Here is a 144,179-nt window from a genome sequence, read left to right as displayed (position 1 = left end):
TTTTTTTTTTTTCCTTTTTGAAACTTTAATTTGGTTCTTCTGTTTACAGTCTAGTTGATTTTAAACTAGCTTCTATTGTGTTATTGTATGACACAGTTTTGTTTTGTTTGTTTTTTCGGTAGCACTTTACAATAAGGTGTCATTTGTTAACATTAGGTAATGTATTAACTAACATGAACAAACAATGAACAATGCATTTATTACAGTATTTATTCATCATTGTTAACGTTAGTTAATAAAAATACAATCATTCATTGTTAGTTCACAGTGCAGTAACTAATGTTAACAAACACAACTTGTGATTTTAATAATGCATTAGTAAATGCTGAAAATAGCATTAACTAAGATTAATAAATGCTGTAGTAGTATTGTTCATTCTTAGTTCATGTTTACTAATGTTGTTAAGTACTGTTAACTAATTTACCTTATTGTAAAGTGTTACCGTTTTTTCTCCTCTTTTAACAAAAAACTAGTTGTTTATGTTTGAATTTTGTTTAAAACTTTGACAAGTGCTTTAAGTTATTTCATTTCCTTTTTTGTCACATATGTAGTGACATCAAGAAAACAATATGTTTGAAACAAATACATATGCATGCATTTTTTTCCTTGTGTGCTATTACTCTCAGTTTGCTTGTTTTTCCCATACAGAATCATGCAGCCATATGCAATTAACGACTTATTTCTTTTCAGTTAAATATTTCTTATACGTTTCTTTACAGGCGCACATCAATGAAACTGCATCACATTCATATTCACAAACGTTTCAGTAACCATCAAGAAAATAATCACAATTTAGTCAGGGTGGTAAATAGACATTTGTGAATACAATGTTTGCCTGGGCAGGTAACCATAGCAACAGTAGGCTGCTTCTGCACTTTTCATTAGAATCATTATCGGACGGAACATTGTCTATACAAACGGTCTTTATTTATTGCTTTACTAAAGATTTATATCTCACAAATATACAAGAGTAAACTTCATTTAACTGTGCTATAGACAGCAAAAACAATTTGAGTTTTGAAGATGAACCTCACCAGAATGCATCCTGAAAATGTCCTATATTCATGAAGTCACAGTAGGCAATGATCCACAAATATAATTTCTAAGATAAACTGAAGCAAAGAAAATGGCTTCCTCAACTGGACAAGAGCCAAAATGTTAAATTAATACTGTATGTTAGGGTAATTCATACGTCAGAGCAATTCAGGCCAAGTAGTTTTGATTAAATTGTGTACACTAAAATGTATTCATGGTGTAAGGAAAATGTATTGAAAAACTCTTTATCATTTATTTATTTATGTTTCCTTCACGGTTACACCACAACACATTTTTATAGTCAATTTTAAAACCATTTAAAAATTCTTAAATTGCATTTCATTTTCTTTATCTTGGACACTCTTATTTGTCAACAATTCGAGCCAGGAGGTCCTCTGGAAAACAATCTGAGAAATACACAGATAAACAAAGCTGAGCAGCTCGAGAGTTGTCTGTGGATTCATGCACAGCTACTGGATTATAGCCTATGCCAAAAGAATTTCTAAAACTTCTTGCAGTTATTGTGTCTAATATTAGTATCAATTACTATTACTGTTACTTTTTTCATTCATTACCTGCAGCTTTTTAACAGAAGCTAGAATGCAAATTCTCATCATACATAGTTAGGAAACATACAAAACATTTCTGGATTGAATTTCCAGCAAAATAGCCATATTGTGATATAAAATTACTTATACTTTGATGTCAAATTTTGGTCACATAGTCCAAAGTGAATGTTTTGTTTTTGTTTTTTCTAAATCTATCCATTTCCAAGTTCAGTTTTATTATTATTATTATTATTAATAATAATAATCTAATTAATCTTAAATCTACTTTGGCTGAAAATGATCGTATTATTGTGTTAGAGGAGAAAAGCATTAAACGGACATTACAAAAAGTAGCTTTAGAAAGAAGTATTTTAATTCAACACTGCATAAATATTTATAAAAAACTGGATATTAGTTTTTGTTTAATGAACATTGGAATACGAAATGATAAAAAAAAAATGAAACAATACTTTAAACTGCCAATAGGTGGTGGCAAGTCAATGTTTTACTGAGTGAGTCATACAGTCCTTCATTTAACAGTTCAGCTGGCTGATTCATTCAGAAACTCCACTGTGTGTTGCTGTTGGAAAGACACAACAGTTGTGGGTTTGTTTAGAACTATTTTTGTTTGTGAAAAACAGACAATACTGTGTTTAAAATAATAGATTAACTGCCATGACAATAATGTTGCAATGCAAAATATTGTCTCAGGGTTACGTATGCATTTAAAGATGTGCAGGTATGCATGAAGTATGACTTCGCCATAAGCTCCAAAGCAAATTAAAAGTTGATCGGAAGGGGGAGAGCATCAAGTTGACACCTTTAGTGTCCCAATACCGTCCGAGGAGTTTTGGGTGGGCACCACACTCAAGCAGCAGCACGGATTTAATGAAAGAGCCCCTTTCTGATATTTTCCTCATTCATTATCCCGTAAAATTTTAACCACAGATGCGGCTATGCTGTGATCATACCAATTTATGGGATGGCCGACAGATGCAAGTCATTTGCTTGGTGGCACATTTGTTTATTATTACTATATATAAACAACTCGGGATCTGTTTGCACGCAGCTGGAGAGAGAGAGAGAAATGGGAATGCCCATCTGTTCTCATCTCAAACTGTGAGTATAAGCCACGCGCCATCTCGGCAAACACAGGACCCAAGCAGGTAGGTTGCAGCCTATTCCTCGAGAAGAAAGCCAGGCGGTAACAGAGCCTCCTCATCGTGAAATGCTCACGGAAAATCAGCCTTTTCTGAGCGTGGTCCACTCCCAAACACATGAGCGGGAGCACGGTGATGCACAACTCCCAACTTAGCAACTTGTCTTTTAAAAATCGTATTTCCCATGTTACAAAAGCAGCATTTTTCCATTTACAAACATTGCCAAGCTACAGAAAATGCTACCTGTTTCTGACGCAGAAAAGCTAGTTCATGCATTCATGACCTTTATACTGAACTACTGTAATGCACTGCTAAGTGGTTGTCCTGCATCTTCAATAAACAAGCTACAGGTAGTCCAAAATGAAGCTGCTAGAGTCCTTACCAGGTCAAGAAAATATGATCATATTACCCCAATTTTACAGTCTCTACATTGGCTACCTATTAAGTTCCGTATCAGTTACAAAATATTACTAATTACATATAAGGCCCTAAATGGTTTAGCTCCTGCGTACAGTGGGGAAAAATAATTTGATCCCCTGCTGATTTTGTACATTTGCCCACTGACAAAGAAATTATCAGTCTATAATTTTAATGGTAGGTTTATTTGAACAGTGAGAGACAGAATAACAACAAAAAAAAAAAATGCATTTCAGAAAAGTTATAAATTTATTTGCATTTTAATGAGTGAAATAAGTATTTGATCCTCTATCAATCAACAAGATTTCTGGCTCCCAGGTATCTTTTATACAGGTAAGGAGCTGAGATTAGGAGCACTCTCTTAAAGGGAGTTACCTGTATAAAAGACACCTGTCCACAGAAGCAATCAATCGATCAGATCCCAAACTCTCCACCATGGCCAAGACCAAAGAGCTGTCCAAGGATGTCAGGGTTGATTGACAGCTCTGCATTGCTATAGTTTCTGCCCTTAGCGGTTACACTGTCCTACATTTTCTCCACGCTCCAGCAGCTGTAACGTCAACAATGTCTCGCAAGCAATCCCGATGCTGTGTTTGGATGTAAGACTGAACATAAGAGTCTTCATTTTCTCCCAACATCTGAGCTGCTGAGGACGCTGTGGATTACTTTCATTTTTCAAGGTAATGCACCTCAAAATCTACCTAAGTACGTGTATCACTCCAGACTCCTTTGTGAATGTCATGTTGTTATAGTGCTTAGCGTTTCAACCGTATTTGTGTGCGTACATTAAGTAATTTTGACTGATCAGCTCTATGAGATTAGTTTGTGCTGTTCGTAGTGCGAGATTCATTCAGTAGCGGGGTCGTGCGGCTCGGTCCATTGATCCGCGCCGACGATAGGTCAGCGAGGAGCGAGCTCTGTAACATTGCGCTTCCCAATGTTTCATCCCACTTTCAGTGCATTTGGCTTCCCATATGTACGGCTGAACACCGGTACTCTCGCTCTCAGTTATGTTGCTGCTACCGGCTGCTTATTGCTGTAGATATGCAATGCAGAGAGACGTATACGCGACGCCCTCTTCTGGAGACGGGGAGGGAATATGCAGCTCATTTGCATTTAAAGCCATACACTCCAAATCAGCTCTTTTTTAGACACACCCCAAAAATGACATTTTCCAGCTGTTATAATAAATGATCTGTGGGGTATTTTGGGCTGAAACTTCACAGACACATTCTGGGGACACCAAAGGCCAATATTACATCTTGTAAAAAGGGGCATGATAGGTGCCCTTTAATGACTTGGAGAGGATCTGCAAAGAGGAGTGGGACAAAATCCTTCCTGAGATGTGTGCAAACCTGGTGGTTTTCCCCACTGTACCTAACTAGTCTTCTATCATGCTACAATTCATCATGCTCACTAAGATCGCAAAACTCTGGACTCTTGTTAGTTCCTAGGATAGCAAAGTCTACTAAAGGAGGTAGAGCTTTTTCACATTTGGCCCCCAAACTCTGGAATAGCCTTCCTGATAATGTTCAGGGTTCAGACACACTCTCTTTGTTTAAATCTAGATTAAAACACATCTCTTTAGCAAAGCATTCACATAATGTATCTCATAACCTTGTACTACAGTTATATCTGATCAAATGCACATTATCATTCTTTTGCTTGTGGTGAACACATCATGTTGTGCTTGGCTGGAACAGCATCTACACTAAATTTGTCTCTATTTGCTTCTCTGTTTCTGCCACAGGATTGGCATCCCGAGGTAACTAAGAATTACAGAAGCTTTAGTCTGGATGCAATCCTTACAAAGATCTGAGATGACCGAACACCTGAGAAGAGATGATGCCAACCCTTCAGAGGACCTCAGATGATGCCAACCCTGAAACAACATACAAAACGAACAAACTTTACTATAAGTTTGATTGCAACATATAATCATCGCTGTTAATAGTGCTCACCATCTGCTTGATTACATGTCATTAACTAACTGCATGTATTTTACTTTGCATTTCTGCATCACCTCGACATAGTCACCACTGATAAGCTACTCCTAAATATAATGTAGAAACTTAAATTTTCTGTAAAGCTGCTTTGCAATGATTTGTATCGTGAGAAGCATTATACAAATAAACTGAATTGAATTTCTGCTTTCTTATACACAGAGTGAGACAAATGATATGGCAGACAATATCAGATAATTCACACAAATACAAACAGACAAGTGGCTTCCAAAAAACAAAAAAGCCTAATATAGGCCTAATTTTCTTTATTCAAAATGGATTTTGAAGACATCTTTCTTTCCTTCTTTCTTACTTTGATGAGTGCATCAGAACACTCATTCCTATTAGAAGTAGATTTGGGGCTCTCATATGAGTCATGGTTAAAATTAGGTCACTTACAGTAGCATCGCTGCACTGCCTGTCACAAAAGCCTTTAATACAATCTCAATTTTCTGACTTTGTTAAGAGGACCAGCTCCTGTGGGATATACAGAGGCTTTGGACTCAGAATTTGTGACTTTAAATGAAACAAGTAGTCAAATTAGGATTGAATAAATAATTTCTCTATCTTGATAATATACCGCTAGACTGAGAGAATGGTGATTAGCTCATCTGCTGAAGAAAAAGTCAAGATGGAGATAAATTGTGATCATTTTCTTTCACCTGTTCATCCCGTTCCTGTTATTCTCAGCCTCGGTGTCACAGATATACAAATTCGCTCTTGATGGAACCAATGAAATTACTCAATGATTTATTAAGAACCCCTTTGTGAGATCTTAATTTGAGCACTGAGCCATTTGTGCGACGGCTCATTTTACAGATTTCCAATCTTTTTAACTTTCAAAAGAGTGCAGCAGTTGGGGAACATAAGGTGAAATCTCATTCATTTTCTCAAGAGAAAAACTGATTTTTAGTGCTAATGAATATAACCTTTTAGACCTGGCCTAACATCACCCAAAAATGAAAGTTCTGCCATCATTTGCTCACCTTCACATTGCTCCAAATTCATATGATTTCTTTTCTCCTGTGAAACACAAAAGAAGATATTTGAAGCACATCTTCTTTTGTTCATACAGTAATAGTTTGATTATCTTCTTTTCAGTTCAACAAAAGAAAGAAAGTCATATAGGTCCGTAATGACATGAAAGTGAGTAAATGATGAAAGAATTTTAATTTTTTGGTGCACTGATATATCTTTCTGTAACTCAAAAACCAAAATGTACTGGAGAGATCCACCAGTCTGCAAACCTGTGAAGCCAATAAACTGCCTTGACTCTTCCCAGTCAGCGTAGATTTTTATCCCTCATCATCATCTTTGTTACCACATAAGCCAACACATTAACACCATGCCAGCAATGGAGTGCTGCTGGTAAGCGTCCATCTCTTTTCAATCTGCAGCACTCACTAGTGCAATAATCATAAGCCACACCGGCTTCTAACACTCCAAATCCACCCGCCTAGCTGGCATGAACTGAAGTGCTGCTTGGTGGGATGCTAATTGCCATTTCCTCGTCTCAAGCTTCTTGATTGCACCCCGGCTGTTAAGGATGACGACCTCCTGTACAGGAATGGCATCGACACATCCAGCTGGAGAGCACAGCTCTCCGCCCCGCACAAATACTGCTGATGTGAAAATCAAGTTCTGTCAGTGGTGTGCTGAGAAGATGCCACATATGTTTTGAATCATTTAGCATGAGGCAATTCTCAGATAAAACAACGCAAAAATGGCCCATATTACTTTCTCAAAATGGCTCGTATTCATTTCAATATTTTTTATTTCATTTATTTTGTGTATCATTAACAGTGCTCAAGAAAACAAACAAAAAAAATAATAATTCTATTGAAAACTTATACAAGCTACTCTGTTATTACTTATGCATAAAAATGGCATGGTCCATGCATAATACTGAGCTAACAACAGTTTAACATAAACAGTTACTAAAAGAGAGTCGTCCAAAACATCTGGGCCCGTATTCATGAAAAATCTTTCTTAGAAAATTCTTAGAAATGTGTGTGTTTCCTCTTAAAATTAAAGAAAAGATCCTAGTAAAGAAAAAAAGTAATTCAGAAAGCATCTTAACCCTTAAAAGAGGTCTTAAGGTCCAAAATTGTTAGGAGTACGAACGAGGACTTTTAAGAGGCTTAAGAGTTTCTTTAGCAGTGGAGAAAATGGACGAAACATGAAGAGTGAGAAGAAATGTGTTGCACACAATGCATGACAGTGAGTTAATAAGACGCTACACATTAGATCGTGCAGGGATCATGTTTGTAACCGATCTTATTTGAGACACGCTAACATCTCCGCGACACCGCGCAGAAATGCCATAGCGCCAGAAATGGACGTAATCACTACATTAACTACATTAACATATTTGGCAACTGGAAAAATGCAACTCTGCAGCAGTGGTGATTTGGGTCTGTTACAGCACTTTCAGAACCTTATTGTGTCGCTGTTCATTTCCTATAAAATACGTTAAGTATGAGAGCATGGTAAATAAAAAATAAAGAATATATATATACATATATAATGTGTGTGTGTGTGTGTGAGAGAGAGAGAGTACGGTAAAACAGGAAAAATTACGCCTGTAATTTCAAAGTGAAGGCTTATAATAAACCCTACTCTTAAAAGCGCTCTTTTATTTCCTTCTTGGATAACTAACCAATCACAGTCTTAAAAAGACTGTGTCATAGCTAGCAACGGGGTCATCCCCGCCTCCTCACTAAGATAAAAGTTTTTGCATTTTCCTCGCTCAGAGTTACTCTTAGATTGGTCCTGGATCACTTTTAAGCTAAGACTTAGTTAGAAATTTTTAAGCTAAATAAGGAGCTCTCTAAAAGGATTCTTAGAATCTTTAAGAATACAGGCCCTGAAGTATAGGTTGGATGATTTTTATCTTTTATGGCTAGTCTCTGGAATGTTCCAGAAAGCAGTAAAATATTACAGAATATTACAGAATGTTCCAGAAACTTATAGAATGTTCCCATTCTTGCAAGAAAAAAAAATTGTACATGAACCTAAAAACATACCTGCACATCGGTACTAAACCAATGTTTCATAATTAATAATAGAAGTTCTAAACTTTACCTGACCTAAATATTTACCAAAATATTGATGCTACATGACAATAGATGGTTCAATGATAATTAGTCCCACAGAATTACAGAAGAACCATAAAGAACCATAAGGAATTTTATTTATTTAAATTTGTTTTTGTTACATTGTGTAATTAAGTAAAATGATTAAGCAGCACAATAATTGTTGTGCTGCAAGTCTTTATCTAAAATGTTGCGTCAGAAATCACATTTCCTACAAATCCATTAAATTCACAACAGACAAATAGATAAATCTGGATTAAAAGTGGATTTTTGTGAAAATCCATTTAAAATATCTTAAGCAAAATGAGTGGATCACATTGCACTCTGTAACAGATTATGGTGCTGAAAGCTTAAAATGATGCCCTGACAGGTTCTTCAGCAATCTAATGAAAGTTAAGAGTCATTTCAGCAACAATCCAGCTTTAATCCAATATGCATGCAAAGCTCTTGTGAAATGTCGACTTTGTTAGCAGGAGCTCTGGGCTTTCTAAATAAACAGGGTTTCGTGCACACGTTATTCGCTTAGAAGCAATGCAAAACTATATCTATTTTTGTCTTACAGTTTGCTGTTTATTAAGTCAAAATGAAATCAAAATTGACAACATTTACCGCTTTAAGCAGAATATTTGTTTTTATAATGTTTATCACAATGTATATAGGCTATTGGGACCTTTTCATAATCCAATCAATTCCACTTGATAAAATCATGTTTTACTACATTTGTTTTGAACACAGTTTTTGTTTTAAATGGTTCAGCACTACTCTGATTTATAATACAAAATTCTTAAGAGTTCGTGAGCTGGTGGTTTTCAAGATGAAGGAAATGCCATCCCTACACACAACCACCCAGAAGACAATATACTTGAAGTGTCAAGTTTAGGAGAAATAAAGGTACTGCCACAGCAGTTTTATGCCCATTTCAGCTCAAATTCAAAGGGGTGTGCTCCTCCTCTGCTGGGTTGTCAATTTTTCACAGCCTCCACTTGGGAACCGGTGGCAGAAGTAGGTCAACAGCGCCTCAACCTAACTACCCAACACAACCTGCACAGAAAGCTCTCGAATGAACTTTAACTATAGCTTGTACTCAAATCCAGTCTTAGGAATTATAATAGAAATGACTGAACTCTAGTCTGTGAACTATGCTAGAATAATTTCTCTAGTTTCCTGGAATTATCTGAATGATTTTATATTGAACTAATTGAACAAGTCTATAAACTATATATGTTATAACATTCTTAGGCATCTTGCCCTGTAGACACAGATCAAATCTGTCGGTTAATGGAGTTTGATCCACTGGAAATATATAAATAACTCCAAAGTCATAACTTCAATAAATTTTGGATCAAACATAATCTGTCTGAGTGGCAACCCTGCTGAGTTATCCAATTTCACAATCTGTAGCCACTTGGAATTGAAACTGAGATGATATTCTTGGTGAAGTGTGTCATTTCTGCACCACTAGGATCACAAAATGAAATTGCAAAAAAATAATAATTGTTTTGCGTCAGGCTGGTTGGGATGCTCAAACAAATAGAGCAATGTTTTCGTAGCACCACAGAGGGGAACTCAACCTTCCGATTTTGTATGCTTTAAACAGGGATAGGAGAAAGTATTTTGAAATCAACAAAATCACATAATATTTTGATTAGTTTGCTGAGGAAGACTCGATGATTCCAGTTTTGATTCTTTGTAACAAGTTTCATTTCTAGTTTCTTTAGTATTCGTAAAGGATTTATTTTTGGAAACATTCGAATTTATTTTTCCACCCTCACTAAACGCCCTCTGGCTCAGGCTGCTACTGTAGCATGCATCAAACTCTCGCTATTGGCTGCACAAAGGTATGGATATACATAGGTTGACAGGCAGGTAGGTCATCATTGTCCAATCTATGCATATACCACTATAGTTATTGTATTATTGTTATTAGGCTGTGAAGAGACTTCCAACCAGGGGTTGTTTCTTGGTCACAAGTTCCACTGAACTCTATTGGTAATGACGGTAATGATTGGTAAGATAACTTGTGACCATAGTTGCTTTTGGGAAACTAGTATAGCAAAAGAATGTTTACAAAAAACATTGCCTACCCGAGCTTTAATGACTGCAGATATTTATAAAGGTGGAGAAAAGGATTTTCTTACTAGACAAAGACTGTTTGATTTGCAGCCTTCTTCAGTGTCAGTTTTCAGTTTATTCATGCCTAGAACAGCAAAGAGGGACTTTGGGGGAAGTGCAGTTTGACTAACAAACATAGCCCATGTGCCTTTGTCTTTAGAACACTTGTTTTGCTTGCTTTTTTGGAGAAAACATCTCAGCCTTCTTGCTTTTGATCATTTTATGAACCACTTCAAAAGGTTAGTAAAATGCCCGTCCCTAAACAGATTTATTCTAAGACTGAAAGGTGAGCTGAATCAGTCATGAGGCCTCTCAGAATGTTTCATTTTTTGGGCTTCTACATGAACCGAAAACATTTCCATCATAATTATCTCTTAATGACAGAGGAGCTCAGAGAAATGACAAAGGATTATGTAGAAATTACCTTTTATGGTTGGCATTTAAGAGCAGAAAGCTAAATTAAAATTGCTTTCAGCTGCTTTTTATGTCTATTCACTGGTGGTTCTGAAAAAAAAAAAATTATTAAGTAAATCAATAGCTGCTTTCATATCATGATTTATCTCCAGTATGGCAGAAAAGCATTGCAGAAATACAATAGCGAAAACATATAGTCTAAACCTTTCAAAAAAGACCAACCATGAACTCTGAACTCTTGAGTCTAAAGTCATTAAAAATTAGTGGTGGGCATAGATTAATTTTTTTTAATCTAGATTAATCTCACTGTAATCTTGGAATTAATCTAGATTAATCTAGATTAAAATGGCTCATTTGAATTCTGCCAAGTAGATAAGTAAACAACTAGCAGTCACCAAGAATTTAATATTGATAATAACATTGAAGACATTGTATGATTATTCCTTAAAGATAAGGTTTTAATAGTTTTCGTAGTAGTAGCCTATTACGTTCTGCCCAATGTCTTCAAGTGAAACCGAACTTTTATTTTGACGGGTTGCCCTGAGGATAGTTTTTCTCAAATGAAACGCTCGAATGCTCATGAAGTGACTCTCAGAGCAGTTCTGGAGATGTTGTTCATGTATTTATGTCCTCATTTAGTGAAACGACAGACGTTAATATCGCCGCAAGCGTCACGCGGTCTTCTGTATGAGTGAACAAACCCGCGCGTCTGCGCCATACATTAACACAGAGACACGCAGAAGTCATATTTAAAATAGACGTTTTGCGGCTTAATATTTACAAATAGGAGTGGGAGTGTGCTCACTTGTGTGTGCGCTTACGTTTTTGTTTGTGTGTGTGTGTGTGTGTGTGTGTGTGTGTGTGCGAACCGGGGCGGAACTCCGCTGTGCGCGCGATACAGAGAGCGCGACCATGTAACGTAGAGACAGAAATGACTTGCCGATTTCCATTGGGAAGCTTCTTAAAAATAAATTTTCCCTGAAGCAAACCCGGCGGCTTCATAGCTGCATCCATGTTAGCACGCAGACACACAGGTTCGAAGACTCGTTCTCGCCCCCTACAGTGCAATTCGGCTAGGTATACATCCGCGCTAAAATATCAAGGTGAAAGTCATCATAGCTTGCGTAGTATAGACCCAGCTCCCAACCCAACTTTGAGAATAGATTAACGGCGATATTTTTTTTTATCACCCGATAAGAGTCTCACGTTAACGCAGCACGTTAACGCCGATAACGGCCCACCACTATTAAAAATATTTCATTAAAATCTGAAAAAAGTAATCATTTCCTAACTTTCATGTCATTTAAACCCTGCAATGCTTTCTTTGTTTGGTGAAACAAATTGAGATGTTCGAATCTTTTTTTTTTTTTTGTAAAACTGAATGAACTTTAGCGCCACTTGCTAGACATTTTACTTTGAAGTATCATGAAACATGCAATAATATGATCATTTTGCAGAAATGTGGCCATAGGCATGTTTTTCCAATAAATCTGCATTGAGGCTTCTACCTGTGTGAAACAGACTTATACTCTATGGTGCTTTTGTGTGTGTTCTTTTTATTTTCCTGCAGCTCTAGAGTAATTAGTCACATGGTATTTAAGGGTCAGGTGACAGCTCTCACATATGCTCTATCATTTTAAACTTCCTAGCATAATAAGATGTTCTGCATTCATTTATTACAGTTTTCTCGGAATGTATTAAGCATCGATATTATATAATTCTGTCATGCACAGTTGATGCAAAGTAAAGTACATTCATATAAGATTTAATTTTTTTTTTTATTCCAACAAGGAATGGGTAAAATATTCACCCTCATTCATTTATCACACTAAATACGAGGTAAATAATCCACATGCATTTCAAATTCATAGTGCCAGCTGTTTAATTTCACGACTCATTTTCCTGACTTTGGGCCTACTGTCAGTGATTTTTTTTCTTTCTTGAATGATAAAACCTGATGAAGGTTAGAGAAAGACTAGCAAATCTTTTTGACCTTCCTTGGAGTATCATGAAGTCCCCTGCAACAAACTACTAAGATCAGACATCAGGGTCAACAGTCAGGTCAAGACGTAAGCTATAATTCTGAAAGAGACGCAGAGCTGTCCAAAGAGCAGGGGGAACTGCTCAGACATCAATAATTTCTTCAACACTTGACATTCGGCCTCTTTGGGAGAGCAGCTAAGAGAGAAACATGAAGAGAACTCGAAAGCATCCTAAGGGGTGAATTTTTGTTAATGGGATAATCAACCCAAAAAATGAAAAAATGTTGATACGGACCTCCTTAAGAGTGGTATTCTTTAAAAAAAAAATAATAATAATATATATATATATATATATATATATATATATATATGGAATAAGGTATACAGAATGGAGCAACATTAGGCTGAGCAATTTTTCATTGTTTTGGGTGAAAAGTCCCTTTAAGATTGAGAAATTAAGGGTTTGGCAGTTTGTGGGAAGCAGTCGAAACTTCTAAAGCTCAAGCTGAAACTCTTTTTCTGCTGTTTGGAAGTCACATGCAGTGAAACTGGAAGACAGTCATAAATGCATAAATATGCATGAGACTTCATCTCAGCACACATCCGCCTCTAAACCCAAGTATTAGAAATGATGGGACCTAAAAGCTCATAATGGGGCAGAACGCTTTGTAATGACTTTGCGTTTTCCTGCCTCTCCCTCATAGTGCTGACTTGACAAACCTGCTTCTCAGAGGTGGCGCAATCTTTTGAAACTGTTGTCAAATTTAATAGCACACTAAAGGCGGTACTCTTCTCTATACATCCTGCGTTAGTCAAACCACGAGGTCTAAACTTAAATTGCTATGCATATTTATGAACCTGATTTTAAGGCACTGATGGAGAGGATCAATTTTTCACAGTGTGTTGGCCACTCATAATGTTATTTCTATATAATGGTGCCCAGGTGATACTTTTAATTAAATATAATCCGTGAAATTATTGCATCCCATTGTTTCACCAAGAAGATTTTTTTTGAATTCTTTCAAAAAATGCATATGTACATGGAATGGCATGGGCGTGAGTAAATATACTTAAGATCATTTTAGACATTTGTTGCACTTAAAGTACATTTATTTACATTTTTATAGACAATAAAACGCACAATACTGACCTTTTTACAGCATCCAAACATACAAATACTTACGTATTTTCAGCATTTAAATGTAAAAAACTGACATATTGACGACACCTAAAAATGAACACTTATGAATACTGAAATCACTGCATTAATTGTATTATTATTGTTGTTGTTTTTAGTTGTCATATCAATGGCCTTATGGTTTCAATTGCATTATTAAATTGTTTACCCATTTACTGTATTTTCTTTTGATCAGGTGTAGGTAAAGGAGTAAATAAAATGCCAGTGCAGGTATTTGCTCATGTTACAAACTCAGGCCTGTTGTCAACCACCACAAATGGAAGTTTTCAACTTCAACAAAGTGGTCTATGATATTTGCGCTGACCAACTGCACCCCATGCAATTCATTAGTTATGCTTATATTGCTTGAGTTAATTAGGTAAACAAGTGCTACAAAGTACCAGTTCCCAAACCACCAATTAAGACACAACATCACAGACCCAATAAACAAATATGAATAAAGCAATGATGCTAGTAAGAGTTATTTGTGAGTGATTTGCTTAAGAGAAGTAAATGATTCACTCCCATCTGTTTGTTGTAGCATTGGTAAGATTGGTAAGCAGTCCCTAAAGGATGGAACATAGCACAAAAAAAAAAAAAAAAAAATTACTGTTAGGGTTAGTGCATTAGATTCTGCTGTAAGATGTCATACACAATCTGATTGTAAAAAGTGTCTCCATTGGTGTTTATTCAAAATTAGAAGTATAATATGATGAAATACATGTTTTGCAGAGGCTATTTGATTCTATCTACACCATGTAAGTTTTTTTTCTTTGCATTTTCAGGGGAATGCAATAGTCTTGCAAGAGAAAATGCTATTATTAAAATCACAACAACAACAACAAAAACATTTTTAAAATTATTATTATTTTTAAGCGTGATTGGCTCTGATCCTGCTCCAGCTGAGCAACTGACATTGAGATTATATGTACTATAAAGTTTCTTGAACAGAACCAGTGCTGGTCCACACGGAACCATCCTTGATCCTGTTTATTTAGTACAATATTATCCTCATTTGAATTATTCATTCTGTTTCCTGCTTTAAAAAGAATGAACTGTACTTCCCCTGTGCACAGTTTTAAATAAGAACACCCTCCCACCGAGAGTGACAAAAGTTCTTTGATGTTCTTAAAGACGTGTCTGCTTTAATGGATTCAAAGAGCTTGAGGATAATAACATTGACATGCCTATTTAAGAATCCTGAATGATGTGTGTAGTGATTCGTACTGCTGGATTTCATATGTCTAAACATTTTTTGGCATGACCATCTGGTGGTGCCTGTGTAAAATATCCTTCTTCATGTTTTCATTGCCTCTTCAGGAGACAGTCACACCAGCCAAACGTAAGTGATATTTTAGTGAAAAGGTACAATTTATGTGCTACTAATTATTTTTGCACTGCAACACAACCATTTACAAATTAATTTTGTTAATTCAACCAGGAGTAAAAGTTGGGATGAAATGGCAGTAATATGCATATTTTTTGGGGAGACAGGCTTAAATCCTTTTAGACCTGCAGTATATGATGTTGTTGACATTTAAAGTTATGTTCATCTCAAGAGAAAGAACATTATTTGAATCACTAATTTATTACTGGATTTTCAGCACAAAACCCATCTATACAGTGCATTTTCCTCAAGCCAAGTGTGTGTCACATTATTACTTTATGCAAAATGTAAGCAGTGATAGTTTAGAAATCTACTGCAGTTGGAGTTGTGTGAGAGGTTTCACTAGCTGTGCAATAAAAACTAACGAATCTATATAAATTTTACATTAATTAAATGTACACTTTCTGTTTTATATTGTTTATGTTTAATATTAATTAATGTATTTATAAATCTCCTGAATGTTTCTACTTTTTAAAATATCAGTTATTAAATTTTATGATTATACATACAATATATGCTAGTTTCTTCGCTTTGGATAAAAGCGTCTGCTAAATGACTAAATGTAAATGTAAATGTAAATGTAGTTTCTGTTATCGTACACCATACGGAAAAAATAAAAAAATGTAAAAATTTCAGGGCAAGAAAATAAATGTCCAATTTTACAGTAAGCTTGCATTTAGGCTAAATGCAATGTGACATGAATGTATTTTCTTATACAGTGCAAATTTTTTTTCCATTTTTATTCCATTTATATATATATATATATATATATATATATATATATATATATATATATATATATATATATTTTTTTTTTCAAAAATATAAAATGTCCAAAAACATACTGGTAGATATTTACACAAATATATTTTGAAGCATATTTTAGAAAATGTACATTTTAGGCCATTTATTTTTTTGTATACTTGGAAATATATTTCCTTTTTCTTTTCTTTTTTGTAAAATGTGCTAACTGGCTAACTAACTTGTTACAATGTAGTACTAGTACTAGTAATTTGCATTAGTATACATCTTTTAATTGTAAATTAAATATTTTATTTCCTTCAGAAGGGTGCTAGCTTTATGGGGGGGAAAGGCGGTTTTTGGTATATATATATATATATATAATTAACTCCCTTGAATTTCTAATCAATTGTTTTGATTATCTCAGGTTGACTGTGGGTTATTACTGTATATGCTGAGAGCTGTAATAGCTGTGAAGTGTTTAACACTACATTTTGAAGCAGCTTTGCGTGCGTCCCACTTTGAGTGGTGTTAGCTTTAAGCAGCCAAAATTAAACTGCTCATTCTCAGATTTTCTGTTGATGGCAGTCGCCGCAGTTGGCTCAGCTTCTGCGCCCCACAGGGAGCGAGGGGGATGCTTATACGCTCCTTTTGTAGTGCTTCTAAAGTCATCAGACACTGGGACACCCAGAGCCAGATGGTCTGGTGCTATACTTTTGTTGCACTGACACGCTTATTTGAGGGTGAGCAGAAATAGATAACCCTCATACCTAGCGCACTTCCTGCCAGCTCTGAAACACAATGCCCTTACAGCTCAGCTGCATGCTATTCAACCCCATTATGAAGTTAAGTGGCAAAAGTTTTAGTGGTGCCCAAAGTCTTTGGAAGAAATGTCCCTCCTGTAAACCCTTACTTCTTCTACTGTTTGTTCTTGACTTAAGCCAATTTGTTCTGTCCTTTATGATTCTGTCCCTCTCGATAACACTATTCCTAACACTGACAGAACTCCATTGGAAGTAAGATAGGAATTTGCACCCACTGTTTGTTAACAATGCTTTTGGGAAACCCTGGGAATGCCTCATTGGCTATGTTTTGCGATTAAGGGATTTTAACGGTCATTATAATTTGGCAGGTCTTATATTCTGCTACCATCGTTGATGGAAGAGTGTGGTAATGCTATTACTGTAGGTTGGTCTTGTGGTTCTGAAACCAAGTCTTTGATGCTGGATAGCACATATGCCTTTGGGCTGTCCCACAATGCTGGAGAACTTAGACCTATGTGCAGAAAGGTCAAAACACAGTGGATTTAGAAAAGAAAAGAAGAACACCGGAAAGCATTTCCTACCATACAACAAAGTCACAGTTAAGAGTCAAGAAGAACTCAAAGAGTTTAAGAAGAAAGGCCATTTTAAAAGATGAAATACTGAGATTTAAATAAATAATGAGAGATTTTTGGAACCTACTTTATAAGTGAGGCTAAAATCAAAGTAGTTTTTGGTAATGTTACTTCACAGAATGTATGTGAGCTCTGTGGTCAGTGCACACAACAAGAGCTTTGCCTTTCTTTCTTTCTTAAAGGTGCTGTATGCAGTTTTTGTATAATGCATAATAATACCATAATATTTTAACCTGTAATTTCAGAAGGAGACACTAGCAATGTGTCTCTTTATGAAATGAAATCAATATGTTTCAAATCAATATGTTTGTCATTGTTATGTTTAAATCAACACTTTTTTTCTAAGTAGTTGAATGCTTGAATGAAACATTGACATTGGATGTCGTGACAAAATTCCATCCCATGCATTATACAGGTCCCACAGAAAGTCATAAATGTGAATTATATTACATAAATATTAGAACTGGTTTGCTCTTGTGTTTTGGCAACCCTTAACAGTTGTGTTCTAGGTCCAACTCTTGCAGAAAAAAATGATTTGTATTAGTTATACAGTGTCCATGAGATGCAAAGCGTTTGTCCCAGGGGGGCAGTAAAGGAGAGATGGAGCACTAATATTTTTTTTCTTAGCTTTACTGCACTTCATTTTAATGGATGTGAGAAATGAACTTCCCATCTCCTACATAATGTATGAGACATGACTCAATCTTGACTGAGATCTACACACCAGAGCCTTACACTAAGGTGAATATACAGTCGTACAGTTGGTGTGTCTGCTGCTGGAAATCTTTAAACCACAGTTGCTTTCTCATTCTATGGATATTAACCTAAGCTCTGTTGTTTAATTGCTGTGCGGTGATGTGTTTTCAGGTGTGTGGTGATTTGCAAACAACACAAGAAAAGTCAAACTGTTTTTTTACATTTTACATGGTACAACTCTCATATGCTGCATATGGAGCTAGAAGACTGTTAATTCAGTTACAGGAAATGGGATTCCAGTAATTTCTTGAATATATGGGCATATTTATAGTGCTTGGAATTCAGTAGTCTATTGAATGTGTTTTAGGGTGCATTAAACACAAACAATAGCAAAGAGCATTTGCTTCGCTTGAAGAAAGTCGCCACATCTGCCCTTTACAACATTAGGAAAATAAGCTTTCTTCTCTAGCCATTTTCTCCTACTCTCTCTCTCTCACACATACAAACACACACACACACACACACACACACACACACACAAACACACACTTTTGCTCTCCGTCTTGATCTCCACTTTTGTCTTCACTTATCTCTTATTTAGGTCCATTTATTCTTGCCAAATAGTTCAGCGGAGAATAAAATTTCTATTATATATTTACCCTGTTCTTTCTTCCATGAAACACAAAAGAGAAATTTATGATGTCCTGGTCATTAAAGCTTTTAAACAGACTAAAGCTTTTAAAGAGATAGTTCACCCAAAAATGAAAATTTGGCGTTAATCTTCGCGTTTATGTCACAAGCTTCACATTGGATTTCATTTTTTGACATGTTTCTGACTGTTTTTGCATACTAACCATCCACCTTTTCTTTGTTTTAAAAAGCAGAGTTAATATTTATCCAATTCAATTAAATTCAAGTTTATTTGTATAGCATTTTTCACAATGCAAATCATTGCAAAGCAGCTTTACAGAAAATTAAAGTTTCTACATTATATTTAGTAATAGCTTATCAGTGGTGACTATCTCAAGTTGATGTCCATATGGCAGAAATGTACGGTAAAAATCAAGCAGTTAGTTAATGACATGTAATCAAGCAGATGGTGAACACTATTAACAGCAATAATTATATGTTGCAAACAAACTTATAGCAAAAGTTGGTAGTTTTGTATGTTGTCTGAGGGTTGGCATCATCTGAGGTCTTCTGGGGGTTGGCATCATCTCTTCTCAAGTGTTCGGTCATCTCAGGTCTTTGTAAGGGCTGGATCCAGACTGAAGCAGGTCCTAATAAGGAGATGGCAAGCACACAAAGGTTTGTGCAATGATGCTTATTTTGTTCAAGCAGTTTTTCACAAAATTAACCTAGAGCTGATCTGCAGAAAAAATAAGAATTTCGGCTTAAATACTTTATGGACATTTGTATGACATATATAGGTTTTTGGAAAGAAATGAGGGTAAATAATGACAAGACCTTTAGTTTAACAGTGACCTATTCTTCTAAAGTTAATGAATGAACTTTCCCTTTTCCCTTTCACTGATACATAAATCTACATTTATTTAGGGCTCCTACTTTCTTGCAAAAGTAAATGTGTTCTCCTCCTGTAAAGTCTTTTGTTAACGACCGATAATTCATGTGCAGCATTTTCATGGACATAGAGGCTAATACAGGGACTCTGAGTCAATTATCAGGCTCCCCTGCCGCGATGGAGGCATGTTGGACAACTGAAAGGAGATTTCCCCTGTTTCTAAAGATGTGGGATTTGATACATTCTATAAAAACGTGTTAATCGGGTGTTAAACCATGAAAAAATTGTAAGAAATGAAAAGTTACAATAGAATTAGATGTAGGATACAGATACTGTTTATATGTAGTCAAATTTTTGACAATAACAAAAGTTTTAACAGATATTCCTAATAAGAACAAGCTTGTGCAAATGATATGCAAGTGGGGCTGTTAGAGGTGTTAAGTGAGTCGCTAAAAGGCTTTTATCAACGTTAACAAATTTACAGTGAATGGATGTTATTGTAATTCACTCATTGCATCATGTGGTCTGTGTTTTTCTTTTAATTTAACTAATTCATTGGGTTCCCAATAGCCCAGTGGCCTGTGGAGCTGATAAGAACCATCACTTTTTAAAATTAGAATCAAATGAAAACTAAAAGAATTTCAAATCACATGAGCCAATATTTTATTCACAATAGAACATAGATAACATAACAAATGTTTAAACTGAGAAATTTTACAATTTTATGCACAAAATGAGCTCATTTCAAATTTGATGCCTGCTACACGCCTCAAAATAGTTGGGATGGGGGCAACAAAGGGCTGAAAAAGCAAGACATTTGGAAAAGATTCAGCTGGGAGAACATCTAGCAACTAATTAAGTTAATTGACATCAGGTCTGTAACATGATTAGCTATAAAAGAGATGTCTTTGAGAGGCAGAGTCTCTCAGAAGTAAAGATGGGCAGAGGCTCTCCAATCTGTGAAAGAGTGCATAAAAAGATTGTGGAATACTTTAAAAACAACGTTCCTCAACGTCAAATTGCAAAGGCTTTGCAAATCATCTAAAGATTAAAAAAACTGGAGAAATCTCTGTTCTCAGTTCAAAAGCCAGCATCTCTGATGGTATGGGGGTGCATAAGTACATACGGTATGGACAGCTTGCATGTTTTAGAAGACACTATGAATGCTGAAAGGTATATAAAGGTTTTAGAGCAACATATGCTCCCCTCCAGACAACGTGTATTTCAGCAGGACAATGCAAAACCACATACTGCAGCTATTACAACAGCATGGCTTCGTAGTAGAAGAGTCCAGGTGCTGAATTGGCCTGCCTGCAGTCCAGATCTTTCACCTATAGAGAACATTTGGCACATCATTAAACGAAAAATACATCAAAGACGACCACGAACTCTTCAGCAGCTGGAAACCTATATCGGGCAAGAATGGGACCGAAAACGTCCCAACATTTCCAGAATTTGGGTTGTAATACAATGCTGTAAAATGGCTAATTTTTAATGTTAACTAATGCACTGATTAATGTTAACAAATGAGACCTTATTGTATAGTGTTACAATAATAATAATAATAATAATAATAATTTCTTATTGATTTTGCAGTGCATGACCCTGACAGGTTCCTGACATGTTATGTAATTATTCAGTCATATATTTTTATTAATTAAATAAATACAATATAGTGCCATGTTCATATACTGTCAAATGCTTTGATTGTTTTTCTTGGCTTTTTCATATGGCTTGCATGGCTAACCTCTGGCATTCAACACAACATAGGACACAACATTTAATGTAAAAGGCTTTGACCTATCTTGTTTATTCTGACCTTCATTCTGCTGCCCACAGAACAAATGTCCTCCTGTTTTTATACCATTCCTCTGCCTTACTTTCAGAGGGTTTGTTTTCTTTTGCACTGTCAAACAGTTCTTTTCTCCTTGCCTTTCTCTTTTTATTCATCCTCACATATCTTCTTTTTCATACTTTTTTCCCTCCGCCCCTCTTTTTTTTTTCTTCTCCTTCTTTTTCCATCATCAGCTCCAGCAAGCTCTGAAGCCTTAATGATATTCTGAGAAAGATGCCCACTGGGCTTTATTTGTTTTTGTTCTTTGCTCTATTTTCCCTGGAACAAAACCACACTGACTGATGCCAAACAGATGAACTTCTGTTGTGCATGTTACTCAGCATGCATTGTTCATCTTTCCACACCTCAGTTAAAGCAAAATAAAGCAAATATACACTTCTGGATATCTTTTCTGGCTACATCTATATGGGACCCTTTCACCACTAGCTCCTTGACCTCCTAAATTCTTTCTGGAAATATTAAAATCTATAGTAGACTTTTATATTCTGTATGAAAAATGGCAGATAATGTGTAGTGTATACTTGTAAAAGAGTTTTTGTTGGAAATAAATTGCCTTACACACTTGGCTTTACTCAAAGATCTTGCTGTATGTACATGCAAGGGTGCATCTTAGAGGGGTCATCGGATGCAAAATTCACTTTACAAGTTGTTTGAACATAAATGTGTGTTGGAAATGTGTGTACACATCCGTCCTATAATGATAAAAATTCACCCATTGTTTTTTTTTTTTTTAAATCCCTATTTTAAAATGCCCTTTCTTAAATCAGGCTGTTCTGAGAGCCCTGTCAGAATGACGTAGTTCTGCGCCGGCCCGCTCCCACAATAGTTGATTGACAAGGCTGCCTTACCTTAGACCCGCCCTGAGTGAGCTGAGAGCTGTCCGCCATTGTGTCAACTCCGGTGCAGGGGAAGACAAGACTGAGGTGTTTTGTTGTTGGATGTAATAATGAATATAGCAGATGTCATTTACTCCCAATATCTGAGCCGCTGAAGACGCAGAGGATTAATGTTACTTTCGTTTTTGAAAGGAATGCGATGATCCTGATCCACCTAAATGCATATGTTCGCGCGAATCATTCGTGATCCAGCTTCATCTACAGAAGAAGTGAGTATAAGTTTTTTTTTATGAATCTTTCTACCTGGTCTCATGGCATTTACGTACCTGGGTGCACTTTTTAGTGTGACACAAAATACGTACCAATAAGTACATATCACTGCAGTTTCCAAAAGAAATAAACACTAGAGGCAGTAAAGCTCCTACACCTTTTATTCCTTTTCACACAAATTTACAGAGTTTCGATTAATAAAGCGTAATTTTCGCACAATTACTTGAAGAATATCATGCTATGACTTTAAAACAATATTTATATGCTGGGAGATTTGAAAACTGATGCTTTTGAATGTTAGCATCGCACATATCAAGCTTCATATCTATGGGTTTTCATAGACGGTAGGTTTGTTCGGTAGCTCACGGAGTATGGAGACGGACTTAGGAGGCGAGAAGCACCGGTTTGAATTCTGTGTAACTACGGTTCGACAAAGCAGTTAAAATCTGCGTAAAAGGAAGTTCAAATGGCACGGTTGCATCAACTAATACGTTTTTATATCAGTTTTGCATTTGTTAACACTATCAGGTAGGTTTAGGGTTGGATTTGGTGTAGGACATATTTCCAACACGATAGAGCATTAACTTTTAGCATAGTCTTTGCTTTTAGCGACAGTCCCCGGATATTTGAATTCTGAACCGCCGCAATACGTATCTGAAGTAACGTAATAAAAAAACAGCAATACGTACCAATATCTACGTAATAAAAAACGTGCCAGGATTCACGTATTGAACCTGTGTTTTAGCGCCACTCAGTGGACAAATGCAGCAGCTAGAGTTCTTACTAGAACCAGGAAATATGATATATCATATTAGCCCGGTTCTGTCAACACTTCACCGGCTCCCTATCAAACATTGTATAGATTTTAAAATCTTGTTAAATACTTATAAAGCCCTGAATGGTTTAGCTCCTCAGTACTTGAGTGAGCTCTTATCACATTATAGTCCTCCACGTCCGCTGCATTCTCAAAACTCTGGCCGTTTTATAATACCTAGAATATCAAAATCAACTGCGGGCGGCAGATCCTTTTCCTATTTAGCACCCAAACTCTGGAACAATATACCTAACACTGTTCGGGAGGCAGACACACTCTGTCAGTTTAAATCTAGATTAAAGACACATTTCTTTAACCTGGCTTACACATAACACACTAATACGCTTCTATTATTCAAATCCGTTAAAGGATTGTTAGGCTGCATTAATTAGATCAACCGGAACCGGGAACACTCCCCATAACACACGATGTACTCGTTACATCGTAAGAAGAATGGCATCTATGCTAATATTTGTCTGTTTCTTTCTTATTCTGTTTGACAGTCCGTGTCCGGATACGATGGTGGATCGGCGCCGGTAGATGATGTCTGCGGCCCTGATTGTTGGCGGAGGCCGGGACACCTGGATGAGCCCCGGGGGAACCCTGTTGTATATATATATATACTACAGAAATATATTAAATGCATTAAACTATAAATTAAAATTATAATAAACAAAAAAATATATATTATAAAAATAGACCGAGAAACAAAAAATGCATTAAACTGTACATTACAATTATAGCAAATGAATAAATCATATAAATGAAAAACTTCAAATAATGAATAAAACACAAATATAACAAATACATTAAATTATAAATTAAAATGCCCCATCGAGACAAGACCACGGAATCAAATAAGCCGTTTGCATAATCTGACATGGCTGGGGTTGGAATTGAACTGCGGGTTTCGTCTGGCCAGAGGAGAACTGGCCCCCCGACTGAGCCTGGTTTCTCCCAAGGTTTTTTTCTCCATTCTGTCACAGAGGGAGTTTTGGTTCCTTGCCGCTGTCGCCTCTGGCTTGCTCAGTTGGGGACACTTAATGGTTTCACTTTATTTTGATGGTCCGTTTAACACATTCTATTGACTATAAGTAATGTTGCACCTACATTTCTACTGACTCTCATTAGAGTGTTAGTAGTGTATTAGTAGACTGGTAGGGTTAGGGTTAGATTAAGTTGACACGTTCTTGCAAAGTTACTTATAGTCAGTAGAATATCTGTTGGGAGACCAACACAATAAGGAGTTAGTAGATATGAAGCAGACAGTCTACTAATACTCTTATGAGAGTTTGTTGACATGTAGTTGTAACATTACTTAGTGTCAACAGAATGTTCAAAAGGGACCATCAAAATAAAGTGTTACCCACTTAATTTCTAGCGATTATCGTCAATTTGATTTCATAGATACTATTTAAACTAAACTGAGCTAAACAATGACATCTCTGAATTCAATAATGAAATGCCTTTAACTGAAAATTGAGTGTTTAATCTTATCATTATACATTACTGACACTCTATCCTCCAATTTGATAATGTTAAGTGCTTTGACACAATCTGTATTGTTAAAAGCTCTATATAAATAAAGATGACTTGACTTGACATTTCTATTTGAAACTGCGGCGAAACGTTCAGTAAGGTACGTAAAAAGGTGTCGCATAAAAAGTGCGCAGTATTTTTAGGAGACCAGGTTGGAATCTTTGCAAATCGCCTTTCCTAATAATGTGGTCAGCAGAGCTCATTAGCATTTAAAGCAAAATGGACTAGAATGGCTTGCTGAAAACAGAGCTGATCTTCACAGGTTAAAAAGGGTGTTTTTTTACACTACCATTGAGAAATTTTAACCAAAGTATGTTATAGACTTTTCATTAAGTGTCATGATTCTGTTACCACTTTCTGCTAGATACTTATTTCATCAGCCAGCATCCAGCTACTTGTTCCTGATCTCATAATTCCTTTTTAATTATCCTCATTGGTTTCACCTGTCTCACTAACTATATAAGCTAGTCTCACTCTTACCTCTCTGCCAGATTGTCTCATCAGCTCATTGGTGAACATTCCAGTCAGTTCCTGAATCTGATCCGTGAAGCCTGTGTGAACTTGACCCTGCCTGGAACCTGTTTTTTCTCTCTCTCTGCTTGAACCCCCATCAAGAGTCAGTAAGTTTGACTCCCTTTATCTGCTGCTCTGGAAGCTGGATTGTCAGTTCATTGTGATTCGGGATTTGGATTGTGGAATTATTGTTTTGGATTGTGTTGTCTTCGGAACTGTTTGTTCTCTACTCTGCTATCACTCCTCAGAACAACTTCGAGAACATTCTGGTAGACTGTCCCGTGTGGAACAGTGGACTGCGTCTCTGCCTATCACGTGGTAGACCAGGGTTCAATTCCCAAGCTGGTCACCTTATCCACCTCAAAGGACCACCTAAAGGACCACCAGCTGTATTGATCCAGGGGATACCAGTAAGCCAGTTCCTGCTTGGAAGTGCTCAACTAGCTTGCTATCTTCTAGAGCTTCCTCTGATCGTCTACTCCCATCACTGACCTATTGTTCACCTCACTGTCGCCACTCCTTGGTGTGGAGAAGACTTGCCAGTATCCTGAGAACTTTAACATTAAGGAAACTGAAAATAAACTTTCTAAAACGCATCCACTTGTGTTTCTGTATTTTTTGGGTCCACTACTAATCCCCTCACAGTACAATCTGGCCTGTGATTGACTATATCATTGAATTCCGCTCTCTCGCTGCAGATTGCTCTTGGAATAAGTCTGCTTTGTACGATTCCTTTTATCGGGGGCTCTGCAGCAGACTGAAAGACACCCTGGCTACTGTGGATCTCCCCAAGAATCTTGATGAACTCATTGATTTAGTTATAAGGTTAGATCGACGTTATAAGGAACGTCAACAGGAAAAGATTCATGAGAGTCGGCAGACTATCCGCACATCACACTACTGGAATTCCCCTGTATCGGTAAGAGCTAAAGAGAATACATATTCGTCTAACAAATCCTCTGATTTTCCAGAACCTATGCAGCTTGGACGTGGAAGTCTGTCTAAGGAGGAGAGAGAGAGAAGGTTTAAGGAGAACCTGTGTCTATACTGTGGAGGTTCAGGTCATCGAGTGAATGATTGCCCAGTAAAAGAATCGGCTCAGCAGAGAAGGGGAGGACGCTGCTGAGCCACTCACTCATTGATCTCTCGTCCTCCCGTCCACTCTGTAAGGCTTTGTTGATGTCATCTTCGAAGATTGAAGTGAGTGTTTTCATTGACTCTGGGGCAGACACAAACTTCATGGCTATTCAGTTTGCAACGAATCATGGTTTGCAGTTTGAAGACTTGATTGAACCTTTGATTGTGCGGTCATTAAATAATGAACTTTTGCACAGAGTGACTCTAAGGACCAAACCTTTACAGATGACCATAGATAATCATCAGGAACAGATTTCATTTTATTTGATTCATACGTCTGAATATCCTGTGGTTCTGGGAATTACCTGGTTAAACAGTCATAATCCACACATTGATTGGGGGTCAGGCAAGGTGTTAGGTTGGTCAACTAAATGTATGGCTTCTTGCCTCCGTTCTGCTACCAAGAACAACGTAGTATCTGAATCTGACTCAAAAGATCCAGTTTATCCAGATATCTCTAAGGTACCCAATGTATATCATGATTTGAAGGAAGTATTTAACAAGACACGAGCTACTTCTCTGCCACCTCATCGACCCTACGATTGTGCTATCGATCTGCTCCCTGGGACCATACCCCCACGGGGTAGATTATATTCTCTCTCCGGTCCCGAATCTGAGGCAATGCAAGAATACATCTCCGAAGCCTTGTCTGCTGGTCTCATCCGCCCCTCTTCATCTCCTGCTGGTGCAGGTTTTTTCTTTGTGGGCAAAAAGGATGGCGGATTGAGGCCGTGCATAGATTATCGAGGTTTGAATCAAATTACTATCAAGAATCGTTATCCTCTGCCACTCATCTCCTCTGCATTTGAACTGTTACAGGGAGCAGTGATATTCACAAAATTGGACCTGAGAAATGCTTACCATCTGGTCAGAATCCGTGAGGGAGATGAGTGGAAAACGGCGTTTAACACCCCTTCTGGTCATTATGAGTACCTTGTGATGCCCTTCGGGCTCACCAACTCTCCAGCTGTATTCCAGAATTTGGTCAATGATGTGTTAGGAGATATGCTAAGCAGATTTGTCTTCGTATATCTAGATGACATTCTGATTTTCTCCAAATCTGAGACAGAGCATGTACAGCATGTCAGGGTGGTACTCCAAAGACTTTTGCAAAATCAGCTGTTTGTGAAGGCTGAGAAGTGCGAATTCCATTCTAGCACGGTCTCGTTTCTTGGCTTCATTTTGTCAGCTGGTGACATCAGAATGGACCCAGAGAAGGTGGAAGCGGTTAAAGCCTGGCCTGTACCTGAAAACCGCAAACAACTACAGCGTTTTCTAGGCTTTGCCAATTTTTACCATAAGTTCATAAGAGGTTACAGTTCGGTGGCAGCACCTTTACACCAACTTACCTCGGTAAAACAGAAGTCCCCAACTGCTGACAAGGTTTTCTCCACCCTAAAAGGACTGTTCAGTTCTGCACCTATTCTGATGCTTCCTGACACTAGGAGGCAGTTTATTGTGGAGGTGGATGCATCCAGTTTAGGAGTCGGAGCCATTCTGTCCCAGAGAGCGGAGAATGACAACAAGATCCATCCTTGTGCTTTTTTCTCGCGACGACTCTTGCCTGCTGAGAGAAATTATGATATAGGCGACAGAGAGCTCCTGGCAGTAAAATTGGCGCTGGAGGAGTGGCGCCACTGGTTGGAGGGCTCTGAACATCCATTCTTGGTCTTAACTGACCACAAGAATCTGGAGTATCTTCGTGCTGCAAAACGGCTAAATCCCCGCCAGGCTCGCTGGGCTCTGTTTTTTAACAGATTTAATTTCACACTGTCCTATCGTCCTGGATCAAAGAATCAAAAGGCTGATGCCCTCTCTCGGCAATTTGACACTCCGGAGGAGGATGGTGAGGATCTTGATTTTATCTTGCCTGTCTCTGCCCTTCTTGCTGCAGCCCTTCTTGATGTCGAAGAGGAAGTAATTAACAGCCTCAGAAATTCTCCTGCTCCATCAGCTTGTCCTGACACTAAATTATACGTACCTGAGGCCCTTCGACCAAGAATTCTGCAGTGGTGTCACTCCTCACACCTGTCCTGTCATCCTGGCGCTACTCGGACCACATTTGTAGTGGAACAGCGCTTCTGGTGGCCATCCCTAAGAAAGGATGTCCGGAGTTTGTTGCTGCTTGCCCTGAGTGTGCACAGTTTAAAACCTCTCGGAGACCCCCTAGTGGACTTCTCCATCCATTACCTATACCAAGACTGCCTTGGTCTCACATTTCTATTGATTTTGTCACTGGTTTTCCCCCATCCTCTGGTAATACTACCGTCTTGACTGTTGTGGATCGGTTTTCTAAGATGGTTCATTTTATTCCACTCCCCAAACTGCCCTCAGCAAAGGAAACGGCTGAAATCATGATTCAACATGTTTACCGTCTCCATGGCCACCCCCGTAATATTGTTTCAGATCGTGGACCACAATTTACAGCCCTTTTCTGGAAAGAATTCTGTAAACAGCTTGGCATCTCCGTAAGCCTCTCCTCAGGTTTTCACCCCCAAACAAATGGACAGACAGAACGTTTCAATCAGGAGCTAGAGACTGGACTTCGCCTCCTGTGTGCTCGGTACCCAGCTTCATGGGTCAAGAGCATGGTATGGGTGGAGTATGCTCACAATTCACTCCCTTCCTCTGCTACTGGCTTGACTCCTTTTCAAACTGTCTATGGTTATCAACCACCTCTATTCTCATCTCAAGAATCTGAAATTACAGTTCCGTCTGCATTTGCTCTGGTGAGGCGTTGTCACCTGGCTTGGAGAAGAGCCAGGCAGGCTCTCCTCCATTCCTTTGCCAACTATAAGAAGTGGGCAGATAAACATCGCTCACCTGCACCTCAGTATCAAATGGGACAACGAGTTTGGCTGGCTTCTAAAGATCTGCCCCTTCGACTGGAGAACAGAAAGTTGGCTCCTCGCTTTGTGGGACCTTTCCCCATCACTAAGGTTGTCAACCCGGTAGCAGTGAGATTGCTACTCCCTAGACCACTTATCCATCCTACCTTCCATGTTTCCCGTGTTAAGCCATTCCGACAGAGTAGATTGGTACCCTCCTCCAGACCCCTCCACCCACCCGGCTCATTGATGGGGCCCAGCTTACACGGTTCAACGTCTCCTGAAAGCTTGTAAACGAGGGAGGGGGCTGCAGTATTTGGTTGACTGGGAGGGCTATGGCCCGGAGGAACGCTCCTGGGTTCCGGCACTGTATATTTTGGATCCCTCACTCATTGACCAGTTTCATCGTGATCATCCTGACCAGTCTGGTGGGACGTCATGAGCCGTCCGTTGTTGTGGGGGGTAATGTCATGATTCTGTTACCACTTTCTGCTAGATACTTATTTCATCAGCCAGCATCCAGCTACTTGTTCCTGATCTCATAATTCCTTTTTAATTATCCTCATTGGTTTCACCTGTCTCACTAACTATATAATCTAGTCTCACTCTTACCTCTCTGCCAGATTGTCTCATCAGCTCATTGGTGAACATTCCAGTCAGTTCCTGAATCTGATCCGTGAAGCCTGTGTGAACTTGACCCTGCCTGGAACCTGTTTTTTCTCTCTCTCTGCTTGAACCCCCATCAAGAGTCAGTAAGTTTGACTCCCTTTATCTGCTGCTCTGGAAGCTGGATTGTCAGTTCATTGTGATTCGGGATTTGGATTGTGGAATTATTGTTTTGGATTTGGGACTGGAAAAGGATAAAGGAGATTGGATTGTGTTGTCTTCGGAACTGTTTGTTCTCTACTCTGCTATCACTCCTCAGAACATCTTCGAGAACATTCTGGTAGACTGTTCCGTGTGGAACAGTGGACTGCGTCTCTGTCTGTCATGTGGTAGAGATCCCCCTCCCACGTGGTAGACCAGGGTTCAATTCCCAAGCTGGTCACCTTATCCACCTCAAAGGACCACCTAAACCCTGTCAGCTGTATTTATCCAGGGGATACCAGTAAGCCAGTTCCTGCTTGGAAGTGCTCAACTAGCTTGCTATCTTCTAGAGCTTCCTCTGATCGTCTACTCCCATCACTGACCTATTGTTCACCTCACTGTCGCCACTCCTTGGTGTGGAGAAGACTTGCCAGCATCCTGAGAACTTTAACATTAAGGAAAACTTTCTAAAACGCATCCACTTGTGTTTCTGTATTTTTTGGGTCCACTACTAATCCCCTCACATTAAGACCCTTAATAATCATATCAACTTGTGGTAAATGAGCATCTAATGACCCCTTTAAGAGAGCACAAGGAGCATGTTTACACTGATAACTACAAATAAATTAAAAAAAATAAATAAAAAAAATGAAAAACTTTTATTGAAATAGCCCATTTATTAGTTTACACGCAAATCTAAGGCTGGGTTGTCAGGTCTGCAAACCAAAATCAGCCAATTTGCTATTCAAAACTAGCCCAATTACATAAATCCATTTACGAAAAATAAAAACATTTTAACATGTTTACATGACCATATGCATTGTTGTCTTATAAGCATAATTGGTTTAAGAAATCAAGGATATGTTTCGTGTGAAAACCCTTTATATAATATTGTAATTTCATTGTAACAAAAATCATTCTCAGAATCAGCTTGAGTTGATGTGTCCACCCAGAGTTGGTACACAATGGAACTGGATCTTTTTGCAAGTATTCATCTGAGAATGGGTTATATGTGGCCATAAAGGGATGCACATGGTGCACAGCATTCAAATGATGCTTGAATGGCATTTAGAGGGCTCATGTGTGCCAAGAACACATTCTCCACACCATTACACCACCAGGACCAGCCTGTGCTGTTGACAGAAGGGAGGATGGATCCATGGATTCCGGCTGTGTACACCAAATTCTGACCCTACCATCTGTGTTTCACAGCAGAAATCGAGATTCACAAGAAGAGGCAATATTTTTCCAATTTCCAACTCTGCCCAGCAGTCCAGTGGACCATGTTCTTGCTGACAGTAGTATCATAGTCTTCCACTGCTGCAGGCCAATCATTTCAAGATGTGACATGCTGTACATTCAGAGATGACCTGCGAATGAGTTGTAAAACGCTTTTGTTTCTGTACAAAGCATAAGAAGTGGATTCTGGAAGTATAAAATTATTAGCATTGTTGGCAATAGCATATAAACCTTTTAAAACAGACCTACTATGGAATTTAAGCTGTTAAGTGGTGGTATATGCTTATGCACATGCCACAATTCACAGTGATTTTAACTTGGTTTTCTTTAAAATCATGCTTAATAACCAAATTGAACTACTAGATACCCACAATCCTGAATGGAGGTAAGCCAATCAGAAAAGTCTCTGTCATCAAGGAAACAGGAATCGACAGTGACCGCTCACTTTAAGAAATCATTGCAAATTACGTAATTGTCTCTCTACACCTTTAAATAACTCTATACAATTATAAAGTAGTGTTGTAATTCCTAATTTGGTTCATGTTAGTAATATGCATGCTACTAAGCAACTAGTTAATAACGAGATTTGGTCCTTAAAATAATCTTTTACCATAGAATTTTATTTTTATAATTCCACAATAAAGAACATATTGATTCTTATTCTGTGGAGAAAATGAACAGGAAACATGCTAAGAACTAAGTCTTCTAAAAAAGTGGGCCTTGCCAGACCTGGCAACAGTCGACTGAGTTTAGTGAAATGTCAATTGCATTATGATGCAAATTACTTGAACTGATTCCTACCGCACACAAGAAGTGCAGGTACAAGTGATTTTGACTTAAGAAAGTCTTACCTGTGCAGATGCCAGGCTCTCAAATGATCTTTTATTAAATGTGATCAACAAATGCATCATCAGACATGTGTTTACATCTTCTCCAATACTTTCCATTTCTCTGGCTTATATATCATCAACCTCTATCAACACATGCAATGAATAAATAAATATTTTAGTGGCTAACGCATTTGATTTCAATTACAACCATCATACCAACTCTTAGTAAGCACTGGCACATCATTTAGAATTACAAAGAGCTTTTGCACTAAGCCACTGGCCTGGAGGGTTTTAATTAAAACTATAAATACTCCTACATGACACACTAATAATGCAACATAGCTCTATGCATGATTTCCCCATTGTAAACCTTTTAAGATTTCACATGGCTCTTCCCTAGACTAATATGATGCTTCGGGCATGAATCAATTTGTTTTTAATTGGCATACAGTGCAAGGCACATCTCAAGACTTATTATTTATACTTCAAAAAACACATGGATGATTACTGGAATACTTTGGTCTAATGTCTGGTACTAGAACAGACCCAAAAGACTCGTGATGAAATAATAAAAGCATTTTATGTTAAATAGTCACTTACTGTTACTGTACGTTCACTGTTGTTCATATACTGTATTTCAGATGTGTTCTTATGTTTAGGAGCAGTATTTTGGAGCAATGAGTTATGTTAGCCAACTATGGTCACGTTCCATCATTACCAACATAGTTGAACAATTCAGTGTTTCCTGAAAACCACAGTTCCAATGAACATGCCCAATCATCATTGCAAACTTGCATGGTTGGAACTGCAGATCTTGACCTGTAGCTAGAAGCAACGTTTCTTGTTAGGTTATTTATGCTTGATTGTACTGTGCTCAATGGGTCTGCACTTTCAAAGCATAGCAATGGTCTTTCATTAACACTGTTTCTTTTAATGAATATATATATATATATATATATATATATATAACCCTAACCCTAACCCTGGCTGAAGGTGCTAAATAAAATGGGCCACTATAAACTAAGTAAATAAATAAAAACACTAAATAAATGAATTCACTGATTATTTTATAATTTATTTATTTGTACATGTATAATTGACTTTTTAGAAATATTTTTATTAGTGCTGTCAAACAATTAATCGCCATTAATCACATCCAAAATATAAGTTTTTTTTTTACATAATATATAGACCATGGCATAAATGTATTTAATATATAAATGTAACATATTTTTCTTAAATATGTACATGCATGTGTGTGTATTTATATAGACATAATAAATATACACGGTACACACACACACGTATATTATGTAAACAAAAACTTTTTATTTTGGATCCGATTAATCACGATTAATCGTTTGACAGCACTAATTTTTATATATGTTTATCAAAATTCTGTTAGTGTAAAGATTCTGTTCAGTTCTGTTTTAGTTTTCAAGGACTTTTAGTTTGTATTACTTTGCTCCCCAATTCTCACTTTTCATTTGTTACCATGTTTACAGATTTGCTCATTGATTTCTCACATCTGTTCCTTGTTTTTCCCCTCATTATTTTGTGCGTATTTTGCCCTCGTTCAGTTCAGCTCTTTGTCTTGTCTTGTTTAAACTGCCACGGTTTCTCCCGTGGCTTTCTTTTTATTCCTTGGATTATCTTCTTTGTTTTGTTTAATGAAGTTGCATTTAGATTCTGCCTTCTCATCCTCATTTTCCTGACCTGCTGTGTAAGTTAGATTTCATCAGTTTTAATGTCAACACAACATGTTCTATCAGCTGTTTTGAATTGTACACATGCATTAAATGAGTAAACAGATTTTACTGATTGTATAGGCTGTATGTTTAATATGTTGCTGAATGTGTTTGTTTGATGTGTTAATAAACATGCATGTTTTCATAATTTTTAATAAGGTAATTTTTTTTGATAAATAAAAGATGGCCCACTTTACCCAAAAAGCCATTTTTTTCTGGACTGCATGACCTCAACATGTTTATTGATAGCATATATACCTTATAATAACACATTGTATGAACTGAATTCGAATGAAAATATTACAGCTAGACTTTATTTACATTTTTTTTACATTTTTTAAAAACTCTAATTAATAAAAATTAGCAGCTTTCTGTTGTTCAGTTGTGACTAGTTAGTTAATTTCTCCAAAAAATCACAGCATACATTGGTTAAGCAGCGAGTTACATTGTATGGGAAAATAACCTCTGTTTAGGACAAAAATACCGATAAACTCGAAAGGGATTTTATTGCTTGTCACGCCTGGTTCAGTTATGGTGAACATGCAAATTTGCGTATAGAGCTCATCTTGAAAGCAGCTTGCAAATGAAAGCTCTTTTTCAACCCACGAGAGTACTGTTCAATGTTCATGGCGCAAAACCTAAATCTTACATGAAATCAGTTCAGCGCGCCATTGTAGCCAGTGTACCGATGTGATTTACACAAATCACCCGCCATAATGTTAAATCTCAAAAAGTGTATTTCCAAATAGTTCACTGTGCTTGACAAAATATCTCATCACGGATGTGCTGCCGTTATACGGCGGCTGGAAAATGGATCTGAAACTAAATGGCTCACACTGAAGACTTTTATGACAGAATTATATTTCTGACTGCACCATAACACTTTGCATTTCCTGTTCTGCGCCTGTCCTGTTCTGAGGTACTGATGAGAGAGTGAGCGAGTGGAAAATGTTATGGCACTGTCTGATTCTTTAATCAGAGCTGGGATGTGAGGAGCTAACTGTCTCTGAGGGGCGTACACCGTCCACGCTGTCTGCTGTGAACTTCATGCATGCACATGATCAAAGATGGCAGAAATGGAACATAACCAAACAGTTGATATTACTGTAATGCTTTTGCTATCTCTTAACTGGATACTCTGGATTAGAATATTATTTCTGAAAATGGCATGTTTTGTAAGCATATCTTAAAGAAAACATATTGACTTTATTTTTATCTGTAACACTTTAGTTTAGGGACCAGTGCTCACTATCAACTAGTTGCTTATTAGCATGCATATTACTAGCATATTGGCTGTTTATTAGTAGGCTATTTATAAAGCACATATTGATGCATTTTCTGAGCCCTGCATTTTAGATCCCTTATGGTCCTACCCAATACCTAAATTTAACAACTACTAACTATTAATAAGCAGCTAATTGGAAGTTGTGACCTTTTTATCATAGAACATCTTACATAATGTGCTTGGTAGTGCTGGGTAGATTGCTTATAAATTGTAATATGTTACTGATTGCAAATTACGGGACAACGTAATTCAATACATTACACATTCTAGGTAATATAATCAGACTACTATTTGATTAGTTTTAGATTACTTTTGACTTAACTCGTTTGTAACATTTCTTTAAATATGCTAATCTTGTACCATTTGATACGGTGGCCGAGAGAGCGCTTTAAAATAAAGCGTGACCTACTTTTTTATTGCTTACATGATTACATATTATTCATATTATTCAATAGCAATAAATTATTCATATGCATATTTATCTAAATTTTAATTAGTGGTTTTTTTTCGGCATTTCAACATAGCATCCTCACATTATTAATGGTAATGGTTAATGGTGACATTAGAGCTCAACGTGCTGGAAATAGAAAAAAAAAAAACACCTGCAAATAAAGAAAACAACTTCATCAATTTGACAACACACTCACTACAAATGCTCACAACACAACCAAATAAAGAACCGCGCTGCAAATAAAATTCTTTATTTGGTTGTTGTGAGCATTTGCAGCGCGCGTGTTGTCAAATTGACGAAGTTGTTTTCTTAATTTGCAGGTGTTTCTTTCTTCTTCTTTTTTTTCAATTTGCAGTGCATTTCTTTATTTGTTTGTGCTGTGAGCATTTGCAGTGCCTGCTGTCAAACTGATGAAGATGTTTTCTTGATTTGCTGGTGCTTTTTCTATTTGCATGTGTTTTCTGAAGTTGCAGCGCGTTGAGCTCTCTTGGCCACCATAATTTGATATGAAAAAATTAAAAATACAAAGAGAAAAAATATATTCCATTTGTTGTTATTAACAACATGAAGTACATTAAACATTACATTACGTCAAGGTTTCCAAATCTGTGGCTCGTGAAGGAACTGCAGGGTGTTTGTGAGTTTAATAAGAAGGTAATAATTAATCAAATCATAAAAAAAGTCAAATAAATCATTCTGAAATAACAAAATAAAACACCTACTGAAGAAATTAAATATTTTCTTTGTTTACCTGTCACCATTAACCATTAACCATTACCATTAATAATGTGAGGATGCTATGTTGAAATGGCGAAAAAAAACCCACTAATTAAAATTTAGATAAATATGCATATGAATAATTTATTGCTATTGAATAATATGAATAATATGTAATCATGTAAGCAATAAAAAAGTAGGTCACGCTTTATTTTAACCTCCAATTCTCACCATTAACAAACCATTAACTATGACTTTTGCATTAATAAGCTCCTAATTTGCTGCTTATCAATAGTTAGTAAGGTCGTTGTTAGGTTTCGGTATTGGGTAGGATTAGGGATGTAGAATATGGTCATGCAGAAGAATATGTGCTTTATGAGTACTAGTAAACAGCCAACATGTTAATAATAGGCATGCTAGTTAACTAGTTAACAGTGACAATTGGTCCTATATTAAAGTGTTACCAAAAATAAACTGTAGTCTGTTTATGAGCAGTGTTGGGAAGCAACTAGTTACATGTAACTACATTACATAATTTAATTTCAAAATAAATGTAATTGTAATCAGTTACACTTACTGAGAAAAAAAAAAAAAACTTATGGAAATGCTAATAATTACAAAAGGGGGTTACATCTGATTTTTGTTTTCCCACTCACACACACACATACAGATTTACTTGATTTCTTTCATAAATTGCAGTGAATGCTCTAATATATGAGACGCCAATGTTTCAGGAGTTTAGGACGCATAATAGGACACATGCTTATTCGATAAATGTTTTATTTCCTATTTGGGTTTATGCATAGGCTTTATACTGTATATGTATATGTATAGGAATATCTAGATTAACTGTTTTTTTTCCCAAGACATTGTTAGATGCCAGTGTTTTCTGTCATAGCTACACACAAATTTGATTTCACAAACAGTATCATAGCTACTAAGCGATTTCTTGTTATGGTTTTAAATCTGTATTTAACCTCAGAATGATCTCAAAGTAAGTCTGATTTTGTGGTGGCTGTGTTTTAAAATTAAATGATTCTAATCTTAATTCAAGGGATAAAGGATTTCGAAAGTGATAGTAATCAGTGTTGAATACTACTGCCTGGTGTACATGTTTGAAAATGATTAACAGTTGAAAACATTAGAAATTTAGAAAAGTAATCAAATGTAATCAGTTACATTACTTTAATAAAGTAATTGAAATAGTTACACTACTTATTATATTTTGTAATCTGTAACCTATCTCCAAAGTAACCTTCCCAACACAGTTTATGAGTTTTTTATAATCTAATTATAAGTAGCCTACTTAGTTTTGGGAATCGGATTACATAATCCAGATTACATGTAATCGTTTACTACCCAGCACTGGTTCTTAGTAATTAAAGATGGAGTCATTTGATACAACAACCACACTAAATAAAGTAGAAATGTGAAATTGACCTCAAATTAAATATTCTTTTACCATGCACTCGCTATCAAATTGTTTCAAACTGTCTTTTTTTCTGTGGAACACAAAAGGAAATATTTTGAAGAATGTTCATGCTTCTCCTTCTCATTAAAAATGCATCCATGTTGTCCACATGCTTTCTGTGCATATTAAAACAGATCACATGACATGAGAGTGAGTTAATAAAGACAGAAGTTTTATTTTTAAGTGAAAATTCCTTTGAAGATGTCATTTTGAATATGTTTGCTAATAATCACAAAACTGGACTGGCTAATGAGTTATTTCAGTCAGTTAAATTGAAGATTTGATGTAGCCTAACACATCTCTCTGGGTGCATATCCGTTTTGGTTTATGAGCTGTGTTCTACCAATCATCTGATCCCATCTCCAGCTGAAGCACGCTCATCCATTACGCTGAAAAATAGATGAATGTTGCTTCCTTATCTGTGTAATCCTGACAGAAGCACAGCCCCTCCCTGTGAGATGAAGGCAGAGACGGCTCACTCTAAAGGGAGATCTATGGCAGATTGCTTTGCTCTCTCCCACTAAACGCTGTCCTCAGAAATCCTGCCTGCCTGGGAAAACAGGCAACGGCAACATCACAAGATTCTCGATAAGGCTGTGTGCGGTCTCTCGATTTTGCCAAGCTTTCCAGATTTATTTTTATTTCTTAGCAATGCTAAGGGATTAACATGTTGTTAATGGATGAGAGACAATGTGTAGTATGATAATATATTTATTACATATTTATGCTTTTGCTAGCATTAACTATATAAATAAATTAAGAGACCATGGAAGTATGGAGTTGAGTAAGATGTTAATATTTGTTTTATTCTATAAAGGTCTGATAATATTTCTTCCAAATTTTAAATAAAAATATATGAACTTATATGGACTTTAGTTTTTTTTTTCAGAAAATGACAATTGGTTAAAATAATAAATGTTTTCATTTGTTGTGATTGAAAGGGGGTTATCACACCAATATTATTATTATTATTATTTTAGTTATTTAGCTCTATTTTACTCAAACACATAACTATAAATGTTACATTAAAAAACATTTTTTATATGTACTTATTTTCTGGAGCAGTTTAAACAGTACTATTATATTATATTGTAATATATTGTATTATATTATTACAAATAACATTATATAAGCTTCTAAACATCCATCTTACGGTAATTTGTGACTAATTTATGTTCTAAAAACATATGGTTGACTTATGATTCGTGTGAATATTTGAAGTTGTCCGTGAAATAGGGTTGGTAAAATAATTCTTTGTATGAATGTCCCAATATGTTCTATGAAACTCGTTTAGAAACATCCCGACAACTTAACTGTTAATATACGCCAAGAGAATCACACACACAAAAAAGCTAGACATATAGAATGAGGAGGTCAAATATGGATATTTATTTGTGCAGAAAGAGCCTTCAAAATATGCCTGGACTGCACATTTTTCTCTTCAAATGTTTTAATTTTAATGCTGTGCTATACATTTTCAGAAGATATTTATTCCAAGCTGTAAGTAATTCAGTCAATATCTCAATACCACAGGCAAAATGGTTTGTTTCTATAGAACTTTATTTTATGTACTCATACATTTTTAAATCCTCTATGCTTGTATCTAAAGACATCTCAGACGATGCTCTCTTTTATACATAACAATATACAGTACATTTGTGGCAAACAGACACAACCCACACTTTGTGCTTGACCTTTTTCCCTGTATTTTTGGTATGTTTTAACGTCACGAACAGACAAACATTTGCAATATTTCATACACTGGCATGCGCACAATGATCTGGACCTTTTTGAAGTCGAAACAACACCAAACAACATCCTTTTTGTGGTGTGTTCTGCAACTTTTAAAATTAGCATTTTAATGCATTCATTTATTGGTTTTATTCTCACACATACGGTTTTGTCAGTCTTATGCAGTTTTTTTTTTTTTTTTTGTGGGTTAAAAAGAAAACATAAAAAGGGCTCAAACAATAGGGGGTGTAGCTGTTGATACGCCAGGCAACATCTTAAACAGGTCTGCCTGGCGGGAGAGCGGGCCGCGAGTATGTGAACATCTGAAAGGAGCAGAAACAGAAGCAGTGTCTCACAAAACATGTGCCAAACATTTCTTCTTGCTGGCCTATTTCAAAAAGTTGCTCGGTATCATCAGATTTTCTTTCTTTTCTTTTCGAACTCAGAAACCTGCTTTCAGCTTCATTTGTCTAGTATGTTAACAATATATTAGTGCAGTTACATTTCCTGTTCCTGAAGTTTCATGAGCAAATAAAACCAATGAGCTGAAAGAATTTTTCATTGCACATAATGACATACATATCTATAACATTCCAAATCCTAAACATCTCTTTCATTCCTCCGTGTGCTTGTGAAAATACAGAGTAAACTTCAAAACACACCATTTTAATTCATTTAATAAGTTATTTTACATACGCCATACATTCTTTAATGGGTACAACAATCACAATCTCATATGAAAACATAACTATTTTATGAGGTGGCGAATTCGTATGGATTTGTACGATGTTAGACTTACGATTTTTAGAAAAAAATAAAAAATAAAGCATGAGATCCACCTCTGTTCCTCACCCTAAGTCATTAGCAGATTGTACGAAAAATGCACGAATGAGACTTCATATGAATTAGCCACCAATTCGCCAAAATGCGAAATAGTTATGAATTGCGTTGAGATTGTGTTGGGCACAATGATAAATGATCCTTCGTCGTGTTTGAATTTAAGAGTATTTACAGTGTAGTTTTAATGCATATTCTCATTATATTATAGTTAACTTTTACAATCTAAAAAAACAAAAACAAATGAAATTAAAAACATAAACAGGTTTTTTGCGTTTCAGTGCCAATAATTCACTTTCTATGCAACTGATTTTTAAAGGAATGTTTACCTTTATGAAGATATAACATACAACACATGTTTTTCATTTATGTCTAAGGCCTTTATCAGAATTATGAAATATATCAAACAAAAAAACAGAAAAAGGGTTTCACTACATTTTGAATATCCGTGGCATTTTTGTCACTTTTATCGATATTTGCACCCTTAACCTTTGGCTAATTTCTGATCCTGGCTGTGCTGAAGCCTATAATTTGTTGTCAGTTTATTAGTGGAAATATTTATTTAGTCATCTGAAATTTTTGGTAGGTGTGAAACTGAAAATGTGCACCGCTGTGAGTTTATAAATAGTAAATAAACATGTCAAACACAATAGCATAACACTGATCTCAAGCTACAGCTTGCTGCTGCACACTTTAATAAATAGCAAGACATGAGCTTTTCCTTTAACATAGAAAGGAGACTATCCCATCCAATCTGAGAAAGATTTTCTCATTATTTTCTGACAGTTGACAAGGAATATTGCAGAATATTGAAAAATGTGCCAATGTGAAACTGCTGAGAGCCATACCTCTGAGAGATGTGAGATGAAACCTGTGTTATGGGCATGGAATTTCAAATGAACATTAGATGCTGCATCCCATAGTCTAACTCTGAGGCCTGTTTCACACCGCATGCACAAGTGTGTAAGCAAAGCAGCAGCAGGAAAGCGTGGGTTACCAAATTTAACATTTCCTTTACTAATGGCCATAAATTATACAATGGTTATCAAGAGTGTGCAATAGTGGTGCAGATCTGACATCAGAACTCAGGAGACTAATTCGCTACTGGTTCCTTCAAAAAAAAAAATTACGGGATTTTATAATTTTTTTTTCTTCTTCTTCTTCAATTTAGGAGTAAAATACAGCCTGTGGTAAACATAACTTGGTGATACTTTGACATTTTTGTTCTGCAATGCAAACTGCACGCACCCATACTGAAAACACAATTTTTGAAGCAGTTATGTTTTTTTTGTTTTTTGTTTTTTTAATTCTCAAAGGAAACAGTGGCAAATTAGTCTTTCAGGTTCATGGTGTCACACCTGCACCACTCCATTAAGAACTTTTACAAACCCGATCATCCTTGAGGAGGGGGAAAATATTTATATCTCTAAAGTAATTAATTTACACAGAATGGAACCCAAACCCCAAACTGTAACAAATATACAGTATGAATTCAGTCAGATTTACTGAATAGAAACTACCAGTTTTGTGCCTGTTATTAGATGACAAAAAAGTAGTTAATTCCCATATAATTACATAAGCTTGTGATGGTAAATATAATTACTGGGCATTTTACTGTATTTTTTGGCCAGTGTGAATGCTGTTACACTTCAGATTTGTGAGGATTTTGCAGTGTCTTTGCATGGGGTGTGAAAGAGGCCTAGTTTTTCAAGTAATTTGTCTGCCAACAATGAAAGTGCAAATGCTACACGCAGCACAATAACAGTCAATCAGAACATACTGATATTTAACATAAACCACTGTGTGAATGCTTCTTTAAATGGATGTTAGTTGAGTAACAGAGTTAGAATCATAATGCCATTAATTCCATCATTGACTTTTTTTTAATTTTTATCTAACCAGATGATAATGTATTGATCTCTTTTTCTGGCTACTATAAAAGTGGCTTTTACCTCCAAAGCTCTTACTATATATCTCCAAAATAGTGTACGTATAGATGTAGGCCTATATAGAATAAAGAGGATATGGCCAATTATAGAAGCTAGAGTGTCAGTGTGTGGTGCCTGCACAGCACAGCTTGAATGCCACCTGAATCTCCAGGTACTTCCTGGTATAAAGCAGCGGTGAGTTTGTGCTTTAGGTGAGTTGTGCTCATGTGTGACATACAACAGCTCAACTTTAATTCCACAATTGGGTCTTTTCCCATTCAGTTACTGTAGCTTCATCTGGTACTTTATTATATCATTCATATGGATTCCAAACACTTTTATTATGATTTAGCTGTCTTGAGTGATCTAAGAGTAATCTATTACAGATTACAAGTGCAATTTATATAAAATACACTTTAATGTTATTTACAAGTGATTTGCAATGTTATTATTTTACAATATGGACAGTGTTTGGGGAAATAAAGTAGGAAACCTGTGCAATAAAATAACGAATTTACTGTATCCTTTTATGCACACAGATAATACATAATCTATTCTATTATAGATGATATTCTCTCTGCCCTTTCATTTTTATATTTCTGGTAAATAGGCTTCATGATAGGAGAATGAGAGGCTGGAGGCTACATTTTGATTAGCGCTCAGTGAATTTTAATTTATATTCCAATTCAAAGGGCTACTTTGAGAAAAGACAGTTTGCAAGACCATTTCCGTCATTTACCCCTCAAACCGTTCTGAATCGAATTCATCACAAGCGTGCATGAGGAGTCTTTAAAACTTCACAGAGTGTAGTGAAATTAAAGACATCTTTTTTATTTATGGTAATACATTTGGGTTATTATCGGAAACCTGAAAATTAATGTAATGTTTTAATTATTTTTAATGATATATATATTTCATATATATACTGCATATATATATATATATATATATATATTTGTTAACAGTAGATGCATCAGTACACAGACTGCAATTCAAATCAAAAGGTTCACATCTTATACATAAAATCTGTGAAGATGTGATGTACTGTACAAACATACGTGCCTCTCTTTGAACATCTAGTCACATTTTTGTAATTAATTATGTAACATTAAAAGCATTTTTAAGGTAAACTCAGTTTAAGGCTGTTCATCTTAGACAGTTAAGGTATAAAGTATAGGAAAGTAGTGAAAAAAGAAATATGTGAAAATGAATGATAAAGAGGCAGATAATGTTTTCATCTTCCATAAATATCAATTGTAATTTAACAGTTTGAAAATAAATATGTGGCATTATTTTATTTTTTATTTAAATGTTATTGTAAGCTATTAATCCTTTCTCCTTACACCGAGGTCTGTCTAGCATAGTTTTAAAATAAATTCAGTAGCAGCAACTTATGGTGCTTATATTGGTTTCGAAAATCCTTGAAAATCCTTGCAAAATGTTAAAAGTTAAATTAAACAAAATATATCTAAGCTTTCCTTTCCCATATTCGCTCACTATTATTAGTGATGGAATGAACAGTAAAATGTGTTCAGCAAAACGATTGCACAACCCTAAACTATGTTCATGTTGATCAATGTGTGATTGCTTCGAGGATATAACCCTAACCCTTTCATGTTATTGTCATGAATTGTCCAAACTTTCCATATTTAACCTTTGACCTCAGGAGTAAGCCATCATCTACTCCCATTTGGAATATCATGTTTAAATCAATATGTTGCAGGCAGCAGTTTCAAAGCCTTTATGTGATGGTATTGAGTTTCCACCCACAACCCTTTTATGCCGTGACTGTATGCGGAGGGGTCTTTGATTGTAGCTTGGGTGAGATATGAAAATGGAACGTGGAGAATCCGAAAAAGGGAGAACACGGTCGGCTCCATGGTCTTCTGTATTTCTCAGTGTGCTGAAATGGAAACCCACTCTCACATCCGCCAAGGCAGTGGCTATTCTTAGAAAGGGCACAGTTGGGACCACATGCATTATTTATGAGGTGGATACACATTCATCTTTCAACCTCTGGGCCACCTCAACTCAATCGCCGTGACACTAACATACCGAGGTCAAAAATTCAGTTGTAACAAACACAATTACACACAAAGTGTAACTCAGCAAGGGAGACCGAAACCAAAGAGACAAGTAGTTGTGCGTCTTTCGAAAACACTTGTGTCTCTCTGGAACTCTACAAAAATGTAGGTGTTTACAAGTAAACAATTAGCGTTCGAGCAGATGAAGTGGTTGCTCGGGTTATTGAGCAACATTGACAACAAGTCAGAGGCAGTAGAAGTGTGGTGTGTACTAGCAATAGTAGTTGTAGTATTAGTAGTGAACACGTATGCTATTGTAGCTTGCGCGTTCCTCAAAGACGGTATTTGCGCAGGAGGTCGGCTTGCCACATGTACTTGCGCTCGGGAAATTGCTCAGGAATCTTGATCTTGCGGAAGTCCTGGATGCACTTCTCCAGCTCCTCTTCCACAGTCAACTTTTCTTTCGCTGGCCGCTTCTTGCAGGTGCTGGTGTCCCGGGAACTTGCGGTGAGCGTCCGGAGTAGGTCGCTCTTGCGACGCTGCTCGGACTGCTGCTGCTGCAGGAGATGCTGAACGGGGCCTTTCTTGGGAGGCCTGTCCAACGTTTGCACGTGCGTCTGTCGGCTGACCGGCCCACGGATGACGGTACCTTGTGGGGAGCTGGCCTCGGAGTGGCTCTCTGAGCTGGAGGTGGAGAGTTCGTTGAAGGAGGTTCCACTCTCACCTTCGCCTTCACCTTTGTGACCCTTGCAGCAGCAGTCACAAGGTGGAGATGACCAGCGAGACGGGCCACCTGGAAAAGAGAAGAGAAGAGTTCACTCAAGGCCTGAAGGGTGACATGGACTATGTGTATGGAATACTAGTGTACTGCTATACTGCTGTATAATATGCCATGTGTAGTACACAGTAGCGTTCTGTCCAACCGATTTTCAGTCTATATGATTTTATTTAATAAATATTCAAATGGATGCTACTTTATTAGCCGCATTTCCACTGTCGGGCCAAGTTCTAGTGCGTGTCAAGGCCAGATGGGTTTCCACTGTCACTTCCGGGGCTTGATCTGGCCTCCTCGTGATCAATGGCAAGGGCTTTTTGGCCCGCTGACTGTGGAAAAGCGGCTATTGAGAACTTACTTCTCTCTATCCCTAGAACCCAACCCTGCTTCTACCCCTAACCATATGGAACCTGTTCATTAATAAAAGTCCAGGAAAAGAACAATAGTTTTGGACGTGGTAACAATATGGGCTGCATGCATGAGAACAAAGCATCCATTTCAATTAGGCCACATTTATATTACATGGTTCAAGTGACCCAGTTCCAATATATTTCCACCTATTTTGCACAGATCAGATTACACAAACGTGGAAACAGGAAAAAAGCACATGGATTCCGATATTCTCAGTTTGGTTTCATGCCTCATTAATATGTGGAAATAAATCTGAAAATGAGTCAGATATGTGTATTTGAATCTGCCACGAGTCTTGCACCTTTTAAAAACGCGACATTGGTGAATGAAGTCAATTCAGGTGGACACCATCTGTGATCACATTACTCTTTTCAATGGCGCAATGGAGGACGAAGACCTCTCATCAAGACCTGCAGTGTAAATGTGGTCTTATAGGCCTATTAAATACCTCCTACCAGGGGTGTGCAGCAAAGCTAGTATTTGTATCTGTATTTGTATCTGTAACAATCACAAAATTATTCACATCTGTATTTGTATTTGGATAAAACCAGAAGTAGGCGGAGCTTGAACCGAAACTTCGTACAGTTATACTTGATAAGACCGTTATGTCTATGGTTTTACAGCCTTTTTTTTGAGTTATCACTGAACAAATATGCCGTGTTTAACTAAAATATATATATATATTTTATGATTATAACATTTATTTAAATATCTTCTAACAGTCGGATCAGTGCTTCGAGATGTAGTGCGTTTGTGCTTCGGGGAACGCGAGTTCGAGTCCCATTTTGGGGACATTTCATGAACTGATAAATAAATATATAAGTATCTTCTAATTAAAACAGTAAGGGTTCCTATGCAGTTTAGAAATATGGAAAGTGATTTAAGTAATTTCCAGGAAATGCATGGAAAAAGGCAAGCGCAATACTGCTATTTTATCTGCTTATTTCATTCATAGAGTTTACACTCATTTACCTCACACACTTGTTACTGCATTGTAATTTTAGAGGTTTATGTAAAACAACATGATTTCTTTTGGCTCCTGCGCAGTTTAAAAAGTATTTCACTTAATTAATTTGCAGGTCTGGAAAAGTATGGGAAAAAAATGTGTGTAAATTCATTCGTGTATCATATCGTAGCCTATAAGGTTTAAATCGTTGCCTTTTAAATATACATAAATAGTAGAACTTGCATGATGTATTATATTAGTTGGTATTACTCTTGCCAAGCTCTGATTTCTGAGAGATGCACGGAGAGGCAACAGCAATGACGTGTTTGATTTGCACTCTTTTCATTCATAAAATTTACATTCATTCACTTCACACACTCATTATTGCGTAACTTTAGAGGTTTGTGTAAAATATCGCGCTGATCCCCTGGCTCACCTGTTACCTAGCAAACACCAGAGTGTGCTGCAGCCTCAGCCGAATATTCGGGCAGAATTATTAGTTTTTGAAGCCAATATCCGTGCCTTTCCGAATAAGGTATTCAGCTTCGGGCACACCCCTACCTCCTACCATATTTAGTTCCACTTTTTGAACATTTCCTTTATTTTTACTTAAAATAAATGCAAAAACAATGGTGGAAAGAGCTAGTGTTGCCAACAAGACTGTTTCCAACAGTAGTATGCTATATTACTATTCAGGCTAAATGGAAATATGTGCCTCTACCTACATTTCTACAAAACTTAAAACCTATACGTACGAATCGCTGCAGTTTCCAGTTGAAATGAACACTAGACGCAGCAAAACTCTGACAACTTTTAATCCCTTTCACACAAAGTATGATTTACAGAGCCAGAGTTTAGATTAATAAAGCCTAATTTTCACACAATTACTTATGACAGAATATTATGTTGATTTGAACATGCTGATTTGAAAAGATTTGAAAACTGATACTTTTGAATGTTAGCATCACATATGCAGCTTCACATGTATGGGCTTTCTATCAGTTGGTTTGTTCAGTAGCTCACGCGATATAGTGTTGCACGCGATATAGTGTTGCACTTGTGAGGTGAACTTTTTCCCGATCAGCTTTACTAGAAACGAACTCCTGGACATCAGAAACGGCACACCAAATAACTTTCTGCCTACATTTGAGCATTCAGACCTTTTACTGGACATTTTAATCGGAGGAGCTGCGTTCATATACAAGCGCTCCAGGCGATCCAGGCGAGGGAAGCACGCCGGCGCGCTCGTGAAACTCCGACAGCGGGGGTTTAGGACTCCGCTGCCGAGCATTCATCTGGCGAATCTCCGCTCCCTGGCAAATAAATCAGACGAACTACAACTCCTCACCCGCACAAACAAGGACTTTTAAACTCCGCTGCGCTTTGCTTCACGGAAACCTGGCTGAACGGAGCCATCCCGGACAGCGCTTCATCTAACGGGCTTCCAGCTGTTCAGAGCAGACCGCGTCACCGAGTCCTCGGGAAAACGAGAGGCGGTGGATTATGTTTTATATCAACGAAGGCTGGTGTACAGACGTGACAGTTTTAAAGAAGATGTGCTGCCCAAATTTGGAAGCTCTCTTTATTAACTGCAAGCCTTTTTATTCACCGCGGAGTTTTCCTCGTTTATTCTGGTGAGTGTGTACATTGCTCCTGACGCGCGCGTGAGCGCGGCGCTAGAACTGCTGGCCGATCAAATCACACACACAGAGCAGTGTTATCCGGACTCTTTCATTATCATTCTCGGTGATTTTAATAAAGCTAATCTCACCCGTGAACTGCCTAAATATAGACAGCACATCACATGCCCCACCAGAGACAGAAATATACTGGACCACTGCTACACTGTCTTAAAGGATGCATATCACTCTGTTCCCCGTGCAGCGCTGGGACTCTCTGATCACTGTTTGGTTCATCTCCTACCAGCCTACAGGCAGAAACTCAAATCTGCTAAGCCTGTAGTAAAACTGTAAAGAGATGGACTTCTGAAGCAGAGCAGGTTTTACAGGCCTGCTTGAACTTACTGATTGGAGTGTTTTTGAGGCTGCAGCTACTGATCTGGACGAGCTTACTGACACCGTGACGTCCTACATCAGTTTCTGTGAGGACATGTGTGTACCCACCAGGACTTATTTAACATTTAACAATGACAAACCTTGGTTCAGTGCAAAACTCAAACAGCCGCCAGGCCAAAGAGGACGCCTACAGGAGTGGGGACAAAGCCTTGTACAAACAGGCAAAATACACACTGAATAGGGAGATAAGAGTGGCAAAATTAAACTACTCTGGAAAGCTAAAAAAACAGCTTTCAAGCAATGACTCTACATCAGTGTGGAAAGGCCTGAAAGCCATCACCAGCTACAAGAGCCCATCCCCCAGCACTGAGGCCAATCAACAACTGGCTGAAGACCTGAACGAGTTTTACTGCAGGTTTGAAAAGACTGGCCTGACACCCCACACCAGCTCCGACCGTCTCACAGCACAGCCATTCACACCCTCACCCTCCCTCCCCCCTACTGTTTCTCAGCCTGTACTCAAGATCTGTGAAGATGATGTATGCAAAGTCTTCAGAAAGCAGAAGATAAGGAAAGCCAAAGGCCCAGACGGTGTCTCTCCAGCCTGCCTCAAAGCCTGTGCTGTCCAGCTATCATCCATCTTCACATTGATCTTCAACAGATCACTAGAGCTGTGTGAAGTCCCCTCCTGCTTCAAATGTTCCACCATCATCCCTGTACCCAAGAAACCAAAAATCACAGGACTTAATGACTACAGACCTGTTGCCTTAACGTCTGTGGTCATGAAGTCATTTGAGAGACTGGTGTTGGCCCACCTGAAGGACATTACTGGACCCTTGCTGGACCCCCTACAGTTTGCTTACCGAGCAAACAGATCTGTGGATGATGCAGTTAATATGGGACTGCACTACATCCTGCAACATCTGGACAAACCAGGGACTTATGCAAGGATCTTGTTTTTGGACTTCAGCTCCGCTTTCAACACCATCATCCCAGACACCCTTCAGAACAAACTGACTCAGCTCTCTGTACCCACCTCCATCTGTCAGTGGATTACCAGCTTCCTGACAGACAGGCAGCAGCTAGTGAGGCTGGGAAAACACACATCCAGCACCCGCACCATCAGCACTGGAGCTCCTCAGGGCTGCGTTCTCTCCCCACTGCTCTTCTCCCTCTACACAAATGACTGCACCTCTAAAGACCCCTCTGTCAAACTCCTGAAGTTTGCAGACGACACCACAGTCATCGGCCCCATCTACGACGGCGACGAGTCTGCTTACAGACAAGAGGTTGAGCAGCTGGCTGTCTGGTGCAGTCACAACAACCTGGAGCTGAACACGCTCAAAACTGTGGAGATGATAGTGGACTTCAGGAGAAACCCCCCTCCTCTCCCCCCACTCACCATCATGAACAGCACTGTGGCTGCAGTGGAGTCATTCAGGTTCCTGGGCACCACCATCTCTCAGGACCTGAAGTGGGACAATCACATTGACTCCATCGTGAAAAAGGCCCAGCAGAGGTTGTACTTCCTTCGTCAGCTGAAAAAGTTCAACCTGCCACAGGAGCTGCTGAAACAGTTTTATTCAGCTGTTATTGAGTCGGTTCTGTGCTCCTCCATAACTGTCTGGTTTGGGTCAGCCAGCAAATCAGATTTAAGAAGACTTCAACGGACTGTTAGGACAGCAGAAAAGATCATTGGTGTGCACCTGCCCAGCCTTCAGGACTTGTACAACTCCAGAGTGAAGAAACGGGCAGGTAACATCATCAAAGACCCCTCTCACCCCGGACACAACTTGTTTTCACTTCTCCCTTCAGGCAGACGCTACAGATCTCTGTGCACTAGAACATCTAGGCATAAAACAGTTTTTCCCCATGCCATCTCCAGCTTAAATAGCTAACACGTGGATCATTACCTGTGTTCTGTAATTCATTCTGTAATTCATTCTCCATCTTTAATTATTGCCTCCTCTCAAGTATTATGTAAATACACATACATATGTTTATCTATACAGCTGTATATAGAGTAAATAATGCACAAATCTGTACATAAATCTACTGTTCCAGATTCATACTTATTATTATTAGGATTATTATCCATTGTTAAGTCTTACTATTTAAATGTTTTTTCTGTTCTCATGTCACATGTGTATTTATGTATGTATGTATGTATGTACCAGGAGCACCTTAAAACCACAACAAATTCCTCGTGTGTTTGCGCACACCTGGCGAATAAAGCTAATTCTGATTCTGATTCTGATTCTGAAAGCTGCGTTACGGTACAGATCAACAAAACAGCTCAAACCCATGTATAAGGAAGTTAAAATAGCACAGTTGCATCAGCGAATGCGTTTTTATATCACTTTTGCATTTGTTAACACTATAGGGTAGGTTTAGGGTTGAGTTTGGTGTAGGGGGGTTGTTATTTTCCAACACGACAGATCATTAACCTTTTAGCGTCACTCCCCGGACATTTGAATTCTGAACAGCCGCAATATATACCTGAAGCTACGTAATAAAAATTGAGCACTGCATGCCTGTACAAAAGTAATAAAAGCGTGGCCATGGACATGTATTGAACGCACGTTTTAGTACCACTCACTGGACACTTCACTTTGCAACTGCCGCGAAATGTAAGGTACATAATAACGGTGTTGCAGAAACGTCACCTTGACCATATACAGGGCTCCAGACTAACTATTTTTACTAGGAGCTCTGTAGCCCCTGACTGAAAAGTTTTAGGAGCACAAGCAGAAAATTTAGGGCCACACCTTAAATCAGCCTACAACAGCAATCGATAACATATTTTCCCCATTTTAACTGTATTACTGACAAATATTTTGATAATAAATAGAGTTAACTCATAGAAATTACAATGTGCAGTATTCTTTTACTTTCAGAGGAGATAAATATATATATATATATATATATATATATATATATAGTAGTGCTGTCAGTCGATTAAAAAATTTAATCGCGTTAATCACTGTCATGGACTGTGATTAATCATGATTAATCGCAAATTTAAAACACAAGGATTTACCTGTAAATGTGTTGAAAAAGAAATGCATGATAAACTAGTTTAAGGAAACAGAACCTTTCACACTTCCGCCAGGTATGAGACATAATCCTTATAATTATTTTATCATTATTCTTTTGTTTTTATTCAGCCATTATCAGCCTTTATACTGGCAATAAAACGTTTACCAAGCCACATCGCTTCAATCCCAGTATACATTTACCCAACTATTATCAAAAGTATTTCTAAATAAATACAACAAAACATTTCTTGTGACCTTACATGAAGTATTATGACAAAATGCATTATAAGGAAGAATTTGACCTGTTCTGCAGCTGCATTAGAGCTAACATTAGCATCATGTTACATAAGATAATTTATGAGATTAATAGTACGCTTTTACTCAGAACTCACTTCAAACCACCATCGAGTGTTTGTAATAACTTCCTTTTGCGATCACATGTGGAATTTGGTCGTTTACTGTTGTTAAAATATGCTATTTATAGCCTTTTATGTCGCTGCCCAAATTAGCATTTCAGATGTACACATTCCTTCCAAGAAAATCACATTCAAATATCCTATTGGAATAGTGTGTTTATTATCTTATATAATCTATAGTGGCTGTTGTCATGTTTATTTCTGCTGTGTAAAAGCCTTAACATTTATGCTCTGGCTGAAACTCACGTTGTTTGTGATGTTACAACCGCCTCTCCGTTCTTAAGTTGCCGGGGATACATTCCAAGTATAATACACATTAGTAAAAGGATCTATTTTAATTTTTATTTGTCTATATACGTATACCTTGGGCGGCCGTGGTACATTATAAAAGTAGCCCAAAAAACCGCAAACCACGGCTCTGTAATTTTTCCCACGACTGTATTTTCAAAATAGCCCACTTGTGCCGTTACCCTGGCAACACTGGTTCGCTGTACCCTCATCACACAATGATAGATGACCTTCCGCGCTGCGATGACGGGAAGAAGTTGGGGTCAAACCTTATCAAACGATTAATTTGCGTTAAAAAAATATTAACGCGTTACAATCGCATGCGTTAATGCGTTAACGTTGACACCCCTAATATAATATATATATATATATATATATATATATATATATATATATATATATATATATATATATATATAATAAATTACTATTGTTTTGCATTAATAAGTGAATTTACTAATAATATTACATGTTAATTTCTTGTTAATTTCATGTTTATGCACACTTAACAGTAAAGCACTAAGCTTGAGTTGGGAAGCTTACAATGTCAACAACTTTTTTTTTTTTATATGTAGAAAAGGTATACAGTACATTGTAGTCTTATTAAATGTACCATTATTCTTCTGTAGTCTTATATGGAACTGTCCAACAACTTCAGTGATTATGTGCGATTTAGTTGCAAATTGAAGAAAAGCACTTTGTGATTTTTCTTACTTCATAGACAAAAAAGAGCAAAACTCTGTCAAAATCTGATTTCTTAATGATTTTATATTTTATAATAGCCTAGTGATTTTATAATTGATATTTTATAATTTCAAAATATAAAGGAAAAAGTATAAATGAATGTCTAATAAGCAAATAAGTGCTCATCTGCTGCCATCTACAGGTTTAATGTATTTTTTTAATTTTACAAATGTTTGTTCACCACAAGTTTATTTTGGTCATCCATGGTTACAGTTAGTGTTACTGCTTCTTGTTTTCTACGTCAGCGCTGTTTGATCTGTTTGTAACAGAGAATTCTGTGCAGAATTTGCATGCTTCTCACTAGATCTCACAGCAACCTTTATTCATTCTGCGGCGAATTCAAACACTTCTTGCTGGATCTTGCAGCACTGTGCTGTAACAGTGTTGCGAAATCAACTTTGGTACCCGAGTAAAGCTGTTCTGAGCTCAGACAAGTTTGTTAGCGTCGTGGCCCGAGCTGATAAACGGTCCCGCTGCGCAGCTCAAACGAGTAGAAGGATTTTGTTACGCTTTTGTTTTGTTTGCCGTTTGATGTTTCTCATATGCAACAGAAATAGCAGCGAGAGTTGAACAACGCGGTGGTCGCGCCAGTGCGACTGCACACAAAATGTACTTGCACCGGCAGAAAAAATGGTCGCAAAATGCCACCATTTGGTCGCAGTCTGGAGCCCTGATATATTTCCAATGAGCCTGGGTTGCTATATTATTGTCTCATCATGTGTGCAAGTAAAACGAAGTTATTCTGGAAATAGTGTTACAGTGTTCCGGAAAACCTGTGTTGAAAGCAGAGATCATCTTAGCACCAGTGTAATAAGGCTTGCTCCACAAAAACATACTGTATGCTTTTATGTCAGCCACAAAGCACTACAATCAGGGGTGTGAGACAGACAACATTCAGCTCTATTCACCTAACAGAGTGAAGCCAATTACACAGGCTGTGTTTTCTAAGGCCTGTCACTGATGAACTATGTCTGTTATTCTCCACCACACTGATCCACGCTATTTCACAACACTGATCCATGTCAGATTTTTAATTATGCAACCTCAATCCATTTGCATTTAATTATGCAAATGAAAGTCGGGGTGTCAAAAATGATTCACAGCGAGAGTGGCGGCACTTGATCAAACCCATTAGCCGCCTATATGAATGTTTATGCACAAAGTCAGAGCCACATAGTTATAATTAAATATAATATAAAAGGTAATTGTGCAGTTGTGTTCACATTTAGCAATCTAGATTTGCTGAGTACAGACCTTCACTGTCAAATTATCATCTTTCAACATGAAACACAGTAGTGTGCATATAAGATTATCCTACAATCTGAACTCAGTGGATAAATGTTAGTGGATAAATATATATAATATGAACATATAGTACATACTATCACTATATATACTTTAATCCCTTTGATTTTAAAAGAGATTAAACCTATTTATGTAATCAGTTATTAGATGTCATTAACAGATCAGTACATCTGTTGCACCTTCAACTTTAATTTTCATCACAGAATCACAAAATGTCAGCTATAAATATATTTTGAACTTTTATTCGTAGTCTATTAAGAATTAACAAGGTTCACAGGGTGTATAATCATGCTGTAAGTGCCAGAAAGATGTTCATTTGCTGCAGTGAAACTATTTGGTAGCGCTATTGATCCCACACCAGCAATAGAGACCTTGTATTGCCAACACTGCAATAAAACAGTTGTGCTGTGTTGCAAACAACACATCAAACCTCTAGGGATCCACCTCAAGCATATGTGATGAAGTATAAATATGATTTTAAAATGAAAACACACTGAGTCCTTTATGCAATAACAACCGTGGGAGACAATATGCCAATTAATATCCATAGTGCTTAAAACAAGACCTATCTTTATTGGGACAGTAAGAGGATCAACAAAAATGATAGGAAGTTGCGCTTTTCATTATGTGGCAGAGTCTGCTCTGGAATTAATTTGTGTCACTCAGTATAAAAAGGGACCTTTGATCGATGAGTCGAGGCCTCATAATTGGTGTTTTGAAAAATGGGCCCTGACTTGGCAAAACAGCTAAATCAGCTGGTGGCCAATTTTCTTGTCTAAACGGAATTAACAGGATGCGCCAAAGCAGTATTGACAAATGCCATGCTTTTAAAAATGCCTCAGCGAATAATGTAGTCGGGCATGGGTAAATACTGAATAAGTTCGTTAATGTATATAATAGTATTGAGGCACTGCCCCCCCAGAAAGAATTTGTGCCCCCCCCCCCAGTTTTCTTAACCAACTTTATTTAGATCGGGAATAGATGATTATTTTGAGGAGCATGTGCGCACCGTCTGAGCGCATATGATGCATTTTGATTTGCGCGGATCGATCAGCGTCTGACTTGAAGCAGTGTGTGTCATCAAAGTAGGCAACAGCAAGAGCGATTCGAGCAGACACTTATTACGGTCATCGCAGTTTCTGTGGCGCTGCTGGCTGCACGAGCTCTGATGACCTCTAATTAACGATTTACCAGACTCACCATATTTCATGTCGTGCTTTAAAATGGTAACAAACTCTTGTAAAAATTCTAGTTATATTAATGCAATCAGGGGCGCCTGTAGGATTTCTTCCGTGGGTACGCACTTATCAGAATTACCTGAGCCCGTCTTCCCCTTCTCCCAAAACAGACTAGCTACTGTTATTAAAATAGTTCAGTTTTGTATGTAATGGAAAAGTTTTTCTAAAGTTAATTTAGAAAAACGAATGGAGCATTTTTTGTTCGTTAAATGCATTTTTTTAAGCAAGGACCAAGCAGCCAGGAGCAGCAGTGAGTTAATCATAGACTGTGTTTGATTAATTTAGCCGTATCAAATCATCACGACTTGCCAAAAAATAAAATCTTTAGATATAAAACAGTTCAAGCATATCCCAATGTTAGTTTAAATGTTTAATCTATATAAATGTGCGCTGTTAGACGCATATCCAACAGTTTGTGAGGAGAGTGTAAGCTGAAGCGCGCTCTGCAGGACATGGAGGCGCCAGCACGATCACTTGCATTTTTTTCTTACAGTAGAAACAACTTAAAACAGGCCTACACCGTAAATGTTGCTCATTATCGTAAGAGAAATACATCATTCGGAACTTTAAAGGGTCTACTTTTATTTGTGTGCATTCACAATATCAACAAAACGTTGTACCTTTATAAAATAGCCTAAATAGGAAAATAGAGGATGCACTTTCTGCCGGTCTTGAACAGGAGCGCTTCACAATGATGAACCGAAACTCAGCGAAACTGACTCACAGATATGATAAATATATCTATAGAAAGCTTTAAATTACCATTTTAAAACGAAATAATTCAAATCGAAAGTAAAAACCCTTTCATTATGTAATCCATAAAGATGCATTTCTCTCTAAAGGCACGTACAATGAGGAGATGGCGAGTCATTTTTCTCATCACCGTGACACCGTCTAAAATATAAAAAAATGGAAAAGCCTAAAACAGGCCCGATTATAATTTGCGTTTTATTTTATAATTGTATACAATTAAAAAATCAAACACAAATTAGGCTATAATGGCATATGTAAAACTTTGTCCTTTAATTGTATAGCTGCGTATATTTTCTGATATTTATGTTGCTCTGTCCTGAATACCTTAAAATTTAAAGGATTAGTTTAACTAGCTACTTATAGCCTACTATTTTTCATTAGTTTTCTGAATACCGTTAAATTTAAAGGATTCATCATCAAGTGAGAACAACTAAAAAAGCTTTTAGAAATGTTTATCTGTATTTATAATGTAAGTAAACATTTAGCTTTATTTACCAGCATTTTACATTAGGCTATTCATGAATGCAATAATAAAATGTGACTTGGCCTTAGCCTACCCTTTTTTTTTTTTTCTCAAAAATGCAATTTTATAAAAGTTATTTTTAATTCATGCAGCAAACATTTAAAACATTTTTTTAAAACTTTACTTTAAAAAACTATTAACTTTTGTATGTGTGCACGCAGGCGCCTGTGTCTGTTTTGTCATTGCGCATATAAGAAGTGGTGCCCCCCGTGGGATTGAAATGCCCCCCCAGCTATAACATCCTGGTGCCGGGCCTGTATATACTGTATATATATATATTAAATAAAACTTTGTGTACCAATAGGTGTAAAAATAATCTTGTATTTTACAGAAATAGTAATATTATTAAGAATAAAGTGATATATTTTAATATAAATGTGAATAAAATAAACTAAAATACCATGTATCATATAGCATTGCATATTGCTGCATATTTTTCAACAGGTGCCACCACACCAAACTACACTTCCTTTCTGCCATTTTGTCCATCTATCTCAGTTTAATGCGGAAGTGAGTGTCTCTGTGCATGGTATTGTACACTCACTTATTACAGTCATGTGACATAAGTCCACAAAATATGTCAGGGTGTTTTAGCACAATAATTATGAAAACTAATTAAAACATTTGAAAGTGGTGAAATAACCCACATATTTTTTTATTAATATAATTTTGATCAAAATATTTTTTAAAGGTAAGCAGCTTGTGAGTACCGATGTGCACATCCTTACTCTGCATCACCAAGGTTAGTATTTTCTATGATTGTTTATCGACCCTTATTGTGGTTGCAAAGCAAAGTAGTTTTCTTTATTACATTGGACACAAAAGGAGAATGGCTGAAGAATTGGAATATAGTCATTTTTTTGAGCCTGACAGTCACAGTCACAGTCACTTTGAACTGTTGTTCTATATAAAAGAGTCATTTGAAGATTTTTCAAACGTTCTCCTTTTGTGTTGCATGGAAGAAAGAAAGTCATTCGGCTTTAGAACAACATGGGGATGAGTAAATTATTATTTTCAATTTTGGGTGATCTATTCCTTGAAGAATAAGAAAAAACTGACAAATAAATGATCAGTCTATAATTTTAATGGTAGGTTTATTTGAACAGTGAGAGACAGAATAACAACAAAAATATCCAGAAAAACACATTTCAAAAAAGTTATAAATTTATTTACATTTTAATGAATGAAATAAGTATTTGATCCTCTATCAATCAGCAAGATTTCTGGCTCCCAGGTGTCTTTTATACAGGTAACGAGCTGAGATTAGGAGCACTCTCTTAAAGGGAGTTACCTGTATAAAAGACACCTGTCCACAGAAGGAATCAATCAATCAGATCCCAAACTCTCCACCAATGCCAAGACCAAAGAGCTGTCCAAGGATGTCAGGGACAAGACTGTAGACCTACACAAGGCTGGAATGGGCTACAAGACCATCGCCAAGCAGCTTGGTGAGAAGGTGACAACAGTTGGTGTGATTATTCGCAAATGGAAGAAACACAAAATAACAGTCAATCTCCCTCGGTCTGGGGCTCCATGCAAGATCTCACCTCGTGGAGTTTCAATGATCATGAGAACGGTGAGGAACCAGCCCAGAACTACACGGGAGAATCTTGTCAATGATCTCAAGGCAGCTGGGACCATAGTCACCAAGAAAACAATTGGTAACACACTACGCCATGAAGGACTGAAATCCTGCAGTGCCTGCAAGTTCCCTCTGCTCAAGAAAGCACATGTACAGCCTGTCTGAAGTTTGCTAATGATTCAGAGGAGAACTGGGTGAAAGTGTTGTGGTCAGATGACACCAAAATCCAACTCTTTGGCATCAACTCAACTCGCTGTGTTTGGCGGAGGAGGAATGCTGTCTATGACCCCAAGAACACCATCCCCACCGTCAAACATGGAGATGGAAACATTATGCTTTGGGGGTGTTTTTTCTGTTAAGGGGACAGGACAACTGCACCGCATCAAAGGGACGATGGACGGGGCCATGTACGGCCAGGGCATTGAAGCCAGCCAGGGCATTGAAAATGGGTCGCGAATGGGTATTCCAGCATGACAATGACCTAAAAAACATGGCCAAGGCAACAAAGGAGTGGCTCAAGAAGAAGCACATTAATGCATTTTGTATTTACCCGGGCTATCTTTGTGTAATATTAAAATTAGTTTGATGATCTGAATCATTCAAGTGTGACAAATATGCAAAAATAAAAAATAAAAACAGGAAGGGGTAAAAACTTTTTCTCACCACTGTGTAAATATAATATATATATTTATATATTAGTGCTGGGCAATGATTAAATATTTTAATAGCGATTAATCGCATGATTTTCTGCGATTAATCGCAGCATGCGCAAAATTCAATAATGAAATCAAAAGTAGTGTATTGCATAATTTTATTCTTTCAAAGTACTGCTGTATGAACAAAAGTTCGTACTGGCATTTGTTAGCTTGTCTTTCTTTTGTTTATCTATAGTTCTCCCACATGCTGCATCCAATGTAGTCTGCCGAAGCCTTCCTCCACTGTTTGTTTGGGTGGGTGATTTGCTGGCATCAACGGTGTGCATTGCATTTAAGTGATACTTCAGACTCGAAGTACTCCGATGATAAGACAATTCAGCTTTGCAGTGGTTACAAATAGCTTTAGTTCTATCAACTCCACCGTGTGGAAGAGGTTTAAAATAAAAATGTCCATTTAAGATTTCGGTACCTTTTTCCATTTTTCTGTCCGCACCAGATATTTTCTGTTTCGCGCTGTAGCTCTCTTAGGCACACAACAAATGCTTTCATTGGTTGAGACGCGTGATGACGCTCATCCCAAGCAGCCAGTAGCCTACTGATAAACATCCCACCCCTCCTGTGACCCATGGTTTGTGTTGTATTCGGTTGTATTATTACAGTCTATCTATGTGTATTCAAACGCAGTGAGCAACGGACTTTCAAAATAAAAAGTACGTTAACGCGCGATAAACTAATTGTCGGCGTTAATTAATGAATTAACGCCGATAACGCGATAAAAACGCGTTAACTTGCCCAGCCCTAATATATATATATATATATATATATATGAGATATTATTATAACTGTCAGAGAGTCTAAATTAGTTTAATTACACAATCTTTACGATAGCTAAAATGTGAACTAAAATTATCGTTATATGCACAATATTAATATAATCACCTGCAAAGTCTTAACAAATATATAATGCCAAACACTACCGTGCATCCTTATAGCAAAATATCAAAATCAAAAAGCTGGGATAAGAAAAAGTGCAGTTAATTAGTAATTTTTTTATGAGATAAAATGAAATGCATTACATATTCAAGAAAAATTTGAATAAATAAATAAATAAATAAATAAATAAATAAGTTCAAATATTTGAAAAATAAGAGTTTAAAAATAATAAGTTTAAATATTTGACAAAAACATTACTTGGCCAACTCAACGTAACGCACATACAAAACAATGAATAAATAATAATAAAATAAATAAATAAATAATGAATGTTCTGAATAGTTATTTTTAGTTTTTGGCTACATTTTTACACATAAAACACATGCTATTAGCACAAGTTTTTTTTAAGGCTACAGTGAAGAGTGACACTAGAAAAGATAATTCATGCTTTAATCTAAACCCATGTGTGTCCACAAGTCATTGACTGCTAAACATCAACATTTCTACAAAACAGCTGACAGGGGCAGCACCCTATCACAGCTTCCCAGTCTCCATGTGCCGACCGTCAAGCCCCGATCAATCTGCTGTTCCAACACACACCGGCCCGATCTGTCCACCCGGCCGCCCAGCCATCCATCTTCACTCGCACTCTGGCCGTATCAATACATCAGACAGCTGGTGAAAGTGTCTGAGCCATCGGACCCCGATTGATTCTTGTCATATACCTTGGCAACATGCTGAAGATAGCAAGGGAAGATAAACGTCGGCACTGCCATGCAAGCAAATAATCAGTCTCATTGTCATTTATTTAGTTTGCCACTGTCACGTCACTGATGTACTATTTTTTAACGAGTTTGGACACTGTACATCACGTCAGAGTTTCTGGCAGGAGTCACAATCTCTGAATCTGCGGCCATAGAAAAAACTATTAGCAATAAATTTGTTAAGGTGCCAATAGACCCACATAGCCAGACTTATGACTTGCAGCATAAAGTCTGGACCACACTGCAGATTATTCTGGCCAAGAACCGCCTGTTGGACAGGAAGAGACAGCTAAATCAATGCCATCCTTCAGCTCAAACACACAAATAAATTAAGCCCATTATAGATTGTGCCTTATCCGTTTACATTTATTCATTTAGCAAACACTTTTATCCAAATTGACTTACAAATGAGGAATACAACAAACAATAAAACATTTCAAACTAGTTCAAGCTAGAACAAGAAGGGATGGAGTTTTGAACTGTATCTTAAAGATTTTTAGGGATTCAGATGTCCAGATAGGGTTAAGATCATTACTAGGAACAGTGAAGAAAAACATTCTGGAAAGTTGTGTTTCACAAAATTGGTGACATTAGTGTTGTGCTATCCATGAAGAAATCAGTGGGTAAACAGAATAGAAAGAGATGTTTGTGCATGGTTATAATGGTAGCTGCTATTAATAAAATGATAAAAGAAGATTCAAGTACCTTGACAAATGGCAGCAATGTTTTGCAATGCAACAGTACCAGCAAAGTATACCAAATGTTACTAGTCTGCTGAATTCTCTGTAACGAAGCGATCAAAAGTGCAAACAAAACAGATATTATGGGTGTGTTTGCAGTGTGACATTGAAAATTTTTTATATAAAAACAATTTTCACTGAGAAATTAAAGCTAGTAAATTTCACAAATAACTACAAAGAAACAACAAGTACCATTTAAGTAGCAAAACTCAATCAGTGCTGAGGAAAGTTATTTTTAAAAGTAACCAACCTGGTCTCATAAAAATACGTACCTCTGCGCACTTTTTGTGCGACACCGTTTTACGTACCTTGCTGCATGTTTCTCAGCAATTTGAAATAGAAATGTCCACTGAGTGGCGCTAAAACACAGGTTCAATATGTGAACCCTGGCACGTTTTTATTACGTAGATATTGGTACGTATTGCTGTTTTTTTATTACGTTTCTTCAGATACGTATTGCGGCGGTTCAGAATTCAAATATCGTATAGACTGTCGCTAAAGGTTAATGCTCTATTGTGTTGGAAATATGCCCTACACCAAATCCAGCCCTAAACCTACCCGATAGTGTTAACAAATGCAAAACTGATATAAAAATGTATTTGCTGATGCAACTATGCCATTTGAACTTCCTTTTACGCAGATTTTAACTGCTTTGTCGAACCGTAGTTACACGGGATTCGAACCGGTGCTTCTCGTCTCTTAAGTCCGTCTCCGTACTCCGTGAGCTACCGAACAAACTTGTCATCTATGAAAACCCATAGATATGAAGCTGGATGTGTGCGATGCTAACGTTCAAAAGCATCAGTTTTCAAATCTCCCATAAGTGTATAATGGCATAAATGTACCTGGGTGCACTTTTTAGCGAGACGCAAAATACGTACCAATAAGTACATATCACTGCAGTTTCCAAAAGAAATGAACACTAGAGGCAGTAAAACTCCGACACCTTTTATTCCTTTTCACACAAATTTACAGTTTCAATTAATAAAGCGTAATTTTCACACAATAACTAGTATAATATCATGTTATGACTTTAAAACAATATTAATATGCTGGGAGAGGTGAGGAGCTCCGGTTTGAATCCCGTGTAACCATGGTTCGACAAAGCAGTTCAAATCTGCGTAAAAGGAAGTTGAAATGGCACAGTTGCAACTACAAATGCGTTTTTATATCAGTTTTGCATCAACACTATCGGGTAGGTTTAGGGTTGGGCTTGGTGTAGGGCATATTTCCAACACGATAGAGCATTATCTTTCAGTGACAGTCCCCGGATATTTGAATTCTGAACCTCCGCAATACGTACCTGAAGCAACGTAATAAAAACACAGCAATACGTACCTATATCAACGTAATAAAAGGGTTCACATATTGAACCTGTGTTTTAGTGCCACTCAGTGGACATTTCTCTTTGAAAATGCGGCGAAATGTGCAGTAAGGTACGTAAAAATGGTGTTGCACAAAAAGTGCGCAGAGGTACATATTTTTATGAGACCAGGTTGCCTTTTACACCAAAAGTGAAATGACCAAGCCTCAGGCTGAAGGAAATGCAAATTCATGTTTGTACAGTAGAGATCTCAACCAAACCTTCCATTCTGGATTGCAAGAAGAATAGGACACAGGAGAAGTTCACCACTCTAGCAAAAAAAAAAAATAAAATTGTATTCTTGAATTGGATCATCGAAGGTCTGCAGCAAAGACATTGGTTTATAAATGAGATTCAGTTTAACATATTTAATCATTGCAGGTTTGCGTCACATTCTGAATTTGCATTTCACAGCTTTTATTCATTTTGAATACTGAATCTGTTTTGTGTAAGTGCAATGCTTACATTTAATATAGAACTACAGTAAGCATCATGTTCACACAGCTCACACAACGCATCTGCACTTACTCCTGATTTCTCTCAACATGGCAACACGAGAGCTGTCAGTCAGCAAATGTTATTTGAAAAACTTTACTTGTTACTTGGAAAAAGTAGTCTGATTACATAACTTGCGTTACTTGTGATACGTTACCCCAACACTCAATACTAAGTTCTGCTTGTGGATATCTTGTTAACTTGCTTTAATCACAACTCTGAGGTCACATTACTGTAAATATTAGGGGGTTACACTTTATTTCATTAGTCCACTTTAGATATTCTGCTTAACTTTGCATCTAACTCTCGTTAGAGTAGTAGTAGAGTAGGCTCTTAGGTTAGGGTTAGGTTTAGGAGAATAAGCCGATATACTTGTAAAGTCAGTAGAATGTCTGTTGGAGGACCATCACAATAAAGTGTTAGTAGATATTAAGCAGACACGAAATTGCAAATTTAAAGTTAAAATATTTATTAAATTAAAACATTAACAAAAAATATTTCTAACAGTGCATATTTTAGTGATGTGGTGCAGTACATTATAACAGTTATTTCACTTAAGTGATCGAATTATCAAGACGGCTTTACCACATTACTATAACTCACATTTTATGCACATTAGGTCTGTATTAACCATCCTCCTGTGTAATTAAATGCTTTATTTAATGAGTATTTCAGATGTTCGGTTTATGAGTCACAGCATAAAAAGTCTCTATTGTGTTTTGCTCTCTGAAAGACATTAAAAAATGTTTTGAGATGAGTCTTACATCAGCAATTTCTATGAAGTCCAACTCAAATTCCACTGAAGTGATACTGTGTGTGTGTGTGTGTGTGTGTCCGCATGCTTGTCCACGTGTCTTTTATTCCTAGCGAGCATCAAGACATTCTCCATGCACAGTTTGAGCAAGACTACCTCAACTGCGGAGCAGTATGCCAGCTGTCAGCCAGGCATGCTGTGTTCTCTGTAGTGATGGAGTCGTCTTAATTAGGCCCATCTATTTCTGGCTATGAAAACGATGACATATTTCCTGTTTAAACTTTGCATAATAGTTTTATACTTTTGAATTATTGCTCATGTCTCTTTGACTTGGATGGACAAAACAGTATTGTTACACATCATTGTGCTCTACAGATGAAAGAAAGTCATACAGGTTTGGAACAACATGAAGGCGAGCAAATGATGACAGCACTTTCATATTTTCCAGGTCTTATTGTACACAAGCCATCAGTAAAATGTTTGACATATTTTTTCCATCGAAGTGAACCAACTTTCGTTTTCGACTGACATCACCAAATTTCTTATTTTACACTTTCCATTAAAACACTTGGCTTCATTTTGGTATGGAATGCCCACTTTTCAAGATTAGGTATAACCCACTTTTGCATTCAGTATTCAGTTTCGCTCAGAAATATGAACATTTTATTTTGACTTTAAACAAAAAGTCAGCATTTCCCATTAACTCTGCTAAAAGGGCATGCTGTGATACTAACACAGAATGAGGGATTTCAGAGTGCAGTTTCTTAAGTTTGCATCATGAATATCATCACTTTTTATTTAATAAGAATGTCAAAAATAATTCATATTACCGCAACCACATCAGGCCCTCTTATGTTTCAGAAGAATTACTGAATATCAAACCATCACAATCAGTGTTTGGATAAGAGTGTAATCTTCAAGGATCAGCTCTTACGTCTACTGAAAAACAAAACTAAATCCTGACATTTGCATATGATTTCATAGGAATTCTTTTCATAAAATAATAAGCAAGAACATTTCTGAGACAAAATTCAGTGGGATGCTATTGAAATTGTCCTTGGGATTTACTATGCTTTACTGATGGTTAAAAAAAATTGCAACAAAAATGTAGCTTTTAAATTTACGGGAACCCAACGTGCACAAGTTATTCATAATTATCACTGTTAACTAATGATTAACTATGTACAACTTTTGCCTCAATAAACTCAATATACTAGGCATGGGGTCGGATTAAGGAATCTAAAATATGATCATGCAGAATAAGTAATTAATATGTGCTTTATAAGTACTAAACAGCCAGTATTGCTAGAAATATGCATGCTAATAAGCAACTAGTTCATAGTGAGAATTGGTTCTTAAAGTGTTACTGATTTTTTTTTTTTCTTTTCTTCTTTTGCCATAAATACTTCACTAACACTACTACTAATATTCAAGGAATGTTCCTTAATAGACTCCATCTTTGTCTGTCAGTGTATCAAACTAGACTGCTTTGTCTGATCATTTTTGAAGGAGCTTTTTCTGCCAAGGTTTCTGTGCCTCTAGCAGCATTCACACCTGCCGCAGTGCTTACGAAGAACAAACATATCAGCAGGGCTTATTTATCTAACTGACCGCTGGAAGAAAGTGTTGATGCTGCGTTTACTGCCACACCTGCAGATCGAGATCGCCGATAAACAATGTGACAGCACTGGAAACTAGAGCAGCACTGAGATCTCCCTCTCCCTCTCCCTGCGTGATGGGATCAGAGTCACAAAATCAGGAAAAAGACACGCTTGCCTGCTTAATAACTGAAGCAAAGTGAGAGGCTGAGAAAGGGGTGATAGGTACTGGATCAATACTGTGCATTGAGAATGAATCTTCTTGTCATGGTTCCAAACTCACCCCACAACCAAACCCAGATGCTTATCTTTAAGGTCTGTGTGCTAAAGTGTTGGTTGTGCAGTCAGCAGTTACATTTAAAGAAAAAAAAAATGTCTCAGTCTCTTGAAGAAGACTGGAAAATAGAGTCAAGACCTATTGTTGCCATGAGACAAAACTCTAGTAAATCCAGCTCTATTTCAATTAGTTTTTGGTTTTTTTCTTGAATAGAGATTTCTTTCCATATATGAAAAAGAACAGCCAGGATGTTTTCATCAGTATTAAGTATCATTGATAAACTACTTTAATTTTTGTTAACATTTCAAATTAGATTAATTTTTTTTTTCTATTTTCTGTTTTCACTTTAATTTTGGTTAAAGTTTTAGTTATTTTTGTGTATTCTTTGTCATTTTTGCTATTTTTTTTTTCATCTCAAAATATTGTGTATTTTTTGGTAAATATCTGAAATAAAATGTTATTTTTTTAATTTTTTTTATATATATATATATATATTTTTAGTTTTGTTATAATTTATTTTATTATAATTTATTTGATTAACAAAAATGCTTTTTCATTTTTTTGTATTATTTTATTTTTAGGTTTTATTTTAGTTTTTTATAATAATTTATTTTATTTTAGTTAAGGCTCATTTCGAGTAACATTTTTATTTTTTAGTTAGTTTTAGTTTTAGTTTTAGTTTCAGTTTTAGTTAACAATGAGAACCCTGTTTGCCTTATTTTTATGTATGTGAGAAAGCCTGGGTTACAAGCAAGCTCCAGAAATTGGAGAAAGCCAAGCTGCAAAGAGTTATTATTTCCAAATAATCAATATATACTCCAAAGACTTGCTTAGCCATGGGTGTATAACATCCACTAAAGCTCTGATATAGACTGACATGATACAGCTAATAGGGTTGTACTATATGGTATCTCACCTTTGGCATTATATTATCCGGTAATTAAAATTTGAATTTTGTGAGAGAACCACAAAGTTTGGTACTTGTGCCCTCTCCAATCAATACATACATACATGAATGAATGAATGAATGAAAACTTTTAGTTGTTATTAACTTAATTAAAATGTATTTAATTAATAGATGAAAATAGACAATTATAAAACCACTTTTTTAAAATTAATTTAGAGATCAAAAATAGTTTTAAAACAGTTTTAAACAGTATGTACTGTATGTGTTGGTCCAGTGGTGTAATTTGTGCTTTTGACACAGTTCTGGGTTCAAAACCCAACTTTTAATAAACCAAGCTGAATTGTCGCTGCATATTAGTGGATGTATGTCAGAAACAGGGCATGTGACTTAATTGGAACAGAGAGCGAGCCGTGGAGCAAGGAGGAGCAAAACAGAAGGAGAAAGGTGCAGCACCCGTGACAACAGTGCTGCTTGAAAAGTATGTCTAACAGGGCCTGCTTCAGCCCAGCTGAATTTCAACTCAGCCCCCTTAAAATTTTGTGATAAACTCTGTAATCTGTGCACGAATTCGTAATCGCCTCGGTCTCCTACAAATCTCACATGAAAATGGGGGTGAGTTCTTCAGTCCGCAGCAGCACAGGACCAGCATCAGAAGCTGAGAACAAGGTGTGCACATTTAAAAGGGTCATGAACTGCCTTTTTTACATTATTTTGTACTGTTCTCTGAAGTCCACTTATAATGTTATCAAGATTTGTACATCAAAAAACATAATTTAGAAGTAATAGCCTATTTTCTGTCCTGTTTTAACCCCCCTCATCAGAACGCTCTGTTTGAATAGGCGTGACTGATTGTAGACTTGGATGTAAACACCCACTGATATGATCGGCTAATAGTTCTGTAGGTTTGACAGCATATGTGCCTCATGGATGGACGCTGCCATGCTTTAGGTTAAAAAAGCATAAATACTCAGTACATATTAAACAATCTGTAAGAAGAGACAAAGAAATAGTGACCACATAATGAAAACAGTTACTCACACTCGTGAAGGGGCACGTGCCCTCTCAGATTTTTGAGCCAAGTGGATTTTGAATGCAGCTTCCAAAAGACAAAAAATAGCTGAATAATATTTGCTATATTTAATACAATCACACCGGCGTGATTAGAACGTTCAGTGCGGCACAGCATCAGCTGCTAAATACAAATCTGCGTTCGCTGGCTGACGCTGAGCCAGAGACAGACACGTTTTTACAGCGCTATATTATAACCAATCACACACGATGCTGTTTAGCTTATGAATGCAATGACCAATCAGAGGCGTTCAGATGAGTCATCGCTAAAATGCTGACTGAATAGTCCTACCTCTTTCTGGTGAATTCGTCAGAAACAACAAAATACAAATATGTGTACGAATCTGTAAGATATTCATTTCATAGTGTAAACAGCTTCAGTGATTTTTTTGAGAGTGCTTTAACTCTGTTCTTTGCTCTCTTTCTGTAGGCTACGATGAAAGTGTAATGGTTAGTAGCCTAACTTACAATGTTTTTATTCACATTAACTTTCAATGTTAAATTCACATTAAATATAAATTCAGTCGTTTTAAAATGTTATGGCATGACACACATATTTGTTAATTAAGAAAACTGACAGGTTTTTATGATAATAGATTACATTAATTTAAATTAGTTACATTAGTTTAGATTACAGTAGTTAATAGATTACTTTATTAGGTTACTTTGACCATCGCCCACTATAGATCAACTAACATGATCTATAAAGGTGAGAATCAAGATATTTCATGATATAGTTAATGCGTTGGGGAATGTTTTGAATAAAAAGGAAAAAATACATAAAACATAAGTGCTGTTGTGGCTGCTGTATTTCACATGACGATGATACCCCCCCCCCCCCCCCAAACTCGAGCACCCTCAAAAATAATGAGTGCATGACGCCCCTGCTCACACTTGTGTTGCAACATTACTGTCGGATCCAATATAGTCGGCACAGCATTGTCTTTTAGTTTCAGTCTTTCTGAAAATCCAGCGTCGAATTGTGCCTTGTTTGTAAACAAATCCGTGATAAAATGAAGCGAACAAAGGGCCAAGTTCTTACTGACGCAGTCTGGAACTGCATTAAAAATAAAGTTCAGCAAATAAAGTTTATCGTTTGTTTTCTTGTAGACCTGCATTTAAGTTTGTTTAAACTAAAAAATTTGAGCAGATACAAAGGAGGAGATTAGATCACTTAACAGAAACACAAAATATGTAAAGGGATTTGTGGTTTTTGATGTCACTTTGAATGATAGATTCATGAAATAGATAGAAAAAAAAAGTTTAATGTGGGGCAGATTGAACATGTATACTCTTTATTACTAGTTTTAACGCAAAATATACATGAATGAACATCTCACCCCTCATGTAATCATTTGATTAGTGTTTCAACCGCAGAAAGACGTCATTAAAACAGCTTGTAAACAAAATGTAACACAGCATTTTATTTACCTCAGGCAAATCATCAGCTCATCATTTGCTAGAGAAATGAAGTTTAGAGAAGGGCATTTTGAGAAATATTAGACTATATACTTAATTATATACTGTTAATGATGTCTTAATTTAATGTAGACTATATGTTTAAATAAATATTTTATGAAACAAATTATGACTCAAACAACAAATAGAGAATTTAATAGAAAAGTTCATTTAAAAACAATTTACATGTTTGCATACATTTTATTTTATACATGTTGATTATTATAGTTAAAAAAACACATTTGGCCTCTGTTGTTAGATGTAACCTTATAGTAATGTAAAAGAGTTCCCTTTAGAGAAGAAGCTGAAGTAGATTTTTATCCCTAAGGAAATTTTAATTATAATTTAATTTATTTAAAGAAAGAGCAGTTTGTTCAGTAAACCATTGTTAAATAAAAAAAAAAAGAAAGAAAGCAGTTTATACTGAAATCATACTGAACCGTGTCGTCAAAAGCGAGGTACATATCGAACCGGTATGTTTGTGTAGCGTTACACCTAATATATATATATATATATATATATATATATATATATATATATATATATATATATAGTGTTTGTATACTAGGTTTGTATACTATTGTTTGCATACAAACAAACTGGCAATATTTTTTTCTTTTCTAACTCAAAGGTGGCGAAAACACAGTTCTTTGTTTTGTGGAAGTAAAGTTCCTAAACCACTTTCTGAATACTGAAAAAAGAGAATTGTCTGGCAAATAACGGACAAGGACAGATTTCTATGTGGCGCTGTCAGTCATAGAGCTTCAGTAAAAATGACACCAGCAGTTTCTCACTTGCTTTTCTTGCCAAAAAAAAAACTGGCCTTGGTTTTCAAAAGGAAGTATGAACGATGGGGAAATCATTGGCGTGATTCTCCCGGGACTCATTAGATGTGGCATGTACAACACAAAAATTCGGAAAAGGGCTTAAAGAGGATGATGCAAGTACCAGTGAAAGTCTTAAAATATGCAAGTGGGATATTAATTTTATCTTTAACTGAGGAATATGCTTGTCTGCAGCTTTGCAAAATAAACTGTCCTACTGAAGCAAAATTCTACCTTAACCTTGAAAATATTTCACATGGAATGTGTCCATATGTTTGCATCATGTCCGGTCATTTAAAACTTTAAAAGGAAGAGAATTTACACTAATACTGCTTTGGGAAAGATAACATGCACCATTTACAAAAATGCAATTACGTTTTGACCACTAAAGCACATGAGTTGTTTCTTTTTGACCATATTTTCTCATGCCTGCAAGGCTTTATGACTTTGTTTTTGTAGACTAAAGACATTTCTCAGTCCCATTTTCAACCAAATGGCCTTATGGGAGCTTAATTCCAACAGAATAGCAGATTTTTATGTTGTTTCGTGTCTCAAAAGAGTCAGTGCATTTTATCATTGGCTCTATTACATGAGTATTCAATTAAAGCTACGAGAAGTCCAGTCTCTAAATTTTCTTCCCAGCAGCAGTCCAAACCAACATAACTTATACTGTTTCAGTAGCCAATGTGATTTTTAGGGGTAATAAAAAAAGTAAAATAGGTTCTAGAAGCGTGACAACAACAATACAGCTGTTTTGTCCAGTGTAGGATCTGTATAGTATATAAAAAATTAATAAACTGTGAAATAAATGCAGCTTTATACATGAGCAGAAGATATTTTGACTGTTGTCAGTTAACGGATAACAGAGCAGAAGTAAAAGCCCCATTTTTTTGTTGTTGTTTTGGTACTTTTGTACCAATTTTTTGTTACCTTTGTTGCTTTGAAATACTTTAATTTAAAATACTTTCAAGTGTTCTCTACTGTTTGGGGTCACTATTATTATTATTTTTTTTAAGAAACTCATACTTTTGTGTATAAAATGAATCAAAAAGGACAGTGGAGATATTATAAAGTTACAAAAGATTCCTATTTCTAATAAATGCAGTTCTTCAAATATTCTGTTCATCAAACAACCTTGAAAATAAGACACTATACTGTTCACAACTGTGATAATAAGAAATGTTTATTGAGTACCAAATCAGCATATTAGAATGATTTCTTAAGAATAATGTCACACTGAACACTAGAGTAACTCCTGCTAAAATGAAAAAAAAAAACATTTCACAATAGTATTATTGTTTTGACTGCATTTTTGAATGTCAGTGTCATCATAATGACCCCAACCTTTTGAACAGTAGTGTATATTGGGATTCATCTCATGGCTTTTGACTCTTTACTGAAAGAGTCTTATTTTTTGAAACCCCAGTGGAGAAAATGAAAGCTTCCACAACAACTACAAAACGTGGGCAGACACTGTTATATTGACCTCAACTGTATTCGCTGAACTAAAAAACAACATTTGTCCCAAGTGACTTCCACTGTATGTACCACAAACTTTTTTTTCCAAAATGTCATCTTTTGTATTCACAGAAGAAAGCCAGTCACACCAGTTTGGAACGGCATTAGAGGGAATAAACTTAAATAATGCTTTATTAAAGGGTCAACTAACCCTTCAAAGACACAAAATCATGTCTTCTAGTTCGTTATCTGCCAGTCAAACCAATCATTGGTAAATGAAAGATGAGCAGAATCTGGAGACTCTGCGTCAGCAGCTGATAAAAAAAAAACACCCTGCTATTTCCACTTTGATAAACATCATCTGCTCTTCCATGTCTCCAGCACCAGTCCCAGTATGCGGTAGGTCATTAGGTACGACATATTTTGGCTCTCCTTGACTTCTCCACTCAGATATGAGCAGGCTCTTGCAGACTTTCTCACAACGTGACAGCTTTTCACACATCTGCTCTTTTGTCAGGCTTCAGGGCTGCTGAGTTCTGCCACACTAGATTGCTCTCACCACGGCTTGGCAGCTGAAATCTTCATGTAGTCACAACATGCTCTGTTCTGCTTGGATGAACTTTGTATTCGGAAAATACTTTTTTTTTTCTTTGTATTTAGAGATGAAGAATCGCTTTTGCGAAAACATGCATGTATCCTATTTTAACCAATATACTCCTTGGTCATGTCTTTCATGGCTTCTTTCGCAGATGTAGCATTGTCATAATATATGGCATTACTTGCTATAGCTCACAGTATAGTATTTGAATAACCTTCATCGGTACAGAGTAATGACAATTCTGTGCTGTTTTGTACTACCGGCAGCTCTTACAAGGCAGTCTCGAGACAGTCTGCCCTTTCTCTAGACAAAGAACATTAGTCTCACAAGCCAGGAATTTGAACCATCGCCATTAAATTCGGTGCATTTTGCATGAACAAAATTCAGAATGAGAACTATCCATGAGGGATTCGAAGGAATAGTTCACGCAAAACAAATGACAATTTGCTCAAATTCAGTCACCGTCAAACCATCCAAGATACACAAGTTTGTTTTTTTGGGGAATTGGAGAATTTTTGCATTCCATCACTTGCTCACCAAGGGCTCCTCTGTAGTGAATGGGTGCCATCAGAATGAGAGTCCAAACAGCTGATAAAAACATTACAGTTCATCTTGTGAAGCGAAAAGCTGCACGTTTGTTATACACAAATCCATCATTAAGACTTCAAACCATTGCTTCTGGCTATAATATCCTCTATCCATAATGTTGCTTTCTCCAGTGAAAATATTAGTAATGCAGAGAAATATGCACAGATCCAGCAGTGTTTAAAAGCAACAACAAAAAAAAAAAGGAAAAAAGGGCAAAACTGTTCTAAACAAATATGTTGGTGTATTTTGATGCAAGTGGACAAAAGAAAATTGACTTTTTCATTAGAAGAAGCGATATTATGGATTATGTACTAGACAGTTTAAGGTTAAAAAGCTTTAAAGATGCAGGACATAACTTTTGCCTCTCTACTGCCACCTCTGTTTTGTTTTGTTTTGTTTTGTTTTGTTTTTTTGTGGTTGTGCTTTGGATGTGCATATTAATCTCTGATCACCACAACAGAGCGGATCACTTTACATCCACATATGTCTTACGAGGCATATATCCAAAAAATACCATATGAACAAGTAACATATCTGCTGCTTTTGTTCTGACTGAATAATAACATAAATGTTTTTTAAAAAAAATCACGCTACTGGTGTTTAGCAATTGTTCAGACAGATCAAATCACAGAGTAGAATAGCTACCAGAAGTGCAATTTACCTCACTGACCATAGCAAAATAAGAAGAAAACAACAACAAAGGAAACTTGATACCAGTCTGAATCAAGCAAACAAGTGCTCTAATGATAGATAGCCACCCATTGCACTACTGAAATGTCGTTCTTGTTCAGCAGGAAAAAGAAAAATAATCTCTGTGTTATTCTTTAATTCCTTCAGATCTCTGAGTTGATGCCTCCTCTCAAAATCCATGCCAATATTTAGTTTTAGTACAGGCATCTGTTGTTGTTTTTTCTTTGACTGCAAACCCCCTGCAGTTTGAGATTTCTTAGTTTTGACAAGTTTAAGTTCTAAGCAACTGTCCTAAGAACAAGCTACAAATGCTCTACACACACATGCCATATAGCAGCCGGTGCATCTTCTATCTGTTTACAGTTGTGATGTAACCACAACATCACACTGATGAATCACATCAGTTTCCCATGAAATCGAACCCATCACATCAAATTATAAATCATTATTATAAGCTTATCATTGCAAATCAAGGTATGGTTAGGATGTTTTTGAGCACTGATGTATTATGTACTTGCTCAATAAACGATTGTTGTCTAATTTTAACCAAAAAGTTACATATTGTAGCTTTTATGATGGATTTGTTTCATATAACACTCAACTAACTTTTTCCAAATCTGAACTATTCCTCTACGAGTGTATGCAAAATATTAATATTAGATTTTAATTTTTTTTTTTTATTCACTGTATTTGGTGGAAACAAACAAACAAATAAATACAATCAAATTCTAAATAAAGTTTAAATGTACTGATTATATTGAAATTAAATTAAATTAAAATTAAAATAGACTTTTTCCATTGGCTAAATGCTGCCAAAAACGACATTGAAACATGTTTTTACAATTATTTTTTAAAGAATACTGTTTTCAGGTTTTGTCTAAAGAAACAGATAATGACATTACGTTTATTATTATTATTTTCTTAAGTATTAAATAGGAAGATAGCATGAAGATTTTTATTTTTATGTTTCGTGAATCTGGCCCAAACATGGAGTTATAAATGCACAGTCAACAAGCGAATCTTGGTGTTTAGCATATTGTAAATCTGCAATTCCAGTTTTCTTCTCATTATACAGCTATCGCTGTCTGTCATCTGACAAGGGCATAACCTGATGTGCTCCACTCAGCAGTGCTTAAATGTGTTTAAATCTTTCACCCTTTCACCCTTCAGTCTGTATTTACTTACTATGTCCTTAGCAGCACGTAGATGCGATGCCAATATTTGCCGCTTCCTCATCCATAATGTAATGCATTTAAAAGTTCTGCAGCAGCACAGTGGTATTAGCTAAATGATGTGTAACCCAGTTAAGTCAAAGCTCTGGGGTTGAAAGCATTAGGTTCAAACTTCTGCATGTCAAAAATTCTATTGTGCAGTGTAAGCAAAGTTTGACCGGGTAAAACAACACAGATGAGAAAAGGTGCTAGATTTATGGGCATATAACTGCCTCTACTTGTTTCATGCCCTTCCATTGTGCAAATGAAAATGGTCCAGGAAGACGCATCAACTCCTCCCTAAGATCTTCAGCATAGCTAACAGATGTTTCCACAGAATAAAGGTGCAATACATAGATAACCTGAGAAAATATGGCACAAGGCAGATGCCACCTTTTTAATTGAGGATTTAGGCTAAAAGATTTGATCAGAAACACTCTTTCCACTTGCACCTCACCACAAGATTGTTATACTGGCACTTATTCCAATTGCCCTGTGAAAAACACACAAGATGTGACTGTTACAAAGCATGACACTGTGTCATATAACAGAGAAGAAGGCACATATATTTTAAATTTGCCACATTATTATATTAAACATCGCAACAGTCATTGCACAAGTTTAACTGCCTATTCAGTCATAGTGAATAGTTGCAAACAGATTAAATTTACCGTCCTTGATTTTCAATTTCAAATAATTTCATTGTCATATTAATTGATTTTAGTCAAATTTACTCTGTTTGCAAATTGCACATCATTTTCAGTTGACAAAAATAGCATTTTATAACTGATAATGATGTGCAAAATTGAACCAAAATAATGAAAAACTATACAGATACTTTTAAAATTAAATGTATCATTTACTTTCATGATTTCATTCACTACAATTAAACTAGAACAATTTACACTAGAACAATCTAAGTACAATTTTATTTAATTCATTAAATGATTTAACGATTTTACTGATGGTGGCATAATACTAAGGGGCAGTAGAAATGACCCAAGTACATAAGAAACGCTACATGGTGCAGTCTTATTGGGACAAACCCACCATGCCTCCATGTCTCCATTTACAGACATTTACATTGTCACAATCTACTGTCACAAACTACAGGTCCAGCAATGCAGCCTGCAGAACTTTCAACCTCCACCTCCCCAGTTCCACCTGTCTATTAGACTATATTGTACTACAGCAACAGTATTTGCAATTAAAAAAAATAAATAAATAAATATTCATACTGAAATCATCATATACAACTAGGGAAGCAATAGAAAGAGGCCAAAAAAAAACGGCCATTTATCAAACAAACAAAGTGTTATAGAGTTTATTATAGAGTATATTTATTTACACACAAATATATAGTCATCAAAATATTAATTATTTCAGCTTCTGCCTGTGTATTGTGTAGGGAGCAGTGAACACTTTGTATGGGCTTGAATTTGAACGCAGCGACTTTATTCATGACTCCCTTGTGGTTTTTGGCTGTTAAATGGTGCCTAGCAGCTGAAGATCTTTAATCTTGTAATTGGCAAATGGCCATTGCCATTACCTGACTGATGGGACAGAGAATCAATAATGAACCAGTGCTAAATTGTGTGCTGCACTCTCCATTTTACGTGAAGTAACCAATGCTGCATTTATCCTCTGCTGAAGGGAAAAAATACAAATCACGTTGTTGCAACCATTTTAAATAATTTGTAACATCTATTAGATGTTTGCTCAACAGCTTTATTTTTCCAGTCTCCATCACTTTGAAGGCAGAATAAAACCTCAAGTAACATTTCTGAAGCAGTATTGACATGCCATTTCTTTTGATTTCATTAGCTAGTGTTGCAGATGCAAATTTTTTTTTTTTTTTTTTTTTTTTTAAGAAACTTCATCTTAATACACAATGAATTGTTGTAAACATCTTGGACAAAAATATGAAAATAATAATAATAATAATAATAGCATACAGGTTTAGAACAACATTAGGATGAGTAATGGACATCATTTTTAAATAAACTACTCCTTTAAATGAACCTTCACTGCAGACCTTAATGAATGGAGAATCAAACTTAGTAAAGGGCCAGACAGAATCCATTTGGTAAGAAATCTTAAAATAGAAAAAGTAATGTCAGAGCTGTTAAATAATTTAATGACTGCAGACATTGTTATATTGGTTATCTTCTCAACAGTGGAATGATCTTGCCTGTGGCAAGAAAAGAATAAGAATGACATGGTTCTAGTGTCTTATTTTGGGAGAGTTGGTTGACAGAGCACTCATGTCACTGAAATTCCTTCGTTTGCTTGATGTGCTCAGGGACAAAGTGCTATGAGAGGCCTAAAAAAGAGGCCATGTTATTGAGACAATGTCAGTGTTACATAACTGATTGATCTTGGGATGTTGGGTATAGTGTTATGGATACAATTATGTGTTCAACTCATATAAAATATAGAATACAATTATTAGAACTTGACACAAGAGATGTCTGTTCACTGAAATATATGCTTCCACATGGTCATTACAGCTGCGGATCTGACCAAGGAAGTCTATAATACCTGGAGAAAGCTATTCGTTTTCATGCATTCCCATTCATCGCAATGATGAATCTGGATACTGGTAAAACATCTACTATCATATGAAATAATGACCTCTTGGCTCTGTTATATAATACTGCCTGTCCATCTTTGTTTAAAGGCCTAGTCACACAAAAAGCACATATCTGCTACAACTTTGAATCAAAACATTGCAGTCCGATAGACCTACTGGAGACTGATTAAAATTAGTCCAAACAAACAAAATCAATGATTAATAAGAATCAGATAGAGCTTTTGGAACCAGTTTTTCAGATATCTAAGCACATGAAACATTTTTTTTAAAACGATTTTTTTTAAAAGCTTGTGTCCAAAGTTAAAATGTTTAGCAGCATCAAAGTTCAGTTTTACAAAAGACTGTGTGTAAATGTTCATCTTGAAATATTTATGACGCCACAGCTAAACCGATGTGTGTAATGCTGTATGAAACTTTGGTATATGACATTAACATTCAACAGATGCAATGAAGTCATATGTCAGTGAGCCAAAATTAAAGTGATGGATATCAAATGTATTTAATCCACTTATTTCTTAGTGCTTTATTCTTTTAAGCAGTGACAAAACTATACTGGTCACATTTTAGAACAACTAATTTTACATTCTAAATTTTAGAATAATCTGTTTCTTATCGAACAATGTTTTACAGAGCTGTAGTTTACAAGCATCTAAAAATGAATATAAAATAATGTTAATTAAACATCCATGACATTTATAGTTAATTAAACCTATTAAAATAACTAATCTAGTGCTCTAAAATATAACTGTTGAGTTTTGTAATGCAATAAAGTTGTTAAAGTTATTGTTGAAATTGAGTCTGTACGTTAAAACTTTGAATCCAGCTGAAATGTTAATTATATTGTGTGCTGTTTTCCATAATAATCTACTGTAAAAACATGCACTGTTTATATTCAGTCTCTGTGTTATTTAATTTGGTTTCTCTTGAATTGTCTAAAAAATACACCTAGAAGCATTTATTCAATACAAAATCATCTGATCAATTAAATTAATAAACCTCAAAAGGGGACCTTATGATGGTGTCTTTTAAGAGATTACAGCTTAACTAAGCAGAGGTATGGTTTACCTGGTCTCTCAGACAGACAGATGAGGACACAGTATTGTGGTTATTGATGGACAGGCAGATAGTGTCTGCTAATCGTACCAGATACACTATCAGCCACTGGAATCTGAGCTGAAGGGCAAACAGAAATAGCTGAGAACAGAATGAACGACATATAAGCCAGACTGAGACGTTTCATGTTTGGCACGACTGATTCTAATTGTTCAATAGTAGCCTACTAACATTAACATGATAGAAACCAATGTCTTTATAATAAACATACTGACCAGAAAGTAACGGTAGAAATCTGTGCTTTCTGTGCTTAAAAATATATATATATATATATATATATATATATATATATATGTGTGTGTGTGTGTGTGTGTGTGTGTGTGACCCTGGACCACACAACCAGTCTTAAGTGTAAATTTTCCAAGATTTATACCTCATATGAAAGCTGAATAAATAAGCTTTCCATTGATGTATGGTTTGTTAGGATTGGACAATATTTGGCCGAGATACAAATATTTGAAAATCTGGAATCTGAGGGTGCAAAAAAAATCAAAATATTGAGAAAATCGCCTTTAAAGTTGTCCAAATGAAGTTATTAGCAATGCATATTACTAATCAAAAATGAAGTTTTTATGGAACATGATCTTTACTTAATATCCTAATGATTTTTGGCATAAAAGAAAAATGTATAATTTTGACCCATACAATGCATTTTTGGCTATCGCTACAAATATACCCCAGCGACTTAAGACTGGCTTTGTGGTCCAGGGTCACATATATATATATATATATATATGTGTGTGTGTGTGTGTGTGTGTGTGTGTGTGTGTATATACATATATATGACCTGCAAGTTCCACAGAAGCAAACAATTTCAAGAGGTACTGTTAGACATCAGTGACATCAACCTTTTTTTTTTTTTTTGCATTTCACAACCTCCACTTGTTTTCGGTTTTGGTCTCCTGACCAAACATCACTGCAGCCATGTGGCATGTCTGAAGATTTTACTTTTAACTGAAGTATTTTCTTAAATTTCCAAGTCAAATGTAGTGTAGACAGTATTCCTAACCCTCGACAGCTAATTCAAAGCCAACATTTCAACCCACTACAAGCAAATCTGCACCATTACTGAAAGAGTCTGCAGTGCTCAGTCTCCTTCCACAAGATGAGACTATCAGAGAGTGCATTTTCATATTTTTTTGATGGCACCATCAAAGCTGCCTTGTTCAGTCACTCCAGTGGCCACTCTACAGCACTATGCTGGCCTGTAGAAACCTGCAGATTCCTGGAGAAGGAAATGAGGCATAGACCCCACCATCTCAGACTTTCCCTCCTCTAGCTAACATATTCATGGACCTCAGAGGAAGATTACTTATTCACACGGAGCACCATAAATCATGGATTTGAATGTCAGAATGGGTAAAAAATACAGCAGTGGCAAGAACGATGCAAGTATACAAACTGCTCAAACTAATGTGATGTTGAAGAAGCTATTTTAGATTCATCAGTGCACATTATTCCAAGTCTCTCAACAAAATTGGTTAACTTTCAAAATAAATAGTTTAATAGCTATGATACATTTTACATTTTCATAAGTAACTTTACATTTTTTTCTCAGTAACTGTAACTGATTTCAATTACATTTACAGTATTTTATAATTAAATAATTCCATTACATTCATTACACTGGTACATGTAACTAGTTACTCCCCAACACTGCAGGAAAAACTGTGTCCAACACTTACTTTTTTCTTGAAAAGGTACATCACCGCATGCTCATAGTGCAATACACTTGCAGAACTTATTTAAACATTTGAAAAAAAAAATAAAAAAACAGGTTATGCCTACTTTTTCTAGGTAGTCTGTTCCTGACTATTGCCTTTGGACCATCCTAAAGGCAACAGTTGAGAGGACACCACATTTAGAGAGGTTTGATGGTTGGGTTTTAAAGCTGCAGTGTGCAAATGTTGAACATGCAGCTTATGTTGGGAGGCCTTTAGACTCTACAGTCTTGTTAGTGCATGTGGTTTGCATTCATTAAGCAGGATTGCCTTGGATAATTAATTAAGCCCTCAAGTTGAGTGTGTAAGTTGTTAAGTTCTTAACATCAGCATCTCTGGGAGTGGAGAACATGAGTCATCTGCAACTGCTGCAAGCCTGTTAAGATACGGCCTGTCATCTCAGCCAGAAATGCATTTTATCTGTTTAATTGTTCTACCTGCTTCCTTGTTGTCTTAGGGTTTAATTGAAATGGCAACAACATATTTTGCTGTTGATGCAAAATTTAGCTCCAATTATAATCGTATGACTGGGGTCAAAACAGGGGTTACAATATATGCCGGACACGACCACTGTATTCAACAAGAAAAGAAGCTAGGTTAATTGATTGCCTCATAAAAAGTGGGTAATACATGCGTCAATGAAATATAAGATTGTCCGTGATAAAGAAAAGGAAACATCTTAAAAGTCTAGTTTAAAATACACAAGTTATTAGAAATGTACTCGTTGCATTCATGTTGGTTTCATAAGGTTTTTTGCAAAATACAAATTTCAACCACTATTTCTTTTTAATGGCTCTAATGTGATTAAGACAAGTAGTGTGAGACATAAGAAGTAATGTGACAAGTAAGATGTAATACTATATTTTCATGTGAGTGTAATCATTCTTTTCCAAAAAGGTTCCAAAAATTGTTACAAATTTAATTAATTATAATCATAAATATCATACCTTTTGGCAAGTCGCACCATATGACATATGATAACTAACCTTATCATAAAAGTCAAATTATCTGATATTTTAAGAGACGTATTGGCAGTCATGTCTTCAGGGGTCTTCTATTTCCTGTTTCATGTTTGTATTTTCTGCATATTAATGTGTTTGAACCACATGAATTTGATGGTTACACCACCTGACTTTGAATTGGTGGAAAAAAGTTTATTTTTTTATTTTTTATTAAAGGAATAATAATAAATGTCAAGCTGCTTCCGAATTTGCATTCTTTTCTTGTACATCACATTGCCATTTTACTTTCTTTCTTTTTTTTTTTTTGCAATTTCCCAATACAAATATTAAAATGTAGCTTATTTCCAGTGTTGAGGAATTGAAATAGTTACACCATTTATTATATTTTAAATAGGGTAACTTGTAATCTGTAACCAATTACATTTCCAAGTAACCTTCCAACATTGGTTAAAGCTAACAGCAACACATGATTTAGACATTTAAAACTTTTAGTAAAACCTTTAATTTGACATTATTACAAAATGCAGTTTTAAAAAGTGTACTAAAAACTTATGGTGCGTCCAAAATCGCCTACTGTCTGAGTAGGTACTACATTTGAATTAAAATTTACTTCACGCCCGTTAAAAAAGTATGTTCTATATAGATCCCTTTTGTGCCGACATCAAGATTACGTCACAGCGCTTACGTGAAGGCAAAACAAAGGGGAAACTGGAGGTGGCCCATTCAAACCATCACAGATTCGGCTACACAAGAAGCTTAAAATATCATCTTGTTGTGATGTTGGGTGCCAGAATCGATGTAGTACAGGCTCCAGTTTGAAATTTTATCGCATACCTGCTGCCACTGCCAGACAAAAAAACCGACGACAGCTGTGGTTAAACGCGATAAAACGAGTGGACTGGACAGAAACTATCGTCAAAAATGCTCGCATTTGCAGCGCACACTTCTTATCAGAAAAGGTTCAATAAAGTATTGTCTTTTGTTGTTATGGATTATGGTTTGTGTTACGTGGCTAAAGATTTCTTATGCATCTCACGACTATGTCATGTATGAAACGTCTCAAAATCATTTTATCAGTTTAACTCAAACACAGAAAGTTCAAATTTAGTTTCTGGCATTTTTATTTTTAGAAAATATTCACATTTTACTTTAAATGTACTGTATGTAAAGTATTGTAAAGGTACTGTAATGTCATTTACAGGATGTATATACTTTAAAATAACTATTTGGCCATTACATGATACATACATCTTCAAATAATATATCCATCACATCGAATGTTTAACTTACTTTTTGTATTTTGGCCCAGTTCACTCTCATGTAGCTGTAAAAATAGTTGCCTGCTGAAATTGAAATTCATACATCTTCATGACTAGATAGACACAGGTGAGTTTCTCTTTACTACACGTTAGGTTTCTCTATAGATGTGAGTCACTCAACCGGAGGTCAGATCGCCCATCCTTTGAGTGAGTACAGTTCGGCCAATCTGGTTTCGTCTGTTAAAGTTAACTTATTTAAATAACAATCACGGTCCTGCACAGTGAGTGATCTTACATATGCAGGTAAAATTTTAAATGGATTTTCTCCACTAATTGCTAAAAAAACAAGCTAACAAACTTCATAGCTAGCATTAGTGAAGTGGTCAGTGGAATCTTTCTGCCATCACCTAAGCTCCGCCCACAGAAAAACGTCACAATGTTTACTAACAGAAAAAGGGTTTATATGAATAAATATGGGTAGTACAGCCACCATGTTATTACTATCACATGACCTACCAGCTTCACTGCCATTCATAAATCCTTTCCTGTGGCCTCATGAGATATTAAAGCGTCATTTCAGAATCCGGGCGGAAAAAGTAGGTCATCCATGTTCTTTTGCCTACTGTTTTTCTCATACTATGTAGTAGGGAGGTGTTCGATTTTGGAACCAGTGTTAGTCATGAAATGTATTCTCTATGAGATATTATCTATAAGTCCTGTTTTTTTTTTTTTTTTATATATACTTTTAACAGTCAACAGACATGAGAACATTTCTTTTTACAAGAGATAGTAAATGATTTGGCTGTACCTACTGTTTTTATGAGCCATTTAGGGGCAGATTTATCTGAAATAGATTTTAAAACAAAAATAAACCAATTGGCCAATCAGATTAGACCTTGCTAGTTTAACTAAGTATCAGTTTTGAGTGTAAAATACATCAGGCGATCAATGAACAGACTGCGGGTTGTCCTTGTGTTGACCGAGGCTGGTACTAGTATGTGTTGTGGAAATGAGCACCCAGAGGAAGTAAGTTTGTGCATATCAATGGCTACAGACTTCAAGAGACACGAACCAAAAGCACATGAAGTCATTGCCAGCAACTCTAATTGCCTCTATTAACATCATTACTCTTGTATTCATAGACACTCTCTTTTCATGTGGTGCTTTTTGAGCAGTCCCGGAATAGCTTTGAATTTGACATATTTGATGAAGAAAATGGAAATGGGGTGCAAGAACAGGAACATGCTCATTGTTTCTGGTCTCATATTTTTTCCTGACTGTGAATGTTTCTCCATCTTCTTCCAATAGGACTCTAATAGGACAGAGGACGTCCTGACAGCATATTAACTCCAATGAGAACTTGACGTTTCTGTTTTTGTTTACTGATCCCTGTTTCCCGCCTTTGCAATTACAGTCAAGGGCCTCTCCAAGCACTCCTTTATTACTGATGTAAACTGTTTTTGTGTTCATGTCAGAGGCATGGAGGCCCTTGCCGTAAGTCAGAGCTTTGCTTTATTCCTCTATTCCAACTTTTATGCGTAAGGCTGAAAAACCCTGATCCTGAGGCCTTCACAGGCGGATCATAACCGTCTACTGAAATTGGTCATTTATGCACCGTGGATTTGCCTGCGAGAGGAAGGGAAATATCATTACCGCAGAGGATAGGAAAGGCGGAGAAAACATCTGGGCCTCAGAGATCAGAAACCTGTTTATGTTGTCATCTCCCTCTGGTTAAAGAAACAGGTGCGTGTTAAGTATCACGCATGGCAAACCTCCTAACAAACAATGAAAGGGCAAATTAATTTGATTAGTAATATGTTATTTGGATTAACAAACTTATGTTGTCTGTCAGAGACATGCACATAAATTTTGGAAGGCAGTTGTTCAAGTAAAATCTTCTCATAATTGTTTATAAAAAATAAAGTTACATACTGCTGAACATCTTTTAATTACTTACACTAATTATCAATAAAATCCATTCACCATTTCATTACCATTAGTAAAAATCCATTTACACTGCTATTACAATGGCACAAATTAAATTTTAAGATTAATGTTCAAAATATAACATTTTTGGGGAAAATGAAATTATACTACAGTATTACATATGAAACTAAAGTCTTAATAAGTGAATCATAGAATAATTTATTCAACCAATCTGATCAAAATTACTGATTCATTCATAAATTAAGCAAGACTCACTCGATTCGTTCACAAATGCAGAAGCCGAAGAGAAGCCAAAATTCAAACACAGTGTTTTATCCGTTTGCACCTTTTTTATACACCAAACTTCAAGCATGTTAATACCACTTTGTTTATTCTGGAGCATGGTAATACAAAGTAACACAGCTGGTGTACCATACCTCTAAGTAGTCCTACATGTACCTACATCGCGGCACGGCATTACACTTTTCATCCAGACTGCAAACGGCTAGTTCCTGAAATGGATCATTTAAGGATGCAAATGCAGGTGAGATGCAGCTTTTCGCCCAATTCCAGCATATTTACTGATTTGGTAAGATTTATCATCCCTGTCAAAAGATGCTGAAAGAGTGCTAGATCACTAATGGATAGAGTACACCCACTGCAGACTTACTTACTTACTTTTTTAACAACTCTAATGCACTGGAAACTCATTGTCAGTGTTCACAAATACCAGTGTTAATCAACTGCTAATCTGCACAAAGCTCTTTAGTATGTCAAAGGAAAATGGCAAGGGGACAAACTATAAGCCATTTTAATTTCCTCTGCACTTTCAAGTCCTTTCGTTTGATGGAGTCATTAATCTGCTGAATAAGGCAAAGGTCAAAGGTCTGTTGACCGATCAATGATGTTATTATTGGTCTTTCTAATGCAAGTATCACTATTGTTCCACTATTGTTCATACTTACAGGGATAGTTCACCCAAATATGAAAATTCTGTCATAATGCAAGCCTGTGTGATTGAGCCTCCATGTTTACCATGTGTGATGGGCTCTATATATGTGAGTTTACACTACCAGTCAAACGTTTTTGAACAGTAAAGTTTTTAATGTTTTTCAAAGAAGTCTCTTCTGCTCACCAAGCTTGCATTTATTTTATCCAAAGTACAGCAAAAACACTAAAATTGTAAGATATGTTTACTTTTTAAAATTAATGTTTTCTATTTTAATATATTTTAAAATGCAATTTATTCCTGTGATTTCAAAGCTGGGGTCACATAAGTAGTTGCTTATTAGCATGCATATTACTAGAATATTAGTAGTAATTAAGCACATATTAATGCCTTATTCTACATGACCTTATTCTACATCCCTAATCCTACCCAACACCTAAATTTAACAACTACTTTACTAACTATTAATAAGCAGCAGATTAGGAATTTATTGAGGGAAAAGTTGTAATTAATAGTGAATAAGTGTTCCCTATTCTAAAGTGTTACCATATAGTTTTTTGAACAGCAAATCAGCATATTAGAATGATTTCTGAAGGATCATGTGACACTGAAGACTGGAGTAATGATGCTGAAAATTTAGGTTTGATCACAGGAGTAAATTACATTTGAAAATATATTCAAATAGAAAGCAGTTATTTTAAATAGTAAAAATATTTCACAATATTACTGCTTTTGCTGTATTTTGGATCAAATAAATGCAGGCTTGGTGAGCAGTAGAAGATTCTTTAAAAGACATTACAAATCTTACTGTTAGCAACACCAAATAACCCACCGCTCATCCGACTGTATTTAATGAAACAGGAGGACTCCAGTATTAATAGTAGGTCTGTGGTATTATTGTAATAAGTGTTCATCTTGTTGCCAGAATGATAACATTTTATGTCTTCATCTTTATTTACGTGGTGAAAATGTGTCAGTAATGATACGACTGTACATTATGCCTTAAATTTCTGACTTTGTCTAAGCTCAGATCTGTTTGTTAGAAAATGTATTTCTTGTGGATGCTTTGTGTTTAAAGAGCTAGTAAATATTTAAACTTAAATTTATATATTTAAACCCAACAAACGTGACAGTGAGTATTGCACAGGCAAGCAAAAATAAAAAATAAAATAAGAAAAGGTTATGTTAAAATCTTGTATATTTTAATATAGTTTAGAAAATTGGCAAAAGCTATTTTGTATGGGTTGCACTATAATGGGGGGGGGGGAACGTGAAAACAGTGCCAGTTGCGATCAATGCAGGTAGCATTTAGGAGCATAATGAAAAAGGCTAAAACTGCTTTGAGTGAAATTACTTGTCTGGCCAGCAGACGTCTTGTTTCAGAGATGGTCTGGAAGGACAGGAGTGGAGGTTGTCTGAATGAAGGTATCGACTAAGTTTAAGTCTGAGTGAACCTGACACCGTGATACTGTCAGCCACAGACCTCTTCCTCAGTGCCCTCAAGGCTGCCAAAACCGCCAACTCAAAGACAGTGATCTTCAAAGACTGAAACTCAGGGTGGACCCTGAAGGAAGCTTTCTGACCGGCACCTGCTAGCTGAGAATCTCAGAGGAATGAGAGAAAAGTGAATGGAGGTGGGGAAAGTTGCCAACTTTTCTGCTTGGCAGAGTGAGAGAATGGGCTGAGTGGCAGCGACGGGTTGTGTGTCAAATAGCCACTGGCAAAGAAGATGGGCAGGGAATTATGTAGAGCACCACTTGACCTCTTCATTTCCTGTCTGGGAGGATAATTACTGCAAATACTAAAGCCAAAATGACTCTTGATGAGCCTCTTCCATTCTTCAATTAGGCTTTAATATGAATGTGAATTTACATAACAGGACATTTGCAATAGACAGTGGTATATGTCAATTATAATAATATTATAACAATTTAATGGGCTTATAAACATAAAAATAAATCCCTATCTAAACCTTCAAAAATAAATGAATAATAAGAATTTATGCTTACTATTCATTAATTTTAAGAACAAACAGCTTTCCAAACACTTCTCAATGTAATGTGGAGAGTTTCACCACCTTTACACTCTTCTAAATAGCTTAAAATAGCTCAGAGAACTTATTCTAATCTTCTATTGTTTATTTTCTTTATTTTGGGGATTTTGGAATGGAAATAAACAGGGAAATGCACAGTAATAAATATCAAAATTAGGGCTGCGTGATGCATTTTCAAACTTCAAGCTTTTAAAACTACTTCAAACTTTGGCCAGACCTTCTCAAGCCCACTTGACAAATGTTTTTATCTAGTTTACATGCAAAATCATAAAGAAGCCATGTTTATTAATATTCTGATATCAGTCTGAATTTGCCAATATTTCAGTTAGTATTGTGTCATGTAAAAGCCACAATACAATTGCCAGATTAAGACAATATTCTGATTCCCAAAAATTTGGATTATCATCCTCTAGAATATGACTATGAATATGAAATTTGTTGTATGTGAACATCTACTGAAAGGAGAACTTTGTGCATGCACAGTCTAAAAGGAAGTACATGTTAGAGTTCTAATTAAATTACTGAAAAGTAAAAAAAAAAAGTGCTAAAACTGTCATGGTAGCACCTTAAAGGGGTCATCGGATGCCCATTTGATATAAGTTGATATGATTCTATAGAGTCTTAATGAAAAGTTTATAACATACTTTGGTTAAAATTTCTCAATGGTAGTGTAAAAAAACACCTTTTTTACCATGTCAAAATCAGCTCTGTTTTCAGCAAGCCGTTTTAGTCCATGTTGCTTTAAATGCTAATGAGCTCTGCTGACCACGCCCCTCTTTTCCGTGGGGTGACGAGCAGTACTGTTTACTTTAGCTGTGAAACTGGCTAACTAGCACGTCATTAGGAAAGGTGATTTGCAAAGATTCATAAAAAACCCTTATACTCACTTCTTCTGTAGATGAAGCTGGATCACAAATGATTTGTGCGAACATAGACGCATTTATGTAGATCAGGGATCGGCGCATTCCTTTCAAAATGAAAGTAACGTTAATCCTCTGCGTCTTCTGCACCTCAGATGTTGGGAGTAACTGACGACTGCTATATTCATTATTACATCCAACAACAAAACACCTCAATCGCTTAATTGGATACATTCTTGTCTTCCCCTGCACTGGAGTCGACACGATGGCGGACAGCTCTCAGCTCACTCAGGGCGGTCTAAGGTAAGACGGCCTTGACAATCAACTATCGTGAGAGCAGCCTGATTTGAAAAAGGGGATTTTAAAACAGGGATTGGGATGTAGACACACTTCCAACACACATTTATGTTCAAACAACTTGTAAAGTGAATTTTGCATCCGATGACTCCTTTAAAAGCATGCATGTGTAGATTGTCATTCTTACAGCACCCAAGTATACAGGAACAATTCTGATGCCTGTATAGATATAAACATCATGTTTGGATTATGGCTGCAATTTGAATATAGAGATTAAATGGAATTTGTTGTACTGGTAAACAAAGAGAACATAAACCAACCTGGTCTCATAAAAATACGTACCTCTGCGCACTTTTTGTGCGACACCGTTTTATGTACCTTGCTGCACGTTTCGCCGCAGTTTCAAATAGAAATTTCCACTGAGTGGCGCTAAAACACAGGTTCAATATGTGAACCCTGGCACGTTTTTATTGCTGTTATACGTATTGCGGCGGTTCAGAATTCAAATATCCGGGGACTGTCGCTAAAGGTTACTGCTCTATCGTGTTGGAAATATTCCCTACACCAAATCCAGCCCTAAACCTACCCGATAGTGTTAACAAATGCAAAACTGATATAAAAATGTATTATAGCTGATGCAACTGTGCCATTTGAACTTCCTTTTATGCAGATTTTAACTGCTTTGTCTAACCGTAGTTACACAGGATTTGAACCAGTGCTTCTCGTCTCCTAAGTCCGTCTCCGTACTCCGTGAGCTACCGAACAAACTTATTAGCTATGAAAACCCATAGATATGAAGCTGGATGTGTGCGATGCTAACGTTCAAAAGCATCAGTTTTCAAATCTCCCAGCATATTAATATTGTTTTGAAGTCATAGCATGATATTCTTCAAGTAATTGTGTGAAAATTACGCTTTATTAATCGCAACTCTGTAAATTTGTGTGAAAGTGTTCATTTATTTTGGAAACTGCAGTGATATGTACTTATTGGTACATATTTTATGTCACGCTAAAAAGTGCAGCCAGGTACGTAAATGCCATGAGACCAGGTAGACATAAACATAGAGGGGAATAAAAAACACGTGAATTACACTGATGACAAATAGCCAGAATTCTTTTTTTTACATGCTTTTTGCTCAAGCAAAAACTACTACATGATAAACTTTTTTCAATTAAACATTAGTAAAAAGAAATAATAATAATAAATGTGCATGAAGTAAATGTTCTACCAGGGCCAAATTTAGTTTTGAAGGCCCTTAAAATAATGATAATATTTTAAAAATACTACTACTAATAAAACAATAATAGCAGTAGTTTTCCCTGTCTGTCTTCTCACATGACCAGTTGTCTTTTGGGAAGTTCTTCAAGTCCTGTCAGAATATCTGTATACCTCCGATACAAACATGTTTACTGGCCACCTCAACTCCAAAGTTTTGTCTGGAGACCAGGCATGTGTATCTGTGCTTGACACCACTGCTTTGTTTGTTTATCCGGCAGTTTTTTCCACTCCAGTGTTTCTTAAAGTTTTAGCAGACTGACTGCTCGATGTGAAAAGCAGCACGGTTACTAGTCATAGCACAGTCATATGGGGCCTTTGGGTAAAGTCAGTGGACTCTCACCGAGTCAGCACTAATCTTCTTTAGCACAATCTAGAATTGTTGTTACTGCAGTGTGGAAATGAAAATGTGGAGCTTTAATGTTTGTGGAATAATGGAAACGCACTGCAGTACAGGGTCTGTTTGTGTGAGGGTTGGGTCAGCACAAGCAATGCTCTTTTTAAATTATGGACTGGGTCTTATTCATGAAACAAGCTGATGGGAGTTTTTTGTGAATTGTTCATGACTGTATAGATTGACACTAAATGGAAAACCATTTGTGTAAGAATGATTTTATGCATGATTTAAATGCAGATTTGTTCTGCCTGAGTTTAATGAATGTAGCCCATTTACATATTTTATTTCTTATCTATTTGGCAACAGTGGCTATTTACTAAAGACAGGCCAAAGATTTTCTTAGTTGACTAGTAGGCATTCATTTAAGGTTCATTTCATCTTTAGGTTTCAGCGCCATAGAGAAACATTGTAAGATCCGAAGCTCGCATCGGTTTTATGGGGTTTATGCTTCAAAAATGGAAAAAAACGATGTGCCTGGAGTACTTGTAACACTGATTCCAGGTATCCTGAGAGGATGGGCAATATAATTTATTGTATTACATTTCCTGAATCCAAACAAAACAGAGCAAAATATCCCTAAGTATTCAACCCCAATACAAATTAAGACAAAAACGTTCATTTTCTGGTTGTCATACACTCATTAAGTCACAATTTTCATCTGCTCAAGCAGAATGTTAATGTTATCTTGTGCTTTAGCAAGGTATCTCTGACTAAAACTAGCTAATGTTAAAGTTAGTGAGTCCATGCTAACGTACAACCTAAATAGCAGACTGTTCTCGCGTCTTGTACAGTCTAGGGAAAAAACACATAAACGAAGGTCGACATTTCAGTGCCTCTCCATATTAAACTGGTTAAATGTACATTAATTTAATCGTACCCTGCGATACATGAACTGTGTTGATCCTGCATGTTGTCATCCGCGATCGTGATGACCGACCGTAATATGAGTGTCACAAATTCTGTCCATGAACTTCCATTCACCCTCCACCAGAGGTCACTCGCTCACCACATGGACTTTCACACCACACATCACAATGGACTCCAATTCCCATCATCCATTACTGATCACAGCTGTCACCAATCACACCTGATCCTATGCACACACTGATCACATACCTTATTTAAACCCTGGACTTTGTTTCCCTCGCGGCCGAGTATTGTATGCGTTTACCGCTCCCCTAGCCGTAGCAACTCTACAGAGCCCTTGTTAGTATCCTAGTCTTGCATTGCCTGTTTTCTTGTGTTCATTTTCTAGCCCGTGTTTCCTGGATTAACCCTTTCCGTGCCATTCCGTGTTTCTGTTGAGTTCCTGTATTGTCCTGCATTTTTCACTCCCCTAGTGTCAGCTGCTTTACGGAACGTTGGTTATTTTCTAGTCTGTGTTTCCCTGTATTTACCCCTGTCTCACTGTTCGGACTCTGTTTATTCCCTTGCCTGGATTATAGCCTGTGTTCCCTGGATTATCTCTCTGCCTTGCCCCTTGGATACTGTTCGCCTATCGTCGACCTTCGCTTGCCCTAGGATTACTCTTTGTCTTGTCCCTGCCATACCTGTTTGCCATTGCTCGACCCTGCCTGTATTTATGACCATGCCTGTAAATAAAAGCTTGCACTTGGATCCGCACGTCTCACGTCTCGTCAGCCCCGTTACAGAGAGACTTCTCCCGCTTGCATTGTGATCTGTAAACACTCGCTTCGAGTTACCCACTGTATTTATTTTTAAATATTTTATAAATCCCTCCATGGAATATTTAATTCCCATTTGGTGGCCTTCTGTGTCCAAAATTGTGCAAAAACATCGTGGGACAAGGTTTTCACACTGTAGCTGTCATTGAAAGACAGTGAGCAACTCATTTGTTTGTCCGAGGGAGCAACAGTAACTAAGGGGGGCGGGGCTTACCGATAGGTCAATTCTGACTTCTCAGAATTGCGATATACACTTATAGAGTTACTTTTGTGTAATTCAATCAAACATACTGCATTTCAGAGAAAAACTAATTGTATTGTAATTATTGTAATAATTGTACAAAAAACTATTTATATTGTAATTATATTGTAATTATTATATTACATTTTTAAGCAAAAATATGGTGACGGTGTGGCAATTACAATGGAAATAAACAGGTAAATGTATAGTAATGAACATTAAAATTAGGGTTGCATGATGCATAATATTTTAATCATGATCACAGTTTCTGCTTCATTTGATTTAGTAAGCATAATCAGCTGTTTATTTATACCAAAAGCATTTCGTTTTAATTTGCAATTTACATTATCTTCCATTGGTAACAAGTCTCCACAAGCTTTCGTGGTTGTAGTTGCCAGATTGCTTTTTAAGCTTCAAGCTTTTAAACCTTCTTCAAACTTTGGCCAGACTTTCTCAAGCCAACTTGATCCATTTTTTACACAATATATGCAAAATTATAAAGGTGACAGACTATGTTTACACGTATATCAATATTTTGATATTAATCTGAATTGTGTCATGTAAAAGCCACAATTTAATTTCCAGATTTAGACAATATTCTGATTCCCCATTTGTCATCCTCTAGAATTGCAAGATATAATTTGCAATTCTGACTTTTTTCTCACAATTGTGACTTTTTTTTTTTCTTGCAAGTGCGAGTTTACCTGTATATCCTGCAATTCTGACTTTTTTTTTTCTTTCAATTCTGACTGCTTTTCTCAGAATTGTGGTATAAACTTATGGAGTTATATTTGTGTCTTTTTTATTCCATCAAACATGCTGTGTTTCAGAGCAAAACTAATTATATTGTAATTATTGTAATAACTGTAATAAATACATTATATTGTAATTATATTGTAATTAATATTGTAATATAACTCATTGTATTCCAATTATTTTGAAAGTTACCTTGTTGTCTACATGCACTTAAGAATGTTCTAAAGAAGATCATGACATTAGACAAAAATGTGTTGTTCTTCGGACCACACAGTGGGTGTGGCCAAACCATTGCGCCAAGCGTAAGAGTGACCAGTAGAAACAGGTCTTTCATTCTGGTGCATAGTTACCACCCACTGAGGTACAGCTTCACTCGCAAGCAAAGATTGAGAAGCAAAGAACAGAGAACAAAACAATAATGAAAAGTGAGGGAACTGAATAGAAAATATATTTCCAATGCAAAAGAGTTTTGTTGTCAATCACTTTATATTTGTAAATAAAAAATTTGGGTCACACTTTATTATAAGGTCCAATTCTCGCTTTTAACAAACCATTAACTACAACTTTTGGCTCAGTAAACTCCTAATTTGTTGCTTATTAGTAAATAGTAAGCTAGTTGTTAAGTTATAATAATAATAGGCATGCTAATAAGCAACTAATTGGTCCCTATACTAAAGTTTTATCAAAATTTGTAGCAATAATTTTTATTTGCAATCTTTTTTTTTTTTTTTAATTATAATATAATTATTTATGCTCTCAAACACAACATGTTTGATTGGATGAAAAAACCAAAAATAAATCAATATAAACTTACAATTACAAGTTGTAAAGTCCAATTCTTAGGGAAAAAAAGACAGTTTTCTTACAATTGCGAGTTTATATCTCAGTATTTGTACTTTATAACTCAAAAATGTGAGTTTATATAATGCAATTCTGAGACAAAAAGTCATAATTTTGAGATGTGCACTCGCAACTGTGAGAAAAATGGTCCCAATGACCTTTTTTATTTTTATTTTTTTATTCAGTTGCAGAAACAAGCTTCCTTAATTTAGAAATCACTGGCAGGACACGTCCAGGAAAAAGAGGACATGTGCTCAACCTGGTTAAGTGAAATCTGAACCAGGGTCATTAAATTCGTTAAGATTACATTCCCTAGCAAACAAGAGTCTGTAATAACAACACACAACACAACACAAGTCTGGCAGATTTTTAGAGTGGCTAATGCACAAGCTGTGGAAAGACCAAAGTCCAGCAGGCACCTCTCTACCTCCATTCAGCCACCTTAACTCTCACATAATGAAGGGAACCTCCAACGGAGAGGCTATTCAAGGCCCTCTAATCACATTGCCATTGAATGTGGCTGAAGCAGGGGACTAAACGCATGCTGTGAGCCAATCAGAGCAGGCAGTTTATTTATTTATTTCAACTTTGCTGGTTAGCACGTTAGCTGCATCGATTTAACTGCAGCCAACTTGATTGTTTCATTATTCATGGCCTGCATTTGGAGAAAGTGGGCTGCCAGAAACCATCGGACAAATCACCAAAGCACAAGACAGTGATCAGTGCTAATGGAGTAATCTGGGCGCACATCTTTTTGCCATCAACACATTTTTAGCTTTGTGTGCCATGAATGCTTTGTCCAAGCAGCACAGCCTAGGGCTTTCTGGTAAATGTCTCTGATTGCTGTAATGCATTCTGTGCAGTTTCAGTCTGTAAGTCTTTGGTATCGCGCTATGGTCGACAATCATATTCTAATTTTTTTATGCTGTAACTAGTTGACAATTATCAACTTATTGTTAACTCAAATTATGACTCAATTTAAGTGAAATTTGAGAGCTACAGTTGAGGAAAAGACTTAAATTGTGACCTGGTCTTCAATCAAAGCTATTGTATGGCTTATATATTAAATACTTTTTGGGAACTTGACAGTTTTGCTGTATGCAAAGAAACAGTGTTTCAACATTTTTGATGTCCTTTGTGTCCATTGGTTGAAACAATTATCATGTTTGTCCCAGCACACTGTACAAAATTAGTGTAATTTTAGATGTAAAATATTGTAAAAACGGAAGAAAAAAAGAAAAGAAAAGAAAAGAAAAGAAAAGAAAAGAAAAGAAAAGAAAAGAAAAGAAAAGAAAAGAAAAGAAAAAGAAAAACCCTTTGGTAAAAACTTTTTTGTCAGTAATTTCATTGACAAGACTAGCACTAATTTTGGCCAAATGGGATGGTCAAACAAACAGACTGCAATTTTATTTAATGCCACTTGAGTAGTTGCATTAACTGCATTAGTAGAATGCAGTTCAGAGTATGAAAAGACAATGCAGAAAAGCTGAGCGGATGTGGCGGAAGTCGAAACTCGAAATTCACTATAGCATCTATAAAGACAGCCTTCATGATTTCCAATGCGGAATTAGCCACAGCTAGACAGACCTTTTTCTCAAACATTATAAACAGTAACTTAAACAACACTCACACTCTTTTTGCTACTGTTGAGAGACTGACAAACCCCCCAAGTTAGATTCCCAGTGAAAAGCTCTCTGACAGCAAATGCAATGAGTTTGCTTCCTTCTTTTCTGAGAAGATCAATAATATCAGAAAGGAGATTGGCACATCTTCTAGTTATGCAGAGGTCACACAGATTTGACCACAATCTCAAAAAGAAGTGACTATGTCTGTTTTTGAAGCAATTGATAGCAAAATTTTGGAAGAAATAGTACAGCACCTTAAATCGTCAACATGCTATCTTGACACACTTCCCACATCTTTTTTCAAAAGTGTGCTTAACTGTTTAGAAGCAGATCTCTTAGAAGTGGTGAATGCCTCACTTCTTCCTGGGACTTTTCCAAACTCCCTGAAAACTGCAGTTGTTAAGCCCCTTCTGAAAAAGCGCAATCTTGATAACACAATGTTGAACAACTATAGACCAATATCAAATCTTCCGTTCATAGGTAAGATTATTGAAAAGGTAGTTTTTAATCAGCTGAACAACTACTTAAACTCAAATGGATACCTGGACAATTTTCAATCTGGTTTCCGAGCGCATCACAGCACAGAGACAGCGCTTATTAAGATAATAAATTATATTCGCTTTAATTCTGATTCTGGCAAAATATCAGTGCTGGTACTACTAGATCTTAGTGCTGTGTTTGACACTGTCGATCATAACATACTTCTAGAGAGACTGGAAAACTGGGTCGGGCTTTCTGAGATGGCACTCAAATGGTTCAGGTCATACTTAGAAGGGAGAGGTTATTATGTGAGTATAGGAGAGCATAAGTCTAATTGGACGTCCATGACATGTGGAGTCCCACAAGGCTCAATTCTTGCACCACTCTTGTTTAGCCTGTATATGCTCCCACTAAGTCAAATAATGAGAAAGAACCAAATTGCCTATCACAGCTATGCTGATGATACCCAGATTTACCTAGCCTTATCTCCAAATGACTACAGCCCCATTGACTCCCTCTGCCAATGCATTTATGAAATTAACAGCTGGATGTGCCAGAACATTCTTCAGTTAAATAAGCAGAAAACTAAAGTCTTTGTATTTGGAAACAAAGATGAAGTTCTCAAGGTGAATGCATACCTTGACTCTAGGGGTCAAACAACTAAAAATCAAGTCAAGAATCTTGGGGTGATTCTGGAGACAGACCTTAGTTTTAGTAGTCATGTCAAAGCAGTAACTAAATCAGCATACTATCATCTCAAAAAACATTGCAAGAATTAGATCTTTTGTGTCCAGTCAAGACTTGGAGAAACTTTATAACCAGCAGGGTGGATTATTGTAATGGTCTCCTCACCGGCCTTCCAAAGAAGACCATTAGACAGCTGCAGCTCATCCAGAACGCTGCTGCCAGGATTCTGACAAGAACCAGAAAATCTGAGCATATCACACCAGTCATCAGGTCCTTACACTGGCCTCCAGTTACATTTAGGATTGATTTTAAAGTACTTTTACTCATTTATAAATCGCTCAATGGCATAGGACCTATATACACTGCAGATATGCTCACTGAATATAAACCTAACAGACCACTCAGATCATTAGGATCGAGTCAGTTAGAAATACCAAGGGCTCACACAAAACAAGGGGAATCTGCTTTCAGCTATTATGCTGCCCGCAGTTGGAACCAGCTTCCAGAAGAGATCAGATGTGCTAAAACATTAGCCGCATTTAAATCCAGACTCAAAACTCATCTGTTTAGCTGTGCATTTGTTGAATGAGCACTGTGCTATACAGTAAAAAATGACCGTGATTTTAACAGTAAAAACTGTGAAAAAGCTACGGTAAAAACCTGTTAAATGTTTAACGGTAAGTTTCCCTAATATATACGGTGAAAAAATGTAATTGACATTTCAGACAATTTTACATTTTTACGAAAAAACGTAATTTAAGTTCCCAGAATTCCCTGCGTTGCATTTCAAATTTTGTTTGAATTTGATGTATTTCTTTGAAATAACGAGGTTTCTTCTTAGTTTTTTTTCTTATCAGTTATGTTTATTAGGGTTGTATGCTACATCTAATGTTGTTAAATTAATGTTTATTGCATATTTCAGTTTAATGAGTCTCACCATGATGGTTTTTAGTTCTTGTGTGAATGACACTGTGCACCTTCTATATATGTTATTATTTAAAAGCTGCTGTAATGGGCTTTGGTTCATCATGTGACTTTCTCATCACCACCTGCATTTGGTGGTCATCAGTGTATTTCAAAGGTACAAACCAGATTTCAGTACTTCAATAGGTTGGTATATTAACATTATATCAGTTAATGAAATTTCGGTATTTAACTGTAAATTCAAGTTAAAACCGTAAAACCTAAAATGTTGCTACCGTATATTTTACGGTAGAATTCCGGCAACCACAGCTGCCGGTTTTTTACCGTAAATTTTACGGAATTTCTTTTACAGTGTACGTCCGAACTGACTGCACTGTATTTTATGTATAATCATTTTTATTTCTAACTGTTCTAAATTCATTTAAAATCAATTTTAAATCATTTTAAACGTTTTTAAATTTCTGGTTTTATTGTTGTGATTATTTTTTTTAATGATTATTTTACTTTATTATTATGAATTATTTTGAATTTACTTAATTTATTTTGAATTACCATTGTGTATGAAATGTGCTATATAAATAAACTTGTCTTGCCTTGCCTAGTCTGGGGAACTATCAGTTTATATATATATATATATATATATATACAGTATATTTGATAAATTATTCCATTGAACGCAATTATGTTTGCACAAACTCACAGTGTGTTTCATTCAAACAGTGAGACCAAACTGTGAACACTCTCAGAATTGGGATTGTTCCTCTTTGAAGTCCAAAACACTGAACTATAGACAGATCGCCTCTCCGCTGGAGCAGTGACACACCGCAAAGCTAATTTGGTCAGCGGTGCCACTCCTGCTCATGACAGAACATCAGCGTTACATCCACGTGTTCCTCTCTACCTCTGAATCTCTGAAACCTCACTGAGCTTTGATGTAGCAAAGTGCTGTGGAAAACTTCAGCTGTCTCTCAAGACTTCAAACAAGATTAGGCAAAGAAAGCTGTTTGATGCTGAGATGCAAAATCTCCCTAATGGCATGTGGGTGAAGTCGCAGGAAAAAAAGATGGAATTGGGATGGGATTTCATGGTTTTACTTCAGAAACACTAGCAAGCAGACCAACCCGATCTCATTAGAAAACATAACTTTTAAGAGGTGCTTCTAAAGTTGTTTTTGGAGCTTGATTACATAAATGCTTTGTTCATAATGAGAAGGAAATTTTAAGCAATGAAACCTGCAGGATTTTTTAAAGTGGTACAAAGACATCTTATATGTTGAAAGTTCAAGGAAAATTTGATTCTCATGTCATGACGCCTTTAAAATCAATTTCAAAATTCCGAAACCTAATGAGCTGCTATAGTGCTTCTTAAATGAAATGGACATTTTATAAGGTCTGATTTTTGTACAGTCTACATGAGCAGAAATTTCATGTGCCACACAAACCGTTGCTTTGTCTTAGTGCTATGCCCTTCTTTTTATGAAGAAAAAGTACATACTTTTGAGTGTGTAGCAGAATAGTATACAAGCTTTGGTACACACTACGTCATCATAATTGTATCTTTAACAGGTCGATTGTTTTAATACATGTTGATTTGCCCATTGCTGGTCTTTCATGCCGAGAACTCTCCTAATCTGTTTGCATAATGATGCATTCAAAAGTTAACGACCATCTTTATTAAAGTTCACAATGCTGTTGCAGATGAAATCTAACATGGATAACATTAAATAAATATTTGGCAACACTTTAGTTTAGGAACCAATTTTCACTATTAACTAGTTGCTTATTAGCATTAGCATACTGGCTGTTTATTAATATTTATAAAGCACATATTAATGGCTTATTCTGCATGATCATATTTTAGATCCCTTTAGATCGTTAACCCTACAACTACCTTACTATTAAAGGGATAGTTCACCCAAAAATGAAAACTCTGTCATTACTCACCCTCATGATGTTCCAAACCCCTAAGACCTTCGTTCATATTCGGAACACAAATTAACTCTTTCACCGCCAGCGTTTTTTTAAAAGTTGCCAGCCACCGCCAGCGTTTTTGATGATTTTCACCTAACTTTGACGGCCCTCAGAATATTTTCTGCTATGAATATAAGAACATATTATATATCAAAATAAAGAACCAAGTCTATGCTTTTAAACAAAAAAAAACTATTTTATTCTATCTTCATGTGTTCATGTTTTATGACCATTTGAACACAGGTGGGTACCATCAAAAATACAACATTTTGGACAAAAAACTGAGAAAAATGCATTTTTATCAAAGTAGTACATTTTCATGCAAAATACATTCAGATGTCATATTCTTTCACCTGTAAATAATTATATGAATAATTTAAATTGCATTCAATAAACAGAACAAACAGACACACACACACACACGTGCACACACACACACACACAAACATATACATACATATGATTATACACACACACACACAGGCTACATACATATGCATACATATACTGTACATGCGCACACACACACACACACACACACACACACACACACAAACATATACATACATATGATTATACACACACACACAGGCTACATACATATGCATACATATACTGTACATGCGCACACACACACACACACACACACACGTGCACACACACACACACACACACACACACACACAAACATATACATACATATGATTATACACACACACACAGGCTACATACATACATATACTGTACATGCAGACAGACAGATAGACAGATAGATAGACAGATAGATAGAGAGATAGATAGATAGATAGATAGATAGATAGATAGATAGATAGATAGATAGATAGATAGATAGATAGATAGATAGATAGATAGATATATAGATAGATAGATAGATAGATAGATAGATAGATAGATAGATAGATAGATAGATAGAACACACACACATACACACCCCTATTCAGATCGACGGATCGGTTATAACTACAGATGTTTCTGTGTCTCTCTCTCTCTCACTGACTACATCGTCCCGATCAGATTCAAAATGGTCAAAGCATGATCTACATAGGCTATGATCTATATATGATCTACATTTTCTCTGACCCTCCATGTATGCCGATCGTCTTCTATTCGCACCCTAAAGACCCGGAAGTCCCGTAACTCATTCAGGACATGCGCTAGGGCTTTCCTTACCGTAATACACCTAGAACACGGAAAGCCGTAAAAACTCGTCAATGGCGGGGAAGCGTTGTCTCTTAATTGACGAGATATCTCGTCAATGGCGTTGAAAGAGTTAAGATATTTTTGATGAATTCTGAGAGCTCTCTGACCCTCCATAGACAGCAATTTAATTACCACAATTAAGGTCCAGAAATGTAGCAAGGACATCGTTAAAATAATCCATGTGACATCAGTGGTTCAACCGTAATTATATGAAGCTACGAGATTACTTTTTGTGCGCAAAGAAAATAAAAACCACGACTTTATTCAACAATTTGCCTGCTCTGTGTCATCCTATAGTGCCATTTTGGAGAGTATCCACTGAACATAAACAACGTATGCTGTTCTGTGTCAGCTGCACCACGATGATGTGGAGGAGACAAATTGTTGAATAAAGTCATTGTTTTTATTTAATTTTTTTTGTGCACAAAAAGTAATCTCGTAGCTTCATATAATTACGGTTGAACCACTGATGTCACATGGATTATTTTACCGATGTCCTTGCTACATTTCTGGACCTTGATTGTGTAAGGATCCTTACTGTCTATGGGAGGGTCAGAGAGCTCTCAGAATTCATCAAAATATCATAATTTGCGTTCCAAAGATGAATGACGGTCTTACGGGTTTGGAACGACATGAGGGTGAGTAATTAATGACAGAATTTTCAGTTTTGGCTGAACTATCCCTTTAAAAAGCAGAACATTAGGAGTTCATTGAGTCTAAAACCATAGTTAATTGTTAGCTAATAGTTGGTCCCCAAACTAAAGTGTGACCAAATATTTTCTCATCAAGATATTGATTATTAATCACTCAAATCACTCCCTTAATTACTCTGTTTATCTAAATCTATTTAATTAAACGCTGTTCTCATATATCCTCCATGTTTGTAGTTTTTTTTAACACATTTTATTCTTATTTGCAATTCTAATTCTTATTTCAAATACTGTTTAGGATATATATATATATATATATATATATATATATATATATATATATGCAGTTATTCGTTTCCCAGTTATTAATTTATTTTTCTCCTACTTAATTGGAAGTTCTAGGAGGACGCAGCAGGTGTTCAGAGGCAGTTCTCCTAATATTCTCCTTGTGACTCTGCGCTGAGCCAAGGGTCATCCTTGACACCCTGTGCTCCTCAGCTCAGTTTAATCTTATAGAGCGGGAAAACTGTGTGAAGAAAATTAAATGAAGATGATGATTTAGAAGATTACTCCAGTTACGGAGTTGCAATTACATTCTATCAGTTTTAAAGAGCTAAAATTACCCTTACCAGCTTAAGATATACATTTAAGGACCACAAATGGAAGCTTGTAAGGCAGGGAAAATGACTGATAAATGCACAACGAACTCCCGAAATAAGGTGATCTGTAATAACAACATAACTGCAGCCGGATGTTTCATAATGATGTGATGATTGAGCAATGAACTCTGCCATCACATTTGCTATCTGTCTATCTATCCTCTGTTTTGCGTCGGGTGGTTGTTTAATGCACAGCTAGCATTATCCCTTATATATATACTGTATATATATATATATATATATATATATATATATATATATAGCGTCACATTAATTAAATCTTTTCTAGCACCACAGGTGTTGCATAAAAGAAAAGAAAACAAACACAATGTTAACAACCATGATGTCTTAAAAACATATCCGAGCTATTAACCTGTCACACCGTGGCAGAGAGTATTTAGCAGCTTTAATCTAACAGAGAGCGACACAGAAACAAGGTTTTGTGTGCGATAAACACTTACAGTTTCTCTGATGAACACTGTAACTGCAGTAAGAGACAGCGTTAAAGCTAAAGCCTTCTAATTCCAGTCGTCTTAAGACTAAGCAGCTGTTACTGATGGAAGAGATTAGAATCCAACGTGCTTATTGCTGGATATTTGGAAACTGATGATGTTTCCACTGAATCATGTGTGGCAGGCCCTAGTGTGTATACGATGACTTTAGGTTTGTCAGTAGGGGAATAAAGCTAAGGTGACAGGGCGTACAAAACAAGAAAATTGAATGCCAATCATCACAGTGCCCAAGCAATGCTCCGACTGGAGGCTGGGGTGATGGGAAAGACATTCTCCTAGAATCTACCAAGCGTTAAAACTCAGTTTAGAAACTTATCTCTTTAAAATGTAATGGCTCTAAAAATATCATGTACTGTAACAAGTATAAAATCAAATGTGACCCTGGACCTCAAAACCAATAGCCAAAAATACATTATCAAATCAAAATGATCGATTTTTCTTTTATGCCAAAAATCATTAGGATATTAAGTAAAGATCACGTTCCATGAAGACATTTTGTAAATTTCTTACCGTAAATGTATCAAAAAAAAAAGCTAACAACTTCATTTGGACAACTTTAAAGGCGATTTTCTCAATATTTTGATTTTTTTTGCACCCTCAGATTCCAGATTTTCAAATAGTTGTATCTCAACCAAATATTGTCTGATCCTAACAAACCATACATCAATGGAAACTTATTTATTCAGCTTTCAGATGATGTATGAATCTCAGTTTCGAAAAATTGACCAGGGTCACAAATAATTACACATTTTTGTTATATCTTGAAGAAATGCAAGTATAGGCATTGACATTATTTTCAATAAATACAGAACAGATCATTTTCAAATGTTCTTGTCAAAAAAATCCCATTAGTGTAATTCTTCATGACCATATTTTACTTATGAGCTATTTTCAAATTCTCATTATTTCGAATGTTTATTTTTTATTATGTTTCATTACATTCATTAGATTTAATATTACAATGAGAATAAAAGCATACTGCATACTGCCATAATGCAAATACTTTTTGCATTGCAATTGAATTGAAACTTTTTGATGCCGACACATGAGAGTCTACATGGATTTATAATAAACTACTTTAGATTTCTCATCTTTTAAGGATTTGTTTTCTTTTTGGTCAGTTGTATCACCTGACATTTTTGGCTTTATGACCATCAAAAATGAATTTTAATACATAAATGAAAAACAAGCTCATTATATAAAAGGTGTGTATGAATTGCCATTTTAATGTATTTTTGAATATGTTCAAATTCAAGCAGCATGTCATGGATCCAAATGTAAATGGGGTACAAACTGTTTTTGAGTGATTAAATCACTCAAACCATCTGTTATTTGTTTTTCTCCAATGTTTCAAGACTCTTATATAATGTTCATCTCTAAAACAAAAAAAAAAAACAATTAAAAATGTATATTTTATCATTTTATTCCTCTTCTTCATAATATTACTAGAAGCAGGCATGTTCCAAGAGAAGCAATTTCTGATTCTGCTATGCTGGGAGTGTTTTTTTTTTTTTTTTCTTTGCTTGTGAAAGTAAAGGTCCCCACCTCCTCAGACCCAGTGGTGTCATGCACAACAGTGGCCAGATGTCTGATGGAACCGCTGAGGTTTATACACCCACTAGCAGTCTGATCAAACATGTCCCTTTAGTGGAAAGAGGAGATGAACTAGAAATGCTTCACAAGCTAAAGAAAACCTTGTGACAACAGTTTAAGGGAAGGCTTTTATCTGTCCCTCGCGGTGTTCTGTGTTTACTGAATATCTCTCATATTGGTTTTTGTGTATCAGAGATCCCGCTGGGCTAGCTGAGGCAATTGGCCAGGCAGACTCCTGCACTGTCAAGGCACCAGCTTCCAGATGATCAATTTAACTCAAAAGACTGCAAGAAAGGCAGTCAATCAAGAAGAAACAAGGTTTGATAATGCAGGTTGATTGTTTGTTTAGGAATCACGGCACTTCATTATACAAGTTCAAGCAGAGTGGTGTGACTCAAGCAGAACAAGCCTGAATTTGTTGAAAAAAAAACAAAAAAAACACTCAAATACGCTCAAATAAAAACCCAAACAAGGCCTGTTGATGAATTTCAAACAGCTCGTAGCTTGTCTATTGAAATGGCTTATATGTGGCCCGCCAAGCATAATTTACAAATCATTCAGTTTCACAATTCAGTTTCTGGCACCCATTTAAAAAGTTAAACTTAACTTAAACCCCTGGTTTAAGGTGACCAGTGAATGATGCCCTAAACGTACTATAATCCTCACACTAAAGATTGTTTTGTTCAAGTTTTTAAAGTTTTATTCAAGTTTTTATATGCTTTTAAAGTTTGATTTGTTAACATTGTTGCACAAATTCTCCACAGATTTGGAGAAATTTAGCATCGCATCCGTCCTCACCAATGGATCCTCTGCAGTGAATGGGTGCCGTCAGAATGAGAGTCCAAACAGCTCATAAAAACATCCTAAGCCACACGACTTTAATCCATCAATTACCATCTAGTGAAGTGAAAAGCACAAGAGCACAGATATTTTTGCATAAGTTAATATGTAAAAACAGTCCAAACTAGTTCTAACAAATACTGCATGTTGGTGGATTTTGGTGTTAACTGATGGACTGGAGTGGTGTGGAATACTTGAGGATTATTGTGATGTTTTTATCAGTTGTTTAGACTCTAATTCTGATGGCACCCATTCACTGCAGAGGAAAGTGACGTAAAACTGCTAAATTTCTGAAAATTTGTTTTGAAACAAACACCTTTACATCTTGGATGTCCTGAGGGTGTCAATTTTCAACTATTTTTATTTTGGTGTCAATTATTTACTTAAACATGCACTGTGCAGTCATATCACCTGCAGAACAAGTATACATAGGCAGGTCATCTACAGCAAATGTGTGTGTGTGTTTTAGTGACAAATGAGGACATCAATTTATATAATGACAAGGGTATGACAGGTATTATAAGGAGAAGGTCACTTTTCAGGACATTACTCCATGTCCCCACTTTTCAAAACGCTTATAAATCACACAGAATGGAGTGTATTGAAAATCTGAAATAGCAGAAAGTTTCCTGTAAGGGGTAGGGTTAGGTGTAGGGTTGGTGTAGGGCAATAGCACATACAGTTTGTACAGTATAAAAACCATTACGCCTATGGGATGTCCCCACTTTTCACAAAAACAAATGTGTGTGTGTGTGTGTGTGTGTGTGTGTGTGTGTTTATCTGTATTTACATGAGGGTCAGAAACACTGAACATTTAATATTTTGGTATTATATAATTATATTTTATAATTATATTTTAGTAACTTTAACTGCTTGACAAAATAATGTTAAAACATCATGGGCAGAGACGAAAGCAACACCCTAAACATTTTAAAAGCCACAAGAGTACAGATGAAGTCTGCATACTTTCTGCAATCTGTGGCATTTTGAAGAATGCATTTAAATTTGTTTAACATAGCTCAATTTATGTGTGTACTGGAGCGGGCATTTTCAATAAATTCTCTATGGGAACTGAGCAGCAGACTCACATTCCTGAAAAATTTGACAGGGAGCAGAGCAAGTTCAGAGAGCATCATTGTGAAGTATTCAACTTTATTCAAGAGGGTAAAAAATGATGGGCAGCATCTAATTGCCATGTAGTGAGGGTAGTGATATCTGTCATGAGTGCAAGGGAAAAAAGTATAGAAGTATTACAGTGTTTCCCATACATTGATCCGCATCGACCGCCACAAATACCCACCGCCCCCTGCCATCAGCTCCCGCGTCTCACACTCATGAGCGCAACTTTAGCACAATATTTAGCAACTTTCAGATCCTTTCAGCGGCTTTTTTCCATAAACGGTACATGCTGACAAACCTAGCGACTGTTTTGAAAAAACCTTAGCTTTCATTCAGTTGGAAGATGTTGCCAGTGCTGCCCGGTGAGCGCGAGGTCTGACTGTCCCGGCGCAGTGTCGCCTCACTCGGCGTCTCTTCTGTGCAGTGAGCGGCAGAAAAACAGCGCTTTCAGTTGGCCGTAACGCAGCAGACTCGTCAATAAATGAGTACAAAACACGTTTCCAAGCACCTGTCACTTACTGACTGTTTGGACTTTTAAATTTGAATGTAATTTGTCTGTTAAAATGCTCATAGTTTGTTACTCAGACGCAGGCAGTGCCCTGAATAAGACAAAACGGTAATATATGCAAAACCACCGCATATAGTCACTATTTAATGTAGCTGTATATTGATTTTATCAGACGATGTCGCGATTATAAATCAGGATTTAAGGAGTATAGTGAGAGTGATTCCTGGTTAACATGTAGCATTAATGGGTTGTGTTTAGTCACTATTTATACCTGTTGTATGTATGGCAACAAAAAATATGTAAATGATAACAGCTTTATTGGGCATCCAGTTGTATTGCAGTATGTGACAGTTCATGGAATAGAAAATCTGAAGTGCCAAAACTTGTCTGAAGGCAAACTTGATGCAATGACGTCATTAATATGCAAATTAATATGTGACGTCACCTGCCGCCACAAGTGTCACAAAATCCTGTGGGAAACACTGATATATATATATATATATATATATATATACAGTATATAATTTTAAAAAACAATGTGAACATACATTGTACATTAATAAAAAAAGATAAATCTAAAAATAATTAAATAATAAAAATAATTACATAATTAAAAATATTAAAAGTGTTAATTATAAAATATTTCTCAGCGCAGACAATACATTGTTCTGTCATTGTCTATATTGAAAAGGTATACAATAAAACATTTAATTATAATTGCTTTTACAGTATCCCAAAACAAAACGATTAAAGTCCCCCTGAAATCAAAACTAACGTTTTTTGGTTGTTATTAGGAATATAGTCTTAAGGTTATTAAGTATGCTTCAAAACAATGAGAAAATGTGCATTTAGAAAATAAATGTATTCAAAATATACAGCCACTATCACCAATAAGGATCAACAATTTTGATAATATATCATTCTACACTTCAGCTTCTCATCAGATTTTCTGTCCAATCAATTTCTTTCTAGAATAAAAGACACTAAATCTGTGGCTAAAATCAGTCACTTTTTCACACATTTACTATGTTATATATGGTGAATGGTGGATTGAGATGATAGGAAGCGATTTAGACAGTCTAAACCTGCTTTCCATTGGGTTGAATAAAGTGCGTAGTCCAGACAGCACAGAGTGGATCATATGCACAAGACAGCACGGACCACAAAACAAATCCAATCTGAATTCCTCACAGAATGCTGAACTTTAAATCACAGTGGAGGCAATCAAAGAATGCAAACAGCATTATAAACAGCAGTCATGAGGAGAAGAGATAACACCAGTACCATGCACCACCATATATTACACTAGTGTTGTCAAAAGTACTTCGCTACCAAGTTGATAGTTAAATTTAAAACCAAAATGATACTTTCCGCAGTACTGCTAGCACCGAGTACAGGGTCGATCCGATACCTGTTGATGGGCAGCTGCTTTCAAACATTTTTCCTGTATTTGTGTGTGTGCTCTGTGAACAATGTCAAAGGTTTCAATTTGCAATGTGTTTTTGCAGCATTGAGCATTGTATTACAGATATGTTTTTCAAGCATGTGAATGCAATGGCCAATCAGCAGCTTTTGAGACAGAATCTGCTAAATACACCAGAGATTGCTCTAGGCAATCTATATATACAGGTGCATCTCAATGAATTAGAATGTCGTGAAAAAGTTCATTTTTTCTTGTAACTTATTTCAAAAAGTGAAACTTTCATATATTTTAGATTCATTACATGTAAACCCAGGTGAAAAAGACGGAGTATTAAATGTATTAAAAATATACTTGAAATTCAAGTAGTATGTTTATAATACATTTGTATTCCCAACATGCTTATTTCAGGTGTATTAAAAATATATTGAATTGCATTTTAATATATTTCTAAAAAGTATACTAGAAGTACTTTTGTATTAAATATATGCTTAGTTGTACTTTTAAGGAATATGCTAAACTCAAGCACACTATTACTATATTTCTAAAAAGTATAGTAGAAATACTATGTTAATAAATATATTCTTAGTTACACTTTTAAGGAATATACTAAACACAAGCATACTTTTAGTGACGTTTTAGAGTATTTACAAAAAAAACACACTTATGTTACTCTTACTTAAAATATATTTTTGTGTGTACTTTGTGTAAGAACATAACAAAATTATTACACTTTTAGTAGGTTTTTAATGTACTTTATATTGCAGTAGGCCTACACATGGTTATATTTTAAATATTTGTATTTATATTTTATTTGGAAAAGTACTATATTTTGAAAAACATTTTTACCATTTACAATGTACAAACCTTTGTCAAATATTATTAACCATTGCAATATTTAAAATATGTTGTTTAATATGGGTTAGCCTATGCTACGTTGGTTGATTAGGTTGTTGTTCATTACATGATACATTAATTGTAATAGGCATTTATAAATTTGTTCAAGCTTGACGCCTTTATTTTCTAATATATATTTCTGAAATTCCCACAAGGATTTCAACATTATATCTGAAATAAAATAAATAAATAAATAGTAAAAAAAAACACGTTTATTTGTGTTTAAATTCAAACAACACAGACTAAACCTGATTGGTTCCAGAGCCATTGAACGGCTCTGATTGGTTTGTATGATAATGAGCTTGCAGCAGAGAGCTACAGAGAGTAAATCAAATATGATGTGCGTGCAAATGTACCTTGAATGTGTATATAAGTCTAAATTTAAACAGTATTATATAGAGCGATCGTGTCTCTTTAGGGTGCTTGGAGGAAACCACGCAATTCATATGGATTACTTTGGCGATGTTTTTTTTTACGATGAACTTTTTGAAACGTGAACATCTTTGATGAATCTTTTCATCGGAGGGACATAAATCTCTCAGATTTCATTAAAATATCTCTGCTTTTCTTTCGAAGATGAACGAAAGTCTTAGATGGTTTGGAGCATCTTAAAGGTGAGTGATGACAGAATTCAAATTGTTTTGGGGGAACTATGAAATTAATTAGAAAATATAGCAGTATGTTCTTATTTTTACCAGCTTCTGCAAGCGTGTTTGGCGACTGACTTCAGGTAAGAGTTGTGTTTAATTAACGTTATTTGTCTGTGCCAGTTGTGTTTTTGACACATGCATTGGCAGACAAAAATAAATTAAATAAAATTAGTCATTATAACGTGTACAACATTAACATTCTTCCAACATGAAGTGTATTTATTTCTGATTTCCTGAACAATTTGGCTTCATTGTAATGATGTTAATGATCTTTGAAAAACCATGATTATGAACATGCAGTTACTTTGTCTTGAGCTGATCAGCAAACTGTGGTAGTGGTTGATTGGTGTTTATATTTGTTCAAGCTAGACAATCTTATCAACTTTATTTTCTAATATATATTTCTCAATACAGATAAGAACAAAGATTAAATTGTAAGAAGGGTTGCTTATAAGAGCATACAGTACATCTGAAACTGCTGAGACTGGTATGGTTTTTGACTATATTTCCGACCAGGTACATTGTTCTGTCATTCTTGAATAGAAAACAAATCATTTTTGATGAGCCTTTTTTTGTGCATGTGAGAAATATTAACATTTGTTGTTTTTCAGATCAGCTGCTATAGAAGACAAACTGAAATCTGAGTGCAGAGACAAGCAAAGGAATAGTAAGTATATTTTAATATCGTATCACCTCTGTTATAGGGATTTTTGAATCAGGCCTAATGGAGGGTGATTTGGTCAATCTTGGAAGAAAAATGTTAGCAATGTGTCCATTCCAGGTGGCTAATTTGTGCTTCCTTTCAGTCATTCATGTAAAAATCTGTTATCTAATTTTGTTTCTGTTTTGTTTTTTTCTAAAGGCACTTGTGCAAAATATTGTATGCCTGAACGACTAGGCTGTGCCCAGCTCTCCGGAACCTGCGACGATGCTCAGTTCCATCGGCCCTCCATCTGTGCCTTCGGGTTCACCAGCTCTGTCTCCATCGGTCGGCCCCCAGATGTCGGCAACCACACCATCTACATCTTGGATCCTTTCTCCCTTGACTCCGCCGTGTGTTATCAGCACTGGGATGCTCTGGGTCTGTGCCATGTGCCAAACACTATCTAAGCCACCAGGGCATCATCGTCATCCTCCCATCATCCCGCACCTTTGCCTCTCACCATCCCTACGGCATCTCCTCATCCACCTCCAAACCTTTTTTTTTTTCATTTATTATAATGTTTTTTGTATAATGTTTTAAAATGTACTTGAGTGTGTTTTTAATAGTATGTTTTTTTGTTTTCACCAAAGTATATATGCTGCTGTACTTTTTAAATGTACTTTATGAATATTTGTAATGTACACAATATATAATACATTAAAGTTTTCTAGACATCAAAGTGTACGTGTGTGAATATACTGAAAAATATAATATACTAGTAGTGTAATGCTAATGCATTTCTAATGAGCTGAAATACAATTAAAACGATGCTTCAAATATACTCTAACTGTAGTTCATGAAGTATTAAATGTACATTTTAAATGTATTTTAATAAATATACTCAAATTGCACTAAATATACTTAAAGTGGTTCCAATTTAACACAATTTCAATATATTAAATATATTACAAATAGATTAAAATCGAACTTAAACACATCTTGAAATACACTTAATATACTTAAAGTTGTTTCAAAATAATACATTTAATATGCACTTAGTATAGTATAATATAAATATATTAAGTGTGTCTGAGAAAGCACAATTTAAATATATTTCTTTTTCACCTGGGAAGTAAAACATTTCAAAAATTGTTTTGTTTTAATTTTGATGATAAGAGCTTACAGCTCATGAAAGTCAAAAATCAGTATCTCAAAATATTAGAATATTTACATTTGAGTTTCAATTAATGACCATCCATACAGTATAAATTCCGGGTATCTCTTGTTCTTTGAAACCACAATAATGGAGAAGACTGCTGACTTGGCAATGATCCAGAAGACGAACATTGACACCTTCCACAAAGAGGGTAAGTCACAGAAGGTCATTACTGAAAGGTGTGGCTGTTTACAGAGTGCTCTATCAAAGCATATTAAATGCAAAGTTGACTGGAAAGAAGAATTTGGGTAGGAAAAGGTGCACAAGCAACAGGGATGACCGCAAGCTTGAGAATACAGTCAAGCAAAGCTGATTCAAACACTTGTGAGAGCTTCACAAGGAGTGGACTGAAGCTGGAGTCAGTGCATCAAGAGTCACCACGCTCAGACGTCTTCAGGAAAAGGGCTACCAAGCCACTTCTGAACCAGAGACAACGTCAGAAGCGTCTTACCTGGGCTGTGGAGAAAAAGAACTGACTGTTGCTCAGTGGTCCAAAGTCCTCTTTTCAGATGAAAGTAAATTTTGCATTTCATTTGGAAATCAAGGTCCCAGAGTCTGGAGGAAGAGTGGAGAGGCACAGAATCCATGTTGCTTGAAGTCCAGTGTGAAGTTTCCACAGTCAGTGATGATTTGGGCTGCCATGTCATCTGCTGGTGTTGGTCCACTGTGTTTTCTGATGTCCACAGTCAACGCAGCCATCTACCAGGAAATTTTAGTGCAGTTCATGCTTCCTTCTGCTGAAAAGCTTTATGGAGATGCTGATTTCATTTTCCAGCAGGACTTGGCACCTGCCCACACTGCCAAAAGCTGGTTCAATGACCATGGTGTTACTGTGCTTGATTGGCCAGCAAACTCGCCTGACCTGAACCCCATAGAGAATCTATGGGGTATTGTCAAGAGGAAGATGAGAGACACCAGACCCAACAATGCAGATGAGCTGAAGGCCACTGTCAAAGAAATCTGGGCTTCCATACCACCTCAGCAGTGCCACAAACTGATCACCTCCATGCCACGCCGAATTGAGGCAGTAATTAAAGCAAAAGGAGCCCCTACCAAGTATTGAGTACATATACAGTAAATGAACATACTTTCTAGAGGGCCAACAATTCACTAAAAATGTTTTTTTTTTATTGGTCTTATGAAGTATTCTAATTTGTTGAGATAGTGAATTGGTCGGGTTTTTGTTAAATGTGGGCCTAAATCATCACAATTAAAAGAACCAAAGACTTAAACTACTTCAGTCTGTGTGCATTGAATTTATTTAATACACGAGTTTCACAATTTGAGTTGAATTACTGAAATAAATGAACTTTTCCACGACATTATAATTAATTGAGATGCACCTGTATATACATATATATATATGTAAGGAATAATTGACGACGGGCCGTTGGATTATTAGAAAAATAATGCACACCCGAGGTGGTGATGCGGTCACGACGCGAAGCGGAGTCGATCAGATGATATATTTCAAGGCATTCGTCCGGTATTTCTACTTAAATCGCTATTGTGAGTAGGCTTATTTCTTCCGTATCTCATCCAAGGCCTGCGTTGATAATTCCAAAACGTCATTTTAAACCTAGTAACAGAGGCTTGAGCCGTTGATAACTGACTAATGCAGTTAACACAGTTAATAAGTAAGTTATGAGAGAGCGAGAGAGCGAGAGAGAGAGAGAGATTACCTCTGTGCGTCTCTCAATAGTGTTCGGCAGCAATGTCTCTAGTTATAGTGAAACTTAGTTCCTTTTCTTCACGAACAGCGCCGATGTTGTTACCTCGCTTCTGAGAAGTCATGTAGTTTTTAAGTTGTTTACTGATAAAATCATCAGAGTAGTGCTAACAACATTAGCACGATGTATGTTAGTGTGTGTGCAAACTGTAACTGTTATGTATGTGCGGTCTGTGAGTGAGAGAGAGCGGGAGAGATAGAGTATGTGCTTTCTGTACATAATAAAGCGTAATTTTGTGGCAAAAACTTGGACATGATCTGTCGTTTTTATCCATTTGTTTACTATATTTATTTGTTTGGCCAGTGTCGTTGTGGGTTTTGGTTATTTTGCTGTTGTAAGACCTTTGAAATAACAGAAATCATTTGTCAAAGTGATATGGTCATGTAATGAGGTCAAGAGCTGCCTGGAACTACGTTCGCCGTGCGTTTCCGTGAAAATAATTGAACGTTCGTCAGCCAATCAGATTCAAGCATTCAACGGCCCCGTAGTAAAAAAAAAAAAAAAAAAATATATATATATATATATATATATATATATATATATAATTATTCAAGATCGACAGACCTGCCACTTGTTCTGTTACCTGTGAAATGCATTTATTTGTTATTTTATTGCTTTCAATTGATCTTTTTAATGCAATGTTTACATAACTGAACAATATTTGAAGGCTACATGCTTATGATTTAACTTATTATTTACTTATATTTAATAATAGCATTAATACTTATCATTTTATTTATTTAATATTTTTATTTTAAAATAGTTAAATAAAGAAGTCCCAATAGTTTTCGCTATGGTACCAATATCTGTAGAACCATGGAATTTTACTGGTAGACTATTGAAATTTGGTACCATGACATTATATTACACGCTTTTCTAACTGAACATTATCAGCATAACCCCCCCCTAGTAGTAACAGTTCCATATTAAATCTTAAGAGGGAATCTATTAGACTTCTTTTCTTTTCTTTTTTTAATACAACTGTGACTATTACAAGCTGTCAAATACACCAAAAGCTATTTTTAAAAATGGGGATGAGCCACTCGATATTTGTTTGATATCCGATATTGTTTGAGTGGAAATTACATCAGCACACTGAATTACGCTGTGCATTTCAAGGCACTTCAGTGGGACTTTAAATAAACAGTTATGCTGCTTTGCAAGAGCAATCTGAAAAGCGTAGTTTGCCTATTACTCACCCTCATGTCACTTCAAAGGTATAAGACCCTTTCATCCCTGAAAAACAACGATGAAGGACAAGACATGAGGTGTACCAACATCATCGTGAAATTTGAGAGCTAGGAAATTCTGAGTCCCACACTTTCAGAAACAATGTTACAAACCTACTGAATTGAACTAACCTGCTTTAACAAAGTCCGTTATGAAAGCAGTTGACATGAAAGAAGTACGGTGTCCGCTATAATGCAGCAATGCTGAGAATGCATTTCGTGAATGATGGACATTATAATTCTGTGGAAATCTGCTGAGCTGTCTGTGGCAGATTCTGTGTGGCTCTGGCCATAAGAGACAGTCGTTTGGATTAGCCTCTAACCACAGACAAAAGCTCATTAATTTGGGTGTTAACTGCGCTAAAACAGCAGCACTGCCAAACGACGCAAGCTGGAAGGAAGGCATAGAGCGGTACGAGGTCATTCTCCATCTGTCATTGACCGTCCCTGTCTTCTCCTCTTTCTTCACATCAGCAGCACCAACTGAAAATGCTGTGGCAGGTGCAGGAATCGACTGTCACAAAGAGGAGAGTCTTTTAGCTTGTATTAAGTGGCCAATAGCTTTTGCCACCCACCAGTTCTCCTTTTTCCACATTGTCGGTGTGAAGATGAAAAGAGATAAGGCAGGGGGCAACCAAGACAGCATCCCTCGGGAGTTTCTTGTATCTTCCAGCCACTCAGCAATTCAGCTGCAGGGCGAGATTGAGGCCACTCACCATAGTAGAGCATCTGCAACCTTTTACGACCTGCCAATCACGGTGAACTGTATCCTGGAGGCCGGGACTCTACAATAAGCTCTTGAGGAGTGGCGCTCAAACCAAGAATTATGGTGTATAGGGCACGGAAATCAAAGAGAAGCAATCAACACCACCATTATTTGGCTGTCGAGCTCTGGCCTTGATTGAAATAGACCCTTCTGGGCAAATTGTGCAATCCTGAAGTGCTCTAATTGTGTAAAAATGAACACTTAAAAAATCTACTTTGTCCTCCAAAAAATAAAACCATACGATTTGGAACATCAACAGGGTGAGTGAACGATGACTGAATTTTCGTTCACGCTTTATTTTAAGAGCCAATTCTTACTATTAACTAGCGCTGCATATCACTAGCATATAAGCACATATTAATGCCTTATTCAGCATGAGCATGTTTTAGATCCCTCAATCCTACCCCACACCTAAACTTAACAACTACCTTACTAACGATTAATAAGCAGCAAATTAGGAGTTTACTGAGACAAAAGTCGTAGTTGATAGCTATTCAATAGTGAGAATTGAACCTTTAAATAAAGTGTAAAGTTTTCATTTTGTGGTGACCCATTCGATGCCCTTCATCCAGGAAGTATTGAGTAAATGGCTCTGTGGAAGATGCAAACCACAGAAGGTGACCTTAAACACACAAGGAGCTTTCTTTGGCACAGGGATGTTTACCAGCTCACCTGATCCTTCAGTAACCTTCATTTATTGATCTAGGAGGTGCAAAGTACTTTCCGACTCCAAATACAAAGCTTTTCCTCTGTCTTTGGCTGACACATGGACTACTGCCATCAGAATCTTAAGCGAAGTTTAGGGATGTGAACAACTTGTCCTGCACCATTTGTGCAACCAACAGACATGAATGATAGTGTTCTTCAAATTACCAGAACAACAGAATCAGAAGACACCTTAGATATCACATAGAAATAGGCTGGCAACCACAGACAAATTTTGCATGTACTGTAAGTACTACTTACATTTTATACAGAAAATGCAAAATGCCATTTAGTAATATTGTTGCAAAATCTTTAGACTTATGAATGTTCACGTACACCAAATAGTACAGCGTGTTACATTAAGCGATGAGCTAAAACCCTCCACAGCTGATTTGAACTTCAGAAATCTATAGAAATGCTCTCTAGAATGTAAGGATTTTCTTTCATGCTCCTCAACCTTTGCTAATATGCCATATTTCATTCAGAAAAACGAAATGCATTGAATTCAGCTTATGGATGGCGTCTCGATTTTTGGTCACTATTTTTATTCACACCGTGCAACCAAATTAAGCAAAAAAGTCTTGTCTGAGCAGCAAACACAGCTCCTGCAGTGCCAGAAGCACTTCCTCTGAATTCACAAGCTTAAGAAAACAGTTGGCTCTCTGAAGCAGTTCAATAAGAAGCAGACACATGCCTGGATGGATACGGGGGTGGAAATCAAGAAACAGCAGAGCTCAGAAAACTAGGGCTCAGAAAAACAAGAGCAGCATAAAACAGTCCCACGCAGTCTATCTGTCAGTTTTAAGGACATGCGATCCTCGACTTGTAAATGGTTTGTGCGGAAGCACCTGGTATTAATGCTAATAAAATGACATAACCATCCAAAAATAGCACGGGCAGAATTCCGAATGGATAGCATAGTCATGGGGCTGCAGTAGCATCTGTTTTTGGAAGCATTTAAGGCTCATATTCCCAGACATATACTTTAAATAGTAACATGCAATTGTATACCTATCTGACCTAACTCATAAAAATGGTTTGCTGTAGTCAGGTTGATGTAGTCATTTTAAATAATATTTTTGATGTTAATAAAAACAATTTGTTTGGATGTTTTCACATAAGAAATGTTTGTAAAATTGGATGCACCACATGAGTTATATGCTTCAATATATATATATATATATATATATATATATATATATGCATGCTTCAAAACCCCTTTCATCTTTGACCCACATGTCATCTGAGGATTGCTTGTCTATTTTTGTTCTCGATATTTGACTGTATTTTGAAGGTTTCCTTCAAAAATGGTGGTTTAATTCACTTAATCTAAAAGACGTAAAATTAAATTTGTATATGTGTGCAATAAAATATATAGATTGCACTACATGTTCCCTTGCTTATTGCTCAAATACTAAAATAATATGAATTTAAGTCCATATGTCACACTAACAATAAACTATGCTCCTGACCACAGGTCGAAAGCTGTAGTTCCAGCTACACAACTCTGCAATGCTGTTTGAGGATGTTCGTTAGAACTATGGATTCAGGAAGCACCAAAACACTGAACTATATTGGTAACAATGAAGCTTGTGGCCATAATGAGCCAGCGATGCTTTTGGAAATGTACCCCTGTATGTTCTTTGCCCAATGATGCACTAAAGTCAGTGAAAGTAATCATCATTTCAGTAAATAAATATATAAGTGTTATATCAATATACATTTTTGCACCATAAGACAGCATTACAGCCTTAACTAACCTTTAGTTGTCATAAGAGTCTTAATAACCTTGACACACATTCATTAAGGTTTTTACCTGCATGTTTTTGCACATTGTTTGGACCACAATGCATGGCATGAGTTCTCTGTCATTATTCAACTTTTTGAAACTGACAGCTCTTCAGCTCCTGTGGATTTGCTCATGGGACAGCAAATTGTCCACTGGTTCCACACTCCAGAATCTCAGCAGATGCAATGTGTCATATGGGTACTACTGTAATCTTTTTAATTTGATAGACTGCTTTTTGCATAGAGTGTAGCTGGTTTGGATGCATACACTAGGCATGTTAGACCAAGAATGTTCTGTACTCATGTAATTTCCTAATCTTATTCCCCTGTCTCCTACTCTTCATTACCAGCAGAAAAAATGCTTAAGAAAACTTGTATGTGAGCAGGAAATTTGAAATATTTTAACAAAGAATTGGGAAATAAACTCAGCTCAGTTTAGACATCATAGCAAGGCTTGTGTTTTCCATCGTTCTCCATATTAATGAGTTTGGATCGGTTGTCCTATAAGTGCTGTCGTTCTAGACACATAAAAAGAACAGCCAAATGATTAAGCAGCAGCTTGGTCCAGACATATCAGGCTGGAACTTCACCTAATTGGATGAAATGAGATTCAGGGGTGATGGATTTTGATAATTGTTGGCACTTGTTAGCCACCTCACACGGGCCCTAGCATGCTGTCATGCATATTAAGCCACAGACCTCCACTTAATGGGTGACAGAGACAGACTTCACAACTACCTCGCTAACGCCAAAGTAGGTTAATCAATGCGGAAGTTTATCAAATTAAGAACCGTTTCCAGAGGCCTAATAAGAGACAAGACAGACCGGACTTTGATGGGCAGGGATCTGAGGACTCAAAGGCCTCACAGCCGCCGAGGGACCTGTGGTCACTTCTGTCAAGAACTTTTGAGTTTGACCTTCATGTTAGCAAAAATGGAGCATTATTATAAAAATCAGAATGCAGCTTGGGAGGTTGACATTCCTGCACCCTCAGTGCGGCACATATGTCAGCAATATTTTGTTTTCAAATAAAAATCAAAGAGGTCAAAAAGTTCAAAAGAGTCTGACAAAGCAGTTACAAAAGCGGAAAGGTAAAGGCCAGCTTTCCAACATGCTATTCTGAAATATGCCTTAAAGCAATGTAAACCTATTGCAGTTGTACTATATGAGAGAATTCCCCAATGAGAATAAGCCATATTTGTAGTTTCTCTGCCTTGGACTATTTATGTACATACTTTAGCATTTGATGCGTGTTTCGTCTCAGATGAATATATTGATGTAATGAACATACACACAGGGACATATTTGGGTATTATGATTAGATGCAGGGCAGTTTGTATTTTGAAAGTGTTCCCTTTTGGAATGGAGCCTGTTTGGGATGCAGTGCCGTCTACATCATCAACCAAAAAAAAAAAAAAATCAATAACAACAGCAGTGAGTCCAGCCTCAAGCTCCTAATCAAATAGAGATTTGGGTAACACTTTATTTTAGGGTCTTTTAACTAGTTGCTTATTAGCATGCATATTACTAGAATATTAGCCATTTATTAGTAGTAATTAAGCACATATTAATGCCTTATTCTACATCCCTAATCCTACCCAACACCTAAACTTAACAACTACCGCACTAACTATTAATAAGCAGCAAATTAGGAATTTATTGAGGGAAAAGTCGTAGTTAATAGTGAATAAGTGTTCCCTATTCTAAAGTGTTACCAAGATTTGTTGATCAGAGGGTTTCCTCAACATGCTTCATTCTGTATAATTATTTTCAGCAGTTTTAGTCTTGTAGTAAGGATATTTTTGTTTGGGGTGGCGATTTTTTGTTAGGAATGCATCGATCCGATACTTAGTATCGGTATCGGCTCCGATACTGACATTTTCTGCCGGAAAAGAGTATTGGTCAGACAAGACTGATCCAAATCCCATATTGTGCGTATACTATTCTGTGTTATTATTAAGCCCCATGAAAGCACAAAAAAATTAAAGGCTCAATATACTTTCGCACAGATTTAATAAACTACGCATCAATATCTCGTTCCTTTGTGCTTCGAACTTCTCTATGCGAAGCGAAGCGCTGTGCACGGGATGCGCATAAGCGCTTTGTGCCGCTCTGTATTGGAGCTTTCCATATTATAATACTTTTGTGTAATGAAAGATTATTTGTAGCGTTTCTTGTTCTGTCCTATGATAAGACAGAAAAAGAAAGGCTATTAATAATCTGATGTATAGCACAGTAATGGAGGCAGCAACATATGATAGATAGCACTCCTATAATATGTTGCTGCCTTCATTACTGTGCTATACATTTAAAATAAATCTTTTAATTTTATAGTTTATATTTATATATAAATACATTTACTTGTTTTCATTAATATATTTTACAACAATACAAAGAGCAATGTGTAACATTTTACCAGATTTAGTCCTACACTTAATCACTTTTATTTGTTCCCCACTTAATAATGTTATTTCACTAAATGTTTAGATTTTACAAAAAAATGTGCACTCGTGATTTTTCTAGAATAACTTTTGCTGCTAAATTATCCACTAACCTAGTTTATAATAGTATTTTTGTCATAGATTATGATTATATACAGTATATATATTTTTTCATTTGTTATTTTTCATTAAAATTAAGTTGTCTATATTTAGAAGATTGTGTTTAACACACACAAGAGTGACGATCAGGTCAACACACAGAAGTATAGAAATTCTGCATTGATTTTTTTATTTATTTTTTTAAACTGCGCTGGTATCCGATTGGAATCGGCGATACTCAGAAGTTTCTGGATCGGATCGGATCTGAAAAAAATGGTATCGTTGCATCCCTTTTTTTTTTTGTACGATGTGATTCGTACAGAAACATACAATTTAAAGAAAAATTGTAAGCATGAAAGCTCACCCATAAACCTAACCATCAGTGGAGCATAAGCAGATCTTTGGAGAACATATAAGTGAGATTGTACAAATTCATCCACGTAAAACAGTTATTAATGGGAGTGTGTTGTCCATATACACCCGCAATGAATCATATAAAGCAAAATGATGGAAAACAGTAATGTTAGTCCTCAGATGCCATATTCATTACAGCAGCATCTCAGAGAAATTACATTATAGACAAAGCAGCTGAATGAATGAACCCATGCATCTGGAAGTAAAGTGTAAAGCAATTACATACTGCATGTTATCAGGATTAAAGAAGCTTCCTGTTGTTTGTGTAAATTAAGTATAATAACATGACATTAGTTGTAATCTTGAATTGATTAATTAGCATTAAGTTATTACTCCTATAGCAGTCCTATATTGTTGAACCAATGTGGCTCAAATGTGACCATGTTACTACGGTTTATACTCAGGACTAGCTCGTTAGTTTCTACAACGATGCTTCATGCTGGTTAAGGAGTGAGTTATGTCGTTTTAAAGGAAACACAACCCTGGTCACATTTCTTAAAATTTTATTGTGAACCATCCCTTTAAATCTTATTCTCTGTCTGTGGCAGTGAATAATGCAGAGGCTACATTCAGAGTTGGGTCCCTCTGGACTGAGCAGGGGAGCAGCTGCGCCTAACAAGTGGAGCATCAAAACTGTCATGGCTCATTCTCTAGCAAGATTAATCAGTTTAAGCAGGACAACACCACACCACCCACCCTTTCCGTTTTTAACCAATCTCCTTCTGTTGGTTCATTCACTACCTAATGTGCATGTACACGCAAATTGGTATTTTAGGGGTAAATATAGGTATCACTAATATGGTATGTACAGTACATTTGTGTTATTTACTCAATAGCCAAATTTTTACAAATTCCTAATTTTATTATTAATGCTATTCAGGGGTTTGTGTGGACATGTTTTCGGCATTTGTAAGTGTCATTCTTTATTGTTCATTTTGTCAACATTTCTAACTACAATACAACAAAGAGAAAAGGTCGTAGCGTCAAACACTAGTCCAAAAGTCCAGTATAGGCCAATAATATAAGGTGGGTAAATCCAAAAAATACAAAAGGTATAAAGACGCACTCATCCAAATTTAGCCCAAAAGGCTTATAATATCATTTATTATTCAGAGGTCACAAAATTGTGTAAAAAAGTGCAAAGGTGCAAAACGTTTTCGGATATTAACCCTGCCTGCGTCTCAATGTGCATACTAGCCATCCTACATTCTATTTAATATTAGTCATTTTCAATACTATTTAGGGTAGATAGGGTGGATAGTATGCACCTTTGGACGCAAGGACTTCCTCAGTGCCATGTGCTACCAAGCAAACACCTACGCCCATTAAAACATGTATTACCGTAATACACTTAATATCACGAAGATACAAAAAAAATACACATTTATATCTCAAAAAATATATCCAAATACAACAAATACATTTACAAATCATCCAAAATGATCCATATACAACTATATCAAAAAAGTATACATAGACATACAGTATATATATATATATATTCTGCCTAATATGCATGTTACATGATTTTAGTGCTGAATAAATTGCTTAGTAACCTTTTCTATGTAATTTTATATACATTTTACAAAAATATTTTGTTTAAGATTTTAAACCACTTTACAGCTCAAACAATGCCTAATTTTTTTTTTTTTTTACAGAAGAATGAATGCAATTAATTTAGAAAATTATAAGTTTCACTTTACTACGTTTGCACCCAAAAAGGAACAAAAAAGGCCCCAGTAATTATCATCAGTGCTTCACCATAACCATAACAGTCTTTTTAGGGGGGCCAAAACAAGGCTTGAGCAAAAAGTGTTTGTTTTATTTTGTCTTTTTGTGGCTATCAGCATACCACATATTGCTGTCAGCTGAGTTTAACTCTTACTGTAACACTTTAGTTTAGGGACCAGTTCTCACTATTAACTAGTTGTTTATTAGCTTGCATAATTATATTGACTGTTTATTAGTACTTATAAAGCACATAATAATGCCTTATTCTGCATAAGCATATTTTAGATCCCTTAATCCTACCTCATATCTAAACTTAACAAATACCTTATTTACGTTAATAAGCAGCAAAATTATAAGTTTATTGAGGAAGAGTCGTAGTTAACAGTTAGTTAATAGTGAGAATTGGTCCCCAAACTAAAGTGTGAGCACTTTTACTACTAAACTACCAAAGGTCGCAGATCTAAGGTTGTGTAAATTTTCTCAATATTGCGTTGATGCTAATGTCAGGTTTAGGTGATCAGCCGACTTGTTTTTGGAGGGTGAGAAAAGGTGACATTTGTCACAGCAAAAGCAAATGACGTGATTTACAGCACTGTAGGCAGACTGCAGAAAGTCTTCGGCCTGTCACAGCCAATGATTGATTGTCAATCACTCTAACCATGCAACAAACTGGTAAATAAATTTGCCTTCAAGGGATTGCACTCTGGGTAGACTTTGCGTCAGAGCGGTGAAGCCTATAAAAAGCAACTGGTGCGCTCTGCCAGAGGCAAAGCGAATTCAACAGGCTTGCTGGATTGTGTAGGAGGCTAGATATCAACTCTGAACAAACACTCTGAAACTTTCTAAACTCCTTCCTGGTGCATGCCACTTTCACAAACTTGGGTTGGTGATTGATAAATGGAAGAATGGTATTAATATTCTTCTGGCTCGAAAAACCATACTGAAAGTTTAACAGTAGAAATGCTGCATTAGTTTGATGATTCAGGTCAATTAATAACATTTTAACGTGTGAGGCTTTGCTCAGTACATATGCCACATATAAATACTGCATATAAATGCAACAACAAAAATGCAAAATTAGACATTTTCCTTTTGCTCTAGAAATGTTAAGATACAAAACTGCAAGTGGACGCTCGTGTTAACACACCAAGCTTCCTATTGAGTATAGCATGTTGAATGCATGCATTTGTTACCTTGGTAGTGATAAAAAATAGTAGTTATGTTGTTGTATTGGTGACAATGTCCACCAAGACACCGACAACAACTGATGTTAATTTTCTGTGTGAGACAGTAAGGCTGTAAACTGTAAAAAAAAAAAAAATGTCAATTTAAATGACTGTCTTGTGAGAATCTATAAAGAACATGGCAGCTGCAATCTCTTTAATGGGCTCAGTATAAAGTCCATTATGTGCTTCCTCCATTTTGCCTTGTGGCAGGCCCACTACTGGCTCGACAGCACATTAGCCACTACCGGCCTGAAGTAGGTGGTGTTTTGTTACATCATAAAATGTTATGAGAGCTATTTCAGAAAGCCATCGTCCCCTGCCACTCCATTGAGATGCTCGCAGAGATAGACAATGAGGGTGGAGGGAGGGGTCTCTCTTTTCGACAGCGTTACTTACCAGGTAAGGGTCTTATATAAAGGCTTTCAGTGCCTGGGCATACATTAGAACAGGTACACAGTCAGAAAACTTATATCTTATGTCTTCATAAGAACCACAGTATCAAGTGAGCAACAATTAGGTTGATATTTATACAAAAAGCATTTTATTAAAGGAAACCATTTTAACAGTTTTCCAACTAACTACAGAACTAGTACTTACTTTTTAAAACACTGCTTCATTATTTTAAAACACTGAAGTAATCTAACTACCTTTTTCAGTTTCACTATTCATTAGATATTAGTACTCAGTAGTAGGGTTGCAAAATTCCGGGAACTTTCAAGACTGGAAACTTTCCATGGGAATTAACGGGAATTAATGGAAATAAACTGGAAATTTGCTAAATTGCAGGAACTGGGAACTTAAATGTGGTTGAGAACAAAAACTTGCAGCATAATCTTGGTTAAAACAACCAGATTTAATGCAATTTCAGTTTAATTTCTACTCTACAGATTGCTCAATCGCACACAGCACACTGCTTACTGCAGCATGCCCCCTACATGCACTGTGCTTATCTACCATTACATGCACATATAATTTCTTAAATCCTGCACACAAAATATCAAAATGTCCATCTTGGCAAGTATTCATATAAATTACATGAATATTACAAAAAATGTTTAAAACGTCCTTGTGCTGTGTGTAATATACTGTGCAACTAAATTAGGCTATACCATAGTAAAAACAAATACACTGACTGAACAAACATTTAGGTGAGATAATAATAAAACAAAAGTCTAAAAATGACCCTCCCCCCACACACAATCCTCTCTAGTCACCTAAGAGGGGGATTCCCCTCCATTTTCTCTGAAGCCGCACTTTCTGCATTTGAGCCCAAAGACTACATCGAAGTTTTGATATTCTAAATATATTTGATCTATGGGATTCACGTTTAACTAGTAAATACCAAAAAGTGTTTATACAGTAGCTAGACAGTTTATGAGGTAGGCTATGTGCTATATAGCTCAAGCTGTGATGCTCCTTCTGCTAGCAAGATTTCTGTTATCATACGGAAGTGCAGTACTGGTCAAAAGTTTGGACACATTACCATTTTTAATGTTTTTAAACATTGCATATCTTTTGCTCATCAAGCCTTCATTTATTTGATCAAAAATACAGAAGAAAAAATAAACAGTGATATTGTGCAGGTATTCCAATTTAAAATAATGGTTTTCTGTTGTAATATACTTTAAAATATAATGTATTTCTGTGATCAAAGCTACAGTCTTCAGTGTCACATGATTCTTCAGACATCATTCTAATATGCTTATTTATTATCAATTTTGGAAACAGTTGTGCTGCTTAATATTTTATTATTATTATTATTACTACCTGTGATTCTTTTTTCAGGATTCCTTGATGAATAAAGAGTTTTAAAAAAACACACACACACATTTATTTAAAATAGAAATCCTTTTTTAACAATACACTACCATTCAAAAGTTTGGGGTCAGTATCTTTTCTCTTTTTTTTAAATAAATTAATACTTTTATTCAACAAGGATGTGTTAAATTAATTTAAAAAAAGTAGTAGCAAAGACTTATATTGTTAGAAAATATAAAACTGTTTTAAAATATATATAAAATATATAAACTGTTCATAAGTTTTTATTCATCAATAAATCCTGAAAAAAGCATCACAGATTCCCCCCCCAAAAATGTCATTTTTAAAAGTTGTATTAGTTTACATGCAAGTGAGCCTATGATCAAAAAAAAATACTATATATATTTATGTTTGTATATGATTCAGTTTTATGAATTTCCAATTAATTCCCATAAATTCCCGTAAATTCCCATAAATTCCTGGTAAGTTTCAAATTTGGAATATTTCCAAAGTTCCCCAGACGAAGTTCCCATGAAAAGTTTCCGGAAAACTTCCGGACATTTACCGGACATTTTCCACCCCTTTGCAACCCTACTCAGTAGTAACTATTGCATAGAAACTTGGTGCTACATTTTCAACAAATTCTACATTTTTGTCACTGAATTCTTTTAGGATCTGTGATTCAGATATCAACTAGTATTTACTCCAGTTGTTGTTGATTCCAGTTCTACTAGTAATAAGTACTACTTATTCTTTATTTCCTTATAACTATTCAAATATTCCAATTTTCCTCGCACTAACAGAATAAAAAATAGTACCTGCTAATGAGATGCTAGTGAGTACACCAGTTGTTACTATTATCAATTGAATCTTTCCAATATGAAATACAACTAAGAGATACTATAGTAACTGTTATGAAATAAAAAGTAAGTACTATTTTCTAATGAATAGTTACTGCAACTATGTGCCCTTTTCACATTTTCAGGGTTCTCAGAAGCAGACGTCGCCATAGTTGGGTAAACTGGTGAATGGAAACTACAACATATAGCCTATAATGGTTCCATTCCCATTTTCCCCAATAAAAACCATGACTTTCCAAAAGGGGAAAAATATATACAGAGATTGATTACGCTGTAAGATTTCCCTCAGCCGTTCATTAGAAACACTCATGCAGTAAAATTTAATGTTAAGGTAATAAAATACCAAATAAAACACATATATATCCATTGTATGTATGTATATATATATATATATATATATATATATATATATATATATAACAGATGTACAGTATGCTGTTAATAACCCTGAAACCGTGAAAACAAGTCATCAGTCTGTGAAAAGTGTCCATTGTAAATATATGGCCTACTAGTCTGAGGTGATTAGTTAGTATCTGAACCACAAATCGCCAGAGAAATTGGCTAAATGTACCACTGACCAAAATACATGATGGAAATCGCTAGTGGAACAGACCATCTAATGAGCAAGTACTATTGAACAAGTATTTTAAAAACATAGCCTACTATAAAAATCAGTTTTCAGTATGCTAGTTAGGCTACTACATATTTGTTAATGAACACAAGCCTACTTGAAATACTATTTTTCCCTACTAGACCTTGTGTGGAGGAGGAAGGGGGGGGGGATGTGTAAACCGAGTGCGCCGTCCAGCGGTGCTTCACGGAAAACCTTCTAACGTTATATGACAGACAGGTGTTGTGTTCAGCAGAAATGGCAGAGGATGCGAAATGCGAATGTTGACAAAACTTTAGAGGAGAAACTTACGGTAAAAGACGTACTCAGTGTAACTTGACCATATCTTGTCGTCAGTATGCTGGTTGACGAACGAGGCCGTCACTGACGAGTTACAGGCGACCATCTGGAAGCCGCACTCCGAGAGCATGTCGAAAGAGCGCTCCAGATGCTTGAACTTGAGGTAAAAGCGGGACGTGTATCTGTCAGGGGTCCTGTCTGGGTCCCTGCTCTCGTTCAGGGTCTCGCCAAAAACTTCTTTGGCCAGCGCGATCCTCCCACAAATCATAATCCGCGGCACCCTCCGGAATTTGGCATCGGTTTGACTCTCCCTGCCCATCGTACAAGACCCGCGATATCCGACTGTGATGAACCCGCTTTTTCTGTCGGCGGGAACGAGCGACGGTGGAGGGCACATCCGCTGGTCGCTTCCTTGAGAGCCGTCCTCGTAATCACTGTGGATGTATTCGTCGGGACTGGGCTTCAAGTCGTCTGGGGTTAAGAGTTTAACCAAGTCTGGCAATTGAAAGTATTCCGCTTCTTTCCTCAGCCTTCCCTTCTCAGGGAAGTGGTCAGGGAGGACAACTTGCTTGTCTCTGAGGTAGTCTAACACGTATCTGAACAAAAACCCATCCCGGTCGATGAAGTAACGACCTTTGGGGTCCCTGGCCAGATCATTCGATGCGTTATTTTTAGGAGAGAATATTTTCCCCAAAAGGGTGCCGGGATTGCTGATTAACGTGGCGTGACGGGTATAATACACTTGGCCCCCGACGTTTAGTTCAATAACGTCGGGAAAACTGCTGTCTTTAGCTCTAGAGTTTCCACTTAACGCCATTGTTTCGGTCATGGGTGCCAAAAAAATATCCGTATTCGGAAAGTTCGCTCTTTACAGCTTCGGGAAGGGTTTAGAAAATACAGACGATGGACCATGCACATTAAATGGCAATAAAAATAGCATTTCAACCAACTAATTGGAGCAGGTACCTTACAGTTTCATCTTCTCCGCAGATGAAACAAATCAAAAAAGAGGGAATGAACGGCGAAGTATCCGAGCTGGAACTAGACGCGCACAGCAGAGAGTCGCTCCGCGCGAAGGAGGATCGGTTGCTCAGCAGCGGATGGACACGGCGATAGACACGGCTGCTTATTCCTTCCCCTGAAAAAGATAGTACACTTGTATGCAAACGGAAGATGCTGTTTAAATTCTGCAAAAAACATTATAGAATAGAGCTGTTTTTGTTTTTGTTTTTTCGGTTAAGCAGGTCCAAAGTTCTTTACAAGTTCGGCAGCGGTTTGAATCCAACTTTTGAAGACAAAACCGGATGGTTTAAAAAGATTATAATTGAAAACAGTTCAAAACACATATTTTATGGCGACTGAGAGGGTCGATCGATAATCCCAGCTGTTTAGAAGTAAATCCCGTCTGTGATCCTCTGACATAATCCAGGGTTTGTGTGTTAGTGGGGTTTAGAAGTGAAGATGATGCAGCATCGCTCGCTCTCAGGGCTGTGGCGCGGGAAAATAACCGCCTCAGCTGTTGTTGCCTCAACGGGCGGGAAAAAAAAAAACATAATGGGTTATCAAAAATTACATCATCTTAAAGGAGTATGCACGCGGTGCTATGGCGTTGCTGGCATACGCTTCTGTGTATAATATCAGTGTCAGCCAGCTGTGTTAGCTATAGTTCATGCAGTCAGCATATTGAATTAACTATAGAAAACCGACTGCCTGGAATGACATTTTGTGCTCTCATTTGTTAATTCAAGCGTTTGCCAGTGACTTACTCTACTTCTAGAAGAAAAAAAAAAGTATTCTCAGTTTGTGTGAGGCTGTTCAGTGGACGAATCCAGTCAGTTTCAGGACCTTGGACAGCGAAAACAATACCTACTACCATACTCACTCTTGCAGGGCTGCCAAGGACCCCCAGTTGTGATGATACCTTCTTAAAATACAAAATTATTTTTTAATGTTTGCAAAAATTACTTTATTTAATTACAAATGTATTTATTTAGAAATTAAATAATTAGCAAAATGGAAAATAAAAAAAAATTGTATGCCATTGTACTAAGGCAAAATGCATTCTTTAAAAAAAATGATCTGGAAATTGTTTACTTTGTATAAAGTCAACAGAGTATCTTTTCCCTACATACCAAAAAGAAAGAAAGAAAGAAAATAAACATTTTCAATTCAAGTCAAAAGTATTTGTGCATTTCCAGAGCAGCTTTAGAGAGAATATTGGCCTATAAACCCTAGTGAGCAAGATAAAGGCAGCAACGAGGATTTTGCATGATGCAAAACTTACCGATGAAAAAGAAATACCCACCCCATTATTTGTTGGTTTATTATGTTTTTTTAGACTGTGACTGTCAATACTGAGGTAATCCAATATGTTGCAGTTTTATTTAGTGTTCTTAAATACCAGTTTTGATAAAGGTGTTTAAATCAGAATGTGATTGTTGTTTTATTATGTTTTTTTATACTGTAACTTTCAATAGCAATGCAATCTAATATGTTGCAGTTTTATTTAGTGTTATTAAATTTTAAGTTTTGATAAAGGTGCTTAAATCAATTCTTTTTTAATAAATATTAAATAGTATAGCACATGGGAAAAAAGCATATGACACCCCCTCCCCCCATAATAAGACCCACTGTAGTCTTTCAGAAACATTAGACCCTTTTCTTAAAAGTATACTGTCACGTCTAAGTTATTTTCATGTGATATTATTTGCGTGATCTTTATTGTAGATGTAGCTACACTGTATAGCCTTTTAGCTCTTTAGCATTTGTTATAATGTTTTTTTCACTCAGTTGTTCCATCAATATTCAGAAAAAGAAAAATATTTCTGGTACTCTGGTGTACCCTACTATTTAGCATGGAAAGTATGCTAGATAGATAGATAGATAGAGGAGTGACAGTGCATTCATTTGTAAGTAGGCCATGAGCTGTATTCATAAATGCATGCATGCCTTCACCTCTTGTATGCTGCTTCTTTTTCAAAGATACTGGAGTGTAGCAGTTGACTGGCTTACTTTAAATAGCTCAAATTCGACTCACGGCTGGCAGATTTCCTGTTGTTATTTCATGACTGTACACCACATCTCTGAAAGCATTGGCATTCTTAATTTTTGAAAAGCTTTTCTTTGATTTGAAGAGTCTCGAAGGGCTCTCAGCAGGTAGCTGTATTTATCAGACAGGCCGATTCCTCTCGTGTCTCTCTCATATGTGTTCTCAGAAGAATTGTCTTTGAAAACGCAAAGCCTTATGGTTTCAGGTAAACCAGACAGAAGTCTGGCTTATAAAAATCGGGTAGATAAGGATGAAAACTTTGGCCTGTGATCATCTTTGGCCACAGTGTCTAGAGATCTCTAATTTAATTGCTTTTTATCCATTTTTTATTTTTATACAAACATACCACTGGAACATTAAAGCCAATCCAAACTAAAGCTGTTCTAGTTTTAAAAGGCACAGATAATAGTTACTAAAGACTTTCTGTGCTATCACAATGGTGCTCATTTAATGAATTAAGTGTTGCTTTATGAAAAACCAACTACCAAGCTTTTCTATTTTAGGACAGAAAACCTCTTTCGTGTTAGAGTTTAGATACCAGGACATTTCTCTAGAGAGGCAATTATCCTGGAAGACTTCAACGTTACCTGCGTGGTATTCTTTGACTAATGTAGGACTAATGTAAAGGTCAGTTAAAGGTCTTCAAGGGCACTGTTTCCTATAACAAACCAGGTCTAATTGATGTTAGGTTCTAGTACATAGTTGGGGGGAGTAGCTAGCTACAGGTAGCCAGCAAAACTAGCTTACTGTAACTACATTTTTCATTAGCTTGACAGAAGTGACTCTACTTTTAAAATAACGTAGCGTTTCCACTAGCAAGTTATTTTTTAAACAAGCAGCAGCCCAAAGTGCTACAACATCCTTTATTCATTTATGTATTTTTTATTTATTTATTTGCATGTACCAAAGTATTTAAGCAATTATAGAATATTTGTTGTACATATTAAAGAAAGAACAAATATCAATAGCAATAAAATTATTAATAAAAAGCAATACAAATAAATAAAATAATTATGTTTATTAGTGCCCGTGCACTGATTTTCTTTTTCTGTTCTTTATTGCAATGTAAAGCAGATCAGAGAAAAAAAATATCATGAACAGTGCTCTACAATCTGATAAATAATGCATATTTTCATATTAAATTCATAACAAATGAATACATATTACCTTAAATGAACGTAGTTATTTGTAATCTGATACAACGCAGAAAAATATCACTTTTTTATACCTTAAAAATATTAGCTACATTGTTCTACTTTTTTAAGAGTATGCAGTTTGTTTTATTTGAATTACTTTAAATTATGGTTATTTTGATAATTGATATATCTGTCAGTTATTTCTTTGAAAATTTCTTTGAATCTTCTTTATTTATTGCAAAGTTATTTAAATCTCACCATTTGGAAGATTTTATTTTATTTTTTTCCCGCAGCAGCTCACTCTCTATCCTCAGCTCTTTTCCAGATGTGTTTTGTCCATAGAAATGCATTGATCAGTGCTTTTTTTTTGTCCACCTGCACATATATGATTAATTGATCATCAAATTTGTATTTGATTATTTTTAATCATCGGTTATTATTTGTTTTATTGATTAGTTGTTGCAGCCCTACCTAAAATTATGTGTAGCTTGGAAAGCTACAGTTTTAAAGTAGCTTCCCCAGTACTGATATTACATGCATGAGCCAACATAAAGAAAAGTTGTTGAATAAAGTCTGCAATAATATCTAGAGCTGCATGATATTTTCAGAACATAGCTGAAAATGCTTTCCTCTGTGTTTGTCAGTTGCCCTTTTGATTCACTCTAATAAAAGCAATTTGTTTTAATGCTGTGAAACAAACACTCAAAAATCCGAAATGGAACACTGTGTTGTTTTTGCAGCAGTCTGAGTAAGAGGAAAACTACATCATTACAGGATGCTAATTTGTTTGTTCCCTTTATAAATATCAAGCACCAAAAGAAAAAAAAAAGAAGAAAAATCTAAAGGAAGACAGAATACGGAGAGGTGGTCTGTTCTGTATGTCTTGAGGGAATTGGTTGTTTGACCTCTCGATCACTCCTTATTCACTGACCTGTACTCAGCAGGGTCAGGTGCCACACAAACATGAGTAGTGCAGTGTTCCATTGTCATGTCAAACAAATACAGAGAGACTTTGATTTACAGAATGATATCTTTTGTCGCGGTAGTAAAAAAAAAAAAAAAGTCTAATCTCTAATGGGGATTTAAAGACTGTGCTGTCTTGTGATAATCATCATCTTCTATTTATTTGTTATATTTGATTTCATATTCATCACAATGAAATTTCTGAGTAATATGTGTGCGTTCTTATTTTATTACATTTCTGAGCGTTTCAAACAAAACTTGCCCTCTTTAATTTTCTCTGTATGTGAGTGTGCGACTACGTTATGCAATATTATAAATATTTGATGATATCACACTGAAGAAGACAGCACAGAGAAAATGAAATGTAAGCATAGGAAATCTTCAGTTAAGTGCTGATCAGATACAGTTATTAAATCCTATAGCGATTTGCTTTGTGCTCTCAGATTTTCTTGGCACCGCCCAACAACTGTTGCAAACATGCATGCACACCGTCACACACACACACACACACACACACACACACACACACAGCTAAACTAGGTCTGCCGGATTCTCAAGAGACAGGCTGCTGCCTCACTGAACATTAAGAGCACTAGCTAGTTTGCCCCAGCTCATAAACCACTGGCTGATTCGAAGGTAAAACATTTGGCTTCAGTCTCTCTCTCAGCATCTATTTTATGGTGCATTTATGTGGTATTTATTTATTTATTCATTCGTTCATTGGACATATGTGGTTTATAAAGGATTAGTTATCTCAAACATTTAAATTTGCTGAAACTGTACTCGCCCTCAGGCTATCCAAGTATTTTTTTTTTCATCAGAACAGATTTGAAAAAGTTAGCATTGCATCACTTGCTCACCAACGAATCCTCTGAATGGGTGCCGTCAGAATGAGAGTCCAAACAACTGATGAAAGCATCACAATAATCCGCAGATAAACCATATGACAGTCCATTAATTAACATCTTGTGAAGTGAAAATCTGTATTTCTGTAAGAAACAAATCCAATATTAAAGCATTTTAACTTTAAACCTTTGTTTCTCTCCAAAATATGACACCATAATCCATAATAGCGCTTCCTCCAGTGGGAAATAAATAAAAATCCATCCCCTGTCCTCTCACGTCAAACTCCATGTGAGAATCCTTAAAATAGATGAAGTTCCTGAGACAAATAACAGACGTGAAGTTTCTGTCATTATTTCCTAACCCTCATTTTTGGTGAACTATCACTTTAATGCACTGCAGGTCCATTATCAGTTGTTGTGAACCTGCAGAACAATGCAGGTGTGGAAAGCATGCGAGCAGCACTCTGTCTGGAAGCATATGTCATGCGGGCCAACACTGAACCTGCAACTGCTGAAATCTCCAAAAAGATCCATAGATGTCCTTTCAGCTCCATTTAACAAACCTTTTCCCTCCAAATCAGCACAGGAAATCTTAAACCGGCCCAAAGATAAATATGAGCTTATCTGTAATGCAAGATTGTAGATTCCTATGGCATGAAAGCTCGAGCATGTGCTTAAGAGAACACGCAAGGCCTTTATTTATTATTATTATTATTATGGATAATATTAGGGCTGGTCAAATTGAGTGTTTCAACAGCCAATCATATTTGCATTGCATATATAACTTTCAGTCTGGGAACTCCATAAACATCCTTTAAATCTGAGTAATAACTTTTGGATGTTAGTTGTGTTTTGTCCAAATGATTAATTTGTGGGCGGTTCCCTTACATGAAATGTTGCTAAGCAACAGCTTGGCCCCTGAGAGGGGCAGCACCATGTTCCCATTAAATACCAGAGGGATTTTCAGCAATCAGCATGAGTCCTTTTTTTTATTTTCCTCCATGTGCTTAGTTTTATTTTATTTATTTTTTTCTTCAGCAGTCAAGGTTAAAGTAAACTTCTGAAGGTCTTTTTTCTGTTTTCTTCAACTCACAAGAACGTTTTATTGCTTACAGGTTCTGTCACCATTTACTTATACCCTGATGTCGTTTCAAACCTTCTTTTATGGAAGACAAAAGAAGATATTTTAAAAAGTGTCTTAGTGTTTGTTTGTTTGTTTGATTGATTTTTGTCCATACGATGAGATCAGTGGAGCTCAATGCTCTTCAAAATATTATCCTTTGTGTTCTGCAGAAGAAAGAAAGAAACACAGCTTTGGAACAACATGAGAGTGAGTAAATGATGACAGAATTCGCTGTTAAGGTCTGGTCATATTAGCACAATTTTGCAGGTAAAAAAAAAAAAGGAAAAGGAAAAGATCCGTTACGAATTGCATTACATGAATCATGTAAATTAGATTATAAATCATACACCCATTTCAAGTTTTGGAGTTTCTTCTAATGAGCTGATGAGTTGAATGAGCCATGTTTGATTAGGGAGACATAAATCAAGGGTTAAAGGTACAGGTAAAGATTTTTCCATTAAAATAGCAAACAAATATTCCCCTGTCCCTCCATCCACACTGGCAATTTCACTAGCGATTTTTTTTTATTTCCAAAAGTTTCTTGTCTGCACTGAAACGTCACAAAACACTGAAATCATCTTACTGTTAGTAGCTGTGGAAATACGTCATTTGATCTCTGTTTAATCCAAAGCAATCTCACTGCAATTTGCAACAATTTTACGTTTTGCTGAGTTGGTGGTTAATTCTTTCTTTTTTTTTTTTTTTTAAATGAATGTCAATGGAATAAATGCTTCACTATGCTAAATAAACAGCTTTTGTGGGGAAATAGCTTTTCATTTAATGAATCAACAGCCTTCAATGTTTTACACTAAACAATAATTTTGCTGGGAACTATATGTAGATTTTACCTTGATTAAAAAATAATAATAATAAATTATAAGAGAAGGCAGAGTAGGGAATGTTGTGGAGGTAGGAGGAGGACCCATTTATGGCATACTACCAACAAATGTGTCGCATTACTTTTTAATAATAGATGTAATATTGTTTATTGTCTAAAAATATAGATGTTTTCTTTTGGTTTTATCTGAAATTATGTTGATGTAATGCATTTTAATTAATTTAAATAATTTTAAATATTGTTGTAACGGATGAGCATGACAACAGCGGGGATCCAAATGCAAGTTTTATTTCATAGAGCATGGTCAGAACAGGCAAGGTCAAACACCAGCAAACACAACAGTGGAGGCAAAGCAAGACGTAATCCAAAAACAGGCAGAAGGTCAGGGCAGGCAGCAAACGATCACAAAACATGAGCAAACAGTCCAAGGTCAAAACCCAGGCACGGAAAACAGGGACGAACGCTCAGAATTGTCGGCAACAGCTAAACAAGATTTCGCAATGAAGGAGTACGTAAACCAGACTTGTATGGGGGTGAGACTGATGAGATACAGGTGCATGCGATCCTTGATGAGTCCAGACAAAGGATTGTGGGGAATGTAGTCTGGGAGAGTTAGACAACAGTCTGGCTGGATATGACTTGTGACTGCTGCATATGATTATGGTACACTTTTTAATTTTGTTTTGTTTAAATGAATAGAATAAAACCTAATCTTAAATTGTGGCTTTATGTGCACCGCAGTGACCAGTAAGTGACTAGCAATTCAAAGCTTCATGCTTGCTTACTTCTAAAAATCATTCGTTTTCATATGAATAACATCATATCACCTCGTCATAAAGAAGTTACGTTTTCTCATGAGATCAGGTTTAAGGTTTAATCTCATTGGCGTCTAAGAGAGAGAGATCAAAGAGCCACAGAAAATTGTGTGCATGAGCTTGCATGAAATGCATATATGCAATATTGGAAAAGACAATGAAAACTCAATGATAAATGAACTGCTATACATACAATTATGCCGTGCAGCTTATTTTTTCCTGCAATAAATGCATAGCGGTTATTTAGACACCGATCGATTCAAATCATTAAAACTGAAATGCCACCTTGCTTGCACCTTTTTCTTATTGTGGTTTCATATCCTCAGTATCTCATTAGGCCCAGGCATAGTTTGCCATTCCTGGCTTATGCTATTTTTGGAGCCTTGGAGGGAATTGCATGATTCACTCTCTGGATCCTAAACTAACTTTTGTCAAGCTGCAGGTCTCCAGCAAGGAGCAGCTGATGATGAATTATTTGTTCGAGGAGGGTTTTAAGGAGCCCTGGTTGCCGCATGGGGTTAGACTATAATTGAGACAGAGCCGCAGCCACAGAGGGACTCTGCCGCTGCCAGCTGCGATTCCATTAGACGCTGCCATGCCCCCGTGCTACCCTGTCCTCACGTCGCGCTGTTTTTCCCGTCACACTTCTCAACCCTGAAAGGCACAGCTCTTGCTGCACGGATTTTACTGACGGACTTGAAGGGGTGTTGATGTGCTATGCCCTCGGCTACTGGATTTTTGGCATCTGGCTTTATGTGGGAGATAATTGTTTAGGGTAGCGAGGGAGCGTGGTCAGATGCATGCGCTAACAAACACACATGCACACGGCCGAACGACTTCCGCATGGAGTCTAATGACTTATTTATTGCCTTTAACCCACACATCAAAAAGGTTTGAAATATAAATGAATGAAGAGGAAGCAAAATGTACGAGCATTCATTTGCTCTGTTCGATGCTTATAAGCATTTCCAAAATACAGACCTTAAAGGAAACAGTGTGTTTGCAAACAAACATGCCCTATTTCCACAGGTCTCCGATGCATTCATTCAGAGCATGGAATCAGAGTGAAGGGAGGGTGTGTGTGCGTCTGTGTCTTTGTACTTGCTGAAAAAAAAAAGCAGGTTGTTGTAATCTGCACGTACAGCCAGGCAATAGCGCAGGATTAAAGCACAACACATTAGCAGAAGGTAATTATACCAGAATGGCGATTCACTGACCTAGATTTGTGTGCGCACACACTGATGCTTTTCAATTTTCTTTCATTAAACGAGTAGTTCACCCAAAAATAAACATTCTGTCATCATTTCCTCACTCTCGTGTTTCTCCAAACCCATATGAATTTCTTCTGCGCGTGGAACAAAAAAGGAGATGTTTAGATGAACATTCACACTGCTCTTTTCCATACAGTCAAAGTGGATGAGGACAAAGAGCTGTCAAGCTCCAGAAAGCCAACACGAAAGCATCATGATAAAAGTGGTTTATTTGCATTGTGTGTCATTTTTATAGGTAACTTAAAGGGATAGTTCACCCAAAAATGAAAGGTCTGTCATCATTTGCTCAACCTCCAGTTCTTCCAAACCTGTATGATTTTCTTTCATCGGCTGAACACAAAAGAGAATATTTTGAAGAATGCTGATAACCAAACAGTTTCTGGTCCCCATTAACTTCCATAGTAGCTTCCTCTTCTTCTTCTTCTTCTTCTTCTTCTTCTTCTTCTTCTTCTTCATATTTTGGGTAAACAATCCCTTTAATGCCATGAAATATAACATGCTAAGTTGTTTAATGTTTAATTTCACAACCTGTAGCTTTAGTTTTGTACTATTATGTGCATAATATAACTAAAAAAACTCATTCCCTAACCATGCATATCATGATCATCAATAATTTTCAAGCTAAAACTTATACTAAATTCATGAAAACATGTAGGGACAACCAAAACAACACTTCCTCATTGCTAACATTACTTGGGCACACAGTTACTCTTTGAGAATACTCCAAATGTATTAAAATTAGAACAAAGTTAAGATTTGTCTGTACAAACACGTAGCCTATATATAATGCTTTTTGCTGTTTGACTTGATGTTGACATCTTGCCACCAAGTCACTGCAAGAACAATGGCAGGAAATACGTCGGCACCTTGAGGTGTGTCGGTGGCACATTGTTCATCACTGCTCTTGTGGAACTTTTGAACCTCAAATGAAATTTTCTGCAGTGCTGTCAGTGTTTTTGACTTCTCTGCCTCCACTTTCTGAATATTTACTCTGCATCCCACACTCCGATCTGCTGGCATCCACGTGCAGAGTGCGATGAACGAATCAGGAGAATCTGAGAAGGGGCTCACACAGTCATGTTCAAACAAATCCCTGGCTTTTGTATATTGAGCTATATCTTGTGTTACATTTTCATTTCCTGCCAGTAACACAGTGTCCGAAGCAAGTTTCCAGCAACCTACATGTAGCCAATGTCAATAACGCTGTGCAATCACTGTACATGTATACAATGTACAAAAAGGGTGCCAAATACCCTCTTTTTTGTTGAACTACATTTTACACCACGGATTCAGTCATTTTAGATATTATTACGTGACAAGGAAGCAGCATGATTTCGTGTTATTGCTTTAAAGGAATGGTTCACCCAAAAATGAAAATTTCAAGATGTAGATGATTTTGTAGAAATTTAGCATTACTTCTCTTGCTCACTAATGGATGCTCTGCAGTGAGAGAATGAGAGTCCAAAGAGACAATACAGTCCATCGATTAATGTCTTGTGAAGAGAAAATCTGTGTGTTTGTAAGAAACAAATTCATCAAAACCATCACTTCTGGCCATAATACGATTGCATAATTCATAATAATGCTTCTTCCTGTGAAATAATGCTGTTTTGAACTGTTTTTGCTTGTGCTTGATCTGCATATTTCGCTCCTGATTTAGACTAGATGAAGCAATATAGATTTTCGACCATTTTCCATTTTTGAGTGAACTATAGTTACAGTAAATAGTTATATTGAGTAACTTACATTGTAGACATAATTTTGCCATTTGTTTTGTCTGCCTTTGCTCCACAAGTGAAAATATTTCCAAACAAAGTCACAGTGGTATTTTGTTCCTGAATTATTATTATTATTATTTTTTTTTTTATTATTATTATTATTTAAAAAAATAATTTGAGTGCTTTTGGAATGCAGATTCAATGAGCAGAATCAACTGTTGTATGAATAATTGTATACTTCAAATATGGTGCTACAGGTTTGCAGCAATAACAGAGATACGTGATAAACTCTGCAGGGTATGTGTAAAACCCAATGCTCTGATTGTTATTCTTCAAAGGGTTCTAGACCAGTAACTCTAAAGATTCAATGAGTCTGTCTGTTTGGCTGGTGGAGAGGGCATCGTTTCACACAGCTCACGTCACACAGAGCCTCCTCTCTCTCCTCTGTCCTGATTCCTTTAGATTTGACACAATCAAGACAGTGAACCGCTGGCTGAGCTTCTGTGCTCTCCTTACAGCACAGCTAATGGACCCACTGGCCATGATGCATTTAAGGTTTGCCTAGTGCTCTCAGCTCCATCTGAATGACTTGCACTGAGCTTGAAGAAACTATTTTGATCCAAGAACCTCTCCTTTAACTGTTAAGGACTTTTTAGACACTGAAAACATTTTGGGGAAATCTTAAAACAAACCTTATTAAAAGAAGTGTGGGGGGGGGGCACTCTGATCATTGATTTTTTTTCTGGATTCTAACTGTATTTTAGTATTTTACTACATCTATTTATCTGTCTGCCCATCCATCCATCCATCCATCCATTATTCTATCCATCTATCTATCTATCTATCTATCTATCTATCTATCTATCTATCTATCTATCTATCTATCTATCTATCTATCTATCTATCTATCTGTCTGTCTGTCTGTCTGTCTGTCTGTCTGTCTGTCTATCTATCTATCTATCTATCTGCCTGCCTGTCCGTCCGTCCGTCCGTCTGTCCGTCCGTCCGTATATCTATCTATCTATCTATCTATCTATCTATCTATCTATCTATCTATCTATCTATCTATCTATCTATCTATCTATCTATCTATCTATCTATCTATCTGTCTGTCTGTCTGTCTGTCTGTCTGTCTGTCTGTCTGTCTGTCTGTCTGTCTGTCTGTCTATCTATCTGCCTGCCCGTCCGTCCGTCCGTCCGTATATCTATCTATCTGTCTATCTATCTATCTATCTATCTATCTATCTATCTATCTATCTATCTATCTATCTATCTATCTATCTATCTATCTATCTATCTATCTATCTATCTATCTATCTATCTATCTATCTATCTGTCTGTCTGTCTGTCTGTCTGTCTGTCTGTCTGTCTGTCTATCTATATATCTGCCCGTCTGTCCGTCTGTCCATATATCTATCTATCTATCTATCTATCTATCTATCTATCTATCTATCTATCTATCTATCTGTCTATTTGTCTATCTGTCTGTCTGTTCATCTATCTATCTATCTATCTATCTATCTATCTATCTATTTATCTATCTATCTATCTATCTATCTGTCTATCTGTCTGTCTGTCTGTCTATCTATCTATCTATCTGTCTATCTGTCTATCTGTCTATCTGTCTGTCTGTCTATCTATCTATCTATCTATCTATCTATCTATCTATCTATCTGTCTATTCTTCTGATTAACTGTATGGCTTGTAAAACTTTCAAATTTATTATAATCTTTTCGACGAGCCTTTGCCAACATCAAAGTTTTTCTTGACAAAATATATCTAGCTCTATATTATTTTGGTCAGAAAGCAGTTGTTTATAAATGCAGGTCTAAATGTAGAAGTGCTGATTTCGCTGCTGTTTCTCTGTTTTATGCTTACTTTTCTTTTTAGTAGATGCTTTGTCCCCCTGGAGTAACTTAAGAAATGTTTAGGGGGCATAATATGACTGTGGGTTTCCGTAATGACTCTGACCATAACTATGATGGGACTTTTGTGTTACCAGCCCTGAGTCTCGACCACGACATTATCACTTCTTTCCACCTGCACCATTACACTGCTTTATGTCTGTTATGTGAACTTTCTAGTGGATCGAGCCTTTCCTAATCTCTCCCTGTATAATAAAACAATCAGCCCTCACATATAACCTCTATTATTCCTGCACAATAATAATAATGATTTCCCAGCAGAGATTTATTTTTAGTTCCTCTTGACACCAAAACATCCGTGTCTGCTTTGTGTAACTGCTATCACATTGTATGCTGGAGCAGATGATTAATGATTCATACATGCAACACGCTTTAGACCAGGAGCACATTCATATTTTGACAATAATAAGAAGGCAGGGCAGAATGGAGGTTTTTGTTTTATATATATTCTGATGTGTGAAGTTTCACAAATGATTATTAATTAAGTTCAAGTAAGTAATTAATTCACACATATACTATTATTTGTTTATTTATTTTTATTTAAACACATTACAGTTTTTCTCAGTCGCTTTGGTGCATTTCTCAGATCAGAAATGAAATTCTCAAAACTACTTGTTCAACCTCCACATCATCTAGTCACTTGTGCACATCATAAAAGCAGTTTCTCATTCTTTTGAACAAGTTGCGATTGCTTTGGTACATTTATGCAATTGATTATGTACATTTGTCTGCGGTTTCCTACATTTTCAGTTACTATTGTCATGTTGCTCAAAATGTATTATATAGTTCTCTGTGCTATAGTCTTACCCTTCAAAACCTCAAGTCATTAGTTCATCATATAAGTCATTACATGCAAAATGGTTGAACAAGTTGTCATAATATGTCAAGCATATTTCTATACATTTCCATTTTTTTTTTTTCTAAATCTGTCCTGAACTGGTAAATTGCTCCCAGGTGAATCTTGACTTTCTCTAACGAAGGTGCATCTCATGAACCATCAACTGGCAAGTATATATATAGCCAGAGCACAACACAATGTTACAATTCCTGACAATGGAAGGACAAGGAATTGGACGGGGTCAACAGCCAGAGAGAGAGAGAGAGAGAGAGAGAGAGAGAGAGAGACAGAGAGGAAGAGGAAGAGGAAGAGGCGTGAGACGTGAGTCCTCGGCCTCTTCTGCCTCTTCCTCTGTTTTGCCTCCCAACTCCTCCGCCAGGAGTTGGGAGGCAAAACAGAGGAAGAGGCAGAAGAGGCCGAGGACATATGTGTGTTCCTGATGAGATAAGAGCCACACTTGTAGACCACGTTCTCAATCATGGGCTTACAATGGCCGAGGCTGGTCGAAGGGTGCAGCCATATGTTGGGAGAACAACTGTGTCCTCAATCATTCAGACTTTTCGTCAACAGAACAGGTATGTAATCTAACAATAGGCACTGTACTGTAATACTGTATACTTTCTGTAATGCTTCATACAATATTACAGTATTCCACTTGCATTTTACAATATACAGTAAGTATACTTTAAACAGTGACATTTTATCTTACTCAATTTTGTGTTTTCATTACTATATTTTTTCCACATAGGACTGCAAGACAACTTCACAGGGGTGGCAGAGGGCCCCTTTTCACACCTGAACAGGAGGAGGCTATTTGCACCATGGTTGTAGAAAACAATGCCATAAGACTAAGGGAGATAAAGAGTGCCATTATAGAGGACAACAACATCTTTGAAAACATCCAAACAGTCAGCATCTCAACCATTGACAGGGTGCTGAAAAGACACCAAATGAATATGAAGCAGCTGTACACTGTTCCATTTGAAAGAAATGGTGAAAGAGTGAAGGAGCTGCACTACCAGTATGTACAGGTAAAACATGTATGAGCATGCAGCAACTGTACCTCACAGTAAACAGTACAACATCATATAGTGATATACAGTACAGTAAGTGTGACCTTTACACATTTGCTATGGCTGTAGAAAAGATGCAACATGTGCTGTCTACATTTGATGTAACTGTATCTTGGTCAAAATGAAAATGCATATAATTCATAAAACCTCATTTTGTGTCTTCTGGATATAGCGTATAATGGAATTGGAAGCAAGTGAACCACCGCACAGCTTCATCTACATGGATGAGGCTACTTCAACCTAATGAAATGCAGAAGGCGTGGTCGAAATATCATCGGCCACAGAGCTACAGTTGATGTGCCAGGCCAACGGGGCGGGAACATAACCATGGGTGCTGCTATCTCTGAGAATGGTGTGCTAACACATATTCCCATTATTGGGCCATACAGTTCAGAGCATCTTGTCACCTTTTTAGACACTCTCTACAGGGATCTCATCCCTGAACAAGAGAGGGGTCAGATTGGAGATGACCTGCCAAAGTACGTGATTGTCCCAAACTATGTCAGTTTTCATCGCTCCAACATCATCAGGCAATGGTTTGCAGCCCACAACAGGATGCTGATGGAGTTCCTCTCACCCTACTCTCCATTCCTTAACCCCATCGAGGAATTTTTCTCTGCATGGAGGTGGAAAGTATATGATCGCCAGCCACATACACAGATGACCCTTCTGGCTGCCATGGATGCAGCGTGTGATGACCTCACAGCAGACGCCTGCAGAGGCTGGATAAGACACTCTAAAAGATTCTTTCCACGCTGCATCGCAAGAGAAGATCTTCGTTGTGATGTGGATGAGAATTTGTGGCACAACAGACAGGAACGTCAGGAGGTGTAGGAAGACTGCACTGTAATTCCTACAGCACTGCATGTACAGTTTTCCCTAAGGAGATTGTCCTATGTTCACATTTCTACTTTTTTTGTTTGTTTCTTTGTGCTATGTAGTGCTGTCTTTTCCTTTCTGTATCGCAATGACATGGTCTGTCAACAAATTACAGTACAAACAGTAAAAGCGTAAATGTGAATCTTGTCCAGTCTCTTTCAATCAATATCCTACATACAGTAATGTGTACGTTTGAAATGGATATATGGCATACATGAAAAGTGCAGCATTCTGCATTTCAATACAGTAACTGTCATTCAAACTGTTGCAATAGTTTACATCAGAACATCCCTCCAGAGTACACTGTTATATTGACAACATGACTAAGCAATTTGACTGTCTTGTCCGTACACAATGACACAAGGACTTGTCATTATGATGGCACTGACATGTTCATTGACACAGATATTTACACAAGTATTTTGAGCAAGAGACTGGCTTTTGCAGGTAATCCATGGTGTTTTGCTATTTGTACGAGTTGTTTTGAGAAATGCACTTACTGTTTTGCAAATAGAAAGGATGATTCGAGAAATGCACCAAAGCGAC

At 36.4% G+C, this 144,179-nt stretch overlaps 1 protein-coding gene across 2 annotated transcripts; it reads right to left on the bottom strand.

Annotated features, from left to right (window-relative positions):
• Positions 1-43,502: 43,502 nt before the first annotated feature.
• Positions 43,503-128,161, bottom strand: kctd16b (potassium channel tetramerization domain containing 16b). Of its 2 annotated transcripts, none has more exons than XM_058758854.1 (2): positions 127,173-128,161; positions 43,503-45,338 (listed from the first exon to the last, which is right to left on the bottom strand). In XM_058758854.1, exons 1-2 carry the CDS (start codon positions 127,987-127,989, stop codon positions 44,878-44,880), a joined length of 1,278 nt encoding a protein of 425 aa, XP_058614837.1. In that variant the 5' UTR covers positions 127,990-128,161; the 3' UTR covers positions 43,503-44,877. The 2 variants fall into 2 exon arrangements, with proteins under 2 accessions (XP_058614837.1, XP_058614838.1); XM_058758855.1 differs by lacking the exon at positions 43,503-45,338 and adding an exon at positions 84,229-84,384.
• Positions 128,162-144,179: the final 16,018 nt, after the last annotated feature.

Source organism: Onychostoma macrolepis, chromosome 21 (genome assembly GCF_012432095.1).
Source record: "Onychostoma macrolepis isolate SWU-2019 chromosome 21, ASM1243209v1, whole genome shotgun sequence".
NCBI classification, from domain to species: Eukaryota; Metazoa; Chordata; class Actinopteri; order Cypriniformes; family Cyprinidae; genus Onychostoma; species Onychostoma macrolepis.
Note: the sequence above shows the minus strand (reverse complement) of the source record. Positions and strands in the feature narration are given on the sequence as shown.

Coding starts and splice junctions, on each gene's coding strand:
- kctd16b (XM_058758854.1), bottom strand. CDS start 127,989: ATGACCGAAACAATGGCGTTAAGTGGAAACTCTAGAGCTAAAGACAGC. Junction 45,339..127,172: donor CACTGAGTACGTCTTTTACC/GTAAGTTTCTCC, acceptor TCTCTTTTCCAG/GTGGCCCGTCTCGCTGGTCA.